Source organism: Sapajus apella, unplaced genomic scaffold, assembly GCF_009761245.1.
Source record: "Sapajus apella isolate SASKATOON/1434 unplaced genomic scaffold, GSC_monkey_1.0 scaffold52, whole genome shotgun sequence".
NCBI lineage: Eukaryota > Metazoa > Chordata > Mammalia > Primates > Cebidae > Sapajus > Sapajus apella.
This window is the reverse complement of record NW_022436992.1, coordinates 2,113,743-2,257,921: the sequence shown is the minus strand read 5'-3', so window position 1 is coordinate 2,257,921 and position 144,179 is coordinate 2,113,743. Positions and strand designations below refer to the sequence as shown.

The 144,179-nt window shown below is 36.7% G+C and overlaps 1 long non-coding RNA gene across 1 annotated transcript; it reads right to left on the bottom strand.

Annotated features, from left to right (window-relative positions):
* Positions 1-29,540: 29,540 nt before the first annotated feature.
* On the bottom strand, positions 29,541-133,282 carry LOC116526830. The gene is made up of 3 exons (XR_004258290.1): positions 127,484-133,282; positions 34,411-34,534; positions 29,541-31,958 (listed from the first exon to the last, which is right to left on the bottom strand). It is a non-coding gene; the product is annotated as an uncharacterized LOC116526830 (long non-coding RNA).
* Between the last annotated feature and the right edge of the window lie 10,897 nt (positions 133,283-144,179).

Genomic DNA, 144,179 nt, shown 5'->3' with positions numbered 1-144,179 from the left:
TATAATTTAAATAATTGCAGACTAACCTAAGTAGGGGAGAAGCAGAGTGATGTGAACGAAAAGCGGTGTATGCGTATGTGTATGTGTGTATACAAAAAGGAAGAATACCAACCTTTAAAAAGGACTTTAAGGGAAACCCTCTCCAAAAGACGATGCTTTACCAAGACCCGAAGTGTGAGAAGCTAGCCATGAGCAGCACTAAAGGACAAGCTCTCCAGATAGAGAAAACAGCATGCTCCAAAATCCTAAGACAGTAAAGAGCTGCATTGTTCAAGGATCAGAAAAAAAAGCTTGTGTGGAAAGAGCTTAGTGACAATGGGGAACAATCACAGCAGGCCAGATCACAAGGGCCTCGTCGGCTACAGCAGTGAATCTGGATTTTATCTTTTGTACCAAGGTAAGTTATCAAAGGTGTTTAAGCAGGATTGTGAGGTCATATAGTTAAGGTTATATAAGATCACTCTGGCAGTGTTATGCAGAAGGCATTACAGAGGGGCCACAGTGAATGCGGCAACACCAGTGTGAAGATATCAAAGAAGAAATAGGAAACAGGCTTGGATTAGGTGGGCACCAGACACAATGGAGAAGTTGGACCTATAATATATACTTTAGATATGGACAAGATTGCTGATTAATTGCATGTGAGGAATTAAGAACTGGGAAGAATCAAAGATAACTTTTAGGTTTCTGATTACGACCAACAGTAATGCCAATGATAAGGGCATGGTGAGGTTTTGGGGAAAGGGACATTAAGGCTTACTAAGCCTATAATGTAATGATTTGTAACTAGATATATTAATAGGATAGTTGTATATACACCTACATGTTATTGAGGTGAATTCAAGTGTAAAAATACAAAATAGTTGATCTTTAGCACACAAACAATTTTTAAAGTTATAGAAATGAATGTTGCTACTTTTTTTTAACAATTGTTAAAAAAAACCAATTTTAAACAGAAAACTAGTACAAGAAGACTCAGGAAACATACTGAGGAGGTGACACCAGAGAGGTGGGAGGAAAGTGACGTCGTGAAAACTAAAGTGAAAGTGGTTTAGTTCAGGTCCAGAGAGTCACTTGCTGCTTCATTTTTACTTGACCAACAATGTCCTTAGATAATACATTGTTCACACAGAGGAAAATGAAATTTTGTCTTTGCTCCTCTTCTAAATCTCATTCAATAGACTTTTCCATTGGCATTCTTCTTAACGCCATGCTATAGGACTTCTCTGCTAGTTTGAGTTAGCCTCACCATCCTCCTTTACGCTCCATAATGTTATTTCTACGGCTTTTTCTTTATCTCTTTTGGAGGCAAGGTACCCTTCTGTCACTTCTGTCACTCAGGGTGGAGTGCAGTGGTGCAATCATAGCTCACTGCAACCCCAAAGTCCTGTGCTCAAGTGATTCTCCTGCCTCACCCTCCTAAAAAAATGGACTACAGACATGCACCACCATGCATAGCTATTCTTTTATTTATTACTCTCCTTTTTTTTTTTTTTTTTTTTTTTTTTTTGGAGAGATGGAGTCTCACTGTGTTGCCCAGGCTGGCTTTTTCTTATTTTTGTTCTTCTACTTGAAATTTCACTTCTACAACTTTTTAAACTTGGTTACATCTCAATCACCCCTTAATAAATGCTCATTGACAAATTAGGATGCTTGGCTTTAAAAAAACTGCTCTGAAATTTTACTTTATTTTTAAACAGTAAATATTTCCATGGAGCTTGTATCTCTGGCCCTCTGACATTGTGTAATTCGGACATTGTTATTAAGGTACCAGCACTGCAGAGCTTCTGTGCTGGGAGAGCATACAGATCAGTATCAACGTCTCTGTATTTCTCTCAAATAGACCACGTCATCTTTCGTTAACTACCAATCTCACTACATTAGTAATCAACAGCCTAACCTTGAATACTCCTCTCAACGCTAAACCACACCTACATCCCTCTCTCTTACCCAGATCATTACTAGTCAGATTACAAGTCACTATACTATCACATACACTATCATTATCACAACCAGATCTTGTTCCAACCCACTCTCTAAGAGCATGTTCTTCTACTCTTGAAATTTGCCTCCTGTGCTCTGTTTCCCTGCCTATGAACAGGTGCATTCAGCTGGATGATTTCTAAGGTCGCTTCCAGCTCTGACATTTGTGTGTAATTAGATCACTGCACTGTGACCTGTCTATAAATACACCAGGAGTTCAGAGAGGGTTAGAGTAATTGAAGAAAGTTTCCTAGAGGAAAAGGGGAGATTGAATAGGGTCTTGAGTAATGGGACGAATTTAAACTGGCAAAAGGATTGACTCAAACCAGGAAGGGGGCAAGAAAAGATGTGTGCAGAGTGACTGATGAGAGATAAACTCAACTGGCATAGCATTGTGTGGATTGCTGGATGGTGAAAAATGAACCTGAATCAAAAGCAAATCATAATAAAATAGAAAATAAACAAGCACCTGAAGGTGACTGAAATGAAATCTGAGTTCAGTAGTGACAACAATATTCTGCCCTGTGCTTTTAAAAAGTGTTTGGAGGCTAAAGGAAAGTCCAGATTGGGGAATTTTAAATGAATTTGTAACTCTACTATAAACTCGTTTTGTGGCAGTGAAGAATCACTTTAGTGGATTTCAATATACCTAACTATGACGTATAGATAAAACAATTTATGTAAATTGTCTTGGGGGCTTGACCCATACCCAGGAGACGACCGTAGAACCTGGTGGTGTTATGCCAGCAAAAGTATAAAAGCGGTGCTGTCATTCAATAGTTGTCGTTCTTATGCTAAAGAGCCTGGAATCAAGGAGCCTTCCTTGCTTAGATCTTCCTTGCTTAAATCAGCTTAAATCTTTATCTAGACCTGTAAATAGGTAGGAAGGAAGAAGAGAGGGAAGGAAAGAAGGAAGGAGAGAGGGAAAGAGAGAGAGAAGACAGAAGGGAGGAAAGAAAAAGGAGGGAAAAGAAGGGACAGGAAAGAAATGGAGGGGGAAAGGAGGGGAGGAAAAGAAAAAGAGAAAAAATTTTTCTTAGCACGCCATACCCCTAAATCCTTTTATATCACGTTTATATCACAGAAATGTGACATGTTTCTCCATGCAAAACAGGCCTCAGGCACTATTCATATAACAATTTTCTCAAAATTTAAAATTTGTAACTAAGTATAGAAAAATAAGACACTTTTAACCTAGGTATCATCATCACATGAAATATCTGAATAAAATTTAAGAATGCGTATGTTTTCTTTAACTTGAAGGATGGCGATAAGTAATATCTAACGTGAACTATATGCATGGCACAGTTCTGGGTGTCTAACATCATACCTTTTGTACAACAAATCTCAGGAATAGGTATAGTACTCATAAATAAGAAAACTGATGTTCCAAGAGTTTAAGTGATTTCCCAACGTATCATCAATTGAAAATGGCCAATCTGGGATATTAATTTCATGAGTACAGCACTCTCTACCCTTTATGGCCATCAAACACACATGCACTCTCTACCCCATAACAGGCCAAGGTAACTTCTTTACAGCAAAGCTGGACTCTTAAAGTATGGTCAGAAAACTACCTACATCCAAATCACCTGGGAAGCTTCTTAAAAACTAAGATCCCAGACCCTTCCTCGGACATACATCATTGTAACATGTTGTCCAAATGATTCTGTGCACACTAAAAATTTGAAGCAATGCAAAAACCAACCTGCTTTCCATAATTCACATAATATAAATGCCACATGAACTTTTAAAACTAATTTTTCTAAACCACATTCTTGGTACTTGAGTCTCTATTTTCATCAAAACCTAATGTCTCAGAATTTAAACTGGAGCCATTTGACCACTATATTTGACTTTCCAAAATGAGATTTTAAAGGCAAGCCAAAATAATATCTGTGAACTGAAAGGCTGAAGAGTGGTCAATAACTGAAGCAGCAAATAAATCAAAATTTCAAAATTGGAAAAGTTTTTAATTGTACGGGAGACTATGATGACATGACAAAGTCAGAAACGGGTGACTGAAGACCAGGGCTGCTCAAGAAAGGACTTTGGGAACTCAAGCCATGAACATATTAATATTTTTAAAAATCAAATTGATTGAAGTATAATTTATATAGAAATAAAACAAATGCATATAAATATAGAATTTGATGACATTTGTCAATTGCATACAATCAGGCAATCCCAAATATAAACACTATATAGAATATTTCCACTACCCCAAAAGATTCTCTTAAGCCTCTCTGCAGGTAATACTCCTCACCCCTAGCTCCAAGCAACCACCAGTCTCTTTAATCATGCCATTTCTAAAATGTCATATGAATGAGATCAAACAGTATGTGAAATCTTTGAGTCCAGCTTTTTTCTTAATGCTTATTTTGAGACACATTCATGATGTTACATATTTCAGTAATTTGTTCTTTTTCGCTGATGAATGTTTTGGGGCTCTTTTAATGTGATAGTCGAGTGTCCACAAGACGGGCACAGGGAAAAAAAATCTTATACTCACAGGTCCTAGAGGGAGAGTCACTGCATCTCAAGTGGGGGCCACATGAGAGGGAACTGCAAAGGAGCAGGCTGAAATCAGCAGATGGAAAGCAGAGAAAGAATAAGGATGCACGGGCAAATGGCTCTATTGGAGGTCAAGGTGGCGAATACAAGCAAAATGTGCTTATTGACCATTCATAAATTTCTTTTTTAGAAGTAAATGTTCAAAATGTTCACCACTTAAAAATTTGTCTTCTAATTATTGAAAGAGTTTTTAAAATAAAAAATGTATATACTCTCCTTATCAAGTTTGTATCATAAATTGTTTCTAGTCAATCACCTATCTTTTCATTTTCTTAGTAGTTTCTTTCAAAGAGCTAAGGTTTTGATTTTCACAGCTTATTAATTTTTTATGGGTTTTTTTTTTGCATCCTATGTAGGTAATTTTTGATTATGTGAATTGGTAAAGATTTTCTCCTGCTTTTTTTCTAAAAAATTTTATTACTAGGGATTCTGCATTGGGATGGATCCTTTAACTGAGGAGATCAATAGAGACGGAGCTCTGAACCAGCAATCCTGGTTTTCGTAACAGTGAGCAAAGAATTGCAAACTAACACCAACAGCAAGCTTAAAGCCAAGTTTACTGAAGCACAGTAATCCACTCTCAGAAAGAGAGTGGGCTGATTTCACTTCATTTCCCTTCTGCTTTACAGAGCTCAGGGTGTGTTTATGGGGCTTGTGGGAGGAGTTGAGGCTTGGGCTGTTTGAGTAACAGGATGATGTCATTTGACTGGCAATTTATGGTTATGTAACTGAAGTTAAACTGTGCATGTTTTACCCATAATTTGTTAAGAAAAGCCCTCTGAGCTGGGGGGACAAAACCACATGTAAATTTTATAATGGTTTTATAAAGAGGATGGGGTTTTCCGGGATAATGGCCTAGATAGACTGGGCATGCGTCACGTTAGGGGATTTTTTAATCTGTGCTTCAGATTTTCTTTCTCCAGGATGTGCTAGTTACAAACTTTACCATAAACTCCATCTGTTAGGTGGAGTTAGGGCAGTGTTGGGCTGAACTTAGGTGGGTCAGGGTCTGTCTTAGTGACAGGCCTTCTGCTTTCTTCTCTCACCCTCTCCTTGCTGCTAATGTCTAACTACCTAACAGGCTTATTGCTTCTGTGTTTACATTAGGACTATGATCCATTTTAAGTGTAATGAATAGTATAAAGTAAGAGATACTTTTTCTCCCCACATATATAGCCAGTTATTCAGCTCAATTTTTTGAAATTCCCTATTGAGTTTAACACGTTTGTTAAATATATATATGTGTGTGTATATATATATATATATATAATCAAATTTATGAGTAGCACTAATTCTGAACATTATTCTCTTCCATTGACCTACATGTCTGTTCTATGATAAAATTTTTACCAACAAAACTGGTCTTTCAAAATATGAGATCTTTCCCTGTCAGTGCTCTATCAGTGTTGTGAAACCAATATGTGAAATGGAAAGAGAGTGTCAAGCAGCACAGGCTCTAATCAATGGCCATGGAACTGAGAAGCAAGAGTGTGACTCACAAGTCAACTTCTCAGCCTTGAGAGCCAGGAAGTTCACAGATACAGATCATCTTTCATGAAGAAGTTGGGCATTACAAGCAATGGGAGAAATATTCATGTATTTCCTGAGAATGGGTGGAGAACTTCTTGGAACCCGGAGTGCCACCTTCCTCTTTGCCTTTGTATGGTTTCTTCCAGTCACTGTCATGGTGACTGTCAACTGTCATGGTGCCGGTGAGAGTGTCATTTAGCATGGAAATTAGATAATAATGAAGTTAGAAGTTCTTCCACGGTTAAGTGAGCTGCCATCTTGGATCTCACCAGTTTCAGCCAATTTGGTCACGAAGAAGAATTTCTGACCACAGTCATCCTTCTTCTTAAAGATAGATAAGCAGGGTTAAGGTGGAGTATAAATTTGTCTAGATCACATAGTAATTACACTGGATAAAAAAAATTACATTGTCTTGCTTAGTATGGATTTATGGTACTTAACTGATCTTAAAATCAGTTGATGTAAAGCTGATTTTGTTCTTTTTCCTCAATTTTGTTTTGGTTATTCTAAATTTTTTCCATTTCAAAATATTTTAGAAAGATCTTGGCAATAAAATATTAGCTAGAATTTTAGATTAAATTGTATCATACATTCTTTTTCTATGTGTTAGGATTTTAATAATCACCTTTAATAATTTTATCTTAAATGTGCACACAAGACATGTGCTACAGTAGAGGCAAATTATCGTTATTTACTTTAAAGTAAGTAATAACTACACGGCTTCCCACATTCTAACTTGCTTCCAGTAAAAGGTGTCTAAGCACTGACAGTGAATTCCAATGGGTCTGCAGAAACCTAAATTCTTGCCTCCCCAGAAGAAAGAATTCAACTGATGGGCATAAGGCAGAAAAAGAGACAGAGGCAAGTTTCAGAGAAGGCATGGAAGATTATTTTAAAAAGCTTTAGAACAGGAAAGCAAATAAGGCATGCTTGGGAGAGACCCAAGCAGGAAACCTGTAAACAAATGTGGTGTTTAAACTTGATCCTAGACTTTATAGGCTGGCCTCTTTCCCATGATCCTTCTCTTAGTGTGGGCTGCCCGAATGCACAGTGCCCTCCTTACCCTTGGGAAGTGAGCATGGCAGTAATTTTGGGAAGTCGTAGGCATGCACATCTGAGACTTTGTTCCCTTCTCCAGTGGAGTGCCTCCAGAAGATCATACTCCACCATTTTGCCTTTTAATACGCATGCCAGGGCTCACCCGCTCAATACTCAAGATTTTATTGGAAGCCCCTTTTTGCTTCTCCCTGGCACCAGAATTCAATTAAAACTTCAATGCACAGGTGTGGACCATCATTAAATGGCCTCTGCCTGGTGCCAGCTGCCAATTTATCACTTTTAGAGAAGCAATGTAATATTTGATGAAACATCAGCTGACATTCCTAGTGGGTGGGGGAGAGCCCTCTCCTTTACCGCTGGTGCCTAACTACCAGCAACAAATTCTTATCTCAGAACCAACTGGTTGAAATCCAGGTAAAATCTCCTACGCACATTAAGTCTGTATCTTAAATGCAAAACAGAAGAAAATTGATTTTCTTTCTTTTTTTAAAATATACATATATCTTATGGAGAAAAAAACAGCTGCCTTTCTTTCCCTTATGAAAAAAGGGAGAACTTTTGCTTCCTGAAGATGCAATAGATCTTGGGTTCTCACTCTAACCTTTTGAAATGTAAATACATCTTTCCAAGGGCCAGAATAAGCCCTATCCCATCCCCAACTTGCTGTGTTTTTAGTTTCTATGACCTGGAAGGTGTTTCAAGGTCCTGAGTTTCATTTTTTTCTTAAAATATAATAACACATCTCCAGAATTAAATTAATCTTTCTATCTATACAATTGTCTCATTATATATCCAGTTGTAAATTAATTACATAAGGATTGCTTTTAGCCCAGGATCCCAATTTACAGAAAAATCTATTCATTAAGCCCTAACTCTATAGAAACACATACACACACACACACACACACACACACACACACACACACACACACACATACACAAGTTCTCTACAGTCCACAAGTTTTACAAATCTTAAAATCTTCATCTGGTTTTTATATAAAGGTAATGAATGCTAGCCTTATGAAATGTTTTTAGGACTATTGAATGCTAGGCCAGGCCTCGTGGCTCACACCTGTAATCCTAGCACTTTGGGAGGCTGAGGTGGGTAGACCGCTTGAGGTCAGGAGTTTGAGACCAGCCTGGCCAACATGGTGAAACCCCATCTCTACTAAAAATACAAAAATTAGCTGGCTGTGGTGGCACAGGCCTGCAACCCCAGCTATTCAGGAAACGGAGGCATGAGAATCATTTGGACTTAGGAGGGGAAGGTTGCAGTGAGCCAAGATCATGCCACTACATTTCAGCCTGTACAACAAAGTGAGACCCTGTCTCAAAACAAACAAACAGACAAAAACAAACAAACAAACAAAAAAAACTATTTAATCCTCTATTAACCAAAAGAGATTGTGAAAAATTGGTCTTATTCTTGAAATATTTGGTTGGATTTCTGAGTGAGAATATCTGGGCCTGGAGATATTGTTTTTGGAAAAGATTTTAACAATGATTTAATGTCATTAAAGGAAAATAGTGATCAAAACACTTGTTAAAAATGGAGTCAGACTTTATTAAGGGGGCCATGATGATAGGTATAGGGACCACTGCAATGCAGCCTCACTATAGGGGAGAGATATTGAAACCCACTTTGACTCCCAAGAGGGACAAGTGAGGATTTATAACCAGAGAGTAGAGAGGGGGCAGTAGATAGAAAATTACTAGGAGGAAACATCCAGCATAAGAGCTTCCTGGCTAGAACTTAATAGGATTATTGCTGAAGGCAAGCCAGGGTGATAAGATAAGGGTGGTCAAATGTCAAGCATGTGAGATCCTCTCTAAGCTGATTTAGCAGAATTCTTACTAAAATTGTATTCTCTAGAGGGAAGTTGAAGTTCACACACAGTTAAGCAGAGGACTCAGAGAAGGCTTACAAAAGTTCTAGTCAAAGGAGAGAGACTTTGTCAATATTTTCACAAGTTTTAGGACTCTTCAGGATATCTATTTCAACCTGTGTGAGTTTTGTTTGTGATTTTTGAGAAATTGATCCATTTTGAATAAATTTTCAATTGTATGTGTGAAGAGATTTTATAATATTCTCTTACCTTCTTAATGTCTGCTGAGTCATAGTATTATCTCCTATTTCAATTCTAATATTGATAATTTGTATCTTCTCTAGTTTTATTCATCACCTCAAAAAATAAGCTTTTAGTTTCAATGATTTTCTCAATGGTTTTCCTATTTTAATTTTGCTGAGCTCTGTGCTTATATTTATGATTTCCTCTCTTCTGCTTTCATTTGGTTTGTTGTTCTTTTTTATAGTTTCTTAAGTTGGAACTTTAAGTTATTGGTCTGATACCTTAATTGTCTTTTAATATTAGCGTTTAATGATATAAATCTTCCTCCAGCACTGTTTCAGCTGCATTCCACATATGACTGTTGTATTTTTATCCAGTTTAAAATATTTTCTAATTTCCCTTGAGACTATCTCTTTAATCCAAGTATTTTTCTAGAAGTGCGTTACTTGAAATCCAAGTGTTTGTGGATTTTCCTTTTATCTTTCTCTTATTGATTTCTACTTTAATTCCTTTAGGACCATGCACGAATTCAAATATTTAAATGAGTCTGTAATGTTACCCAGAATATGATCTAGCTTGGTGTCTTTTCCATGTACACTTGAAATGAATATGCATTCTTCTGTTGCTGAGTGGTGTACTCTGTAAATGCCAATTAGACCAAGTCGGTTAATGATCTAGCTAGCTTCTGATATATCCTTGCTGGTTTTATGCCTATCCATTGCTGAAATCAGTCTTGAATCTCTTATTATAATCATGGATCTATCTATTTCTCCTGTATATTCTCTGTTTTGCCTTCAAATATTTTGAGGCTGTCATATTACATACATACACTTTTAGTATTGTCAACTCCCCTTGATAAATTTACCCTTATTTATTATGTAATAGCCCTCTTTATTTTTAGAAGTTTTTAAGTCTTTTGATATTTTTTAATTTAACCATTCCAACTTTCATTTGATGTGTGTTTTCTCACTAGATCTGCTTTTTTTGGGGACAGGGTTTTGCTCTGTCACTCAGGCTGGAGTGCCGTGGTGTGATCATGGCTCACTACAAGCTTCACCTCCCAGGCTCAAGCGATCCTCCCACCTCAGCTTCCTGAGTAACTGGGACTACAGGTGCATGCCAACACATCTGGCTCATTTTCTGTAGAGCATAGGTCTCTCCATGTATGCCTTTTTGTTACTGAAACACCAGGGATTCAGTCTAGGTCTTGCTGCTCACCACAGGGAAAGCCAGTCATTGAGACAATGATTGTCAGAAAAGAAGCCTTTAGTCGAGGGCTGCAGCCAAGGAAACAAACAAACAAACAAAAAATCAGTCTCAAATCCATTTCCCTGGCTAACCAAATTAGGGGTTTATATAGCAGGGAAGAAATGTACCTATGTGCAGGAAAACAGGAGCTCAGGAGGGCTAAGAAGGCAATGAGGATGAATAAGGGACCTAACGTCTCATTGTCTGGATGTGGTGATCTGGTGTGTTTCAGTTCCTTGATACTTTTTGAGAGGGCTGGAGGTTCTTTTCTTAGGAAAAAAACTCAGATAAAACAAATATAAGTGTCAAAATTTAAGACCAGAAGGTAAATTTCTATGTTTATCCCCCAAAAAATTTGTCTATGAGACTACTGAGTCAGTTTCAGTGCCCCCTTTCTATATATCAACTCAATCATGGGGAATCTAGCTGTCAATCTTTTTGGCTGCTTCATGCTGTAGAGGGACATAGTGGGCAGCTCTATAACATGGGCGACTACGTGGCCATTCAGGAATCAAAGGTTAATTTAATACTATAGTTTTCTACTGAAACACAATCATTCTCTCTCCAGTCCCCGACTTCCACCAAAGACAAATCACAGCAGGACCAGTCTACCAGCAAAATAAGCTTCAGTCCTATATGCTTCGCCTGATTACCCACACAAAGTGCAGCAAAAATCATTGTCTACATAGGCTGTCCTAAATTGCCCTTACTGGAACCTCTCACAAGGATATTTCAATCAAAGCCCTGGGACAATAATCAGTTCCTCCAACTGTGTCCCATTATAAACGAAAACAGATTCTTATTGAACTTATGCAAACAAACACATTGCCATGAATTAACAATATTTATAAATAGTTTACAAATTCTGGAGAAAATAAGCAGAGAGAGAGAAATATGCCTCAAATTCTGTTTATGAAAGTATATGCTACTCATTATACTTAAAGTATACTTAAGAGCTATACAGGCCGGGTGCGGTGGCTTATGCCTGTAATCCCAACTCTTTGGGAGGCTGAGGCAGGTGGATCACGAGGTCAGGAGTTAGAAACCAGCCTGGCCAAGATGGTGAAACCCCATCCCTACTAAAAATACAAAAAAATTAGCCAGGCATGGTGGTACACACCTGTAGTCCCAGCAGCTCAGGGGGCTGAGGCAGAAAAATCACCTGAACCTAGGAGGTGGAGGTTGCAGTGAGCTGAGATCATGCCACTGCACTCCAGCTTGGGCAAGAGAGTTAAAAAAAAAAAAAAAAAAAAAAAAAAAAAAGATGTATACATAGCTCAATAGAAAAAAAAATCTCCAGACTAAAAAAAAGAATCATCAATATTTCAAACAAACAAACAAAAAAGCCATAAATATTGTTTCGGTCCTCTGTTCGTCAGTTCATGCAATCAACTATTGCTCTGCTTCATATAAGGTTAGCAATCTTTATGAACATATCAGCTTTTCAATTAGTGCCCTGGAAGTTTTATCTCTAATCCAGTTGCACAATCTCCAAAATTATCAGAAACCTGCATTCAAGAGTCATTTTTATGAAGTCCCTTAAAGAAACAATCCTGGGCTGTAGCTGACTATAAGTCACATTTTGAGATGAAAGAAAAACAATTGTGGATGACAAAATTCTTAACACAGTCATAGCTAAAAACACAGTTGACAGGAAATTTGGTTATTTCTGTGGCATATAACAAGCTAACATAATAATGATAATTATTAATGACAACATATATTAAGACATATCAGAATTTTAGGAATCTTATACAATCCTAGAACACATGTTAACAACACAACTATATAAATATAAACATAACTGAAAGGAAGCTGTATTGGTCCATTTTCATGCTGCTGATAAAGACATACCCGACACTGGGCAATTTACAAAAGAAGCAGTTTATTGGACTTACAGTTCCACATGGCTGGAGAGGCCTCACAATCATGGTGGTAGGTGACAGGCATGTCTCACTTGGCAGCAGAGAAAATAACAGAGCTTGTGCAAGGCAACTCCCAATTTAAAACCATCAGATCTTGTGAAACTCATTCACTACCATGAGAACTGCATAGGAAAGACCCGTCCCCATAATCCAATCATATCACACTGGGTTTCTCCCACAGCATGTGGGAACTGTGGGAGTTACAATTCAAGATGAGATATGGATGGGAAAACAGCCAAACCATACCATTCCTCCCCATCCCCTCTTAAATCTCAAGTCCTCACATTTCAAAACCGATCATGTCTTCCCAACAGTGCCCCAAAGTCTTAACTCATTTCAGCATTAACTCAAAAGTCCACAGTCCAATGTCTTATCTGACACAAGGCAAGTTCCTTCCACTTATGAATCTGTAAATCCAAAGCAAGTTAGTTACTTCCAAGCTACAATTAGGATACAGGAATTGGGAAAATACAGTAATTTCAAATGGTCAAAACCAAGGGGCTACATGCCCCCATCCAAGTGCCAAATCCAGTGGGGCAGTCAAATCTTAAAGCTTCAAAATGATCTCTTTAACTCCATGTCTTGCATCCAGGTCATGCTGATGCAAGAGGTGGGTTCCCATGATCTCAGGCAGCTCCGCCCCTGTGTTTCTGCAGGGTATAGTCTCCCTCCCAGATGCTTCCATGGGCTTTTGTTGAGGGTCTGTGGCTTTTCCAGGCGCACAGTGCAAGTTGTCAGTGGATCTACAATTCTGGGATCTGGAGGATGGTAGCCCTTTTCTCACAGTCCCACTAGGCAGTTCCACAGTAGGGACTCAAGTGTAGGGGCTCCAACCCTACATTTCCCTTCTTCAGTGGAGCAGAGATTCTCCATAAGAGCCCCACCCCTGCAGCAAACTCACTCCTGGACATCCAGGCATTTCCATACATTCTGTGAAAACTAGATAGAGGTTCCCAAACCTCCATTCTTGACTTCTGTGCACTTGCAGGTTCAATACCATGTGGAAGCTGCCAACTTTGGGGCTTGTACCCTCAGAAGCCATGGCCCAAGCTCTATGTTAGCTCCTTTCAGCCATGGCTGGAGAGGCTAAGACACAGAGCAGCAAGTCCCTAGGCTGCACACAGCACAGGGACTCTGGTCCTGGCCTACAAAACCCACTTTTTCCTCCTAGATCTACAGGCCTGTGATGGGAGGGGCTGCCATGAAGACCTCTGGCATGCCCTGGAGACATTTTCCCCATTGTCTTGGGGATTAACATTTGGCTTCTCATTATTTATGCAAATTTCTGCAGCTGGCTTGAATTTCACCTCAGAAAATGGGATTTTCTTTTCCACTACATCATCAGGATGCAAATTTTCCAAACTTTTATGTCGTTTCCTTTTTAAAACTGAATGTCTATAATGGCACTCGAATCACTTCTTGAATGCTTTACTACTTAGAAATTTCTTCTGCCAGATACCCTAAATTATCTCTCTCAAATTCAAAGTTCCACAAATTTCTAGGGCAGGGGTAAAATGCTGCCAGTCTCCTTGCTAAAACATAACAGAAGTCATCTTTGCTCCAGTTCCCAATAAGTTCTTCATCTCTGTCTGAAATCACCTCAGCCTGGACCTTATTGTTCATATTGCTATCAGCATTTTTCTGAAAGCCATTCAACAAGTCTCTAGGGAGTTCTGAACTTTTCCACATTTTCCTGTCTTCCTGTGAGCGCTCCAAACTGTTCCAACTTCTGCCTGTCACCTGCTTCCAAAGTTGGTTCCATATTTTCAGATATCTTTTCAGCAACACCTCACTGTACTGGTACCAATTTACTGTTTTAGTCTGCTTTTATGCTGCTAATAAAGACACATCTGAGACTGGGCAATTTACAAAAGAAAAAGGTTTATTGAACTTATGCTTCGATGTGGCTGGGGAGGCCTCACAGTCATGGTGGAAGGTAAAAGGCATGTCTGACATGGCAGCAGATAAGAGAAGAGAGCTTATGCAGGGAATCTCCCATATTAAAACCATCAGATTTTGTGAGACTCATTCACTATCATAAGAACAGCACAGGAAGGACCCACCCCCATAATTCAATCACCTCACTCTGAGTTCCTCTCACAGCACGTGGTAATTGTGGGATTTATGATTGAAGATGGGATTTGGATGGGGACAGAGCCAAACCATATCAGAAGCTAAACACCACCTCAGATTTGACAATACTTTCTGCATAATCATAACATAACAAACAAACCTAATAAGCCTAATATGTCTCTCTCAGACTTCAGGGACCCTAACATTCATAAAAGTTAGTTTGAGGTCAAAAAGACAGAATGTACAACTTGAAATTTTGCTTTCAGAAAGTCTGTCAAATATCAAAGATTTAAGACACTTGGTATCATAAAATAGGATCACAAGTTACTATATTCATTCATTTAGCCAAAATAAAAATACAAACATGTTTACCCTTTGATAGTGAGGAGACTCAGTTTCTCAAACAGTAAGTCCTCATAAAAACAGTATGAGGCCAACTAAATCTGTCTCTCCAACTTCCCCCCCCAAAATTTTTTCATCTGTAGTTTTAAACAAAAAAAAAATCTCTTAACTCTTCCATAAAAAATGTCTTCAAAACAGAAAATCAATATTACCTTTATAAGGTATAGTGTTAATGTTAAAGATATTTTTAACAAAACTTTATAAACTAATTTATCTAGTTGTAATCAATTTGATCATAAAATTTTCATAAACATTTTATAAGCTTTTATAATTTTCTCTTAAAGAAGAGATAACTCTGACACATGGGTCCAGATGCTAGCCTTGCATCAGTGTGCTTTTGACATTAATGTTTATAGAAAAACTCTGAACTAATCTTACACCTCAAAATTGGCTCTTACAATCTCATATACCCACCTCTTCTTCAATAGTACCTGTGTGACAAGATCCTTCCAGTGTTGCTTCATTTGCTGGAAACTTCTGTGGCCAGCAGCACCTCTACTTGTGTTTTTCTCATGCCCGCTGTGCTCATTTTGCCCACTCCGCCTGGCAGGCTGTGCTTGGCTTGTGCTCCTGGTCCAGGTCCCATAACTGCCAAAGGTAGGCCAGGTGTGGAGTGGTGAGGGGTGTATAGGCAAGCAAGTGTGGTATTCGGCCACTGTGCATAGACAGGCATGCTGGCTATGGCAGGGAAAGCAACTTGAGGTGCCTGTATGGCTCCATACAAGGCTGCAGCTGGACCAGGCATACTCCAAATGGCTTCCACTGAAGGTGCTGATGTCTTGAAGAGGGAAACGTGATGGCACCTAAAAATTTGGAGACACCAGTAACTGTAGAGCCCCAGCGCAGGGGGGGCATGCTACAGATCTCTCATTCCTACGACCTGCAGCAAGGTGAATGAGGAGGGTTTGTTTCATCTCTTTTAGTCCAACCACTTCCTTTCCTCCCATAGTTCCCAGGCTAGCCTAGCACTGAAGCTGCTTCCCATCATATGGGGCAGTTGCCCAATGCTGGCAGAGGGTGGGATGGCTATAATGTCACAGTTTTAGCTGGGGGAATCTCTAGGTCTGGGTCCCCAGAAGGTTGCTGCTCTTCACTCCCACAGTCTGGTGAATGGGAGCATGTCACAGCTTGGTGAGTTGGTCGGAAATGTATTACAGATCCTTTTGCTCCCTCTCATAGCTCAGCACTCAGCAAGCTGGCTGGGAATGTATTATAGCCCTTTTTATGCCTGCCTTTTTGCAGGTCCTAAGTTCTTGTCCAGTGTCCAGGAAGAATGAAGGTACATGGACAACTGGAGGTTGAGCAAGGTGGAAAATAGTTTCATTGAGTTTTAATCAGCTCTCAGTGGACAGGAGACCTGAAGTGGGTAGTTCCTACCTGTGAGCAGGTAGTCCTGATATGTGGCTGAGTCTGGGGTTTTTACGGACTCAGAACAGAGAAAGCGCATGCTAATTGGTCCGTGGGTAGACCTGGAAAAAGCACCATTTGATTAACTGAAAGGCATCAAGGAAGTTTGCACTCCAGGTAGTGGATTCTACCTGGAGTGGCAGCTTGGTTTTCAGGCTTCAAGCTGTCACTGGCTTGAAGGTCAGGTTTCCTCAGGGACCTGCCCCTATCTGCCTAGGAATTTGTCTACCTCCTGCCACTATCGCCTGGTCCTAGAGAAATTCTATAGTTTTAATTTCTGGCCCTGTGTCTCACAAAACAGTTTTTGATTATCACCATCTACAGAGTCTGAAGACGAGGCTTTGACTGGTGTCAATGCTCAAGATTTAGCAGGACTTCGTGCCTTCTGCAGAACCAGGAGTCAAAGCACTGTAACTTAACAGCACAAGGATTAGTTAATGAAATACTTATACTACATAAAGTTCTTTCATTCTCTCCAACATATCACAAATTAAAACACTGCATTTGGTGTTTAGGAGTTACTAACTGAAGCACTTCAAACCACTGTATTAAAGTAGTTAGGTAACTCATTACATATGTCTAATTACAGGCATTCTAGGGACAAAATGGTGACCAAAAGCACAAAAACTGTGACAGGTCCTATGCCAAACTTACCAAAACCAAAACAAAACAAAAGAAAACCACTAATGTTTATCTCTATTTTTTTTTTTTTTTTTTTTTTTTGAGACGGAGTTTCACTCATGTTACCCAGGCTGGAGTGCAATGGCGTGATCTCGGCTCACTGCAACCTCCGCCTCCTGGGTTCAGGCAATTCTCCTGCCTCAGCTTCCTGAGTAGCTGGGATTACAGGCACGCACCACCATGCCCAGCTAATTTTTTGTATTTTTAGTAGAGACGGGGTTTCACCATGCTGACCAGGATGGTCTCGATCTCTTGACCTCGTGATCCACCCGCCTCGGCCTCCCAAAGTGCTGGGATTACAGGCTTGAGCCACCGCGCCCGGCCTCATTTTTAAAAAATCCCAAATGCTGAAGCCTTGGACATCTCCTGAAGAAAGTCATAGGATCTCCACTCCACAGCCTGAAGTTCCAGGCAACAACCCTTCGTATCCCTGCAAGCCATTAGAAGATCTACATCTGCTTTTCCAACAAGATCCTCAGGGAAGTAACCACTCATAAGTGTAATTTATATCCTGCCATTAACAGGACTATAACCCTCAACTTTGATATCTCTCGAACTCCAAGTATCCTTTTCATAGTGGAAAGGGGATGTGTCTCTTTCTAGGAAAAATGCTGCTACTTTGTAAACCAGTTAAGTATTGTTCAGAACATAAAACTCAAGAATCAATCAAACACAGGGCTAAAAATCTTCCAGAAACAGTACTGTGAGGCTTGTTTAACAACTGACTGTCCTGGCTCTGTTCTCCTAGGCTCATTTATAACCATTCTATATTTGCTGGCCTCTGGGCCTGTCATCTTTAACCACATCGTCACATCGTTTCTTATAGAACCATAAGGTTACAAATAATCCTGCCACTGGAACCCTGGGTGTCCTTGGCTCGTGAGCTCTATCACAGACCTCTAGATCAACCTGCACTCCTGAAAGACTTTCCTCTGGAGGAAACATCAACTGCAGGGCCCCTTCTATACCCCATTTCAGCAGGAAGTAGTTAAAGAGCAGTCAACGCCTGTGTTCCAACGGAAGTTGGGCTTTCCTGTTCAGAAGGGGAAATGGGGAAATGTGTTCTCTTTCTGGGTCCACAAGGGGATCTAGTTTTAAGTGCAAGAACTTCCCAGCACCGTGCCCCCCTCCCATCTCTCTCCATCCAGGAGATTTAACGGTTTATGTTCAAATTTCACAGGTGTGGGAAGTATCAAAAGTCAATCACTCCAGCAGAATTTCTAAGGAACTCTTCATTGGCCTGTGGGGCTTAGAGAAGGAGGGCATTCCTCCTAGGTTAAAAGTCCTTGTCCCCACACCCAGCTGGATTTCCCCTCTGGAGTCCCCTTCCACACTCTTCATGGAAGTTTTCTCTCTTCTCCTTTTTCTCTTTCTCTATGTAAATAAAATCACTTTCTGTAAACTCTGTGGTCTGGTATTTTACTTTACAAGAGCACCTGCTATGGTTCCCTCTCATTCTTGAGAGAACAGGAGACCAGGAACCTTGGAGAAATGTCCTCTCAGAGGAACTGAGGGCTCCCCTGAACCCCAACACTACCTACCTATTTGCTTTATTTCTAATACCAAGTTTTGGTAACTATTCTTAACTTTGGAAGAAAGGTGTCTATGTTACTGGCTGGTTAAGAAACGTAAGAAATTCTGCATAATCACATACAAGAAAGTCCAGAGTCTACAAAATTTTGAGCACATAAAGTGTGAGTATTTTCTAGTTATGCTGAGCAGCCATGGTAAGGGTTTGACTACACATCAGCTGTACTCACAGAGACCTTAAGAGTCAGGGAAGATTGGATTCAACTTTTTACAACTATTTGAAATTCCAAGGCCTTTTATGAGATTTCTGAGAACTCTGAAAGAACTTGTATTATCATATCCTTCTCTGACTCTGAGCTCTTCCTTTTGCTGTATTTGTTCAATATAGGAGTTCTCTCATTTTCTTGCTATTATTGTCACCAGCAGAAAATATGTCCTTTTTTTAATTTGCACAACACAAAAATAAGATAAAACCTACTCACATAGACATTTATGTGGACTTCACTGGAAAGTTTGGGAAGATGGAAAAATTTACATTTCAAATGAAAACAACTTAGGCATTGGCAATTCCTGTTCCCAAAATGGTGCTTCTCCTTCTGTTCTCTTATCAGATTTTTCCTCCTCTATTATTTTTTAAATCTCTGATTGAACAACCTGTTTAATTACCTTTTTTTAAAAAAAATCATCAGATTACTAATAATGTAGATATTCACAGTTTTATCTTCACATTAAGTGGTTTATTAAAAAGTGGTCATCAATAAAATTTGATCCTCCCTCTCAGAAAACGTCTAGTGCTAGCCAATAAAGGAAAATTTCATAGATTTTTATAAGAAAGAATTAAATTGTTTCCCTTCTGTCACCCAAAACATTGTTCATTCTGTCCATGCTGTCATTTTCCAATGACTTAACCTGTTTCTCATAATGGCAGGAGCCTCTTGCTCTTTCCACATGTCCTCACTTAGGAGATGCTGTAGTCAGGGTCAGTATCAGGATAAGACAAAAGACGCACTTTTTCTGAGCTCTAAAACCTAAGAGATCACCAAGAAATTCGTCGATCAAAATAAACAAAATTTCAATGCATCATTTATTTGCAATATTTAATACACTACATTGATGCCAAAAAAGAAAAATTTATGAGGAATAAACCATTAAAATTTCAAATAAAGATAAGACAAATATTATGGATGATTATTGTTTTGCCTCAGTTTTTATTATTACTTCATAAAGCACTGTTACTGATTTTTACTTTTGTTTAATTGTTTTCTATTTTGTTTATCATCATCTTTTGCAATTAACTTTTATTTCAAAAATTGTTCTTATGAATAGTATTAATCACTGAACATTACAATATACTCCCAATTTCCATACCCCGGTCAAGCTCTCCACCCATTTCACCTCAGGCCTCTAATCAAGGTGAAAAATAAGGCTGGGGATCTCTCTGAGAAATAAATACACATGTCATAAAAAGAGCAAAATTCTGCAAAATATTTAAAGATGTTTAAATATTTTCAGAAGCCAAATATGGGTGACTAATGCTTTTGACACAGCCCCAGGAGGTCCTAAGAACATGTGCCCAAGACGGTTGGGTTACAGCTTGATTTTATACATTTTAAGAGGACAGAAGTTACAAGCAGCCATCAGTCAATACATATAAGGTATACATTGGTTCAGTCTGAAAAAGCAGGACAACTCAAAATGGGGTTTTTTCAGATCACAAGTTGATTCAAAGATTTTCTGACTGGCAATTGGTTGAAAGAGTTAAAGGATTATCGAAGAACCTGGACTCAATAGAAAGGAGTATCTGGGTTGAGATAAGGAGTTGTGGAGATCAAAGTTCTTATTATGCATCCCCACTGGCTTGCAGATGAAACCCCCAGGTAGTAGCCTCAGAAAGAACAGATGGTAAATGTCTCTAATCAGATCCAAAAAGTGCCAAACTCTTAATTAATCTCTCCTGGATCAAGGAAAAACTTGTAAAGGGAAAAGGATTCTCTATAGAATGTAAATTTTCCCCACAAGAGAAAGCTTTGCAGGGCGTTTCAAAATATGTCAGAGAAATACAGCTTGGGGTAAAATATATTTCTTTCAAGGCCTGCAATCTGTCATGTGATGCTATACTATAGTCAGGGTGGAACTTGATATCTTATTGTTGTTACAAAGAGTCTTAAGATACCTGTTTTAATCTTAATGCTGGTCACTTGTGCCTGAATTCCAAAGGGAAGAAGCTGTAATGAAACGTGTCTGGTTCCCCTTTCCCATCACAGACTGCACTTGTTTTTCAGGTTTACTTTGGAATGCTCTTGGCCAAAAGGGGAATCCATTCAGTCAGCTGGGGGTCTTAGAATTTTACTTTTGGTTTATGCACAAATATAAGAGAGGTTTCTAAGAAACAGAAGAAGATAGAAAGTTGGAGTGGGACACAGAAATTAAAATTGGGTTATCCCGCTGGTAAGTCCAGAAAACAACTGATAGTAAATACTACTCACAATCTAGATGGCAGAGAATGCTGATAGGGTAAAACTGTTGAGCTTCAGTCTTCTCTTCTGAAAACTAAGTGGGCCACACTTGATTAACTGTTCTTGCTCCTGGCTGGTGATGAGAAAGTGTTATGGAAGTGAACAGGGGTCCACTTACCTGGAGCAATAAGCAGCATGGATATCTGCATCCATGCTGACCTTTGCAGCAGGAAAAAGGAAAGTATTTATTTGCAGGGCACCAAGCAGGTGGAATCAGGTAATTTAAACTTATGTTCCAACCTTCCCAATGGCTTGCAGACAAGGAATAAATTAAAGTCATGGTAAATTTCAGGAAAGCAGAAGTTAGGGAAAAATTTAAAAATCAATACATGGAGGTTACACAGTGGTGCTGGTCTAAAAATGTGGGATGTCTTGAAGAGGGGACTTATAGGTCATAGGTAGATTAAAAGATTTTCTAATATGCAATAGGCTAAGGAAGAAAACTTTGTTTAAAAATTTGGGGTCTGCAGGCTGGGCACGGTGGCTCATGCCTATAATCCCAGCACTTTGGGAGGCCGAGGCGGGTAGATCACCAGGTCAAGAGATCAAGACCATCCTGCTCAACATAGTGAAACCCCGTCGCTACTGAAAATACAAAAATTAGCTGGGCATGGTGGCACGCACCTATAGTCCCAGCTACTTGGGAGGCTGAGGCAGGAGAATTGCTTGAATCCAGGAGGTGGAGGTTGCAGTGAGCCAAGATCGTGCCATTGCACTCCAACCTGGGTAACAAGAGTGAAACTCCATCTCAAAAAAAAAAAAAAAAATGGGGGTCTGCAAAGAAGAATATTAGCTCTGGCTTGTGGAGATATTTTCCAGGCCTGGTAGGAAGACATTTATAACAAGGAGTGGTGGTCAGAGGTCAGTCTGCAGTTCCTCCTTGTCTGAGGCCTATTTGTTGTGCTGGCAGATCCTCTTGGTGGGAATCCGGGTTTCTGAAAAACAACTCAGAAACATATGTTAAGATGTTATCTTTAGTTTCTACAGGAAAACCAAACATTCTGTAATTGTAGCTTCCGTGGCTATTATTTTAGGCTACTCTTACATTGTGGCTTTATAAGTTGCTTATTTAGTTATTAGAGATAGTTAGGTACCTAGAATTTCCCTTAACGGAACTCAAGATTTTCACTTATTTCCATGCTTGGCAGGGGACGGGTGGGCACTGGCCCGTAAGGGAGTATTTCTTCTATGTCTCAAATGGTCTGAGTAGATTCTTTTAAAACACTTCTTCCTCTAGCCCTACCCACAGATCATTACATTATAACCTCCAATCTTGCAGCCCAGACACCAGCATTGTCAACAGTGCACCCACCTCCTTGGAAACTGCCCATGTGATATCCACACAATTCAGTGTCAAGGACCCACAGCCACTTCTACAGCCTCAAGAAGCTGTATGTTGACTCTGAATTTAAAATACCTGATCTATGCCATGAGGTTTTGTTTTTGCTGTTACTTTATTTCTCAGTTCTAAAATTTATATTTGGATCTTCTTCACTTTGGTTCATATTCGACTTTGTTTCTATTATTTTCTATAATTCTATTTATTTAAATTATGTCTGTGATTGCTTGCTGAAGCATCTTATAATCGCTGATTTAAATTCTTTATCACAGAATTCCAACATCTATAACATCTTGGCTGTGTTGTCTGTTCAACGCCTTTTATCCTGCGTGTGGAGACATTTTCTTAATTCTTTATATCCTGAGTAATTTGGGCTTGTACCCTAGATATTTTGAATATTATGCTATGAAACGCTATGCCTTGTTTAAATGATACTTAATGTTGATATTTGTGTTTCAGCAGAGTATCAGCATAGTTGGGTGTACAAAATAAATTTCAATTGGTTTTATGTTTATTGTGGTGTTAACTCAGTTCTATTGCCACTGCCTTTACAATTCAGATCTGTCCCATGTGTACACGGGCGATCGGCCAGTCTGGGACCTAGGCAGTAGTCTTATCTCTTAGTTTAGTTTTCAAAAATATGGTATTTTATTTAGGTTAGGATCCATGTATGATCAGGTCAAGGGTAAGCCCATGAGTTCATACACAGTTTTAAAAAGTCACAGTTCTGAGTTCTTCCCTATCTGGAATTATCCCTACACTTTTCAGTTTTCTGGGCTTTCCTTTTTGGTCCTTTAACTAGAAAGCTGAAGGTTTATATATCCTGCTGTGCCACACACTTCCTGTGAGTGTGACCACCTCTGGGATTAAGCAGGATGATGACAAACAGGGACCAAAATAGTGGCATTTTATCCCACCTTCTTAGGACCACAGCTGCCTCAACTGGAGAGGAGAGCATGGCTCACTCTGAGGTTTAGGTGCCTGCAGGCTGCCTTGCTTCCACTGTAGCCTTCTCTCCCATCTCTGCAAGTGGATCTGCCTGGGAACTGGATGGCATGAGAGAGAACTTTAAGTACGAGGAAGAAAAGAAATAGAAGAAGGAAAAAAATTTTTTTAAATGGGAGTTTTCCTACCATCTCAGAATGTGAGGAAACCACATTTCCATTCCTCAAGTCAGAACTGGTGGGCCTCTCCTGGAGTGTTTTCTGTCTACAAAAATACACACATCCAGATTTTAGACAACCTCAAGGCCAGGGAGGTGAAAAGGGAGGAAAATGTATAATTACCACAGTGTGGTAGAACTTTAAATTCTGGCCTTTCCAAATCTGCCTACCACAAATTACTTTTCTGTGTCCTCATAGAGCTTTGCCATGCATTCAATTCAGGTTGTATAGCTGTACTGAGTAAGAAAGATAACATACAGTCTATCTTACCCAAAACCAGTATCTGTTCAGGAACTTGAAATGCTTTTGAATAGCAATTGCTTAAATGGTTCTGCTTAAATATTTTTCGAATGGTTATTTTTGTCAAAATAAGTTTTATTGAAATCTAATATCATTATTACTTTATCAGTACTATGCCTGATTTTCTCATCATGATGACTTTATATGTTTTATACCATATCTCCTGCCCTATATTTAATTATAAAAATATCTAAAATTGAATTGCATAGTGAATCTGTACACTGAGATAGGTACTTTTAAAGCACTTTACATGTATTAACTCATTAGTCTACAAAATAAGCTTTTGAAATAACTATTACTCTTGTTAAAAATTAACAGAGGCACAATAAAATTCTAAAGAGCTTATTTGAGCAAACAGCAATTCACAAATCAGGCATGTCCAAACCAGGTGTTGTTTTGAGTCTCTGCCTGAGGAACTGGAGGGCAAGGCTCTTACAGGATTAACACAGAATTATACTAAAAAAAAAATTTGATTGGTTACAGTTATACAATTGCCTTATTTGTCTATCCTGCTGTAAAGTGCTTAGTTACATAAATTGGTTGGTAGCTTCTGATAAATTAGCCTTAAGTCTGATTTTCTTTAATGTGTGTGTTTATAAGAAATAGCTCACGCTAAGTTTGCTTATGTTTGCAAACCAAAAAAAGTTTAAGGTCAGTTATGAGGCCTACCTGCCTTTGTCTGCTCGGAAATTCTCCAGGTCTGGTACCATTTTAATTTACTTTAACACCTGAAATTTGTAGATGTGGGCTCTGAAGCATAGAATGGTTAAAGATTAAAAAAAAAACAAAAAAAAACAAAAACAAAAAAAAAACTTGCTGAGAGTAACTCAGCTAGGAAGCAGGGTCAGATTGAGGATTCAGATATTGGCAGGTGGATTCACAGCCTTTTCTCAACCAATAAACTATGCCGCCTTTCATATATACAATAAGTAATAGGTGGTATGAGCTGAATTTTGTCTCCCTAAAATTTGTATGTTGAAGTCTTATCCCCCAGTACTTCAGAATGTAACTGCATTTGGAGATAGGGTCTTTATAGAGTTAAAGTTGCAATGAGGTCATTACGGTAAGTCCTGATCCAAAGTGAATGATGTCCTCATAAAAAGAATAAATTTGGACACAGACAAGGACAGTAGGAAGACGATGTGAAGACACGGGGAAAATGTGCAAAGGAAAAAACCTGGAACATATTCTTTCCTCACAGCCCTTGGAAGAAACCAACCCTGTTGGTATCTTAACCTCTAATATCTAACTTCCAGAAATGTGAGAAAATGAATTTCTGTTGTTAGAGCCAACCAGTCTATGGTACTTTACTGTGAAAGCTCTAGCAAACTAATACAGTGGTAGAAACTTCATTCTCAAAGCACCTAACTGTACCTTAAATGTTAAAAGTACTGAATAAATATGTGTTTATTCATGAAGATTTGACTCATTTAAAAAAGTTGAGATTGTCAAATAGTTAATTCAATTTGTAGCTCCGAAAAAGTATTTGCCAATGTAATTTTTGTATCTCTAGTTTAAGCTAGTTTTCTATCTTTTAGAAACTAAGATATCTAGATTTCAGTTTAGAGCTCATTTTTACAGAGAACTACGTAAGAGGAAAACATTTAAAGAGAACTGATCCTACCAGAATAAGAAAAGAGACACAAGCTAAAGAGATAAAGGAACTGCAAAGACAGATTCTCAACATTTAAATTTGGGATAGAGCCATCATTTTTTCTCTGGCATTTAAACCATTTGTGCTGAAAATCCAAGTGTATGTTACACTATATTGATTTTTTTTCCCACAATTTAAACACACTGACATTTCGTTAGCACTTTTTACATAGTTTTTGATCTACTGCATTTGTCACTTAAAATTTAACTGACTTCTATAAAACTAAATGCTTCTAGTAACACTTTGGTGTGGTTCATTGCTCCTAAAAGACATGGATAAGGGAAATGGGACATAAGATTGGGAATTTTAGAATAAATCTTTGAATTATTGACTTCTTTCAATGAGTAACTAAAGCTCAAGGAGAACATTGGCTATATGGGATAAAGATTAGATCTGGATCCTTGCTTCAACGTGATGAAGCCAACTTTGCAAGCTTTGTATCTTTTTTCTTTTATATTTCTGTGACAAGTAGCTATTATTCAAGGAGATAATAAATATAAAAAGACAAGGAAGCTTTGTAAAAGACAAAAACTTGAGCCTAACCATCCCCATCACTATCATAGATGCTGATTGAAATCAACAAAGGAACATAAAGAGGGAACATGCATAACAAACATAGAAACTAGGAAATGGTGCCATCAAATATGTCAGTCAAAGAATTGTTATTGGATATAGTATACATGAAGACATATTAGAAGAAAATTCTGATAATAAATCTCAAAAGAAGGAAATTTTGCTTTCCTGAAGGAAAAAAAAAAAGCAGTATGATGTTGTGATGTTGCAAGAAGTGATCCAAAATGCAGTCCAGAAAGACTTGAAAATCTGGAGGCTCAAGGTGTGTAAGAAAGATGGGAAGATCACAAAAGAAATGAATAGCACATAATGTTGAGCCACTTTGTCTGCTCAAGAATAAGAGAAAATGAATCCAGATGCTATAAAATGGCAATGGCAAGTGAGGTCCCGCCATTGGGACAGCAGGTGCACAAGTGCCTCTGAATACAGCTGAGTTCTTTTCAGATGTAATGTACAGGGTTACAAAAAGGAATAGGTCATGGTCACTAATACTAGGAATTTGAAGGCTATAAAAACAAAAATTGAATATGTGCATTCAATAGAAGAATAACATGAAAGAAAGAGAAGAAAATGTATCAAGAATGAATTCTTTTTTGCATACAGCTCAGGACTCGGGTTTCCTTCCTCCATCAATCCATCCCATTTTTTCCAAATAGATGGTCATATCAACAAACTGGTTATATAAAAGTCTACCTACACATCCTTCAGTTTAACTACAGAAGAAGAATTTCAAGAGCATCTTGGAAGAAAGATAGGGGCAAAATAAAAATCAGCTCACTCTATTTGAGAACATGCCAGTCACTAAAAGGATTTTCACTCAAAGAAGACATAACAGAAACAAAAGATACCAATGATGGGTCTGCTAAAACATTCTGAAAAAAAAAAAAAAATAGGGATATTATCACATAGGATGACAGTCTGAATAAGGTTTTTTTTTTTTTTTCTTTTTCTTGAGATGGAGTCTCCCTTATGTTGCCCAAGTTGGAGTGCAGTGGTGCTATCTTGGCTTGCTGCAACCTCTGCTTCCCAAATATAAGCAATCCTCCGCTTCAGCCTCCCAAGTAGCTGGGATTACAGGCACGTGCCACCACACCTGGCTAATTTTTTGCATTTTTAGTGGAGACAGGGTTTCACCATCTTGGCCAGGCTGGTCTTGAGCTCTTGACCTCGTGATCCCAACCGCCTCAGCCTCCCAAAGTGCTGGGATTACAGGTGTGAGCAACCATGCCGGCTGGTGGTACTTTCTTAAAACAAAAATATGTTCGAAGGAATAAAAGTAAAGTATATAGACTATCCACTTTGTTTGACTTCACAAAATAAGATTCAGATGAATAGATAAGACTACAAATACAATAGACAATTGTGTAAGACAGAAAATGTAATGCAATTAATAATGCATTGTTCAAAATTATTACAACAGAAGCAGCAAAATAACTGACAAAAATTTAATTAAACTATGATCAGAAACATTGTGAATATTAATCAGAAATCTAAAATATGAACAATGATTACTAAAGAAATTTCCAGAGAAATCAAAGAAATGACAAAAAAAAAATTATGACGCCAATAAACCTGAGCTGAAGAGTCGCCTAAAGATGAAGCTCCAGAGAATAACATAAACTAGAAAAAAAAGAAAGATAAAAGTCATTTAACTTTTCACCTAATTTTTTTAAAAAAATAAAAAAGAATAAAGAATTTACTATAAACCCCAAAATAAGAGGCTGAAGCATAACTCTAATTAGTTAAATTTGCCTATCAATAGACAATTAAGTGTCTTGTCTTTTAACAGTTATTTGGTGGTCCATTCAACACAGAGGATTATTTGCTGAAGAAGATAGATAGTACAGGCAAGAGAGCCAGGTACAGAAGGGAGCACCTAATTTTAGTGGCTACAACAAACAAAGAGAACAAAATAAACAAGAAGTCTCATCATGATCTAGCAATTAATTCCCCTGAACTTGTTACTATCATTAATTCCTTTGTGTTATTCACTGAGACTGTCGACTCTTGCATATAGGTAGCAGCAATCCAGCAGTGGCTGGAAAAGCCTGCTGGAGAACAGCTGATGGTAAGTAAATTAAATAACTTAGGGACTCACACCAGGACCCTTCAATTAGAGAAGTAGCTGCTGGATTCAGCCCAACTCTGAACATGGCAGAATTTTTGTAGTGGCAGGGCTAATCTTAGAAGCTGGCAGTCCTTCAGTTTCTTTGAAGAAATCCCTTCCTTGACATCTGCTCCTGGTCTTTGAACTCCAGAGATAAGTTTGCCTATTGACAAAACCAAAACTGTTTATTCTCATAGGAGTGTATTTTCTATGTGTCCCTATGTTAATTTGTAATGCTCAGAATAAGGGAGGGAAAGAAAGTTTCCATAAAAAATAAAATCTGGGTAACTGCTATGCAGTAAGCACATTAGCGATTTTTAAGAATTTTGACTGCTAAGGGTGTCTGGAGTTGAGTGAGTTGAATGGCAGTATTATCTGAAGAAGAAACATATATGCACTTTCACTACTAATGAAACTAGAGATACCCAAGATCCTGGAATATTATACCTTTGATTTCATGAGCTCAGCCAATGGCATTGCATAAATCCTTCCTTACATAAATTAGTCAGCATCAGTTTCTGTGGCTTCCAATCAAACCAATCTTGAATGTCCTAAATAAAAGACATTGGTAACAGGTGCATAAGTGCAGATGCTTGGGTTAGGTGCTAGTTAATTACATTATCAACTGTGTCCATTTGTGACTGGAGGGACAAAGAGGAAAGCTTCCCAGAAACGTTTAATTGCAGAACCATTAAAATATTTTTCTTTGATCTTTCATAGTATTGATTTGCAATTCTCTGCAAGTCCCTCTGAACAGGTAAAATTGGTTCTTTCCTACCCTGATTCTGCGTTTCAAATTCCAGATTATTTAAAATTTGAATCTTGGTGTTAGTGATTAAGGGACAATGTAAAATAGAAAATAAAATTGTTCATATTTTTTGCAGTAATGATAGATAAAATAAGATGTGATAAAGTCACATCTAAAAATTATCAGCTAAATATGAAGAAAAATCTGAGAACTTGCACGACACAGCTGATCAAATTCTCTAGGATTCTTATAGGAACATTAGGGTATTATAAGGAAAGATTTGAATCCTTCAAAATAAATAAAACTGCAATAACACAGATAAGCCAGAAAATTGCAAGAATCAAATCCCCTGATAGCAGTTTGAAAATATGACACCTAAATATTTTGACATTTCTTTTTTTCCTTTTTTCTTTCTTTTTTTTTTTTTTTTGAGATAGAGTTTTGCTCTTTTTGTCCAGGCTAGAGTGCAATGGTCCAATCTCAGCTCACTGCAACCTCTGCCTCCTGGATTCAAATGATTTTCCTGACTCAGTCTCCTGAGTATCTGGGATTACAGGCACTTGCCACCATGCCTGGCTAATTTTGTATTTTTTAGAGGCAGGGTTTCACCATGTTGGTCAGGCTGGTCTCGAACTCCTGATCTCAGGTGATCCACCCACCTTGGCTTTCCAAAGTGCTGGGGATTACAGGTGTGAGACATTGCACCTGGGCTTTTCTGATATTTCTACCACTGAGACACACAGGTTACCTATTCCCTTCCACCAATCAGGAGTTTGAATATGGCAGAAGTTACACTGTGTAAATTTCAAGGCTTCAGCCACAAGAAACTTGTAGCTTCTGTTTTCACCCTCCCCTACTCCCCTTGGGAGACTGATTCTGGAACTCAACTACCACACCACAAGGAAGCCCAAACTAGCCCAAGTAAGATATCACATAGAATGGCCTTGTGTAGGTGTTTTGGCCCTAAGCTATCAACTACCAGACAAGTAAGTGAAGATGAATCCATGTGATTCCAGTTCCAAAATGTTGAATCATTGCCAGCCTTCACTTTGCCCTGCTAAGACCTCAGAGACCATAAATCAGAGATGATGAGTCCTCACTATGACTTTTCCAATTTTCTAACCCACAGCATCTGTGAGTATAATCAAGTGTTTTTGTTTTTGTTTTTTTAATGTCACAAAAGTTTTGAGTGGTATGTTAATGAGCTAAAACCTTTTAGTGGTATGTTAACTGGCACATACCTACAAACATTTTTTATGTGGTATCCTCTTGCAATCTTACAGTGAACATTCTGGCCATAAGTAACAATCCACAAGAAAATCTATATATTTTTTCATAGGTTGTGAAAACTCTCAAGACAATCTGAAAGTGTTTAATCAATAATAGTAAATTAGAAATTTGGAGCAGACAGAATTTATTGCAATGAAATATTGTAATTTGTATGAAAGTTTACCAACCAGCTGCAAGTCTATGCTGAATTGGCTACACAAACCTGATCCAGTAGTGGCCAAGGCTAGCTTACAATTAAAGGTCTAACAAATCCCTTGTCATTATGCAGAGGAAGGGGTTTAGAAACACTAGGAGGCATGAATTTTATGAATTCTGTGCTATACATGTATTTTGACTATCTACTGCTTCATGCTTCATTCTTGTATGCTGTTAAAATCCACTAGACTTTTTTTTTGCCCTTGTCAAGGGAATATGTTAGAATCTTCCAAAAATGCTTTACTTTTTTTATTTCTTCATCAGCAAAATTTGAATTTTCTAATTTAGCCTGAAAGGAAGACTGAATGAGCTAAGAGAACAATTCATATTATCATAAATATAATTGGGGAGTGGCCTTAATTATAACTATTGTTCCAGGTAGGCTCCTTGGTACTTGATGTACAGTAATTGACCTAGCAAACACATTGTTCTCCCTTCTATTGAACAGGAAGACACCCAAAGCCAACCTCTCAGATCTGGTATGAGAACTCCATACCAATAAGGCTCTGATACTTTGAGCCACAATCTAAACTATAAAACAAGCTTGTCCAACCCACAGCCTGCAGGCTGCATGTAGCCCAGGATGGCTTTGAATGCAACCCAACACAAATTTGCAAAGTTTCTTAAAACATTATGAGGTACTTTGCAATTGTTTTTAGCTTATCAGCTATCATTAGTGTTACTGTATTTTATGTATGGTCCAAGACAATTCTTCTTCTTCTTCCATTGTGGCCCAGGGAAGCCAAAAGATTGGACACCCCTGCTTTAGAGTCTTTGATCTCTTGGAGCCTAAAAAGTCATCAGACTGGTTTATTACATGAATGATAAAATTCTGACAGGATCTGGTAGGCATAAGTAATAAGTTCCCTACAAACTTGCAAAAATATGTGGATGATGGTGTACATGAGACAAATTTCACAACAAATACAGAATACTACAACCTCAGTGAAGTTCTTGAGAATATATTGGTCTGGGCTGATCTGAGATTTGCACTTCAAATTGAAGACACAGCCTATAACTTATTTGACTAAAGATATTTAATATCTGCTGTTCAATTTTACAGATGACATATGCCATATTTAAACACCCTTCTTCCATTCATCAGATAGACAAAACTGTTTTATTCTTAAAGCAGAGGCCTTTCCTGATAGCTTCTAAGATGGCTCCCAATGATTTCCCACCTCCCTGTATTCAAGTCACTTTTAATTCCATTATATTGAGTATGAAGTGGACCTACTGGTATTTAGCAAATAGAATATGGTGAAATTAAAGATATTTCACTTCTATAATCAAGTTACAAAACAACACTCTGGCTTCCTTTATCCTTTCTCAACTGCTCACTCTGAAGAGGCCAATCATAATGCTGTGAACTGTGGCATGAAAATGTTTACATGTCAAAGGACTAAAGGAAGTCCCTGGCCAACAGTGAGAAAAAGAACTGAGACCCTCAGTCCAGTAGTCTTCAAGGAACTAAATGTTGCCAACAGCCACATGAATGAGCTTGGAAGAAGATTCCACCTATCCTCTCCATTGAAGCCTTCAAATAAGACATCAGCCTTGGCCAACACTTCAATTCAGGCTGGTGAAAAAAACTGAACCAGAGGACTCAATTAAGCTGTGCCCAGATTCCTCATCCACAAAAACTGTAAAATAATAAATATTTGTTTCAAATCACGAAGTTTTCAAGGTAATTTTTCTTTAACACAGAAATAGGTAACAAATACAGCACTTAAGATGCATTAAAGAGCTGTTGCTTCCACACCAAATTCCTTATTACCAAGTTAATGTTCAATATATCTGCAGCAAACTGAAGTGATATGTGGTATGTGATGCAACCATATGTAAGAGCAGTGAAACAGAGGACTCTTAGGTCAGGATCCATTTAGTGTGAAACCATTGTTTTTTTGAAGCTCCTGATTATAGCAAATCATATAACCACTGGACTTGAATGGAAGTGTGGACCAGAAGATTTCCAATATTTCTAGCTAAGCACATCCAACAGCATTTCATTGGAGACTAGTTGCAAACAGAACTTGAAATCATAAATAGTTACACACCTACAGCTATGGTGCATCTTCACTCATTATATAATGACTTTACAGTATAATGACTGTATGAAGTCAGTCATTATACTATATGACTTCACTCATTATATAATGACTTTACAGTATAATGACTGTATAATGACTGATGAAGATGGAAAATGAGCCTGATTTAAAGATGCCATCACACAACATAGTAGAACCAGCCAGATCCATTCTGGAGAAGTGTTAAAACTCTTCTAGGAGATTATCAGATAACAAAGAAAAGAAATCTTTCCATTGGCAGATCTTCAAAAAAGATACCTTGTTTTTCACTTTGCTTCAACGGGGTAGATGGCCTCAGGTCACAATATATACTAATTCTCAGACAGTGACCAATAGTCTGGTCATATATCTAATAAAGGAATATTAATATGAGAGAATTTTGTGGCAAGTTTAGGTGAAAGAGTATGTGGCTAAAGATCTAAGAATAGACTAAGAGCAGTTCTAGAAAATTGTTGGTTTGTGACAGATTAGATATTTAAACAAACAAAAAACCCCACAAATCTTCCACAACAGATGTCCTCAAAAGTGCTGGCTTACAGTCTGAAAATATGTGTATCCTATGTGAATATGCACCAGAAGACCACCATTGCAAAACAGCCTCTCATAATCAGAAGGACATGGTGAGCCTCTGTTGATGTCCATTAGCCTCCTTTCCCATCCAAGCCAAGGTTCATACAATGAGCTCAGGAAACAAAGTAGTTAAAGGGAAGACATGGGACAGATTCATGCATTTAACCTTATGAAAATTTCCCTTATCAGCTTTGGCTTGGCTATTCCTCTTGCTGAGGCCAACTCCAAATCCATTATGTGACACCATGCATTAGTGAACCAGCCAGCTCTCTGATAGTAGGTTGATTACATGTGACCCCTTCTATCATGAAGGGGGCAAAGATTTGTCTGCACCAAATAGACACTTAATCTAGATTTGAAGTTACTTTCCCTGCTGCTGTCAATATCATTCATCCATGAAATTACTCAATGCTTTATATTCTGCATCCAACCAAGAAACCAATTCAAAATAAAAGAAGTAAACAGGGGGCTGTTTGGGAAACTCACTGACCTTATTTTCTATCAATAAGCTGTAAGTGACTGTTTCCCTAAACCATAGCAAAGTCCACTGAAAGCTGGGGAACAATGCATCTCAATGGTAAGATGCTGTTTCTCCCATAATCTGTCACTATCCCATACAGATAAACCCAGTTCCATGAACAAAGGAGTAATGGTAGAGGAGTTAAACATATCTGTCAGGACTGTAGCTAATAGCCCACTCTGAAAATTTTAACTTCTCTGGTTTGTATCAGCCTAGAGGGCTTATTGCAAGGGAAGAGGCCTTTAATCATGGTTTCATTAAACTGTAAACTGTATTTAAAAGCATAACATGGCTTTATGAAAATCTTAATGTAAATGGGGAAATTATGGAAAAGGATTTTTGTTTTTTAGATTATTGGATCTGACCTTCCAGAGCAAATATGATGGGTATTTAGGAGTATCCAGGAAAGAGAAATGGTTCTTGTTGGCTGCCTTTTATTCCGCCATCAATATGGTCAGGCTTTTTTTTCTAAAGATTGAGAATTTTCTTTGCTTCTCCATGCGAGTAAAGGTGCAAAGTGAATTCATGTAGAATATAGAAGGGGTAGGGAAAGAAGTAATTTATAACTATATTTCAGTTGCAAATTCAAGGGCATTGGTCTCTATAATTTTACAGTTGCCATTATAAATGTATTATGTATTTTAATATACATGTTTCTTTCACTCCTCTATCATACATAGGAAGTTTTTATAAGGGGAATATAACTACTGTTTTTCTCTAATAAATATAGAAAACAGATATGATCAACACATATATAGAGGAAGAATAAGCATCACCAAGATATTTTGAGTTAGATGTTAGACAATAAATTAGAGTCCTTTGGGCTGCAAGTATAATCAAACTAAACTCAAGCTCTAAGTAACATACCTGAAAATTCAGAAGCAGAGCAGGCTTTGCTTCCCTTTCCTCAGATTTTTTTCTCATTTATTCTCTCTGCATTGGCGTGCTACTCGGGTAGAAGACAGTGTTCTGGGCAGAATGGACCATGAACCTGGGCACAAAACACCCACAAGTCAAACAGACTATTACTTGCTTCCTATTTCTCTTAAAAGACAGATTTTTTTTTGAAATCTTCAAAGCTGTTTTTCTCAAAACTCACTAGTCAGAATTAAGGTATAGGATTTATTCTAAACAATACCTGAACAAGGGAGATGTTACTGCACTTAAACATTTGAAGCCGTGATGGTCATTTGTGAAGTATAAATGTTTGTGAAGAAAGAGTGAAAATACATGAATGAAAATTGGGGTTATATTTAAAACGATGAAAGGGAGACAGATACTAAGTAGGCCATCAACAATGTACACTACGACAGAGACCATGTAACATAAAACTTGAATGCAGGAACTGGGAATAAAAATGTGTTTTCTAGGCCAGGCGCAGTGGCTTACGCCTGTAATCCCAACACTTTGGGAGGCCAAGGTGGGTGGATCACAAGGTCAAGACCATCCTGGCCAACATGGTGAAACATCTCTACTAAAAATACAAAAATTATCTGGGCTTGGTGGTGCACATCTGTAGTCCCAGCCACTCGGGAGGCTAAGGCAGAAGAATCACTTGAACCAGGGAGGTGGAGGTTGCAGTGAGCTGAGATCATGCCACTGCTCTCCAGCCTGGTGACAGAGTGAAACTCTGTTTCAAAAAAAAAAAAAAAAAAAATGTGTGTCTCCTATTGTACAGAATGTGAATGGCTTTAGGACAGTATTATGAAAATAAAAGGATCATACCAGAATTATATTAGCTCAGGCATCTTTGAGAGTAGGGAATTATTAATCGTTTTGTCTGCATTTTCACGGGGCTGGATCTCCAAAGGCTATATCTCTGCTACAAGATTCTGTACCCTTGGTCAACAGCTGTATCACATAATGATAGACTTTTGACCCACTAGAGCCTATGTAGATTCTTTCTCTAGAATTTTATGTCTGAATGGAGTAAACTAAAGACCAAAGATCCCTGAGGCTGTCATCCTCACTGCAGTAACAGGAAAAAAAAAAGATCTACAAACTGCAGCTACTAAGAATTTCCGAGCTTCCTTTATCCATGCCTCTCCTTCACTTTGGTTGTGTAGCTTCTATTAATGCTGTGATCAAATCAAATCACCAAGTAAAACCTATTTTTTGCTAAAGTTATCTGATTTCTGTTACTCACAGCTTGTATACTATTAAAAAACACAAGTATGCTGTCAAGTTGGAAAACACCGATATAGTTCAAACTTTTAAATTTAACAATGAAGAAAATGAATTCTAGAAAGTGTAAGTTGGTTTATACAAGGACATTCAGTTTCTTAGAAATTAAACTGTAATCAGAACCCACACCCCCTAATTCTACCCAGTGATTTTTATGGATAAATATAAAAATTATGACAACACAGCCACAGCTCTAGCTTAGGACATTTTTTAAAGAAAGTTTCTACCAGTGTTTTGTAGGCACCCTGGGAGATTGCTGACCTTACTGTAAGTGCTATGACCCACTTCTGACATTTTCGGGGATTTAGTAGCCTTCTCTTCTTCTACTAGACACATTTTATTTTGAGACCTCCACCCTTCTGCCATCAAAAGTTTTTCCCATTTTAACCTTAAGACATTTGAGCAATAAAGAAAAAAGTTACACATTGTAAACCACATGGGTAAACCTCCTTTATGGTATAGTCTTGTAATGTGTTATAACAATAACTATAGGTTTTTTTTCCAATATAGTGATGAAAGAAACCTGAAAATACCCTGAAAGGCACACATAACACAACAAAAAGAAGAAATAAGAGTATAGTTTGGGCATACATTTTTTACATTGTTTAGTAAAATAATCAGACTAATAGCTCAGTCTTGAATTATTAATAGTTTGGATTCTGATGGCATGCTGACCTTCAATCAATTTGTTTTATTTCCTTGAAATAACAGTATCTGATCTTTGTCAGGTCTCATTCTCTTCTGTTCACCTTGGCTGTGAATTATGTCAAACATTTAAGAAATGTAGTACAAATGCTGTTGTCTGTTGTTCTTTTAGATTAAAGAATCTGAAGAAAAGTTGATCCTCTTAATATATCATTCCATTTCTCAACAAGGACACACATTTAAACATATAAGTTAAACTGTCTCAAAAGTACCAATATGATGTATATTTCATAGGTCAATAATATATTTTGTAGGCCAATCGTATTTCTGTTATTTGAAAAATGGAAATAAAAGGGAAATACAATAAAATATACTAATAAAGCTGTAAGAATTGTGGAAAAAACAGTTGCTCTATAAAGCATTTTAAGGATTTCAAGTAGTATTTAACTTCATCTAATAGATATGAATGAGACAGAGGGATTGATGTTCATGTGATCAGCAATTGCCACCTAGATTACACAGAGTCTGTGTCACCTCCAGGCATAAGTTTTTAGCTGGTATTTCTCTTATGTTTGAAGCACTCACCTTTCACCTCTCTGTGCCCTAGAGGACACTTCTAAATACCTGACTATTCAGGGCTACTGTTCTACTGTATCCCAATTTTAAGCAATTTTCTTCATATACCTCTGATTATTGGTATTTCCTCTTGTCAATAGTAAGAGTTTGATTGCAACTAAGCTAGCAGAGAACTTCATGCCAATGTGTTAACTGGCAAAGGTAAATTTGTGCATCACCCAGGTCTTATAATGCCCATTTTAACAGGTAGTTCCTAGTATAGTGCTTCAAGTCAAATAGTGTTTGAGATTATGCAAAGTTTTGGCCCTCAGAAAGCTCAAAAGTGGGCCCACAGTTCTTGACTCCCCTCTGGTCATATGCTGTGGTTTTGAGAAGCTCTGTGTGATTTATGAGAATGAATGAGGGGTAGCCGAATCAAAGCATGATACATAGGGTGAAGACTATATTAAATGAAGGATCTACATGCTTTAGTTCAGTCCATGTGTATATCACATTATTAATATCCCTGTGTCTTCATTTCAGAAAAAATGGGCAACAGACTAATTGAGTCTTTGAGAAAGAACTAGCCCTTTCTTAGATTCTTAAATTGTGGCAGCAAAAAGGGCAAACATTTGTCTGCCTGCTATGATTCAGAGAATAATTGATTTGTGATCCTGAGCAATAAGCAGAGCACATTTCCTACAAGGATTTGGTAGGGGAAAAAAAGGTGTTTTATTAATGTGGTTGAACACTGATTAAGCTTGATCAGCAATACAGGACAATCTGCTTTCTAGGTAATGGTCAGAGAAAATGGCTGCAGGCTCTGTGCCTGTCTGACTTCTTAGTACATCCTCTGGAACAGATCATGTTCTCAGTCAAGGGAATTTAAAGTCATATTCAATAACTCTGACAACTCACAATAAATTTCTCTGATTTGTACCACTGCTCAGGCAATTAGGACCATGTGCATTTTTAACCAATCCCTGTTTTAAGTTCCAGTTATAATAACTGAATTCTTGTCCTATTTTCCCTGTTTCTGTCTTAATTCCCTGGATTTTCATTGCAGTAGATCTAGTAGCTACGGGAGATAAACCCTAATCCAAAGACAAAATCTAGATCATCACTTGCCTTTGTAAAGAAAATTTTATTAAACAGTCATGTCCATTTGTTTATGGATTGTCTGTGGCTACTATTATCTTACAATGGCAGAATTGAAAACTTACAGTGACTATGCGGCCTGCAAAGCTAAAAATACTTATTCACTGGCCCTTTACAGAAAACATTTCCCAATTCCTGACCAAAACCCCGTTTGAGTTTTTGCCAGTTCCCCTGGCATCAGTCTCAAAGTTTTTATCTTTATTCCATAACTTCATCTCTCTGATGTCTGCCTGAATATCTTTCCTAATTACTTTGCATTATTTCTTTAAATAATTATTAATAAACTTTTTATATTAGAATAATTTTAGATCTACAGAAAAGTTACCATAATAGTACAGAATTCTTATACCTGCACTTACTTTCTTGTCATACCTTTATTACAACTATTAAAGATATATTGATACACTAAGTAATGCTCATACTTTATTCCAGTTTTCTTAGTTTTTGCCTAACATCATTTTTCTGTTCTAGGATTTCATTAAGAATACTATGTTACATTTGGTCTTCATGTCTTTTTAGACTCCTTTAGACTATAATTGTTTCTAAGACTTTACGTGGTTTTAATAATTCTTACTTTGTGATGACTTTGAATATTTTAAGGAGTGCTGGTCATGTATGTTATAGAATATTTTTAAATTTAGTTGATGTTTTTCTCATAGTTAGACAAGGGTTAAGAGAAAGGCCACTACTCTGGTTTAAATGTGTCCCCTCCAAAATTTACATGTTAAAACTTAATGGATGATAGTATTAAAAGGTGAGGCCTTTAAGAGTCGATTAGGCCATGAGGGTTTCTCCCTTCATAAATGAAATTAAAGCCCTCATAAATGAAGCTTCTCGTAGGTTTAGCCCTTTTTCAACTCCTCTGTACCTTCTGTAATGTGAAGAAACAGTGTTCGTCCCCTTCAGGGGATCAGCAAAGTACCAATTTGGAAGCAAAGGCCCTCAGCAGACAAGTAAACCTGCCAATGCCTTGATCTTGGAAATCCCTGCCTCCGGAACTGTGAGAAAATTAATTTCTCTTTGTAAATTACTCAATCTATGATATTTTGCTATAGCAGCACAAAAGGATGAAGACAACCACAGAGGTAAGTGCCGTTCTCATCAGATCACATCAAGCGTATGTGCAATCAAGATGACTTATCCCTCTTGATGTTGACCTTCATTACTTGGATAAAGTAGTGTTTGCCAGATTTCTTCACTGTAAAATTATACTCCCCCTTTTCATGCTGTACTCTTTAGAAGGAAATAACGATGCACTATCCTTTGCATTTTTAGCAGTTTCTCTGTAGCCACATACTATTTTTATACTTTGTCACTCCTAAAACCCTAGCTGATTTTTTGCTAATGCCTGCATAGGTTTGTGTTTATTTTCTGTCACCCTACACTGGATACCATGCACTACCATCTCACAGTCCTCTGGCTCACACCTAAGTGCCCATATCCACATGATTGTCCCATTCTGCTGAACCTCTCCACTTACCATATGCTATTTTTCTCTGCTTTAAATTATGATCTTGCCAATCAAAGTTAATTGTAGACAAATAAATTGAGGTATGAAACTTGAAAGATATGAAAGAATATCTCTGAATTATTACCACTAGCACTTATGACATGAAAAATCTGACAGTGATCCCAAATATGTTGAGTTGGTGCAGAGAGAAGGACATTAAAATTATCCTATTTAGCAAGCACATGAAAGCATATGACCGAAAGCCATTGAGAAAACTAGGTTTTTACAATTCTTGAGAAAAGATAGGCTCTTGGGTAAGGTAATGGATATTAATACTGTATAATTACATACAAAATATAGCACAGGCATATATTTATCTAATTTCAGAAAAGGTAAAAATTTAACAAAGCTTACAGCACATTTGGACAAGAGATGCTGTAAGGATGCATAAAGCAGAGCATCAGGGAATATCTCACAAAAAACATGCATTTTACCCACTCAAAATTGTAAGTTGGTTGTCAAAAATAAAAAAGTGAAGATAAGTGAGAAATCTACGCAAATAAGAAAGCTACTTGCTTCTGGACATGTTAGAATATAAGGTAAGCTTCATGAAAATCACGTGGGAATCAAGTAACTGCTCTTAAAAAGTGGAGATTATAACAATGCAGAAAAGCATTTTAGCTGCTACAGAGCTGAAGTTTGGAAATAAAAATACAGTCTGACCTTGGATATATTCACAAAAATGGTAATGTTTATTAGTATGTGAGAGTCAGCCATTAGGTGTTACTATTTTAATCTGTATAAAAATGCGTAAGAAATAATTGAATTGGGTATTCATTTTTCAAGTTAAAAATTTTTCTTTTTCTAATTTGATCTTCAACCAATTTGAGATTCACCAACAATTTCTTTTTTGGTAGCTCAAGTCCATAAACTCAAACTTCTAACATACAAAGCATCTCAATTTTAGTGACTATATTTTTTTTCTCAAATGTGTTTGTTAGTTTTGTGAGAATTTCTATTTAGAAAAAACAACAAATTATGTTGATAAATACTGCAGTTAAGTGTGTTGAGGATTCCAGCTGTGTGTTTTCTCGTCTATGAAGAGGTTTGAGAGGGAAAGTTAACCTTGTTCTTTCTGTTGTTTGTAAGTGAAGCTCTCGCCTTTGGGATAAGTGATAATTAGAACAAAGAGTGAGTATTTAACCAAGCATTGACTACATAATTAGATAGCCTTAGTTTTGTTTAGATGCAGAAAGAATGTTTCAGTCTCCCTGAAAGCAGTGGGCAGACTCCTCCACCCTCCCTCGGAGAAGTTCTTTGGTAGGAGGCTTGCCTAAGAAAGGACTGCAGAGTGGGCTTCACTGACGCTGGTGGCATCGGGGTCATGCAATGCCTGTGAAGGAAGGATGTGGCTTCCCTTGCTGTCAGATTTTGTTTTCATCTTCTGGCTTTGTCTCTAAATACATCCAGATTTTTTTTTCTTCCATAAAACACAGTGTTTTCAACAAGAATTCAGAGTGAAAATCTAAGGCTATAATTTGCCTTAGTGAAATATACAAGATGAATGCCTAAAGTATTTCCTCAGAGGCAAGTCTGAATTCTTCTGCCTAAAATATTAGAAAGGATGGTTGGTAAACATTATTTACCCATCTGACTTAACTTTATTCAAAAAGGTACATTGATACACATATTTACATATTTTATATTGACAGAATATTTACAACCTATGCTTATAGTTTTATTAATATATTTTTCACTGGTCTTTTAATTCTTGACTTCTACTGCCTTTAACTTCTATATTATTGGCACATTTTATAGCTCTAGCCTTAGGGTCATGATGTTCTTATAATTATCTATGTCATCAACTCTTTATTGATTGAGAAATAAGAGTATTGAACCACTGGTCATCCTTGTAAACAGCATGTTTCTTGGATTAATTTCAACTGATTTTTCATCAGACTAAAAAAAGTATACTAGATTGAAATGAAGATAATTCTCAAGCAAAATCATTCATTTATCATCATCTGTTTAAGAATTTGAAATACAAAGCATGAGGATACAAAGACACATACTTCATCTTAGTCTAAAAACCTTAGCTATGTTTTCATTTGCATATGTTTTATTCCACCCACCTTTCCTCCCTCTACATCTCCTCCCACCCATAGATTAATGATGCCATAATATGTATGCCTATACTTAGAATAGTGGTGCTGTGATGGATGGACACAGATATGCTCTGCACAGATTCTGGCTTGAAAGAATTACTTGTTATCTCAACTACTGGAAGATTTGTCAGCCCCTTTTTAGGGATTGCCATAGCTGTGGAAAGTATGATAACCTTGCTCAAGGATGATTTACATCCAGTGTCTGATTGGGACCAGGTTATAAAGGCCTGGTCATTTTGGCCTAGTGTGGCATAACACTGTTGAATTAGTTTTGCACCAGCAGTGCCCAGCTGACTATGGAGAAAGCCGAGATGCACTGTGTCCTATATCACAGCTCTACTCCTCCTATTTAACCTTTCCTCTCCTTTTCCTCTCTCTTCCTACAACTAAACTCCATGTACTCCATGCTGGTGTCCAGCAAGGTAATAAATAGGCCTTTCCAAACAAGCAGTCCAGTGCTAGCTGTTATTTGTTATCAACATATATCTTATGCACCTTAAAGAATAGTGACAATTCTAACATTCCCTTAAGATTTGTAGCACTTTAAAGATGACAATGAAGACAAAAGGTGTGGCAATGTTGTGTAGTGGTAGAAGCAATAATTCATAATTCTTAACAAAAGAAGAAAGTCAAAACTAGAATTATTTTATTCCTTTGCTGTGATAAAAATCACTTTGCAAATATTATTGGCATAAAACAAAGGGTTCCTAAGTACTGCAGAACAGCGAGAAGGTAGATGTGGTCATTGAGGGCTTCTCTGTACAGATGATGATTTAAGGAGGTGAAATAAAAATGATGTAAGACTATCAAGCAGTAGGAAACAGCTGCTTATTTCATCACTATTGAAGAATCAGCACACCAAGATGATCTTGTAAAGACTGGGAAAAGGGTCTCTTGTTTATGTTAGAATCATCTGAGGTTTGAAACCAACACCTAAAGGACTTCTTGAATTAAACTAGGCCTCAGGTATTCCTTTAGAATTAAAACTGGAGCAAAAAATTTTCTAGATACAACTGTTTCAGATTTACTTCTAATGAGAAGACTAAAGTAAGATTCATTACCAAAGCTGGAGAATGAAGAGATGGGTGACAAGAAATAACCTGGCTACTGTAGATACATCCTTCTCTGGGGCTTGGTTGGCCCACAAGCACAGGGCAATGATTGCAAAATACAGAGAGAGCTAAAAAGTGACAGGAAGGAGGACAGAATTTCAAACTTTCATCAGGAAACAATTTTATTTAAAAAATGAAAATGGTATTTATGATTTGCTCAATGAATATTAATGAAGAACATGTGCAGGGTTTTAAATTATAGGGTTATACAATTATAACGATAATAAGCCATTTATTCTAAACCTGAGACTGACAATTTATGTTAAAGTACTTTATAAATTTAAAGAAGAACAAAATGTTACTTAGCACCAATACAATCAACAAATATATAATTGCATGGTGAGTGAAACTACTGGAAACATTATCACTTTTATTAGTGGCAGTATGAAAAGGTCTTTTTGTCTTTGGTATACACCAGTTTTACATGCAGTAATAAATATTATAATTAGGTATATATAAATACACATTTGTATGTGTATACATTGATTTCTGAATCAATATTTCATAGGTAATGTAGGTAAAATCATATTTCTGGTTAATCTCAAAAAAAAAGGAATGTTTTCAGATATTCATTATAAAAATCTAGTCAAGACCAATGGTTTATTATATTATCGAATATTGCATGGAAAGCTATCAATTTACCACCTGCTTTTATAGTTGCTAAAGCATGAGGGAACTTGGAGAACATTTTTAAATCCTCAAACTAAATCTACTTGGTCTAATTTTACCTATGGTTGGATTTTAAGGTTCTCTAACACAATCACTCTCCCAGAAGAAAGCCTCTCACCACTTCCAGCTTTAAACACAATTCTAAAAGTTAGCAGCATAGTGATACTTCAATAACAAAAACAAAACATATAAATTTGTAGAATACATTTTGGTAAGATAGAAATTAAAAAATTTTATTGTTGCTAAAAATATAATAGTGTCTCCAGAGAATAACCTAAAGAAGAATTTAAATAAAAAATTTTAGTTAAGTGACCAATTACAAATTACAAACTAAGTATACAAACCAGTGTGACATGGTTTGGCTGTGCCCCCATTCAAATCTCAACTTGAATTATATCTTCCAGAATTCCCACGTGTTGTAAGAGGGACCCAGGGCAACGTAATGGGATCATGGGAGCCAGTCTTCCCCTGCTATTCTCGTGATAGTAAGTCTCAAGAGACCTGATGGGTTTATCAGGGGTTTCTGCTTTGGGTTCATCCTCATTTTCTCTTGCTGCCAACATGTAAGAAATGTCTTTGACTACTGCCATTATTCTGAGACCTCTCCAGCCATGTGGAACTGTAAGTCCAATTAAAACTCTTTTTCTTCCCAGTCTCAGGTGTATCTTTATCAGCCGTGTGAAAACAGACTAATACACAGTGTTTCATACACGTTAAAAAAGATTACTTGACAGTATAATGAAGTAAAGTTTCTCTTCACAAAATAATTTCTATTATTTAATATTTATTTAATATTTATAAATAATATTAAATAAACAAGTATTTTAAAATTTCTATTATTTAATATTTATTTATTTAATATTATTTAATAAGAATTATACAAAAAAATTAATGGATGATATTTTAAAAGTTGCATAAATGAAAGGAACATATTTTTGTATGGTAGATTCCAAATTATTCTAAGATGACTTTAGTGACTGTAAAAAAGATTTGTTGAAACTTGATACAATAATTTTATCATAGTAATTTATGAAGGTAGTAATGTAATAGGATTTGTTTTATTAGACGCTAAAACGTTTCAGAAAATTAGAATGTAAGAAACATACAATTTTTATACAAACAGAATAGAAAGTCCATAAACAGATCCATATATATATAGATATATTTATTATTAAAATGAAAAGTTAATTCTTTGTCAAGCCTATAATAATTTAACAAATAATGTAAAAAATACAAATTTAGATTTTCATATCACATATTACCCAAAAATAAGTTCTATATGAATAAAGATGTAAATAAAATAACAAAAAAGCAAAACACTACAAAAAATAGTATTTGTGCTCTTTTTCTGGTTAAATAAGGTTTGGTGATAATAAATGTAAAGTTAGAAACAAACAAAAGTGTTACTGAATTTTACTACCTACAATTTTAAAACATTCATATATCAAAATTACTTAAAAACAAACTGGGAAAAATGACAGCATTTACTACAAACGCCTAATATAATTATGTAAAAACTTGTTTAAAAACAAGTTGAAGAACAAAATGAGTTTAATAAAACAAATAATCTAAGCATGTAAAAGGCAATTCACAAAGAAAACAGAAAGGACAATTAAAAATCAAATGTTTACTAAAAGGAGCAATCATAAAAACATATATATTAAAAATAAGATGATATTCTTATTTGCTATAATTAGCTAATAAAAAAATGGTGAAATCTAGCATCAGGGATAAAATGGATTAATATGCACTCTACACCGCTGCCAAGAGAATAATTTAAATATGTATCCAGTCATTTATTTAATCTAACCAAAATTACCTTTAATGAGCTAATATGCTAATGTTCAATTATTAGTATCTCAGCCATTTGTAACCAAGTTCAAAAGTTTGAGCTTCATTGTATTTTTAACATTTTTCTTCAAGAAATACTTTGGTAGTGTAACAGAAACAAAAATTAATATTAGCTTGGACAATGTGGTGAAACCCCATCTCTGCAAAAAATTCAAAAATTAGCCAGGCATGGTGGCAGGTGCCTGCAGTCCTAGCTAGGAGGTCAAGGCTGCAATGAGCTGTGTTCACACTATTGCACTCCAGCCTGGGTGATGGAGAAAACCCTGTCTCAAAAAAAAAAAAAAAAAAAAAGAAAAAAATAAAATTACAAGGTATCTACCACCTCCCATCAAAGTATCATATTAACGCTGAAGTTTAGCACTTTTTTTGCATTTGAATTAATAGATTGTACTCCAAGGTAATTAGCAGACTCCTCAAAATTTATTTCCAAGCTTTAAAATCACACCACTGTTAGCAAGCTTCCTTCATCTCACCAAGATGGCTGGTCAGGTTATTGCTGAGAACTGTACCATAATCCCCACTTAATAGAGGGAAATGAAATGATAAAGGACTTTGTTTGCAAAGGAAACACCTGAACCAAGAAAAAAAGTAGTCCTGCTTCTAAGAATCTAGAATTAAAATAAGCACACTGGTAAATAAAATATGCTTTAGTTCTTTTGGCAATGAGAAGCCAATGAACCACTGTCTGACAAAAGACATAAATAATGATAGTGATAGGAGGCAGACAAATTCTTAGGCAAACAGAGATGGGTCAACCCAGTGAAATTCAACCTTCAAGCCCAGGACAGTCTAAAACCTGAAAACCAAGTTTCAAATTCAGGATAAAATCCATGGACCAGATTGAGAACTTTCATTTCTGTTTGGTGCACTCTCTCCTGATTGGTCCTTATCCTTCACCTATTTTACATAAACCCAACCTCCCCTGACTGGTCTTTTACACTGTCATCCTGAAAGATGCTTACACTATCTATTTGAATGGTGCTTTTTCCAAGCCTACCCACAAACTAGTCGGCATGCACTTCCCCATGCCAAGCCCATAAAAACTCCTGGACTCAGCCTCATTTCTGCCAACCCACTTTCGGGTCCCCTCTTACTGCCAAGAGCTTTTCTGTCACTCAATAATTTCTACTCTGCCTTACCCACTCTCTGGTTTCTGCATATCTCATTCTTCTCAGTTGTGGGACAAGAACTCAGAACTCACAGAACTACAAGAGTAAAAGAGCTTAACACTCCTATTTGCCAGACTATGAGAGTGAAAAAAGCTGGTCATGTCCTAATGGTTTGTCCATCTATGAGAGGAGATACTATAGTTAATAAACCAGCAGAAAGATAATGCATATTTGTCGAGAATTTTCAAGAACAGATTGGGTCTCTTTTAGTTGGAACTGTTTATTCATAGATCCACTGGAAACAAGGAAATTGTACTTTCCCCATATAATAGACCATGGAAGGGTGTTGGTATTATTTTTATTCATGTATTGATATATTGCTTCATTTAATATGTATTGAGGATTATCCAAATACCTAAAATTTCACCAGCAACAATCAAAAATTTAAAATACATATATTAGAAATTACCTCTAGAGATTAAAAGCATTACTCAGTATTAATGTGTCAAATTTCATTCCTGATCATTGTATTAATGGTTCTCTTCTCTAAAAGATTCAATTAACACAGAGGATTCATTTTCTGTTTCTCTGATACAAGGCAGCACAAATGTATATGTAGATGAATCCATTAAATTCAACCTCAGGCAAGAAAGACATCTTTTGTTCAAACAGCCCTTCTGACTGCTGCCTTGTGCCTCCCACTGCCCTGGGATATGATATTTCTATAATTGTCTGGCTCCAGGTTATGGCTTTGCATCCTCCATCCTTGGTTCCTCACATAAACAAACACCATCCTCCTGAGCTATGTTCTTAACTAGTTCTGTTAAGTTCTATGCTGTTGAGTTCAATAAATGCCTCTCTACAAAGAAACTGCAGTTGGGAAACATAATAAATCTAGCTTTTTAAAAAAAAATCAAGATAACACATTCCAACAACTGAGTGGATCCAATCAATTATGTCACTTAGGCTGGCAAAAATCTCAGGATCAACTGATTCAGTGGCCCATATATTAACATCAGAATGAACTGTCCTTCCTTATTTATGACTTTTCTATTGACAAGCCACTTAATTGTTACGTATTACAGTCAAAAAATATATCACATTATTAAAAAAAGTATTTTTCTGAAGTGAAAGGAGAATAAAATTTGAAAAACCCACTTGTAAAAAATCTGACACAACCATACAAGTAATTATTCTTGTTACTTCTTGTTTTCATTAATTTGCCTTACACTTTTTTCTTCAACTTTTGGCAATTAAGATGTATTTTGATTTTAATAAGAAAGTAGATAGATGTGTATGTGTGTGTAGGTTTATGTGTGTGTGTGTGTGTGTGTGTGTGTATTTTAGCACCTGAGATTTTAATATAAATACAAGGTGTGTTTTCCAATAATGTTTTATTAATTGTTGGATTATAAAATATATGGAAAAGTTATTTATTATGAGTGACAACACTTTTTTTTTTTGAGATGGAGTCTCACTCTGTCGCCAGTCTGGAGTGCAGTGATGCAATCTTGGCTCACTGCAATCTCCGCCTCCCAGGTTCAAGATTCTTCTGCCTCAGCCTCCCGAGTAGCTGGGACTACAGGCATGTGCCATCATGCCCAGCTAATGTTTTGTTTTTTTAGTAGAGATGGGGTTTGGCCAGGATGGACTCAATCTCCTGACCTTGTGATCTGCCCGCCTCAGCCTCCCAAAGTGTTGGGATTACAGGCATGAGCCACCACACCCAGCCTAGGAAGGACAACACTTACTTTCTGTTTGCCATGTTTACAACTAGATTCTAAGATGATCTGTATCTCTTATATACTTCTTAAACCTCCTCACAGAAAATAAGTGAATAAGCAAACACTTAAAAGTCCACCTGTCTGCTTCTATTTCTCTGTCAATTGATTCCAAACTTGGGCAAACAAATAGACACAATATCTATCGATGTCTTATCACCTCAACAGTGTTAATAAACTATTTGTTGACTACTCATTCCCTGACTAACTGGAGCTAATGATTTCTAGTTTTATGTAGGGACAGCTCTGTGTAACTTCAGAACTGCAAAGATCCATCCAGACAGGACACAAACAGCATCTATAAATAGAATGTTACTTCACTACTTTTGGAACCCAGAAGAACTAATTTAGTTATGCAGGATTTTTTCCCAAGGTTTCTTTGCTCCACTTACTATTTTCAATTAGTGCCTTCTTTACACTATTAATTTTATTAATATTATTATGCAATTTTTTCTTTATTTTTCTTGATTTTTTCTGTTTTTGAGACAGGGTCTGACTCTGTTGCCCAGGCTGGAGTACTGTGGTGTGATCTCAGCTCACTGCAACCTCTGCCTCCCCAGGTTCAAGTAATTCTCTTGCCTCAGCCTTCCAAGTAGGTGGGATTACAGGCAATCACTACCACTCCCAGCTAATTTTTGTATTTTTAGTAGAGATGGGGTTTCACCACATTGGTCGGGCTGGTCTCAAACTCTTAACCTTGTGATCCACCCACCTTGGCCTCACAAAGTGCTGGGATTACAGGCATGAGTCACGGCACCCAGCCTTTTCTTTATTTTTCTGCAAAGGTATCCAGGAATAACAACATGAGTCTTAGCTTCAGATATCCATTTTGTTTGCATTTTAAAAATTTCAAAGGGATAATATTGTATAAATATAATATAATTCCTTATAAATATAATTCCTTAATAAACCCAAGTTTATTTTAGCCTATGATCCAGTTTTCTTCTTCAGTTACTTACCTGGTTTTGTCCATAATACAAATACAGCAAATAAAGCATATGGAAATGCTCAGCATTTTTATTTGACACCAATTTTACTGAGTGACCCTATATATGAGGTTGTTCAGCATGGAAAAATATAAAACATTTTGTAATGGCTAAGGTAAGTTTTTACTCTAAAATGATTGTTTTGCTATTTAGAGCACATCCTAAGACAAGTATTTTTCTAGGTCATTCTGTTTCTGTTTGCCACTCTTATTTTAAGTTAAAATCAAATCTTTTATCAATATGGAACTAGTTCAAGTGTAGGACAATTGAGCTCAAAAAGTTCTGTCAATTGCAGTCCTCAAACTTATTTACCTGACAAAAAGAAACCAATTTATATCTGAAAGAAATACCAATGTCCTCTCACAAAAAACTAGGCAAGGTTGACCCTGCTGAATAAAGACAGAAATTACCAGATGAAGTCAGCTATTTGGACTTAAAGAGTTATCAGCAGCAGTAGAGGAAGTTTAGCAAATAGGAGAGTAGTAAAAGTTTTTTGTTTTTTTTTTCCCAGGAGGGATGTAATAAAATAAATCATTAGTTTTGTAAAACTGCTTAGTTTGTGAAAATTCTAGGACAATTAATAAGCCACAGCTGGCTTAAAGGAATTAAATCAGGATAACAATTGTTAAAATTGGTGAACAATATTATCTGTTATTCTATTGATAGATAGCTGATACATGTGTCACAAATAAAAGGATAGATAGAAAGATACTCATAGACAGATAAGTAGGTAGAGATATTTTATTGGTATTTCTCTATACATATTGTTTTTAATAGAGTATTCAGTTGCATTTAACAGAAGAAAAACGCAGTGAATCTCAAGTACAATTGATTTACTAATTCATTTTTTCAAATGTCTTTTTCTCAAAACATAGTATTTCTTTGAAACTTGGGAAGACACTTTTGAAAACAGGAAAATGAGGTTACTTTTTGTGACAGTACATTAGACATTTACAAAGAAAATCACGTTTTCATAGATGCCTTCTGTAATACGCTAACATATCTCTTAACTTCCCGTATTTGTTACTATCTCACTATCCTGATTTAATTGCTTTAAGACATTTATCACTAAAAAGGATTATTTATTTATATCTTTATTGTGCTTTCTGTCTTTATTAACTAGAGTGTAATACTCCTGAAGACAGCAACTTTATAGCACCATTTTAAGATGTATTTGTTGACTACATACCATAAAGGATGAGGTCACCAGTGCTCACATACTTCCTCTCACTTCTCCTCCTCTCCTGCCAAAAATTATTATTACATTCCTATTTTTACATTGTCAAGATATAATACAACTATATTTTGTTTCATAATCTTAATTCCCACATGTACTTAGTCTTAATTCTGCGTGTAAATTAGTTAAGTACTCACCATCATCCTCCTTGCTGCCATTTTTAATTTTCAGGTCTTGGCATTCTGATTCAACACTGAATTAGCGGCAACTGGCCACTGGGAAGATTTTCCAAGATGAGTAACTGAATGTTACTTCCCTGAATTCTGATGTTTGAGGCTGTCTGTCCATTGCCCTCATACTTGAAACTCCTAATAGCTGGTATATTATTATTGCGTCAAATTTATTTTCTGCACAACTGTACATGCATCATTTTTTTCTCTTCGGAAATTTATCTCGCAGCAGAGAAGTTTCTATCAGTCAAAACCCTTCACCCTTACGGATTATGTGTCTTTGTACCCAAATACGTGAGTATTTCTCTTGGTGCTCTAGAAATTGAATAATTTGCCAGGTCATGTATTATTGTTGATCATTCCAGATTTTTTTTCAAGCACTCAGTGCTCTTTTCATCTTCAGATTATTATTATTATTATTATTATTGCTTTTTTCAAAAGAACTTTTCTTCATGACAACTTTGAATCCATTTTTTTTTTCTCTCCCATTAGTTGGCTTCTTCTCTACTTCAAGAAAACGCATGACAGTTGCATCTGCTTCATTGACCTCTCTTCACATTAAGTTCCTTTCACTTTGTTTCCAGCTACATGTCATCTATGATTTGTCAAGCCTTTCCCATACATTACATGGGAGATAGTCATTAAACAACACATGAATAAATATTATGAAATTACAACTTTTACTTATCAAATTGTAAATTTGGTAAGTGCTGCAAAGGAATAAATTCAGTCTTGATGGAATTACAGGGGTCCCCAATTTATATCAGGTAGTCAAGAAAGAGTTATCAGAAGTGACCTTTAAGCTGTGACATAAAGGCTAAGTCAGAGTTCATCAGATGAAAAATTAGGAGAGAATCATTTCATTCAGCAAGAATAGCATGTGCAAAGTCTCCCCCTGAGAAACTGAGAAATCGCATGATATGCTTGACGAACTAAAAGATATAACCAAGATAGCTGAAGTGCAGTGAATGCCAGGAATAAGTAAAATGATTTGAAATGATTTTTGAGAGATAGGGAACATCAGGTAGGATATGGCAAAGGGTTCTAATTTCAATCTATATCTGATTATAATCCAATCAAGTGTTTGTTTTAAAAGAGGGAGATGAGGAATGTGCAATAATAAAATATCACTTTGGCAATTGTATGGAATTTGAGGAGAAGGACAAAAAACTGAATAAATAGATTAATAGTGGTTATATTTTGACCAGGAGTGATGATGTTTGCATAATGGTGAGAGCAATGGACATTAAAAGGAATGGATAAATGTAAGATATCTTTTACAGTTAGTATTGACAAGATTTTCTAATGAGTTCAGTGTTGTGTATGTGGAAAAGAAAAAGAATGGCAAGAAAAAAGTCTTTATGTTTCTGACTTATATAAGGATAGGTAAAGGCATCATTTACCAAGTCAGGGAAATTTAATAATGTTGATTGTTTAGCACTGGAATTTGGAATTTTCCGTATATATGTTAAATTTGTAGTATTCATTGGACACCAAAGTAAAATGTGAAGTAGGCAGCTGTATATGTGGGTTTACTGCTTAGTAGAGTGAGCACAGCTGATAGACATAAGGCTAAATCTCATCTTAAGTGTATGACTTAAAATTGTATTTAATCACATAGTATGATCATATAATACTATCATGGTTTAATTACATCCTATCATTCAGGGAACATACAAAGAAGAGAGAAACATAGTGAAATATTTGCCAAATACTTATAAGCCAGGCATTTTTTAAAACACTTTACTGTGTTAACACAATTCTTCCAACAACCATGTGGAGTAGGCTACTCTTACCACTTCAGTTTTATTGATGAGCATTCTGAGACAAAGGGAAGTAATAACATGTTCAAGGCATAATTAATTACATTTCTGGAATAAAGAATATTAAAGGAAATAGAAGAGGAAAGGAGAGGTGAGAAGGTGTGAAAGAGCAGAAGATGAAGAGGAGAGGAGAGAAGAGGGGAAGAAGAGGAGAATAATACTTGAACCAGGGACACTCTCACTCTCAACATGTAAAGGTGATAAAGCAGCAGAAGAAACAGAAGAAAGAATGTTCAGAAAGTAAGAAGAAAATTAAGAGAATTTCCGAAAGAGGAAATTTAATAGAATTAACTCTCTCTCTCTGTCACACACACACACACACACACACACACACACACACACACACACACACAGACGATGTTCAACTCTGTTAAATGCTGAAAGTTCTTTAAAGAATATAAAATCAAAGAAATTTTCCTTGGTTTGGCAACATGAAAGTAATTGGAGACACTGATAAAAATAGGTGGAGTGTAGGCTGGGTATGGTGGCTCATTCCCGTAATCCCGGCACTTTAGAAGCCTGAAGTAGGATCACTTCAGCCCATGAATTTGTGATCAGCCTGGGCAACATAGGGATGTCATACCTAGCTAGCTAGCTAGATGGATAATAGAGAGCGAGATAGACAGATAGATAGATGGATAGTCATGGTGGCATGTGCCTGTGGTCCCAGCTACTTCAGAGGTGGCTGAGGTGGGTGGATCTGTTGAACCCAAGAGGTTGAGGCTGCAGTGAATCATAATTGTACCACTGCATGAGAGAGAGAGAGAGAGAGAGAATGAAAGGAAAGAAGGAAGGAAGGAAGGAAGGAAGGAAGGAAGGAAGGAAGGAAGGAAGGAAGGAAAAGAAAATGGTAACAAAAATGAAAAAAGATGAAAGCATAGTTGGACTAATTTTAAAAGTGAATGTGGCACTCCTATTTGTCATATGGAAGTCTGGATGTGTAGAGACTAACCTAAGTCAACATTTTATTCTATATATGATACAACAAATATATTTTAATCTCTTTAAGGTATGTAAGGATGCAAAGAAAGCTTTACTTCACCAAATGGACAGATCACATGAGAATGATGAGTGGCAAGCACACTTGAAATTTGAAGTTGTCCTTGGGAAAAATGTGGATACTAGGATGGAAACCAATGATTTAGTCATGTGATTGTTAAGTTAGAGAACCAAATCTGAGTGTCTCAGAAAACCTGGACCTTCAAAAGGAGTTCAAGTTGTCCCAGACCAATAGCATAGCTCTGGAGGAATAGATAGGTACACATCACTCCAGCACATATATATTTGCTGCATAAAAATTTAAAAGAAATCTAATCTAGACTCATCATCTGGAAACTACAGCAAACCAAAACAAAGAGAAAAATCTTAAAAATGTCAGAAAATTACAGCAGAGTTCCTTCAAAAAAACTGCAGTTAAATTGACCCATGACTTATTCAGAGCAATTAAGTCAGGGAAATAGAGAGCAGGGTGGCCAATGTGCTGAAAGGGAACTGTAAAACTCATATTTATATGAAGCAAATTATCCTTTAATAATGATAGGCAGTGAAGATGTTCAGAGAAACACTTGCATATGGATATTCTGTAGCTATATTAGTAGTACACATGAGAAACACTAAAGCAAAAAGTCTTTGTATAAATCACATGATAATGATAAAAGGATAAATTCATCAAGAAGAAGATATAGCAATCCTGAATCTGTGCATACCTAATTATGTGACTTCAAAATATACAGCTATAACTGACAGGCCTACAGAGGAACAGACAAATTCACAACCATAGTGAGACATGCAACTCACCTCTCTCATTAGTTGATAGAATATACAGACAAAAATAATCAGCAAGGAGATAAATCGTTTGAACATCTCTAGTGGAAAATTTAACTCAGAGACATATATAGAATCGTGCTTTAAATTTCTGTGCAATACACATTCTCTCTAAGTTTGTACTAAAATTTATTTTTAAAAAGTGACCATATCAACTGCATAGGAAACCATTAAGCAGAAATGCATTATTGTAATGAAGTATTTAGTTCAGCAAGCTGTTGAGAGTGTCTAGAAGAATTCAGATGACAGAAGATACCGTCATATAATTTTTTTTACAAAGTGTGATATCAAAAATAACCAGAGGAAGGTGGTAGATTTCCAAAAATAGTGAATTTTCAGTTTGCAGTCATGCAATTAAAACATAACTAGCTATGTGGTTTTCTCCAAACTCCAGCTTCTCTCCTGTAGGTTCAGAAAAGACAGATAGTTTGGGTAAACTAGATTGAGATTTGTCCAAGGAATAGGACAGAAGTATATAATACTAATTGCTTTAAATAATAATGGAATTGAAACTGATAAAGAGGAAAAGAGAGGATTGTAGGGAATGACGTATGATTAAGTTATACTGGTGTTTAACATACACACACATACACACATACACACACACACACACACACACACACACACACACACAGAGCTACACCTTGAAGAGGAGAGAAAGAAACAAATATTTTTGTCTAAGGATTCTTTCCATGTTTTATGATTTTCTGATTCATCCCACATCATCTCTTACTGTATTAGGGTTCTCTAGAGGGACAGAACTACTAGGATATATGTATACGTTATGGGAGTTTATTAAGGAGGATTGACTCACACTGTCACAAAATTAAGTCCCACAATAGGCCGTTTACAATTTGAAGAGCAAGGAAGCCAGTGGTGGATTAGTCCGAATCCCAAAACCTCAAAAGTAGGGAAGCCAACAGTGCAGCCTTCAGTGTGTGGCCAAAGGCCCGGGAGCCCCTGGCAAAGCATGATGTAACTCCAAGAGTCCAAAAGCTGAAGAACTTGGAACATGATGTTTGAGGGCAGGAAGTATTCAGCATGAGAGAAGGATGGAGGCTGGAAGTCTCAGCAAGTCTGCTTTTCCATATTCTCCTGCCTGCTTTATTCTAGCTGCATTTGGTAGCTGATTAAATGGTGCCCACCCAATTTTAGGGTGGGGTCTGCCTCTTCCAGTCCTCTGACTCAAATGTTAATCTCCTTTGGCAACACCCTCACAGACATACCCAGGAATAATATTTTGCATCCTTCAGTCCAATCAAGTTGACACTCAATATTAACAATCACACCTACATTCACCCACACATACCTATTATTCTCTGGGGAACACAAGGGAGGCTTGAAAAAAATACAAGTGGAACAATCTGGGTCATCTAAAACATGGAAAAAGATTTAATAAAAGAATTGGAGGAAAGGGGGAAAAAAACTTTTTTGTCCCTTTTATTTCAATCACTTTAAGCAGTTTCTGTTTATCCTGCTAGTTTTCACATCATTAAATTGAAATTTATCAAAATATAATTTCTTTATGGTATACACATTTAGCATCCAAAATAAAATGATGGAGAGAGGATATATTTTCATTTTTACTTGGTTGCTATTCAGAGTCAATGTAGTCAGAAACAGTTAAAGGATTTTGTATAATATTGAATTCAATAGAATACACACTTCAAATTAATGTGAATACAATAAATATTCTGTATACTGAATGCACATAATTTCCTTTTGACATTCCAATATAATCATTGATTTCAATAACCTAGATGCTTTCTACTTGGTACCTGTACCCAGATTTCCTATTTCCTTATTTTCTCTCCTTAGAGAATGTTCTTTCATGAAGCTATTCCATAGCACCAACTTTAAACCAGCTACTTCTAGATTTATTATTTTCTCTCAAGTCTCTCTTTTCTTTCATCAAATGGTTTTAATAAACATCAAAGAATGAACGACACACATGCCAGCCAAAAGACTTGTGTTCAGAGTCCATCAAAAACCAGCAAATGATTTAAGGAGACACTTCATAAAAGAATACATAAAAATGATCAACAAACACTTGAATAGATACTGAACATTAGTAATCATTAGGAAAATGCAAATTAAAACTGCATGATATACACCCATTGGAATGAAAAAGTTGACAGTCACACAGTAGGGTTGTAATCAGCACTTGCAGCCTGAATAGATAACGCTTATAATATTTGCTAGACATTTTGGTGGTTTTCTGATACGGTTTTAGGCTCTTGACTTTCCTATACCACTGAGATTGCTTTATAATTGAGGTGTTGGTTTCAACAATTTTCATAACTCATAAAATTTGCAATTCCCTGGAAACATTTGGAGGAAATAATATCAGGGAATTATTTCAATCAGCACCTTCAGTGTTTACATGATAGGTTTTATCTGCTGTGATGCCCTTCTTCCATAAAGATAATCATTTCTTCTTAAGTTTCCTTTTTGTTTGCAAAAATCATCTTACTTCCGTTGTCCCCAATTGCAGTTATTTCTGATTCTGCCATCTGAACTGCAGTATTTGCACACATAATCTCTATTCAAAATAATATAGCACGTTTTCCAAGCCATTATCTACCACTGGAGGTGTGTTTGTTATTGCTTTCTGTGCCTCTATTGTCTCCTCAACTAGGAATCTATAACACAAAATCCTGCAAAGCTTTTGTCAGAAATGTCATAAAGGAATGTGTTACTACAGAAGATGTGAAAATTCCATTTGGGCTTATTTACCAGCTGAGAGAGATATTCAACGTAGGGACAATATTATCAGCAAAGACTACATTGCAAATAGTAACAGGAATTTTTTGTTAGCTCTTTCTTCAAAAAGAGAGAAATCTAACAGAAAACATTTTTGCAATTACATCAAAATAACCAGTTTTGTGCTAGGTTTTCCACTGCTATTACAATATTGCCCATTAACTGTATTTATAAAGTACTCAGTGACAAAAAAAATTGTTTGACAGACATATCCCACAAAAGATTTTTTTCTGAGATTGTAGTTTTACTTCAAATAAAAGTCTGGGAATATCTAAAACAATATTTCTAGATGAAAGAAGCGAATCTAAGGGAATTAATGGAGATTCATTTAACCTTTAACATCCCAAGAAGTAACAGCATTTTGGAGGGGAAATAAAAGAGGAAAGTGAATCTGAAATTAATGACCATTATCATTTAGAAATACACACATATAGAATTTTGGAAAATAGAGCATCCCAGAAGTTATTATGCTACCTGGCTAAAACATTTAAAATTTCTTCATTTGTGGTAAATTTAAGTAAAGGCTTGAACATATCTATCTGTCTATCTATCTATCCATCCATCCATCCATCTCCTAAATCCTAAGTGAAATGGCTAAAAGATATATAAAATAAGAGGAAATCCGTATCACACATTCAGTCAACTCCAGTCTAATCTGCCTCTACATCTCAAATGAAATTGAGCCTATCAAGGTCACAAAGCACTTCCATGATTCCAGACTCAAGGTCTAGAATCTTTCTTTTCTAGTTCACCCATTCTGCAGTTTTAGACACAAATGCTCCTCCTCTTATTGCCTGCTTACTCATTATGTTCTTTTCAGACTTCTTTGCAGCTACTTCTCTTCTTTAAATCTTTATGTCAAAGTATCACTGAACTCAGTTCCTCCTTATTCACGTCTTCATGGGCACACACTTCTGATATGATTTTATCCAGTCCCTTGGCTTTACATAAAATCTATTTGCTGATGAATTCCAAATCCATGACTTTAAATCTGACACCTTCCTTAAGCATTCCCAACTCTTTCTCACCTCTGACATCTACAAGTGTTGATAATCTACTACTAAAGTCTGGACTACTCTTCTGCCATACAGTTCTCAAATAAAATCTCACCTCTTTAAGAGGCTTTCTCTGACCACCTTATCTCAATTAAAAAACCCAACCTCTTTACTGCAGTATCAATCTATCCTCTATAATAGCAATATTACTCATACAATTAGTCAATCTTTTTTATATCTTGTTAACCAGTTTATTGTTTGATTCCAATACCGTAGCATAAATTCCAGGAGGACAAAACCATATTTTGTTGTTGCTGCTGTTGATGTTCTCTCATACCAGCAATATAGTAAAAATATTAAATATTTATTAAATAAATGACATGATTTTTCTTTGCACAATTTCTGCAGGTAAAACCAAGGTTAAGGAAGAAGCCAAAGACTAAGGAAGGGAAAGGAAGAAATCAAAAAAATCTTTGTGGTGAAAAAAAGTATTTTATTAGGAAGTGGAGAATTCCAGCAGAAACCCAATAATACAATTGAGAGATGCTGATTGAAGGTAAGAGACAGACATAGAAGAAAACAGAAAAACTCTACAGAATTTATCTCTTCAACCTCTACATTATGAATATTCAGAAAGAAATATATCCTGTAATCTGGAGGATAAGTAAAGCCATTGAGAGTATTCTGTGCATTATAATTTTAATAACAAAAATACAATAAGGTATTAGTTAACATTTTAGGAGAACTCCTAAGCACTTAACTATATTAACTCAGTTCTAAAAATAACACTGCATTTTTCCTATTTTAGATTACAAATCAAAAGTTAAAACTAACACCAATTTTTAATCTAAAATGAGACAGAAATAGCTCAGTTGGTTAGAGCATGGTGCTAATGAAATAAACACAATGTTTTTAAGATCACATACATCTAGTAAGTAGTAGTACTAAAATTTGAGATGACATTTTCTGCCTCAGCATCTTAAATACTATTCTTTTCTCTATGATGTGTGTCCTTAAACATTGTCCTGACTTGGGTGTGATCTCAAGTGGATCTGTTTAGTAACTTGGAAGAACATACATGGAGTGAGGGTGCAAAGAGCTTTTCTTTCTGTACCACCAGTGTATCCCATCACCTCCTACCAGGTTCCTCCCTCAACAAGTAGGGATTATAATTCAAGGTGAAATTTGGGTAGGGACACAGAGCCAAACCATATCATTCTGCCTCTGGCCCCTCCCATGTCTCATGTCCTTTTCACATTTTAAAACCAATCATACTGTCCCAATAGTCTGCCAAAGTCTTAACTCATTCCAGCATTAACTCAAAAGTCCAAGTCTAATGTCTTATCTGAGAAAAGGCAAGTCCTTTCAACCTATGACGCTGTAAAATTAAATACAAGTTAGTTACCTCCAAGATACGATGGAGGTGCAGCATTGGGAGAAATTGGCCAAAACAAAGAGGCCGCAGACCTCATGTAAGTCAGAAAACTAGCAGGGTGCTTATTAAATCTTAAAGCTTCATAATACTCTCCTTTGACTCCATGTCTCACATCCAGGAAATACTGATGCAAGAGGTGAGCTCCCAAGGCCTTGGGCAGCTCTGCCTCTGTGGCTTACAGGGTTCAGCCCCTGTGGCTGCTTTTATGGGCTGGCATTGAGTGCCTGTGGCCTTTCCAGGCACATAGTGCAAGCTGTTGGTCTATCTACCATTCTGGGGTCTGGAGGAGGAAGGTTCTCTGCTCAAAGCTCCACCAAGCAGTGCCCCAGTGGGGACTTTGTGTGGGGCCTTTGATACTATATTTTTCCTTTGCACTGCCCTAGGAGAGGTTCTCCAAGAGGGCTCTGTCCCTATAGCAGACTTCTGCCTGGACATCCATGTGTTTCCATACATCCTCTGAAATCCAGGTGGAGGTTCTCTAACCTCAACTCTTGTCTTCTGCATAACCACAGGCCCAACACCATATGCAAGTCACCAAGATGTGGGGCTTACACCCTCTGAAGCAATGGCCTGAGATGTGCCCTGGACCCTTTTAGCCATAACTGGAGTTGGAGGAACTGAGATGCAGGGTGCAATGTCCCAGGGCTGCACAGAGCATCAGAGCCCTGCGCCTGGCCCATTTTTCCCTCCTAGGCCTCCAGGCCTGTGATGGGAGGGGTTTCTAGGAAGGTCTCTGACAGGTCTTGGAGATATTTTCCCCATTGTCTTGGCTATTAACATTCTTGTTACTTATGCAAATTTCTGCAACCAGCTTGATTTCCTCCCCAGAAAATGGGTTTCTCTTTTCCACCACACGGTTAGCCTATACTTATTCCACATTTTCTTCTTCATTTTTAAACATAAGTTCCAATTTCAAACCATCTCTTTTGTGAATGCATATAACTGAAGACCCTCAGAATCAGCCAGTTTATCTCTTGAATGCTTTTCTGCTTTAAAGTTTCTTCCCCAGATACCCTAAATCATCTCTCTCAAGTTCGAAGTTCCACAGATCTCAAAGGCCAAGGCAAAATACTGCCAGTCTTTTTGCTAAAGCATAGCATTAGTTACCTTTATTCCAGTTCCCAATAAGTCCCTCTTCTCCATCTGAAACCACCTCAGCCTGGACTTCCTTGCCCATATCAGTATCAGCATTTTGGTCAAAACCATTCAAAAGGTCTCTAGAAATTCTAAACTTTCTCTCATCTTCCTGTGTTCTGAGTTCTACAAGTTGTTCCAACCTCTCCTGGTTACCCAGTTCTAAAGTCATATCCACATTTTCAGGTTATCCTTAGAGCAGTATCCCACTACTAGAACCAATTTCCTGTATTAGTCCATTTTCATACTGCTATAAAGATACTACATGAGACTGGGTAATTTATAAACAAAAGAGGTTTAATTGACTCAGAGTTCCACATAGTTGGGGAGGCCACTGGAAACTCACAATCATGGCCAAAAGGGAAGCAAGTCACATCTTACACAGTGGCAGGAGAGAGAGAGAGATCACAGGGAAAACTGCCACTTTTAAACAATCAGAGCTTATGAGAACTCTCTCACTATCATAAGAACAGCATAGGGAAAACTGCCCATGATCCAATCACCTCCCACCAGGACCCTCCCTTGACGTGCAGGGATTACAACTTAAGATGAGATTTGGGTGAGGACACAGAGAAAAACCATATCAACCAGCAACCCTCTAAGTTGGCTTAGAAGGCTCATTAACATCCTAAAGCATTGAGATAGTGCTTGTCCACAAGACTCAGAAATATGTCAGTGCTGTGGACAGTCAGTAGGTAATACGGTGGCTGTTGTTGTTGGGATGTCTTTATCCAATGTCAGTGAGCAGAGGACTAACAGGGCTTTGTATCCTTAGTGATATAGGCTGCTCTTTTAAATAAAGACTAAAAAAAAAACACAGATGCAGGCTTAAGTACTTGATGCCGACTACCACCACTTATCTCACACACACAGACACACAGAAAGACAGGCAGACAAAGATGAGAAAGAAAGGAGAGAAAGAGACACACAGAGACAGAAAGACACAAAGACAACTTTTCCTTTACTTGCCAATCAATTTTTCATAAAGGATCATTATAGCTTTAAGATGTTGAACACATTTTCTCAAGAGAGGTATTTAGGAATTATCTGTTTTTTAAGTATTATTTTATTTCAATTTCTCTTTTACAATTAAAAACTTAAGATTCATTTGGAAAAACTTCATTTATTCCCTATGTTAAGATTGATATCTACTCTCACATGTTCATGCATTACTTTTCAGTTTGATATCAAGATTATGTTACTTTCATAACATAAATGGAAAAGCCTTGCATTGCTTTCAAAACTCTGTAGCCATATATAAAGGAAGGAAAGTTTGTGTTTCCTAAAAGCTTATGAAAAAAGAGACCCTAAGATCGTCTCAATCCAATTCTTTTTATTGAGTTAATAATTTTAAAATAATTTTCCCATTATAGTTTTTTATGCTTTTATATCCTTTGAAAACTGATATATTCCTAAAATGTCACACTTTACCTTTAGATTTTTATAAAGAATTGACATTACTTTTCTCTCATATTTAAAAATCTGATCTACAGTAATCCAACAAAGATATATTGAGGCCTATTATCTGCCGGGCTGATCTGAGGTCTGGATATATAATAGCAAATGAAATAAACAAAAATTCTCACAGTCATGGAGCACAAATTTCAATGTAACTTAAGTCTCATTGCTAATATTCATGATTTAGGTATTTTATTTTTAATTAGCTTCAATCAAGATTTGTCAGTGTTTATTGACATATTGATATGCTGAACCTTGTAAATAATTTATAGAGTCTTTCTATGTTTCTAATTCATCAAGGTGTAATTGTTATTGATAATAACACATTCATCTGTATATTTGAGCTTGTTCCATTGTTTATTGTTTTCTGAGCTGAAACAAAAGGCCAGTCCTTCCTTCCACCTTTCTCTTTTACTATTTTTCCTCTCTCTCTCTCTGGCTTCATTCCTTGCTTTCTTCTTGCTATATTTGTAGGTAAAAGCATACTATTATTATTATTTTCGTTTTACATTAAAAAAATTCTTATTTAAATAATAATTTGTTTCTTTTAAAAAAAGCCTTGTAGCAAAAATGACAAAGATGAACATCTATTAATTAATAATGACGGTAGAGATTTAGATTATTTAGATCTTTAAATAAGAAAGATTTTTTATTTAAAGATTTAAATAACAAAATTTGAAAGAAATATTATTTTTAAATAAGAAAGATTTAAAAAGAAAATAAGGAGGCCATTAGTATGCTTTTACATGCAAATATACCTCTACTACAAATATTTTAACCTGGAGTTGTACATATTAACTTGATATTTTAGAGTTTATAATTCACAATTTGTTTTCCCCCTTTCCCTCAAAATTTTGTTATGATTCATCTTGTTTTTGTGGGAGAAATATTTACAATTTTCTGAATAATTAGATTTTTAAATTGCTGTTTCTAGCAGGGTCATTCTTTTTATATTTTATTGGCATTTTTCTAAGAAGATGTAATCTGTACTATTTTGACTCTTAGAATGTACTAAAGATTTTCATTATGAATAAACCATAAACATATGAAAAGGCTTTTATAAATTAAGAGTTTTCTATTATTTTTAAAAACTAAATCTTTATTTTTTTCCCTTGGATATTTTTAACGCTGAGGGTTCGATGTAAAATTTGGGGATTTTCTCATATCTCTAATAACTTTTTTTCCATCTTATATGCATTTTGTTTTGCAAAAATAGCAAATATATATTATAGATTATATCTCAGTACTTCAATCTCTGCCATCATTATTAATTAATAGATGTTAATCTTTGTCATTTTTGCTAAAAGCTTTTTTTAAAGAAACAAAACACTTCAGTTAAGTGTTATTTTCCATAAGGTAAATCCCCTCTGGGCACCCACCTGCGCCTTCACCTTCTCTCCACTCTCACGGTCTCTTCTGCTGCTCTCTAGGTCAGTCAATCACTACTAACATGTTGGTTGGTATACTTGTGGTCCACCTTTTTGTGTGTGCCTTGCAGACATATTTATGTAAACTTGGATTAATATTTTAAATTGACATAAATGCTGTGGTATTCTATTATCATTCTGCACCTTGCTTTATTCACTTAATTTTATAATTTCTGAATTATACTAAAATTATATTCTAAATTTTCTTTATACACATACACACACACCTCATTATTTTAATTTTCTCTAATATTTTCCAACTTTTTTCACATTCCCACTCTTATACTCAATTATCACATACCACTTTTTTTCAAACACCCGATGCTTTTTCTCTTTTTACTTACTGAAAATTGGAATGAGAAAAGATTCCCCATAAGCTCTCACCACAGTCACCACACTATTAGCCCCTGAAGCTTCTTAAAACAAAAGCCTTAGCCAAATTAAATTTAACACAGTTTAATTCAGCAAAGGATTTGCAAATCAGGCACCCTCCAGAGCCAGATGAGGCTCAGAGAGACCAGTACAGTCATGTGGTAGAAGACTTATGGAGAGAAAACGGGAAGTGACTTACAGAAAATGGAAGTGAGGTACAGAAACAGCTGGATTCCTTACAGCTTTGGCATTTGCCTTAAGGGAACATGATCTGAACAGCTGACTCCCTTTGATTGGCCAAAACTTGGTGATTGGCACAAGAGTAGATTATATTTGCTTTACACTATCAGCTAGATTACAGTTCACTCTGTGCAGACAAACTCTTAGGCCCAACTTAAAATACATGAGGAGGGAGCTTTAGGTTAAACTTGAGTTTTAGCAAGCTCTACACTCAGATTTCCCCCACATAGAATGAATGAACTGCCCACAATCCTATCAAAGTCCAGAATCTCCACATATACACTAGATTGTATCCTTTTTTCCTTGTCAGAAACATTTTTTCCCACTATTTCCCTTTCTCTCTTGCATCACCTTTTTGATCCTTTATCAATGGATCGTCTGCATGAGTCTTCTTTTGATGCCATTTTACCTCCTGCTACCACTACATTGGTCTAATCCCCTTTCTGGTACAATTCTTAAAAATAGCGATGGACATTTTTGTATCCATTCACTGGCAAAGAGCCCTTTAGTTTATTCTTGCCTCTCTTGCAGTCTGTCTTGCACGTATTTTCCTTTCCTACAATTCTGGCACACCAGTGGCATACTTCTTTAGTTGCTTTCCAGGAAGAAAGCTTCTTGTTATTTCTATATTTATTTGGGTCACATTTCAATGCTGAATTTATTGTTAACATGAAGCTAAATAATATTTCGAAGAATGCAAGGTGTATAAATGAAACAAATAAGCTAATAACCTTGAAAAATTGAAATGGAAATGTGTTCTACTGTGTGATGTTAATGCTTAGAATTTAGTGGCAAAGTCAAAGTATCAGTAGCAATTAATATAATGTGTTAGATGAAAGAGATATTTGGTTAAAGGCTTGGTGACCACCCACTCGTCATAAGCCAGAGGGAAACAAATGTTCTATTCAGTTTTCTTTCATTCTCAGCTATTTGCTACAGTGTTCAAATATCTAGAGTAATTTGCCCAAGGCATAATTTTCATGAAGCACTGCTCTAGCTAGGAAGGCTACTGGTAGTATAGAAAAATTACTTATAAAGTTAAATTAGATTTGTAGAACTTTAAACACCATAAATTCTCTTTATTTTCTCCCTTTTCTGTCTGGCCACCTAGGAAACCTTTATCACAAGGGTCTTCTAACTTGGGACGATAGTTTTCCGAGGTCCCATAGTGCCCAAATTATAAGAAACTGTAGGCCAAAATAAAGAGAGATGAGAAAAGCCTACTAATGGGAAGAGCAACATGCTTTTGTGCATTCAAAAACAAGACTTTCACTTGGATCAGAGAATTGTTGCTATTTGGCAATCTACGAACAAAATCCTTTACCCTGCTTCTTCTAACACTATTCAGTTTACTTTTCTACTTTTACAAACATCACCATTTCTCCATTTCATTTTTTTGAAATATAATCTTTAAAAAATGTTTCACCAGAAACTATGAAGTAAAATGACTTTTCCAAGTATCCAACATGTTCTTAATTCTATTAATAGTCCGCTCTCTTTAAACTCACTGCAAACTGATTAATCCATAACCATTCAACTGGATGGCTGCACTGTAACAGGCACTGGGATCTGGATTACACATCAGCTTTTCCTCATGGAGTTTATGTTTCAGCATGAAAGAAATAATTTAAAATGTGACGAGGGTTATGAAAGGTCATATAATATGAAAGTGTATGGTAAGGAGGTCAAGGAATAATCTTGGGAAGCAAAATTTAAGCTGAGATTTGAAAAACATGTAAGAATTAGCCAAGCAGGGAGATTCAGGCATATTTGCCACAGAATCTGAAATGGAACTAATGAAAGCAGCATATCTGGCTAGAGTATAAAAATACAAGTAGGAGGCATTTTTTACAAATATAAAAAGGGAGGCAAGGGAATATTACAAATTCTATTTTCAACAATGTGTAAAGAGGTAAATAATATATTATCTGATATAGTCTGGCTCTGTTTCCTCACCCAAATTTCATGTTGAATTGTGATCTTGAGTGTTGGGACTTGTGGCAGGGGAATGGTGGGAGGTATGGGATCTTGGGGGTAGTTTCTAATGGTTTAGCACCATCCCCCCGTACTGTCTTATGAGTGTGTTCTTACGAGATCTGATTGTTTAAAGGTATGTGGCACTTCCCTTTAGCTCTTTCTCTCCTGGTACCATGTGAAGACATGTTTGTGTCCCCTTTGCCTTCCACCATGATTGTAAGTATACTGAGGCCTCCCAGCCATGCTTCCTGTACAACCTGCAGAACTGTGAGTCAATTAAACCCCCCTTCCTCATAAACTGCCCAGTCTCAGGTGTTCTTTAGAGCAGAGTGATAATGGACTAATACATTACCTCACTAGTACCAAAGTGCCTTCGGGAGAAAAAGAAAACACTATCTTTGTTCAAAGATGACCCTTGATTAGCCACTTGGTATAAAGATAGAATCACTGAAGGCAGAGGTGTTTGCAGTTCTGTTCCACCTGAGACAGGGAGAAAGTTGGGTAATTTTCTTTCTTTCTCTTTTCCATCTGGTCTCAAGGATAAGAGATTAGTAGGAAATGTGTAGAGAAATAATAAGGGACAAAGAGTGTCTTAATTTGCATTTCCCAAAGCATAGTTCTTTTTTCTTCTCTCCGCTTTTGACATGCTCTTAGACATAGGAGTTTATTTGGGAGGTGATCTCAGGAAGCAGAGTGGGGGAATCAGAAGGGAGAAACAGAAAAGAAAGAAAAGCCAATAAAGGGAGTGTTGCTGACCTGGTAGCTATGATGGGTAATTACGTTCCATGCTGCTGGGGACCTCTGAGAAACCTGGAATACTCTGCTTCACACCGTCATTTTAAAAGCTTCACTCAGCCAGCCTTTGCCTGCCTCTGCACACAGGCTTGGCAGTCTCCTAAGGTGCTGGAGACAGTCCTAAGGCAGAAGAGGTAACTGCATGAAATCAGGTGCTATGATGAAATGGGGCATAGAATACAAAGAATCAACCAAATGATAAAATGCTGGGTACTACAGGGGAATACAGTCATAAGAACCCTCAAGTGTAAAGTGGAGATACAACTTTTGATAATTCAGAAGCCTAATATACACCATCAGTTTGATTTGCTGCAATATAAACCTTGATCCACATCACACGTCTCAGATTTATCCATGAAAATCTTCATCTCGCTCTTACCCTCTCTTTCAAACACACATACATGTGTACATACATCTCACACTTCATGTCCTATAATGGAGAAATAGGATGCTTGGTAGAAATTAATAAAAGGCTTAATCTTTACATGTTGGTAATCTGAAGTGAAGAAGATGACAGCCCCTGCCAGAGCTAGAACCTAGAGTCCACTTGACTCTGACAACACACACACATCCTCCAAACTGGGACATTTTCAATAATCATAAAACGTTTGGATTCTCAGGGGGTAAAGAATTGTGATATGATCTCCAGATTCACTGGGACAGGAGACTTCAAGTGCTATCAATTTTTTTATGTTGAAAAGCTGAACTTGCATGTTCTTAATGGATTTTGAGGACAAACTCATAGGATCCAATTGGAATTTCTGGTTACAGGATAGAGATTCAATTAGAATGAGGTTAAAAGTAGGTATAGGGAGAAAAATTAGCAGGTATGTTGCCACAGTCTCACCAAGAGACAAAATCATTAAGGCCTGGCTATTGAAAGATAAGGGGACAAATGAGTGAAAATGGTAAGCATTTCAATTTGAAGAAATAGAAAATTAAGGTGCAATTTCTTAAAATTGGAAATACTGATGAATGAAACAGTTTTAGGGGCTAGGTATATTTAATTTGGAGCGTGTCTGAATACTTTGTGAAGGGAATGAATCTATACATATCGAGTGAGATTTACATATTTGAAATTCAAAAAAGACATGGGGTTAGAGATAATAATGTGGAATAATAATCACCTTCATAAACTATAACTAAAACTATTGGAGTGGATAAGATCTTCTAGGATTAGACTGAGCTATGGAGAGAGAAAGACAGAGAGAGAATTAGAGACAGAAAGTAAGAAGGAAAAATCCTAAAATTATAAATATATAAGGGCAGGGAGAGGAGGAGGAGACATTACAGAAGACTAAGAAGGCATATTCAGATATATAGAAAAACCAAGATAATAAGCTCACAAATTCAAAAGGAAAGGGTCTCTTTAGAAGGAGATACTGAGTGCTACAGAGTGTTCAAACACAATAAAGATTGAAATACGTCCACTTATTCTAACACCCTGAAGGGCAGTGCGACTCTGGTGAAGAGTGTTTTAGAAAGGTTAAATATAATAAAGACTTGAATATATCCACTGACTTTCAACCTGGAGAACAAGGGTGACCTTGGTGGGGAGAATTTCAGTGTAGTGATGGGTTGAGACATATTGGAGTGAGTGAGAAATGAAGAAATGTAGACATCAAGGGGCAGCAACTGGTTCAAGGTATTTGGTTGAAGGGGTTTAGTTTTCACAAAAAACAAAGGAAGTAGGTATTATTCCTATCATCTTAGGGATGGCCAAACTGAGTTTTATAGAGGTTACATTGTCAAAAGCCACATAGTAAACACCAGAGCAAAAATTCAAAGATATCCTGCTTCATTCAAAGATCCAAAATCTATGCTAAATTTACTTAAATCCTTACATCATATCATGGCGTCAGCTTAAAAATATATACTGAAAACAATGTACACTGAAGACGAAGCCATTTTATCATATATAAATGATTTCTCAATAAAAATTAAATTAACATTAAAATATACAGAAATAAACATGCAAAAATTTAGCCTCACTAGTATCAAAGAAAAGGTAATCAAAACATTGGGTGTTTTTTTTTTTACATATTACTTTGACACAGATGTAAAAAGATGTAAATTGTTTAGCCATTACGAAAAACCATATTGAGGTTTCCAAAGAAATTAAAAATAGTACTACCTTACGACACAGTAATTCCTTTCCAGGTCATATACCCAAAGGAAGTGAAATTACTATTTTATAAAAATATCTGCCCTCTCATGTTCTGATGTAGAAACAACCTAAGTGTCTGTTGATGGATCAATGAATAAAGAAACTGTGAAACAGATATTAGTGGATATGTATACATACATATATGTAAGAACGTATATAAATGTAGTTGAACATTGAACAACATGGATTTGAACTGTATGGGTGCACTTACACACAGGTATTTTTTTCAATAAAAGATACACTGAGTGTGCCTTCCTCTCTTGCCTCCCCTTCTTCCACCTCCTCCACCTCTTCAGCTCTGCCATCCCTCCCCTTCTCAGGATCAACTTGAACACAATGATAATGAAAACCTTGAAGATGATCCAATTCCATTTAATGGATAGTAAATATGTTTTCTCCTGCTTATGATTTTCTAATAACATTTCGTTTTCTCTAGCTTACTTTATTGTGAGAATACAGTATACAATATGTGTAACACAAAATATGTGTTATCAACAATTTTTTTCTTTGGTAAGGCTTCTGGTCAACAGTACTCTTTTATTAGTTCAGTTTTTAGGGAGTCAAAAGCTATAAGTGAATTTTTGACTGCAAGGGGAATCAGTGCTCCTAATCCCCCTTTGCTAAAGGGTCAAATATAAATACACACACACACACACACACACACACACACATTCAGGAATATCATTCAGCCTTTACAAAGAAGGAGATCCTGTGGCAACATTAATGAATCTGGAGGATAATATACTATGTGAAATAAGTCAGACACACAAGGAGAAATATTGCACAACCTCACTTATATGTGAAATATTAAAGAAAAATCAAAAAGTGAAATATACAGATGTAGAGAATAAATCAGTGGTCACCAGGGGTTGGGGGGAAGGGAGAAAATGGGGAGCCATAGATCAGTGTGCACAAAGCAGCAGGTATGAAAGATGAATAAGTCTAGAGATCTAATGTACAACATGAAGACTATAGGTCATAAAATTGTACTGTATTTGGGATTCCTGTGAAATGAGTAGATTTTAGCTGTTCGTGCCACAAAAACAAACAAAAATGAGTAACTATGTGAGATGATGGATATGCTAATTTGCTTCACTACAGTAACCATTTTATTGTCTCTATATATCCCATAACATCATATTGTATACCTTAAATATGCACAACAAGTGTTTTTAGAAATGAATGGGTTAGAAAGGATGTTGTGAAGGATGGAATTTCTAATGTGCTTCTGGGAAAGCATTTGATATTCTCTCATGAGACTAAGCTCCTTTAGGGCAGTTTTCATGTCTTAATCATCTTTGTTTTCTGCTTCCTTTTACAATTTCTGAAATAATATTCCCTTATGAAATATTTATTGTCTTTTATTTTATTGAGCTGCACGGAATCAAATAAATAAGAATGTGAGTTCTAGTTCCAACATATGAATAATTGTAAAGCTATTTAAGTATACCTTGAGTATCATTCTGATTATATGTGATTTACTTCTGAATTACTTCACTTCTGAGAAGCATATTTCTATGAATGAAAAGTTTATGTGTATCGTGTGTCTGTGAGTGAGGTTATGAGGGTGTATTGTATGTGTTTTTGATTGATAGATCCAATAAATTAAAAGCCAGTCAATTTTTCGTACTCCTCTGTAAATAGTGTTTGATTATTAATAGCTCTTCAAGGAAAATTTTACCTGTTATTTCCCCATTAAAATTGGCTGGTTATAAACTGAGAAGTCAAAAAGTACTCTAAAGCTTTAATTAGAATGCCTGCTAAGCTGCTACAACAGAGGAACACAAAATTCTGGTAGCTCAAGCAAAATAGAAATTTGCCTCTCACATAAGAGTAGGCAGACTATGGAGGAGGTGACTCTGCTTCATAAAGTCATCTAGAGTCATCATCCTACCTTGCTGCTCTGTTAATCCCTAAAGAAGTAATTCTCAAACTTTGTGTGCATCAGAATCTTCTGAAGAGCATGTCAAAACAGATTGCTGAATCTACCCCTGGAGTTTCTGACTCAGTTGGTCTGGAATGGGGCCTGAAAACTGGCATTCTTAACAAATTTTCATGTGTTAGTGGGAATCAGCTGATGCTACTGAGCTAGGGACTACATTTTATAAACCACTGTCCTAAAATGTTGGCTTGCTCTGCCTGGTTCAAGCTAATCACCAGCATGATCCTTCAAATTCAGTTTTTGAAAAGGGATAAAAAGAAAGGGAGATCTGCCCAGTTATTTTAGTAGAATGGCTTAGAAAAAATAAATATATTTTTTCTCATAGCTCTTATTTGAGAACTTAGTCACAAGGCAGGAAAAAAAAATAGCAATTGAACTTAATTGCCAAGAAAATGGTAAATGTAGTATCTCTAGCTGGGTATATATATGTCCAAATAAAACCCAAGAAGTCCTATTATCAAAAAAATATATATATCAATGCTAGGAGTACTTTAGCAGGCTTCGCTATAGATAAGCACGTATAGAACTGCTAAGACCAAAAAGAAAATTATCTATGTAAGGACATGGGAATAACAATAGCAGTAATAATAATAGCTAAGATTTCAGTATTCATTTTATTCAATCTCTGTGCCAAACACTGTACATATGATAAGTTCCTTAGTTTTCATGGATATTCTATGAGAAGATCATACAATGTCCTCCATCTCTCTAATTTTCAAGAAGAAATACTAATTTATTATTGTAACTTTATTAGTTATTTGATTTTGAGATTTGCCTAACAATGCTAAAATATACATAAAAATTACTCAACTCCTTAAGCACAATATTGGCTTGGGACAGTGTCTCACACCTGTAATCCCAGCACTTAATTAGCCGGGCATGATAGCATATGTCTGTGGTCCCAGCTACTCGTGTGGCTGAGGCGTGAGAATTACTTGAATCTTGGAGGCTGAGATTGCAGTGAGCAGAGATTTCGCCACTGCACACCAGCCTGGGTGACAGAGTGAGACTCTGTCTCAAAACAGAAAAAAGTGCAATATTTACAATTATTTCAGTTCTACTTTAAATCTTTTGCAGTCTAGTTTACCTTTTATTCCTTTGCCAATTTATTATGTATAGATACCTTCATTTAAAAAACTTACTGATAATAATAGCTAACAAATATCGACTATTTATTACATACCAGAACCTTTTCCAGTTTTTAAAAAATGTATTCACATCCATTATGGCAGACAGAAAGCTGGACTAGATTGCAGCTCTGAGTCAGACGGACAGAGTAGCATGTGGAGGCCCACATCATGAATTTAGCTCTGGAACAACTGCAGTAATAAATCAGGATACCCAAGATGACCCACAGACTCTGAAAGAAGCGGATTGCTCCAGCAGGACCCAAGAGACATCCCAAATACTCTGAGTGCCCAAGCTGCATACGTGGGAAAGACCTCCTCCCCCAATCTCCCCCCCACCCACCCCACACTGGGAAAACTGAAGGTCTAGTTTACAGGAGAAGATTTCGACCTTACCCAGAGCTGAATGAATTTAGGGAACCCAGCAAAATATAGGGGTAGAGGAAGCAGCAGGAAAGGACCTGTGAGCTTGCCAGGTCCCAAGCAGGCCATTCCTGTCTGGCATCACAGGGTTCCTTTGGAAGGGCAGCTAGCAATGTGAGGAAAATGCCACAGAAAGAAGGAAGTCTCCAGCTGAACTCTGTAACAATTTGAACTCGTTGAGAAGCCACCTGGCCAGAACTTGTGGGAGGGTGAGAATCTGACTTGCAGAGTCCACAGGCCAAGGAACTAAAGCCCTTTCTTATGTAGCTGGGATGCAAGGGTATCCTGGGGCAAGTTCTCAACCCTGCTTGCACTCTCCCGGAAACAGACTTGGTGCTGTCAGAAGGGAGGGACATGGTGGGAGTGAGAATGGCCCTTCAGATTGCCTGGGAGCTGAGTGAGGCCTGTGACTGCCTCACTGCCTGCTTTCCCCTACTTCCCTGACAACCTACATGACAGCACAGGCAGCCATAATCCTCCTAGGTACATAACTCCACTGACCTGGGAACCTCATCTCCATCCCCCACAGCAGCCACAGCAAGACCCAGCCAAAAAGAGTCTTAGTTCAGACACATCTATCCCTGCCCCCACCTGACAGTCCTTCCCTACCCACCCTGGTAACTGAACACAAAGGTTATGTACTCTTGGGAGCTCTAGGGCCCCACCCACCGCTGGTTACTCTCCAGACTACCACAGCTGATGTTCTCTGGAAAGTGCTGTTGCAGGAGCTGCCGCAGAAACGGATCTCTCGGACACCGAATATTGGAGGAAGGAGTTTCTTTGGCCGGGAGCCAGGTGGCATATTTGCCTAATAGCCAAGCTCACCTAACAAAGGAAGATTTCTTCTTTATATAGGTTTATACTTTAGATGTTACATGTAGAAGAATCTTAGGTTTATAGCTTAACATATGAAAAGGGTCTCTGTTTACAGTCTTAGGAATTACATATGAAAAGGATTTCAGTTTACAGTCTTAGGAATTACATATCAAAAGTGTTTCAGTTTAGAGTCTTAGGAATTAACATATGAAAAGGGCTTCAGTTTACAGTCTTAGGAAAAAGGGAAGTTGATCTGAGATGCCTGGGTCTCCTTCTTCAGTGCCACCCCCTGGCAGGAGGCCAACAAGCACAAAACTTGTGCAGTAAACCACCAATGCTAAGAACCCTCACAGAGTCCATTTCACCCCCCTGCCATTTCTACCAGCACTAGTGCTGGTATCCATACCTGGGAGATCCACAGATGGTTCACATCACAGAACTCTGTGCAGACAAACCCCAGTACCAGCCAGAGCCTGGTAGACTTGCTGTGTGGCTAGACCCTGAAGCGAGAGAGAACAATCACTACAGCTCAACTCTCGGGAATCCACATCCATAGGAAAATGGGGAGAGTACTACATCAAGGTAACACCTCATGAGACAAAAGAGTCTGAACAGCAGCCTTCAGCTCTGGACCTTCCCTCTGACAAAGTCTACCAAAATGAAAAGAAACCAGTAAACCAATTCTGATAATATGACAAAACAAGGCTCTAATATCAACCCTCTCCCTCCGACACAAACCCTACTAGCAGTAGATCCAAATCAAGAAGAAATTCCTGATTTACCTGAAAAAGAATTCAGGAGGTTAGCTAATCAGGGAGGTACCAGATAAAGGTGAAGCCCAATGCAAGGAAAACCAAAAAATGATAGAAGTAAAGGGAGAAAGATTCAATTAAGTAGATAGCATAAATAAAAAACAATCACAACTTCAGGAAACACTGGACACACTTATTGAAATGCAAAATTCTCAGAAAATCACAGTAATAGAATTAAACAAGAAGAAAGAAACCCAGAGCTTGAAGGCAAGTTCTCTGAATTAACCCAATCCAACAAAGACAAAGAAAAAGAATAAGAAAATATGAAAAAAAAATCTCTAAGAAATCTAGGATTATGTTAAACGATCAAACCTAAGAATAAGTCCTAGTTCTTGAGAAAGAAGAGAAATCTAAAAGTTTGAAAACATAATTGGGGGAATAACTGAGGAAAACTTTCCCATCCTTGCTACAGACCTAGACATCCAAATACAAGAAGCACACAGAACACCTGGGAAATTCATTGCAGAAAGATTATTGCCCAGGCACATTGTTATCAGGTTATCTAAAATTAAGACAAAGGAAGGAATGTTAAGAGCTGTGAGACAAAAGCACCAGATAACCTATAAAGCAAAACCTACTAAATTAACAGCAGATTTCTCAGCAGAAACCCTACAAGCTAGAAGAGTTTGGGGTCTTATCTTCAGCCTCCTCAAACAAAACAATGAGCAGCCAAGAAATTCTGTATCCAGTGAAACTAAGCATCTATATAAATGAAAGATACAGTCTTTTGCAGACAAACAAATGCTGAGAGAATTCACCACTACTAAGCTACCACTAAAAGAACTGCTAAAAGGAGCTCTAAGTCTTGAAACAAATCCTGGAAAAACATGAAAACAGAATGTCTTTAAACAACAAATCTCACAGGATCTATAAAACAAAAATACAATTTAAAAACAAATAAACCAAGGTACACAGGCAACAAATAGCATGATGATACCTCACATCTCAATAATAACATTGAATGTAAATGGCCTAAATGCTCCACTTAAAACATACAGAACCTCAAAATGGATGAGAATTTACCAACCAACTACATGCTGCCTTTGAGAGACTGCTTAACACTTAAGGACTCACAGAAACTTAAAGTAAAGGGGTGGAAAAAGGCATTTCATGCAAACAGACACCAAAAGCGAGCAGGAGTAGCTATTCTTCTATCAGACAAAACAAACTTTAAAGGAACAACAGTTAAAAAAGACAAAGCCTTGTTCAACAGGAAAATACCACAATCCTAAGCATATATGCACCTAACACTGGGGCTCCCAAATTAATAGAACATTTACTAGTACACCTAAGAAATGAGATAGGCAGTAAGACAACAATCGTAGGGGACTTCAGCACTCCACTGACAGAACTAGACAGATCATCAGAACAGAAAGTCAACAAAGAAACAATGGATTTAAACTACATCTTGGAAAAAGTGGACTTAACAGATACCTACAGAACATTCCATCCAACAATTGCAGAATACACATTCTATTCAACAGCGCATGGAACTTTCTCCAGGATAGACCATATGATAGGTCATAAAACAAGCCTCAATAAATTTAAGAAAACTGAAACTATTTCAAGCACTCTCTCAGGCCACAGTGTAATAAAACTGGAAATCAACTCCAAAAAGAAACATAAAAACCATGCAAATACATGGAAATTAAACAACCTGCTTCCGAATGATCATTGGGTCAAAAATGAAATGAAGATGGAAGTTAAACAATTCTTCGAACTGAATGACAATAATGACAAAATCTTTCAAAACCTCTGGGATATAGCAAAGGTATGCTAAGAGGAAAGTTCATAGCCCTAACTGCCTGCATTACAAAGACTGAAAGAGCAGAAACTGATAATTTAATGTCACACCTAAAGGAACTAGAGAAACAAGAAGAAACCAAACCCAAACCCAGCAGAGGAAAGGAAATAACCAAGATCAGAGTGGAACTAAATGAAATTAAAGCAAAAAAATACAAAAGATAAATGAAACAAAAAGCTGTTTCTTTGAAAACATTAATGAAATTGATAGACCATTAGGAAGATTAACCAAGAAAAAATGAGAGAAAATCCAAATAACCTTAATAAGAAATGAAATGGAAGATATTACAACTGACACCACTGAAATACAAATGATCATTCATAGTTACTATGAAGACCTTTACTCACATAAGCTAGAAAACCTAGAAGAGATGGAAAAATTCCTGGAAAAATACAACCCTCCTAGCTTAAATCAGGAATTAGATACCCTGAACAGACCAATAACAAGCAGTGAGATTAAAATGGCAATTAAAAAATTACCAACAAAAAAAGTCCAGGACCAGATTCACAACAGAATTCTACAAGACATTAAGAATTGGTACCAATACTTTTAACACTATCCCACAAGACAGAGAAAGGGAGAACCCTCCCTAATTCATTCTATGAAGCCAGCATTATCCTAATACGAAAACAAGGAAAGAACATAACCAAAAATGAAAACTACACATCAATATCCCTGATAAACCAGACGCAAAAATCCTCAGCAAAATACTACCTAACTGAATCCAAGCAAATATCAAAAAGATAATCCACCATGATCAAGTGGGTTTCATTCCAGGGATGCAGGGATGGTTTAACATATGCAAGTCAATAAATGTGATACACCACATAAACGGAATTAAAAACAAAACTCAAATGATCATCTCAATAGAGACAATTGCAAAATTGTGGAATCAACCCAAGTGCCCATTAATCAATGAGTGGATAAAGAAACTGTGATGTATATATACGATGGAATACTACCCAGTCATAAAAAAGAAAAACTAACAGCATTTGCAGTGGCCTCGATAAGGCTGGAGTCTATTATTCCAAGTGAAGTAACTCAGAAATGAAAAACCAAACATTGCACGTTCTCACTAATATGTGGGAGTTAAGCTATGAGGAGGCATAAGAAAGATACAATGGACTTTGGAGACTTGGGGGGAATGGTGGGAAGGGGACAAAGAATAAAAGACTACAAATATGGTGCTGTGTATACTACCTGATGATGGGTACACCAAAATCTCAGAAATCACCACTAAAGAACTTATTCATGTAACCAAATACCACCTTTACCGCAATAACCTATGGAAAAGTTTAACAAAAAGTATTAGCCTATTAATTTACGATACAATTGGGAAACCCCACTATCAGTAGGCACTCTAATTATCTTCATTTATTTAATGAGATAATTTGGGAACAAACTTACTCAAGATCCCAGAGCTCAAAGAAGCTGTTCTGTGCTCTTAACCACTATGAAATGAATCTATAACTTATTATTGTATTATAAAGAGTAGTAAAATAAATATTAAAGTGGTGTAACTAGATAGTGAAGAAATGTTGCATGATTTTTCCACCATATAAAATATATATAAAACATATTTTTCACTTTGGTAAAATTGTCATGAAATGTATATTTTGAGACACGTTACTAGGGAGTCATAATGGAGCTCAATGGAACTAAAATGGATTTCCAAATGAGTAGACAGCATCCATCTGGTCTGTTACCATTTCTAAAATGTCTGTGCTTTTGTTGCAAATTAGCATAAGCCCACTAAGATCATTTGCACTGTAGTCATTGAAGTTTTAATGAAAGAACACAAAGAACTCAAAAGCATTGTCTATATTCTCTGTGTCAGTTCCCTGCCTTTCATACTCTCAATGTCTCTCTTTGAGAGACAGTCATACGGACTGAAATGCAGTGTATCTTAGCTCACTAAAACCACAGCCTCCCAGGTTCATGCGAACCTTAGCAGCCTTCTGAGTAGCTGGGATTCACCACCACACCCGGGTAATTTTTGTATTTTTAGCATAGATGGGGTTTCATTACGCTGCCTAGGCTGGTCTCAAACTCCTAGCCTCAAGTGATCCTCCTGCCTCAGCCTCCCAAAGTGCTGGGATTACAGGTGTGAGCCACCATGCCTAGCCTCTCATTCTCTCTTTATCTCACTCATTCCAGTAAGGCTTTCATTTTGTTTTGTTTAACAAGGAATAACATTTAATAAAGAGACTGGACATACTAGGATTTGAGTTCATACTTAGTTATTCCAGAGCTATATGATTTTAACAGATTAACCTATTGAAATGTCAATTCCTTTATCTGAGAAATAGTAATAGCCAAAATATAAATAGCACCTGTTATGAAATATGCATTGTCCTCAGCAATTAACAGAAATTAATTCACTTAATTCTCACAACAAACATATGGAGTAGGTGTTATGAATACATAAGGGTTAAATAAACTGATAGAGGTCCTGTAGTAAGTAAAAAGCAGAGCATGGACTTGAATCCAGGTGTTCTGCCTCAAGGGTCTTTCAGCATTTTTTCTTTTTAAATTATCGATTAACAGAACATTGCAATATTTGTACAAAGAGGTCCATTCACCCAGCTTCCCCCATGGTCACAGCTTATGTAAGTATAATAAATACCAAAACCAGGAAACCGATCCTCATATTTACATGTTTAGATGTATATTTATATGTTTAAAATATGTATGTATATAATGCATATATGTCATTTTATTACACACATTTATGTTGTCATTTCTGCAATATAGATACATATTCCATCACAAAAATCATTTTTGTCACTCCTGTGTACTCAAACCACACCATCTCTTGCTCCTTCCATTCAGGCTTTTGCTTCACTGTGCTGAGACTGTTCTTCTCAGGTTTACTCATAAATCCATTACCTAAGTCCTTATGTTATTCAGGCAGCCATCAGCATCGGACATGGTGAATCACTCCTCTATTTTGAAGCCATTTTTTATCTTGTCTTCTACCTCACTATTCTCTTGATTCTCTGCGAACCTCATATGCTGCTCCTTCTCAGTGTCTTTTGCTGGTTCCTCTTCCTCTCTTCTGAATCCTGACACCTTTATATTAACTCAATTCTCAGACCTCTATTCTTTTCTTCCCCTATCTTCCTGCTTTACACTTAAGTACAATCTTAAATACAATACAATTCCAAATGTGTATCACTCGTTTGAGGTTCTTCCAAAGATGTTATTCATTTTCCCAATTGTTCACTAGACAATTCACTTGAATCTAACATTGCATTATATACTTAACATTTCCAGAAACAAATTCCTGATTTACCCTTCCCAACTCTATTTTTATGACATATTACTCATTTTAACTAATAAAAATTCTACTCTTCCAATGGTTTAACTCCAAAACATGTGCTTTTAATCATGTTCTACTGCAGTTATCATAGATTTCCTCCACAAAAACAAATAAGTACATAAGTAAATAAATAAACAAATAGTGAGAGAATTATATTTAAACTGGTACCTTGATCTCTTTCTACTCCAAAAACTGACAATAAAGAAAAATATATTTTGGTTGGGTGCTGTGGCTCATGCTGTAATCCCAGCACTTTGGAAGGCCAAGGCGAGTGTATTGCCTGTGGTCAGGAGTTAAAGACCAGCCTAGCCAACATGGTGAAACCCCATCTCTACTAAATATGCAAAAAGATTAGCATGGTGGTGGGTGCCTGTAATCCCAGCTACTCAGGAGGCTGAAACAGGAGAATAGCTTGAACTGGGAGGCAGAAGTTGCAGTGAGCCAACATAGCACCACTGCACTCCAGCCTGGGCGACAGAGAGAGACTTTGGCTCAAAAAAAAAAAAAAAAAAGATTAAATTAAATTAAAATATTCTATCTACCTAAACCATTTCAAAGTAAACTCAATGTGCCAGTTAAACTCATGATTCAAAAACAATACTTTTGTGTCAAAAGGCAAAGCTGAACATGTAACCAGTTGTCTCAGGTTGACATTTCGCATTTCAATCTATTTCCATAACAATGCAAGTTACTTAAAAGCAGAGACTGTTTCCTCATATACAGATTCCCAGCAGCTAGTAAAGTGCCTCACACATGACCGACACAAAATAAATGTTCATCAAATAAATAAAAAATAATTAGAACTAAAAGAAAATAGATTTGAGGGTAAGAAGCAGCAATGGTTAATGCCATATGTTACATAAATACATTAATAAATTTTATCTTATGGAATTGATATGCAGATATTTTTAATAATATAAGAGAAATCAGCTTGCAATTTCTTAATTTAAATATAATGCATTAATAAATTAAATGTATTAATTTCTGGTATCTATTATACCACTGCACAAATAATTGGATTATAATAGTGCTACCACAAAATCTAACAACTTTAATGGAATGTTTTAGTGATAATTCAGTTGTGAGCTATTAGTCATAACCAAGTACATGCCACAACTCAACATCCACACATCGGAATTGATACCTGTTAATATGCATACACAGCTGCTTTCTATGAGCTGACAGGAATTTGACTCTACCAAAAAAACAAACAAACAAACAAAAAAAACAAAAAAAAAATCAGGGGAATAATACTTTTAGTTTTTTTTGTTTTTTTGTCTTTTTTTTGTAGGTAAGAGTAAAGACTTAAGGACAGAGCACCAGTTGTTTTGTTATTTTTATACACCTTTTGCCTTTCTCTTCACTGTTAATGGCACACTTTGGCACAGTCAATGTCAGGCTTTAGAATATTCTGCGGACTTTCCCCACTGCCACATGAGGCATAAAGTGTCCAACTTATGTGAGAGTTTTTCCCACTCAGCATCATGTTGAGTGCTTTACAGATTCGCTGAGCTCAAAATGATTAAGGGTGCATGCAAGTGAGTTGCAGATAGGAGGAATAATGCGGGTTCCGCACAGTCATTGGCATTGGCATATGTTGAATACATAGGAGCATCTTCATTGAAAAAATGATGCTACTTGCTGAGTGTTTCGGTTGATTTACACAGACAGTACAATGTACTGTCTTTGATGTCCAGTAGCATGAAAACAATATATATAAGCCTGAGTATATCTAGCTGTCTGTTAACTTATATATAAAAAATTTTGGATTTTACTCAGGATCATCAAAAGGGAAATTCAAAGTACAATCACCTTGTTTTTTTTCTGTAGGTTGAAAGTACTACAAATTAAATGACTCTTCCAAGTTCCCAACAGGAGGAGAGAAAAATATCAGCTTTGCTGTTTGTTGTTAAATGCCAGCAAAAGTCACATTTTAAAAATGTTTAAAAAAAAATTTAGGCTCTAAGGTCAATGATCTCTTGTATTAATAAAGGATTTCATCCAGAGGAAAAGAGTAAAGATGAAATGTGCATGTGGATTCATAATCAACTTGAAACACCAAGGAGGCAACTCAATCCCAATTAAATAAAAAATGTTTGCTGAATGCTTTCTTGAAGTTTTCCCAAATCCTTCTTAGTACAAGTTGTTCCTATGATAAGTAATTCAAATTGGATTCTCAATAATAAACCATAGACTAATGAAGTAAACTGAATTTGAAACCAATTTAACTATTGTCTATTTTGTTTTGTTTTGCTGTTGTTTGGTTGGTTTTTTATTTATTATTATTATTATTTCATTAAAAAACATTCAGGTTCTAAACATTTTCACTTTGCTAGCTTTGAAAATTCTCTGAGTCTCATGGCATTTTCTTGATAATAAAAAAGATAGGCTGTAATATCAAAAATAAAAACCTAAACTGAATAGAGCTTATATCTATATATAAATTCTCAGAAAGGGGTGTGCTCCGCTGAATTCGCACTGATGCTTTTTTGGGTTCATGCTGCATTTTAAAAGTTTTCTTAGGCCGGGCGCGGTGGCTCACGCCTGTAATCCCAGTACTTTGGGAGGCCGAGGCGGGTGGATCACGAGGTCAAGAGATCGAGACCATCCTGGTAAACATGGCGAAACCCCGTCTCTACTAAAAATACAAAAAATCAGCTGGGCATGGTGGTGCATGCCTGTAATCCCAGCTACTCAGGAGGCTGAGGCAGGAGAATTGCCTGAACCCAGGAGGCGGAGGTTGCGGTGAGCCGAGATCGCGCCATTGCACTCCAGCCTGGGTAACAAGAGTGAAACTCTGTCTCAAAAAAAAAAAAAAAAAGTTTTCTTAAAGCCAAAAACCTTCCATAAAAGAGTACATCTAATATTTAAGGTGAAGTGTATGGAATTCTAGCTTGATCTTTTACCTCTTTCATGTGCCAATCCCCTTTGTCTGGCTTATCATAGTTAATTAAAAATTAGCTCCTTTTTCTGTGTCTCTTAAAATTGGTGGTGAAAGGCTAAAGAAGTTAGACCTCATTCATGTTTTTATTCTGTTTTATTCCACATGCACTTATCATCATTCCATATCTATGTGCAGCTGTATTACAGTGAGTTAATATCAGAACTCAAATTTACCTTACAACTAGTACCAAGACAACTGAGCATCTATATCCTTTGCCTTCCTGTATTGTGCAGATGACCTTAAATTGGATACACATCTCTCCCTTTTCAAGCACTTGGAGATTATAAACAAGGATAATATCAAGCAGGGCATCTTCTGTGAAAGGAGGAAAATCTAAGCATTCCTCTTGTAGCCTCTGCACCCTGCCTTGTCCCAGATACATGACCAGCTTGCTGAGGCTTACACTGGTACCAGTGTCCCAGTGGTCTCACATTCTGTCCCATACCTTCCAGGAAGTGTCCAATCTTGTCTCTAACTCTTCAAGAAACATTATTTTCCATTTGTCTTGTTTTCTCAGAGACAAATTTGTGAATCAATTTCTTGATTTCAAAGGAAATTTATCTTCACATGAATTTAGCAGCACCCATGCAAAGTGTAAGAACCAGTCTTTTGAAGATACTAAGACAAAACAAAATAAAAACAACAAAAAAGTACTCAACTATTGGCCACCTGTAGCACTAAAAGACATCAAGACAAAATTAAATGCTGTAGAATTTTGGGGATTTTTATTTCTGGATAATTTTTCTAAAATTCTAAAAAGAATGAAGAATAATGGAATAACTACCCATATTTTACCACCCAACATCAACAGGTTAGGTTTTTGACAAATTTGCTAAACCACATTTCTGCATACTGCTACATTTTAAAATAATATCTATATAATATATAAGTGTACTAGCCTTTCTAGTTAGCTAATTAGTTCAAAATGTGAACATAACGAGCAAAGCTAAAATTTTCCTGAAGACACTATAACAAATTTGTAACAACTCTTGTTTCTTATATGGATCAATCATAAATATTAGTCACAGTAATTAAAAACTAAAAATATGTCATTAGAATGAAGAAAATAAATATTAAATAAGTTAGACTATTTATGTATATGAGTTAATGTCTCCTTCTTATTAAGGATTTACTATGTGTCAGTTATTGTAGATACGTATGTTTGTGTATATGAGATACATATATATGTGTGTAATATATACATACACACACACACACACACACACACACACACACACACACACACACACATATATGTATCTCATTACCACATTCACCCTGGCTGAAGGCTATTTAGCACCTATTTTTCATTTGAGACAGCAGACCCATGTAAGGTTAAATGACTCCACAAAAGGTGTATCATGTGAAGGCGTGATTTCTTTAATTTGCCTGATGTTTAAACCTGCGTTGCTGACTAAGCCACAGTGTTTATTCTGTTACCACATGTAAGTCAAAATTTGACACTTTTCCTGTATTAGGCTTCTCTTACAGGGACAGAAATAATATGACATATCATTATTATATTAGGATTCTCTTAGAGGGACAGAACTAATAGGAGATTATATATATATATATATATATATATATATATGATCAACCTACACAATCACAAGGTCCACAATAGGCTTTCTGCAAGCTGAGGAGCAAGGAGGGCCAGTCCAAGTTTCAAAATTGAAGAACCTGGAGTCAGATATTCGAGTGCAGGAAGCATCCAGCATGGGAGAAAGATGTAGGCTGGGAGGCCAGGCCCATCTCTCACTTTTCACGTTTCTCTGCCTGATTTATATTCACTGGCAGCTGATTAGATTATGCCCACCAGATTAAAGGTGGGTCTGCCTTCCCCAGCTCACTGATTCAAATGTCAGTCTCTTTTGGCAACACCCTCACAGATACACCTAGAATCAATGCTTTGCATCCTTCAATCCAATCAAGTTGACACTCAGTATTAACCATCACACTTCCTACTATGTTACCATGCTGATATTTTCCACAAATACTATGCCAGGTAGCAATCATTATAAAAATAGCATTTTTTGTGGCACTATTTACTTTAAGAGAAAGTGTATATTTGACTCATTTTATTTAATAAGCTACAAATTAAATTTGAGATGGTGTATTTTAACATTTAGATTGTATTTTAAAATTTGACTGATACAAAAGCCGAGATGGAATTTGGCTGATCAGTGTGAAAAGGAAATTTTTTGTAAATCAAAATGATTGTTTCAGCCAGATTCATTTTCAAAAATATTCAAACCAATATTTACTGACCTAGGTTACTTCTCTCATATGGTGTATCTAAGTTAAGATATTAATTTTGGCGAGGGGTTAGTTCATAACGTGGCCTAATTGTTGTTTGGCATTTCAAAGAAAATTGAAATATTGAAGTGCATGTTTTTTGTTTTTTTCTAAAAGGCAATAAATGCCTTTAGCACCTGCATAGTAACTGTTGCTTAAAAAACATTGCAGGGTACTTTCACTCAGCTATGGCCCAAAGAAGCTTATGTTGCAATCATTCACTGGTGAAATTTCCCGTTGACTTAGATTTCCCAAACTAATCAGTCAGTATTATTTTTCCATGAAGGTGGTTTATATCTAACAGTTTATATGTATCCCATCAATTATACATATAAAACCATGTAAACAACTAGCTGCAGATAATTATTTCTCCTCTTTATTTGCCAAAATATTTATTGGCATAAATGATATTGTAAGGAGAATTTATAACCAACTTAATAGAAGCAACCTACCTCACATATTTTTGTGTATCCATTTACAGATAAACAACTACATAATTTAATAAAACTTATATATTCCTTAATAATTTGCCTTAAATGATATAACTGTCTTTGGTTAAAGCATGTAAAAAAATACACATTTGTAAAAACAATCCTTAACAATATTTCTCTAAGCTTCAGTGAAACAAAAAATGTAGGTTTTTAAATGTTATTACTTCATTTATATTATTGTTATTGTTGTTGTACAGTAAGTGACAAAAAAAAAAAAAAACTGTGTCTAAAAACCAGATTTCTAGCTCATCTTTATGTTTAAAATAAACCAAATAGCTCAAGATCACTCCACAATTGTTTGGAAAGTTTGACACATTTCTTCTGATATCTGAGGATGGCTTCCAGGGTATGTAATGTGAAGGCTTACATTCTCCTGCTCATTTGTGCCTTTAGCTTCAGTTAAGTCTTCTCAGGTTGATTCCACTTCACCTTTTGCAGAGGTACTGGCCCTCTCCCTTAATTTTTTAAGCAAACCATCAATCATGCAGTTGCAACATTTAGTGAACTTTTGCTTAGGTTTCAGGAATAAATTAAAGGCCTACTTTGCTGCTCAAAACAGAAAATAAACTTAAAATAAAATATTAGGCTCCCCGTTTTTTAAGTAATTTGGACAACTTTCCACCAAAAATTTACACTGCTCATTTTTCTCCTTTCAGTTGAATCTGAGCTATATTTTAGGGGTCTTTTTCTCAGAATCACACACCCAGCTTTCCTATTCTCTTCTGGTTAGGTCCCTCCACACTATCTCCCCTGCAGATTGCTATTGATTTCTTATATAAAACATAATATTGCTCTTACTTTAAACTTTCCTTATGTTTAGGTGAGTTTCTTAAATACTTTCATAATCAAAGGTTAATTCACAGGGTTTTCTAATTTTTTAAATCATCTAACTCAGTTATCTTAGCAAATACAAAAACAAAATATTTTAATTTTCCATTTGCCTGAGTTTAGTTATTTATTTTTTATTGAGTTCTACTTATAACTTTTTTTAATAATCCATTTGAAATCATTTTGGAAGAATGTTTTATATAAACTATACTATATAAATTATTGATATGTAGACAGACAGACACACACACATACAATATTTTACCTTCATTTATTTTCCTATTGGGTGATGCATCACGCATAAAAAATCTGCCAAAAATCTAGATCACATAGACCACATAAACAACTTGATTCAGGACAATAGTTTTTGTGTTTTTCTGGGATGTTAAAGATTTTTAAATTACCTTTTAAAGTCTTAGAAATGACAATCTGTTATTAAGCTATATAAATGCAATGCCCTTTTCCAAGTGAATTTTCCTTGGAAATAATAGCAAAATTTACTTGCAACCTCTTTTTTTTCAGTGTCAATGGTGCACCCAATGCTGAAGTTAGCACATGTAAAGCATAGTTCTTGCCCCAGAACTTTCACTGTATAAATGGCTAAAATAAAAATGCAATTATTCTGCATTGGTTTCTAATTGTTCTAATTATCTCACTTATCTAGAAATATTCATTCCTCAGCTTTGACTTTTCCTGCCTTAGAGAGCATTCTATTTATTTTTTTCCACCCTCACTATAAATGTATAATTCTTTGGGGAGGGAAGAGGGACGTTTTCACTACTGTATATTAAGCAATGCACTTCCCATAAAAATTACTTTTAAAGTCAACAAATATGTGACATTTATGGAATCAAAATATGAAGGAAGGATTGTGCAGGAGGGTAATGACAGTACTTGCTGCTTTCCATAAAGTACTTTCCATGAGGAATTGATTAAAAAGGCCAGGGGCAGAGTTAAACAGATTTCCATGGATCTCATCCAGATAATATTTTTACCAGCCTGTCTCAGGCAGTGCCAGTAAAACTGTAAATAAGTTACTGATCCTTCCTTAGAGCAGATACTCCCAGAAAGCTCACTGTTTTTTAGCTTATAAGGTAAAATATTTGTGTTTTATCACCAACATTATCATCAGCATCATCTAATGATCTCCTGCTAAATTCCAGATAAAGCTTGGTGCTGAATGTTTTACAAACATTATCTGGATTACTCACACCAATATTGACAGTCGAATAATAGTATCTTCATTTAACAGATGAGAACATGGAAATTCAGCATGTTGGCAACTCCTTAGTGTCATGTTTATTTGCATCTAAGACCAGTAGTAATTTTTCTTACTCTGAGTGCTTTCCACAGTATAACATCACTATCATAAACCATATGTAATAAATTCTGCAGTTTTAAAATTACTACACAACACGGAGATGATTAAATAGAACTGTTAGAAACTGCAACATGCCTATAACCACGTGCATCATATCATATAAAGTAATTAAGCATCATATTTTTCCAAATGATCACTATTTTTTAAATGTGTGGGGCCCATTTTGCTCTTCTATACATTCTCTTCTGTTTGACACCTTCTTCCACTAATAGTTTTATTCTTGAAAAGCACTGAAAAAATTCTGGATGTTTTTTCAAGATCACAGTCCTGGGCTGTGATCCTAGAGAAAAAAGAAACACACAAAGAGCCTCAAAATTGCTCTACCATTCTGCCTGGGGTGTTTTGCTACCACTGACCCAGCAAAGAGCCAGAGTGCCTCCCAGAGCTAAAGTGGTAGAGAAAGCAGTTCTTAGATGTGGAAGGTGCTGTAATTTGCCAGACGGGACACTGAAGAGAAGCTATGCAGAGTGGGAGTGGGAACAGAAGTATGCAGGGATAGTCACTACAGGTACTGCATGAGGCTTTGCAAAGATGCCTGCCAAGGAGCTGAGAGCTAGAAGGTGAGGATGAAGGTTGTATAGTTCTGGAGAATGTTGGAATTAAAAAAGACTAGTGAAACCATATGATCACTTCAACAAATTATAAAAGCTCTCAGCAAACTAAAAATAAACAAAAATTTTCTTAACATTATATATGCACAAATGAAAATCTTACTACCAGAAATATATTTTATAGTGACTGAACACTCTTCTACTAATATTTGAATGACATGAGTCATATTCACTCTCACCATTTCTGTTAAACATTTTACTAAAAGTCCTGGCCTGTACAATGAAATGATGACCAAAGAAAAAGTAAAAGGCATACAGTTTAAAAGAGAAGTAAAATCATTATTAAATGAAAATAATGTGTTTGTTTACATGGAAAGCCTTAAGGAATCTATAGAAAACTAATATGTGGATTTAGTAAGATCACAGGACACAAAATCAATGTATAAAATCAATTATGTTCCTATGGACTAGCAACAAACAATAGGAAATACATTTTAGAAGAAAAAACAAACCTCTTTATATCAAAAATGTCATGTTAGAAATTAATAAAATATGTCCTAAATATCTATATGGAAAACTAAAAAATATGGCTGAAAGAAATTAAAGAAGAATTAAAACTGTGTTGAAAGACTCAGTACTGCTAAGATGTTTATTCTCCTTAAATTTATATATAGATTCAATGCAACCACCCTCAAAACCCCAGGAGGCATTCTTAAAGAAAAGAAACACTAATTCTAAAATTTATGTAAAAATTCAAGAATATAGGATTGCCAAATAATCTTTAAAAAGAGAAACAAAGTTGGAGGACTCCCATTGTCTGAATTCAAGACATTGTAAAATGGTACAACCACATTGGAAAAATCTTTGGCAAGTTATTTTAAAGTTAACCATACATCTGTCCTCTGACTCAGCAATTCCAATCTTAGGTGTATATGCAAGAGATATGAAAACTTACATCTACAAGAAAGACATGTATAAGATTTATGGCACTCTTACTCATTATAGCCAAAACATTGGAAGCAGCCTAAATGAGTGTTAAGAGAGAATGGATAAACAAATTTGATTTATATTCAACAATAAACAAATAATAGACTATTGCCTTTGAGTGGTGGAGATTGACTAGACAGAGGATAGGAGGGAGCTTTTTGCAGTCATAAATATGTTCTGTATCTTGATTGGGATATTGGTTATATAGCTGCATGTATTTGTCAAAATCTACCATATTGTATACCTAACGTGTAGATTTCATTGTATATAAGTTTTACTGAAACATAAAATTTGTATGAGAAAACTACAGTTAGTTCTTAGCACTAAAGGAAGAAAGCTATTGACAATTAGAAAATATGACAGTAAAAAATGCTAATAAATGTATCTCCCCTGGGAAATCCAACATAGCCAAAGATAGCACTAGATATACTGGTGAGTGATACACTCTAAAGAAAGATAATACAATACAACTTCTTTTCTTATGGATGTCTCAGATTATTGAATCTGTTTATTTTATTGTTGCTCTAAAATGAAATGGACATTAAATTTTTAATCGTTTAATTAGTTCTAAACCTCCTAAAGCATAAATCTTGGCAACAAATACTCTACTTATCAAATATCTATCTGGAGGAACATTTATTCAATAAAATCGAAAGGCCATGAGGGCAGAGAGAATGAAGAATTTGAAAAGAAGTAAGAGTATGATCTTAATTATAATGATGAGATTAAACTACCATGTGGAATGTTTTTAATAAACATAACTCATCTGATTACCACTTCAATTAGCCAGAATTCCCTGCTTTCATATTTAGCATTTAGAATATTTAACAAAACAATTTACAATTGAAACAAAATAGTATTTCATATCCAGAAAGGTAGAAAGGGAGTAAATTGGTTTCTTTAGAGATAGCATAATGATACCCTCATTTGTAACCAAAACTCTCAAATAAGAATAAACATTAATTACTATTCAACAAACGGTTATTGAGGATCTGCCATATTCTGAGAATCGTGTAACGTCTGGAAATACCAAGCTGATACTAAGAAAGTCACAATCTAGGCCACAGCCCTGAATGGAGATGTTCATTATAAATAATATAAGTACTTTAATAAGTCTGTGTTTAAAGATTTATTAAATTGCTTTGATTTTTTTTTTAATTTAGGAAGGTTTTTAGAAAAACATTCAAAAGAAAGCAATTAAAAATGGCTAATAAATATTCATGCATATGGTTATATTCTAGTATCTACTGAGAAATTGAAACAGTATCCAAACATAGTGACTATTTAAATGAGTCTTGATACAGCTATATCATGGAATAATATATAACAAACAACACATAGGTTACAAACATTCCTGACTTGGACTTTGGGCAAGACTTTTTTTATCTTTTTCTACATCTCAGTTTTCCCATTGAAAAATAGCACAAAAAACCTTTCTCATATATATTTCAGGATCATTGGAATAATTAAAAACTACAGAGTAGGGAGGGGAGCACTACACACTGGGGTCTGTTGGGAGGAAATAGGGGAGGGACAGCAGGGTGTGGGGAGTTGGGGGTATGGCATGGGGAGAAATGTCAGATATAGGTGAGGGGGAGGAAGGCAGCAAATCACACTGCCACGTGTATACCTATGCAACAATCTTGCATGTTCTTAACATGTACCCCAAAACCTAAAATGCAAAAAAAAAAAAAACAAATAAAAACTACAGAGTAAACATAAGCACTTAAAAATTGAAATATTTAAAAAATTAAAACACACTATTTGAATAAAATGAGAAGTAAGTGAATGTCACTTCCTCTTTATCACAAATATCTACATTCCTAGACTTAACAATAAACCTATTACTTTTATGAGTAGGAAACTGGTAAAAACAATACAGGAAAAAGAGCCAATTCTAATCCTGTGAGTTTTCCCTATGCTGACTGAAGTTTCAAACTGAAGAGGTTTTCATAAGCAATTTCAGTTCACCACCATATAGATGCATAAAGTAGGGAGATATGTTATCCATTGCCCTCGTGTACACATAATGATTTTTACATCTTTCTCATGAGGACACTTCAGATTCCATTTTCATTATCACACCCTTCATAATTCTTGTCTGAGCTCATATTATGAAAAAAGTTAATATACAAGTCTATTTCAATCTTACTTTAGTTTATGGAAAAAAGCACCCAAAGAAGCATAAATGTATAGTATATAGTACTTGCATACTTCTCTCCCCACAACTCTGGTTACTTCTTAATAAAATGGCAGAAGTGGGATTTATTCAGTCTTCAGATAGCAGAAAAATGAAAAGAATATTCTTAGGTAGATGTGAGTTCTCCATTGCACTCAGAATGGCCATTTTATTAGACAAGTCTCTTCCCAACTCTTCTTTAAACCTTTGCTTATCACTGCTAGTATTGTGCCATGCTGCTACGTGGAACAGAGGTCTCCCTTTTCCAGATGATTATCAAATGCCTTAGACTGTTTTGTGCTGCTGTAACAGACTATCACAGACTGGTTAATTTAGAGCAAACAGAGCAAACAGAGTGTATTGGCTCACAGTTCAAGGTGCCACCATTTGGCAAGAGTCATTCTTATTGCATCATTACATGGCACAAGTCATCACATAGTGCAAGGGCAGAGAGCCAGAGAAAGTAAAAAGGGGGCAAACTACTTAATAAAGGTACCAATCCCAACTATGAATGAAGCCGTTATGGTCCAATCACCTTTTAAATGTCCCAGCTTTTAATATGGTTACAATGGTGATTACATTTCAACATGATTATGAAGGGGACAAACATTCAAATCATAGGAGATTACTTGTATTAGTCAATAAGTGAAATGTCTGTAAAGTAAAAAGATGTCCAGCAAAGTCTACTTAGTATTCCTTAAAATAATGTTATGTGATAATTAAATGTTATCATACCCAGTCAGTGAGTCTGGATTCATATTTCTAAGAAGAGTGTACTTTCCACCCCCACTTTAGATGAGGGTGACAGAGAAGTTTGTCTCCAATCAAGCTCTCCAAATTTGGCCAGGTTCACTGCTATTTTTGCTCTTTTATACACAGATGATTGATAGAAATGACGTCCAATGACCACTTTTGTCTTCCTTTCTGAGACTCTAAAAGATGGGATTTTACTATATTCTAATAGAAATATTATATAGTAGCAAGCAAATAGCAAATGAAGATTCTCACTGGATACAAAATTTAGACCACAGGCTATCTCTTCTTTTACCTCAATCTTTGTTGTGGCTCAATAAATTATTTTTTGGGAAAAGAATACTCTAAGCTTTGCTTTGTCAGTTAAACAAATCTGTACAACCCCCAACATAAAGCAAGCATTGAAACAGAGTAAATCAGAGAAAGTATCCTGGGCTTGTTACTAAAGGATTTTCTGCGTCTCCTAAGCCATTAGATTCACATGACCTACAGTTATGACAGCATGTTCTGTCACCCAAAAAGAAATTACAGATACTTCAGGCTCAGTGCTATAATCTAGAAGATTGAATGTGAATACTTTAAAAACTCTTCCACCTTCAATTAAATGGTAGTACCTACCTATGTTTTTCTGCAAAGGCCATGGTCTTTGAAATACTCAATTTCTTCCTCAGTCCACAAGTCCAATTAATCACCAGATTCTTTGGCTTTTTTATATGAACATATTTTAAATCCATCTACTCCTCAGGTGCCTCTGCCATTATCCTTGTTCAGGCTCTGATTATTACCCTGGCTGTTGAGATAAAGGATTCCTTGTCTAATCTCAACCTCCTCTAAACCACTGTCCAGACAATCACCAACGTAAGCTGTCAGCCAGAGACTTACCACACCACAGAAACACTAGAAACCTACCAGTGTCTACAGATTTCTCTCAGAACAAGGTCCTCCTGCCTCACCATGGTACAACAAAACCACCCATGAAGCACAGACAGAACTCTGGGATCACAGAGACTGCATTTTATTTTCAGTTTTGCTATTCAGTTGGGGAAGATACTTTCCTTTCTGAGGCCCAGGCAATCTCTGTCTCACAGGCTTGATATGAAGTTTTAGTTGAATACTGAATTTATGGTATTTTTTCACAGTAGCCAAATACAGAGTATACTTTCTAGAAATATTCATTATCACTTTTATTATTATTAATAATACATGGATAAAATAATTCATTTGCTATTGCTGTAATTGTTTACCTATTATTAATTTTTTCATTGCTTTCTTTGCCTATTTAAGGAATTGAATGCTATTTTTTCTTCCTAGCCTGCACCATCCATCCCTTATGGTCATAGCTCCATGTTTACTCCTTCTAGGCAGGTAAGGAGGCTAGAAAAAGAATTATCTGGCCAGTCTTGCTGGCATAGGTCTGTGACTTCAAAAAAATGTATGTGAAGGAAGCACCAAGAAACATGAAAGAGTGTCCCTGGTAGTGTTAAACTAAATTCCATGTGAGCCAGCAGAGGGGAGGCCAGAAGAAAAAGGGTTTGCAGGGATTATGGGGCAGCAAGAAGTTAACTCTGCTTTGTGTCTGCCTCCTGAAAAGCTGGCAACACCCAACACTTGATAAACCGTTGCCCACAGCATGGAGGGAGATAAATGTTTCTTGCACGTGGTCAATAGTTATTGACTGTAATATAACTGACATGAGTTATTTGCAGCTGGTGGTATTGAAAATAGTCATAGAACTGGACCCTGGCCCTGAGACAGTCAATTTCCTAGAGATTTGATATGGTTTGGCTGTGTCCCCACCCAAATCTTATCTTGAATTGTAGTTCCCATAATCCCCACATATCATGGGAGGGACCTGGAGAGAGGTAATTTAATCATGGGACAGCTACCCCCATGCTGCTGTCCTTGTGATAGTGAGTTCTTATGAGATCTGATGGTTTTATAAGGGGATTTTCCCCTTTTTGCTCAGTACTTCTCCTCCCTGCCAACATATGAAGAAGAACGTGTTTGCTTCCCCTTCTACCATGACTGTAAGTTTCCTGAAGTCTCCCCAGCCATATGGAACTGTGAGTCAATTAAACCTCTTTTCTTTATAAAGTAGCCAGTCTCAGACAGTCCTTTATAGCAGTTTGAGAATAGATTTATACAAGACCCTTATCCTTAATCCTTATTAATCATTTAATCAGATATTTCACTCTTAGTATCCATATCTTTCTCTGGAGCTCAATCTTCATAGATAATAAAACATTGAGGTAAAAACTGCCACCAGGGAACAGGTGTTCCCATATTCCTAAATCACACTTACTTGGGACAAGATGAGCTTCCAAAAAAAGATTGCTATTTTAATGACACTCATCACAGTCATGACTGGCTCAGGGCTTTAAAATCTCCTCCCTCAACTGCAGCAAATTTAGAAAGCCTGCATTTTTTAAAGCATTCTAAAAGATTCAACAGTTTTCTCCATGTAATCAGAGACACTAATTATCAAGCTTATTTCAGATAAAGTAGTAGTTAATGCCAATTTATCAAGACGGGAAATGAATCTGATTTTATTTCTATTGCAACTGCCCAAAGGCAGGTGGCTTAAGGCAAGTATATTTAGTTTAATGAGACTCTAGGGGATAAACAGTCTAAGTTTGAGCACCCTCATTATGCATCAGCAAATACAGTGACCTGCCTGCTGCAAGAATTCAATTTATATTTACATAATACATGGCTGTAGCTAGTCTACTGATAGAAGCATAAGATATGACACTCCCCCTTCCTCAGATGGAATTTGTGCATTCCTGCTCCGATACTTGTATCTTAAACTTATTTGGGAAGTAATTTCTTATGGTCTAAATGCTTTTATCTTTACCTCTTTTAAGCCTATTCCCAAATCTATTACTTTCTAATTTTCAGGTATAGTAAAGAGTGTAAAGCAACTTTTTGTACTTTATTCATTAACATGTTCTCACTGTAAAATTATCAAGGATTTACCATCATGCAGATTCATAATTGTTCAATTCAGAGCTCCCAGACTCCTAGGACAGATGTACACAAAGAAAACAATAACCCATAATTCTAGTGTCCAGAAGTAAACAATTGCAATATTTTAATGGGTTACTCATCTATAGCTCTTTGGACTTAAATCAGTAGACTGAGATTAATCAAGGAACAAAGATCAGAATTAATAAAGACATATGAAACACATTGTTGAGGTTGTGTCTAGAAGGAGAGCTGTGGCTAGGCATGGTGGCTCATGCCTGTAGTCCCAGCACTTTGGGATGCTGAGCTGGGCAGATCACTTGAGGTCAGGCAGTTCAAGATTAGCTTGGCCAACATGGTGAAACCCTGTCTCTACAAAAAAAAAAAAGAAAAAAAATGCACAATTTAGCCAGGAGTAGTGGTGCACACCTGCAGTCCCAGCTACTTGGGGGGCTGAGGCAGGAGAATTGCTCAAACCTTGGAGGTGGAGTGAAGTGAGCCAAGATTGGACTGCTGTACTCCAGCCTGGGTGACAGAGCCAGACTCCATCTCAAAATAATAATAATAATAATAAATAAAAGGAGAGATGTCATGACTAGTTTCTTAGAACTGAATTTGGGGCCAAAGTCCTGCATGCTTAGTACTTCCCTTTGACATACCTACCCTGATTTCTGACATACCACAATGGTATGTCAGAATACAGATAGGAACATACTGCACATCTTTTCTTCTGACTATAAATACTCCCAGTGTGACTTGCCCAACAGCCTGGCTGCAGCGGTAAAGACAGTGCAAAGGTGAGCCCCTGGCTGACCTGTGATGGGTGTGTGGTATGAACAAGAAACAAACCTTTTCTAATGTAGACTGTTAAAGCTGTTTATTACCACAGCATAACCTCATCTATCTTTACTGATATTAATAATGGGGTACAACTCAACCAAAGTTCTTACATTTGGGTGAGAGCTCAGGGATTGTAGTAAGAAAATTAATTGCATTACAGCTCAGAGATTTGCAGTAAGAAAACTAATACTGGAGGCTGAAAAGATGATTGACCAGGATACCGCAGGGATGAAACATTTGATAAACTGTCTCCTGTAGTTTCTTGGAAGGCAGTGCATGTTCCTGACAAACTGGTATCTTTAAAAGAAAAGGAGAGAAAATGTTGGTAGTTTGTGTGCTGGTTAGGGCAGGCTCTATTTGGAAAGGTAACATAACCAAAGGTAATTTCAGAAAACAGTTTATCGGTTTGTAAGAAGATAATTAATGACAACTTAGAGTTTACTAATTCAGAGATCTATGAAGTTCAAAGAGTCAAGTACTTCTCAACCCAAACTGACTGGGATAGGGGGAGGCTGAGAATGTTTTTGAATTCTTGATCCTATTAAAACTTAGGATCAAGTCAAGGTTGCAGCCACTACACCTTATTATTAACTCCTAATATATTAAGTTCACCCAATGTAACCGTCTAGCAAAGGATGTGACACCAGTAAATCTTTCGGATTTGACAAAGTGATTAAGAAAGGAGTGGCTAAGGGAGGCATACTGTCTGAAGGATAACAAACTCAATGTATCCACAATTAAGTCACAAAACAGATAATTGAGAGTGAGAATGCAAAGACACATGGCAAATTTAAAAGATGTGTGTCTGAAAAATACTGTAGATCTATCTGTGCAGTGTCTAGATCAAAAGGAACCAACCACCTTCAGACATGAGAAACAGACTATCCACTTTACTCAGAGATCCTAAACTTTGTGCTATATAGTGTGCAAGGACAGAACTTTTTAGTTCTGCCTTTTTGGGAGAAAACTGATACACAGCAGAGCAGAAACCCCAGATGATCTCACATGGATAAATAGTGATGCATGAAATCACCTCTGGTGATTTTAAAACCCCAAGGCCTGTGGTTGTTGTTGTTTTAAACCACAGAATAACTTGATTCATTCTAACTTAAACAGAAAGACACATAAATATTTCTTAAAGTTAAAATATAAAAGGTGTGCCTTTTACCGCATATGCATATTCTACTCCTTTTAAAATGAGCATATATTATTAATGTAATAAAATACAAACTTTTAAAATGATTGCTTTTATAACAGCCTTAAATATAAAATAACTTAGAATTAAAGATGGATATAAGACATTAATAGAAATAAATTATATAGTAAATAGTACTAGAATAATAGTGAACTATTTGAAAGCAAAAGAAAAAATGATAAAACCTTACCTCTTGCCTACATGAAATAAATCCTTAAGTTCTGACATCAACCCAAGTAACTTCACTGTTATTTCTGTAATTCACTGGAATTTTGGTAATGGTAGTGATAAAAGATAACATAGCTCTTGCAAGAAGCAGAGTATCGTTCTCAGTGCCTGACATCTATTAACTCGTTAATCCCAAGAACCCTATGTGGTAAGTCGTCACTATTACTATTCCTGTTTCATATGTAAGAAAACTGAAAAACCACAGAGGCTAAATAAATTACCCAAAATCACACAGTCAGAAAGTGAAAATGAAAACTGGCTCCAGGCTCCATAATCTTAACTACTATGATGTCTAAACTGCCATTCAAGATCATTTGAGTTAATGATTCATTAGGCTAATATTCACTTGAAAAAGTGTCTTGTTTCTAAAATTGTTTGAAAATTCTCTTTTGTAACATTTTGCTTTTATTTACTACTTTAATAAGGAAAATAGAAAAATGAATATGACGATAGTAATGGAAAGAAGCATATGAATGTAATACACTTGAGAAAAATATGGAAATCATTAGGTACCACAAATTGTTAAATCCAAATCCTCAACTGGAGGCAAATTGGACCGTTGAATTTAAGCCAACCATCTGCGTGTTCAACTATAAAGAAAAACAACAGAATGAAAGAACATCTTGAAAATGCAAGAAACATTTTATTGTTGGTTGGATTTCAAAAAAAGATGTTAAAACTTCTGGAAAGATGGCAGAGGACATATGAATTTACATTATTCCTTCCCTGAAACATGCAAAATTAACAAAAGGATTCAAAAGAAGGGAAGGATGAATAAAACTAAGGAATGGCTACAACATATATAAACTTGGAAGAATCTATGTAGAACTAAAATTCATTTGTATCTGGCAAAACCTCTGACTGAAGTGTCAGACCTCCTAGATTTCTATCTGATGGCCTGTTGTGGGGCAGACCCTCTCCTTATTGTAGCCCTTTATGTCCTTGATTACCAACTTCCCTTTCCCTCTCACACACAGATCTCTCTAGTTCTACCTGGTCTCCTACGTTCTACTGCCTGGTACAGGGATATCTGTTACTGTTTGAATACCATGCAACTCCAGCCACAGCTACCCCTAATGTATGTAGCTGCCCTTGTCCTGGGTTTTCCAGAACACACTCCATTCAATTCCTCCTTCATCTCTTCCAGGTATGGCTTGCTGCTCTGCTAGAAGAAATACTTGTTACAGTGCAGAGATGTCTCCAGAAACATCAGCTACCATCAGAGATAACATTCTCCGTTTTGTCTACTTGTCCATAATTGCACCCTGCAAACTACAGCTTGTGCATACAATGCAGAATCTTACTTCCCAGATGCCAATCTCCTTTCTTGGCAGGTGACTTAATAATAATAATAATAGCAATAGTGTTACTAGAGGTAATATTGACCCTGGACATCATTAATTAGGAAGAGATGCTTACCGGGCCCCAGATCCTCTATTGGTTAACAGGCCCATGTGCAGCCTATCAGTAAGAAATTACCCAAGTGTCTTTTACTTGTGTAACAGCCTCCTCAGATTCCAGAAATCATACAAACTCTTCCCTATTTCCAATATTTCCTACACAAGAATTGAGGCAGGGAGTAGGAAAGACTCTAGTTCTCAGCTATCTTATTTACTGGAAGATTTCACTGGGCTTTGTTGATTTTAATGCCAAATATACTTTCTTTATCTCTTTGTCTAGATGCAAATAAATAAAAAACTACGTATACTCTAACAATCATTCAAATGGTATCTACATTTCTCAGACATTAGTCTTCTATTTCTAATGTTTCTAAAATTTGTCACTTCTGTAAGAATAAATTGCTCTCTAAAGGCCAAATAATGCAGAAAAAGGAGTCCTCACAGCTGTTGGCCTTTCAACATTAAATTTGTTAAGTTTGGGTGTCAGAGGCTTTTGGATGTTTTTTTAAAATAACATTATTGAATTTAAAATGTTTCCTGAGTATATTCATGTTAAAGGAAGCAGGGGTGAAAAAAATGTCATATTTGCATATAATACAAAATATTTACATCATAATAGATGGATAATAGATGGATGTGAATAAATATTTAAATAATACCTGAGGTTTTCAGATCTCTTTGTTATTGGGAACCATGGTGAGGCTACAAAGACAGCTGCCACTTAGTTTTCCACTGTGGTCAAGTTATTCTTTTTCATTTTTTCCGAGCCCTGTGAAGTGTTTAACAAATTCTGATTTGTCAAGTTGAGGTAATCACATTAAGAAAATGGTATTAGAGTTTTCTCTTTGGATCCACAAATAGAAATGTGTACTGTACTATTTTCTCTTTACAAAGCCTTCATTTCTTCTAATGCAGCCAACAGATGTTATTCCTTCTCCCTATTTCTATTAATTAGCTACCATTTGGCATAGAGCTGTTAAAACACAAATACATCTAGAAAGCACTTCTATATGTCGGTCCTTAGTGAACATGCTGCCAAACATTCCTCTGGACACCTACCCCAGTGAATGGCTGGACACAAACAGGGGAATCAGGTTGTCAGTTCCTCATTTCTTCAGGTGTGGTTAGTGCTTATGCAGAAGGGGACTGGTGATTTCAGAGAGTTCAATGGCAAAATCTGTGTGGCAGCAAATAAATGATTGGTCCCAGTTGTGACATTTAGCCTTAAAATTATCTACTTCAATATACGTATTTAGTATATTAAAAATGCAGAAAATTAGTAAGATATATAATTTTTCTGTTTTGTACACAGAATAGCCATTAATATCTTTTGGAAACATTAGCGTAGACCTTGGTGTTTTTCAGTCTTTTTCAAATAATAATGTGTTGGGAGTCCTTTGAAATCCTCAGGAGGTAAGGCAGCATATAAATTGAAGTTGTTATTATCAAAGGCATTTTCATTTCAGACCAGTTTGTCAGGGACCATTGTTCTAATTTACATATGGCCAAAAGCCACAGATCTAGGCAGTGCTGTCTGTTGTTGCTCCCTCTGTGGTTAGTTTTACAGTGAGATTTCTATGGTTGGATTTATCACTGAAGTTGAAAGGCTAATGATAATGACTGAATGGGATAAGAGGAATTTCATCTGATGCATGGTAATGAGGGAATGTGTTCTCTTTCCAGGTCCATGATGGGGTGTAGTTTTAATGGCAAGAATTTCCCAGCTCCATGCCCCGCTCCCATCTCTCTCCATCCGGGAGATTGAAACGTTTATGTTTGAATTTCGTGGAGAAACTAAAAGTCAATCACCCCAGGGGAAGTTTAAAAGAACTCCTTTCATTGGCCAGAGGAACTTGAGAAGGTGGGAATTTCTCCCAGGATAAATTCCCCTGCTCTTTCACCCACGCAGGATTTCCAGCTCTCTGGAATCCCCTCCCACATGGTGGGAGCTCCCTTTCCCCTCCAGGATTTCCCTTCTGGAATCATCTTCCACATTCTCCGTGGAAGTCTTTCTCTTCTCTTTTCCTTCTCTTTTCTCTACTTAAATAAAATCACCTTTCTGCAACACTTCTTGGGTCCAATATTTATTTTTACAAGCATACAGCACACCTGCAGTGGTCCCATCGCTTATTCTTTAAGATATTGGAGGCCAAGAACCCACAGCATTCTCTCAGGAGAGCTGTGCCTTACCAGCACCCAAGAAAAAACCTGGTTACAGTAATAAAAATGAGTTACTATCTTATCTAATACTTTGTTAGAAATAAGCAACTTACATGTAAAAAAATTACTTTAAAAGAAGCAGAGAGAAAAAGAAAGAATACAGATTTAGTGTGGGTTCCAGATATTTCACTCTTCAAAGGATTATGATTTGTGTATTTGACTTTATTAAAAAATAAAATGTCAAAATATCGAAGTTTATTATAAATTCTACCATTTTATTGAAGCCATACTAACCGTTCTGTTCAAAAATTGCAAAAATTAATTTCAATTTTTCTAAAGAGATCATCTTACTAATTTATTAAGGAAACTGGTATGACCCTGACAGGTTTTTAAACTTTTAAAATATTTTTAGAGGAAGTAAAAGTAAGATTAATAAATAAAACTTAACATTTGTATTTTTAACCACCCTTTGGAGTTCTTTGAACCCCTTCATTCCAAAAATATTTGCATGCAGTAAATATTCATAGGAAGCCTCTCTTCTGGGTAGACTTCTCGCCTTATGAGTGGTACATAAATTACCCCAGAAGAAATTGAAATAGGATGTGGAAATATAAAACAGATGCCTACCCAATCAAAACAGTTGTGAAAAGACAGAATGACTATAGACCCACAGGATACATCTGTAACCAAATCTACTGAGAAGTGGCAATCAGAATGTAGCCTGGTAAATTGAGACGCATTGCAAACACCTTTGGTCTTCTTTTGCTATCTTATGCTTTTTATATTTTGGGTTTTTTGTTTTTTCTCTTCTCTGTTTTTATTTTTCATTATTATTTATTTATTAAATTTTCATGTACTGAATGCGTCCACACACAAACAAAGCAGAATAATGACAGATATACAACAATTTATCCTATTATGGTCTACACCTAATTTTTAAATATGAAAAATTTTGTAACTATGCAACAATCCTGTAGGATGTAGGATGTGCACATGTACCCCAGAGACCAAAGTACAATAGAAAAAAATTTTTTCGAAGACTTACTTTTTCCACGTATAATTATTAAATAGTAAAAGAAGTAATTAAGAGAACAGAAAATGTAGGTAGGTCGGAAATTTGAGTCTGTGTATAAATCTGGAGGACAGTACACTAAGTGAAATAAGCAAATTACAGAAGAATAAATACTGCATTTTTCCACTTACATGAGGTAAATAAAACAGTTAAATTCACAGAAACAGAAAGTAGAATGGTGGTTGCCAGGGGTGAGAGGGGAGAGAAAAATGGAGAATTTCTGTTCAACAGATAGAAAGTTTTAGTTATTAATGATGAATAAATTCCAGAAATCTTCCATAAAACATTGTGCCTAGAGTTAATAATGCTGTATTGTACACTGAAAAAGTTGTTAAGGGGGTTCAGATTTCATGTTAAATGTTTTTACCACAATAAAAATAGAGAAGAAACTTTGATGTGCATACATAAAGGAAGAATGTTAGAAAACGCATAAATGAAGGTAAAACAGAATCTCTTTTATTTCTTATTCTTAATATTTCTAATGGTTAACAGTTTGTTCAAAATATTAATAGCAACAGTGTTTCAGTGATTATAATTCATGGATAATGAATGACAGCAATGTTAGAAGCAATAGAAGAGAGGAATTGGGGATACTCTGTTATAAGGTAACTTTACTTCCTATGAAGTAGTGTGATATTATTTGAAAGTGGACTTAGATTAGTTGTAAATGTATAGTCCAAAGTCTAGGACAATTACTAAAAAGTTACAAAAGTTTAGTTGATATGCTAAGACAGAAGAGTAAAAGGAATCATATAAAATGTTCAATGGAAGCCAGAGAAGGAAGCAAAGAGTGTAAGACAAAATAAAAAACAAAGAACAAGGCCAAAAAGCAGAAATGAGTTGCAAATATATATAGCATGAGTCCAGTGTATCCAAAAGATCACAGAGAGACTATTTGAGAGGCAGCCATACAGCAGAAAAATTCACCATTCTGTACAGTGCCCTCCCACTCAACTCTTTATGAGTATCTGGAATTCACCAGAGCAGCTTCCCCACATTACATTTTGTTGAATTACAGCCCTAAGTGTCACAGACAGCTACTCGGTGCAGGAGGTAGAGGTAGCTCTGGAAACCATGTGATCAATCACCTCGCCTGCCTTGACCCATGCTCACGGTGAGAAGATATGTTCTACTTCAATTTTTTTAATTTAAAAATTAATAATAAGTTCTTCATCTTATTAAAAAGTCAATTTTCAGTTTTTCTCATTTCTTCATAAATGTGTTGCTTGCATTTGAACAATGTGATATAAACCTAAATAAAGCTCCTGCATCGCATTGCTTGCTATGTCTTTCAAGTGTCTTCTAATCTATAAGCTTTCCCTCTCTTTTGTTTCCCAGCAATTTATTTGCTGAGAAAACCAGGTTCATATGTTCTTATCAAGATTTTCATATGCTGGATTTTGTTGTTCACATCTTCATGTTATTTTGAAAAATATTCCTCTGTGATATGGTTTGGCTCTGTGTCCCCACTCAAATCTCACCTTGAATTGTAATAATACCCATGTGTCGAGAGAGAGACCAGGTGGAGATAATTGTATCATGGAGGCAGTTTCCTCCATGCTATTCATGCTATTTGTGATAATGAGTTCTCATCAGATTTGATGGTTTTATAAGGGGCTTCCCCCTTCAATCAGCTCTCATTCTTCTCCTTCCTGTTGCCATGTGAAGAAGAAGGTGTTTGCTTCCCCTTCCACCATGATTGTAAATTTTCTGAGGCCTCCCAGCCTGGTGGAGCTGTGAGTCAATTAAAGCTCTTTTCTTTATAAATTACCCAGTCTTAGGTATTTCTTCGCAGCAGTGTGAGAACAAACTAATACAGTCTGTCTCCCTTATTTTGTATAAACTGGTAGTTAGATCTAAAAGCAGGATCAGATTAAGGTTCCATTTTTTTGGCAAGACCCCTTTATAGATTTCTGTCAGAAGTATGTTTTATCTACCTTTTTTGTCCCCCTTTTTTAAGTTGGGCACTGAGGTTTCTTTGCTCATTTACCATACTTTGGATTTATGCTGTTCTTTACCCTAAAACATAGACTTCTTTCCTGGTCTTACAGCATCTACCCAAAGCCAAAAGTTCCTGTTCCCAAATATACCACCTCTCATTCACTGTTCAGGACAGATGATGACTTTACATTATGACTCAAATTTGATACATTCAGAAGCCGAGAGCTATGTGTCTTCTAATATTAATATCCTGGAGTCCTAGAGTCCCAGAAATCCTGTGACATTTTGAACAGCCCTTGAGTAAGAATGATATCAAAATGTGAGTTAATTTGGGTTTTTCTCTAATATCACCTTTATAGATGCATCAGACATTGTGGGGGTGAGGCAGTGGTTATTAAGAAAATTAAATGGGCCTGTAACCAAACAACCAGACCAGTTTAATCTCAACTCTTCTAATTTCTGTCTGTGTGACCTTGCACAGGTCACTTAACTTTCCTGAGCCCTATTTACCTAGTCTGTAAAATGGTAGTAGCATTATATTCTCAGAATTGTTTAGTTGTTTTAGTTGATTAAAGCATAAAGAACACTTAAAACTGTTGAGTAAAATATAAGTTTATTAGTATCCCTAAAGGACATATCATATACCAATAGTAGGTTAGCATAAATGAGATCCAGCCCACAAGAGGTGTGAGAGAGGAAAAGGATTATAGACATTCTTTATTATGTACCAAACACTTCACGTAAAGGAAGACAAATACTATTTCATACAATGTGTATATTTGGTGGTTTCACTAACTCCTTAACTAAAATCAGATTCAGCTATTACTGAACTCTTGTACAGAATAATTCAATATGCTTTTTCTCTTTTAAGGCTCAGAAAAATTCTATAAGGTTATTATTATCTCATTATGAAGAAAATGCAGAGACAATATGAAACTTGCGTGATGTTAGTTTTAGTTCTGTCTTAGAAAAGACCGTGTTGATTATTGAGATTCTTTTGTCATAACTACAAGAGGAAAAGTTAGTGGTAGGCCAAGATTATAGAAATAGCAATGAAAATTGTTGTCTTTATTGGAAAGGAAAAAAAAAAAAACGTTTGAATAACCTGGTCTTCAAAAATCACCGATTATTATATGCTGGAAAAAGAAATAATCAGATTTGACAGAGGTGATGAGGTGACATGGGAACAGTACTAGGTACTTGACTACTCCATAGGCAAGGTTAATAGAAAAGTAATTGCTAAATGTAAGTACTCTGGTTAGTTGTCTACATGCAATTTAAATCAACAAACAGTTTTAAATTTCTATGAACTCCACTAATGCTCATCCATCTCACTTATTTGGCACTTAGCTTGTGCTGCATTGCATTATGAATAAACTACAAATGTTCATCTTTCATCTCTAAAGCACATGAGGCCCTCCAACGAGTCAGCCTCTTTTCTGCCCAGAGGACTTACTCCTCCAGAAAGACTTGGCTTGAATCTGCTCCTTCCCTAAAGACACTGCCTCTCAGAAACCCCAACATGATCGACCAACAATGTTCCTGAATCCACACAGTCTTCCTCTGGCCCATCAAGATTCACCTTCTCTATGCAGCAAAAGAAGGAGAAGGTGAGTTACCTTAGCGAGGAAGCTAAGTATCAGATGCAGTTTAGTCTTCAAGATTATAATAAATAAAAGAAACCCTGGGACTCTTATCAGGGTTCCTAATAAGGACCCTAAGATGCAAGTGGGTGCTGCTTCTGCTACTTCATGATGAGTAGACATTGAACATTTTTTTTTAGAGCTGTGTCTCTCTCTTGATCTATTCTCCTCTCTCTGGTAAGCACAATGTTCTCTCCTGTCAAGCTTCCTGATCAGTGAGGGCTGAGCTCTAAAGAAAACAACACAGTCCTATGAGATCCATCTATCTCTGGAAGTGCCACCACTGCTACCCTACAGATTTTTACCATCGCTTCTTAGAATGAAGCCCTCTGTAAAGTATGTCACTTTACAGAGTAAAGTAAAGTATGTCATAATAGTCTTTTGGTGATCCAGGACAAGAAGGAAGCCACCCTGAACCAATCCTGACAAAAACAAACCTGTCCTGTGTATGTACCCTGCATGGGGTGAAAATGGTCTGGCCTTGCTAGAATAACCTGTTTGTTCCGATCAGGTTTATTAGTCTCCAGAGCCCTTGAGCCCGAAGAAATGATTGGAAATTAAATAATGTTCTAGTAATCCACAAGACAGTGAACACAAAGTATACTGTGATGTTCTCAAGAGGCTGCCATGAGGCAATGGTTAGTAATATTCACAAAAACAAAGGGACAGATAAACACACATCTCTAGAAATAAATCAGGGTAAAGCATTTAAAAATGTATAAGTCATGGCTTAAAAGTGGTAGTACTAAGTAATCTAGTAAACTTAGTAGTTGAGTCAACTTAGCTGTTTTAATAAGGCTGTAGAAGTAAATTAAGAGCTAAAATGTCATAGAAAGGTATATGAGTAAGAAGCAATATGGATAATTTTTTTTTTAATTAGAATACACTCCTGTTTAAGGTTGGGCTTTTGATGCTGATATGGAGATGAGCGCATAGGAAGATCATGAAGGGGTGATCTTGGGATCAATAATCATGGAAGAGAAAGAAAAAAAAACAAGATTTCACAGAGAAAGATGTAGAGCTCTAATGCAGTCACCATGAAAGCCCCAGATGACCCTACAGGGTGTTCTGAAGCAGGGACAACATCCCCGATTTATTGGTTGTTGTGGAGACGGCACTGGACCTTCACTCCTTTTCCACACTGATGGGGCAATGGACATACTCACTCTAGGGAGAGGGCATATCTGTGGGTGAAGCAGCTCTTTTCAGCCAAGGCCAAGAGAGCTAAGAGCTGAGCACTGCTGCTGACCGTACTCCCAGCAGCTGCAGGAGTCAGTCCCTTCCACCTGAAGGGTGATCAGGGCGACCTGTCACAGCATCCACCAAAATTTACCATTTCAGAGCTAATTTTTAAAAAATACATAAAATTCTCAAAATTCACTTAATAAAACATGGAAAGCCTATTGTACCCCTGTTAAGCATTTTAATAATAAACTGACAAACTCTACCCCAAACCTTGCAATGAACTGAGATTTTAGTGGTGAGTTCTGTTGAGACGGCAAAAAATCAACAATAAAATTATAAACCAATCTCATTTATGAATACAGTTGCCAAAATGTAAATAAAACATGGGCAAACAACCCAGCCCTGTGCTATAATGACATCATGCCCAAATATGGTTTATTTAAGATATAGGGTATAACACAAGAGGATGTATGATTATCTTGATAGATGACCCTAAAAGAGCATTTAATTTGCGTGTGTGTGTGTGTGTGTGTGTGTGTGTGTGTGTGTGTGTGTGTGAAAGAGAGGGAGAGAGAGAGAGAGAGAGAGAGAGAGAGAGAGAGAGAGAGACACCAAATTCTCATTTAAAAAAAAATGTTTAGTAAGCTGTGATCCAAAGGGCATTTTTTAAAACATGCTAAGGCTTATTAATCTCAAGAGAGTAGTTGGCATCATACTTTTAAAATGTGAGCTGCTTTAGGATATTCCTAATTAAGAAAAAAAAGAAAGATAGATGCCCATTTTCTCTGGAGTTAGTCAACAGTGTTTCCTAAGTGCCAGCTAATGCAAATAGCTTTTATCAGCTGGCTTCCAACTCAGGCTTCCAGACCAATTCTTAATCTGGCACAATCAAGAGAAAATAGAGTTCTAATAACATTCAAACTAATATTCTTGCTCTGAACTTAGTTCTGTTGCCCAGTATTTTGCCTTTATTTCATTGCTTTTATCTGTATTTCTTGCCTGTACTTTTACCTGTTTTCTGTTTTCTAGAGTTTGTTTTTTTCTAGAACAGTTTAGTTCCAAAGATATTTGGCCCATCCCTTGTGAAGGTAGTTGTTCAGATGTCAGGGACTTCCAGGTGGCAGGAGCTACTTTACTTAGCCTGGTTAGTGTTGTTGTATAATTGAAAATGAAATCAATTAGAAGGTTCATGCTAGGAAAACCAAAGACTTATCTGGCTTCTTCACTGCATTATTCCCAGTGCCTAATAAAGACACAAACAGAAGACATCTCATAAATATTTGTTGAATGCATAATAGTCAAATCTCAATTTTAAATCAGTATGTGGTCATGTTTAAAGTAATGCTAATATGAATGCTGTCGAGTGTAGACATACTAAGCAAAACGATAAAGAGAGAGCAAGAAGAATTGCTGTTGGCAGTGCTATCAAAGGGCTCAGTGAACTCGTGAGCTCTGATATCATTAGGCTTTGGGTAAGAACAAAGGTACCTGGAGGACACTGGTGGTAACGAAGACAGAACAAATGGGACAAAGAAACTTGTTATATGGGCAATGAAAATATGTGTTGGCATTTGGTATTTTTTAAAAAAACTTCTTTTTCCACTGATAACTCCACAAAATTTTTGAAAAGCTCTTGTTTTTCAAGAGTCTTGGATTTAGGTCCTAGCATATCATTAAAAATTGATATTATTCAAGTTACTATGCCCTCTTCCTACTTGAGATGTTTCTCATTTTTAAAATCAGGGTGCCATCCTCAATGTGACTAGGATTTCTGTAAGATTTGGCATTTACTTATTCTATAACACTGTAAGTAGTAGAGACTTTATTTTTAATAACAAAGGCAATGCTCCTCAGGCACAAGAAATACCCTGGGATTTCTATCCTGGTTAATGGAACATCAAAATATATGGGGTAATTCTGGCCACTATCGATGAGACATATGCTGGCTCAATCTGGCCCATGGTGTCATCTGCCAGGCAGAGCAGTCATTGAAGATCTCTGCTGGGCAAATAATGCTTGGAAACAGCTGACCTTGATTTGAAAGTGGCATGAATATGTCCAGAATGTAGAGTCAGGTGACATTCAAGGCACTTAAGTGTTTATTTGTATTGACCAGATTAAATAGAATCCAGGGCCCTCTTGGAGAAAAAGACACAAATCTTGAACACTGTTGGAGTTTGTTATAAAGGATGGGGACAAGAAGGTGTGATAAAGGCCAGAGCACAAAAAGGAAAAATAGCATCTTTCAGATAATTTGTAATCAAAGTGAAAAGGCCAGAATAAAAAAAAAAAAAATACTTAGAGAGTAAGACCAAAGATCGTAGGAGCCTGGCGCTTCTGAATAAGGTTTGTTGTGATATTGGGAATACATTCCTACAGATGGTATATTTGTCCTTAAGGAGAAGGAAAGTTCTAAATTCTGAAAGTATAGCAGTCCAAGTTATCTGGTCCTGAGGCCTCTCCCATACTGCCCATTAAATAAAGATATAAGGAAGGAAATTTTCTTTATAGTTTGGTAAATAACTGTTTGGGTATCAAAGCCATGGTGTCCACACACCATGCCACTGGTTACACGGGAATTGTCCAAAGAAGCTTGCCAAAATTACAGATTTCTGGGTTGCTAGTACCAGAAATACTAATTCAGTAGGAACAGAGGCACAAAAGTCTATAGTATAAAACAAAGAAACAAAAACAAATAAACATCTGTGGTGATTAAATGCTGAGCGGTACAAAGACCACATTTTGTGAAACAGTGCTCAGATACCCTGACATTCACTGTGTGGTTCCTGGACCAGCAGCACCACATTGAGGGGTTATTAAGAGGGAAAAATCTCAAGCCCCATCCCAGAACAGCTGAGTCAGAATCTAGGTTTAACAGAATCCCTGATGAGACATATACAAATTCAAGTTCCAGACTCATTCTAAAATTTCAGACGTTGTGCTTAATTTCAGGAAGCAAGAACTCTGAGGTGAATGGTGTAGCTACAATGTGCCCCCTTATCAACTAGTACCAAACCAAACCTTTAGTAATAGTAGCAAAAGTCTCCAGCAACTAGCATGCGTAACTTATGCAGAGAGGATGGTAGAACTGATTGATGCACATACTTAAGAAGATTTTGGAGATTCTAAACAAATAACTTGGGGATAAGGGCCTCTGCTGGGAACAGGACTCTATCTTCCAAAAGATGGAAGCTTAGAATGGTTAGATGCAGGCTTAAATAGTAGTACACTTTTGTATTCACAGGCTGTTAAAGGACAGAACATTTACATTATGATATATAAAGATTAAAGTGGCATTAGAAATTTAGAGGTTCCTGTATGTGATGACTTTTCTCTTTCTGTTCCTTAAATTTGAAAATGAATACATGATATGAAAGCTTTCTTTAAACTAAAAAGAAAAAAAATCAGTATTTTTTTCCCTAAATACTAAGGATGATTGTCCTCTGTATGCCTGACTTCAGTTGAAAAAATCTGGCATGTTCACTGATGTGGGCCCTTATTACCATCAAATCATGACCAGCTGTCCTCCATTTACTTATTTAAACACTGTCTCTTGTTTGTGGCTGCTAAGGTTATTTACAGAGTCTGTCATTTTCTGTGACTTTTCATTATCTGCCTAATTCTTTTTTTTACAAAAAATAAAAAAGTGCTGCCAGAAATTGAGTCATGCCAGATGCATCCATCTATCCCTCCTGTTTCTGAGTAGCCAAGACTCTGGGCTACATTTCATCCATCTATCTATCCATCTATCCATCCATCTATCCATCCATCCATTCATCCATCCATCTAAGCTTCCTCTTTTCTGTTATTTTTCTTTGCCTATTTTCCCTTTCCATCTGTCTATGTCAGTTCATTTAAATGCCTCTTTTCTCTTCCTCTATATTGACTTTTTAATGTGTCATTTATGTATTTTAGCAAGACAGACAAATCAATTCAATTGGAATCAATTAAATGTTATTATCTTCTGTGCAAAGTGACAAAAATAGCACCTGGTAAATATAGGCATTTTATAAATGTTGGGCAGTCACCAAATTTTTTTGATAGGTGATTACATGAGTTGCATGTTGCTATGAAAAGTGTAGTATATAAACTATAATGCAGAGTTTTTGTTCATAATGGAGTTGGGGAGAATGACAAAGAAACTGCCTAAGCTGAGAACGGGTAAGTGGTTTGAAGGAATGCAAACTGTGGCTTGTTCACCAAGGTGATTCCCTTTGCATGTTTGGCCCTAAATGGGCCTGTTATGGCACAATATACTTTTTCAGACAAGAACAAGTTCACTTGTCATTTGTCTCCAGAACCAACAACATAATTTGCTGGGCTCCATGACAGTTGATAACATAAAATTCTTTTAAAAATTATTAAGAATACCCAGATGGTGACAGCAGAGTGGGATCCTCCTGAGTGTGGGCACCAGTCACACACCCATTAAGCCACGGCAATCATGGTACCTTCAGTCAAATGTTCTTTTCAGATTGTCTGGCTCTGCTGCTGGTTTGGAAACAAAACTTTTAGCAAATACATATTCCATTTTCTTTTTGTTAATACAGAACCATCCATTAGAGTGCATCCCATTATTTACCTATAGCAGAAAAAAGGTAATACATGAAAAGGGAAATAGTAAACTAGCAGAACTTAAGTATTATGAAAGAATGACCCTGACCACTAAATAATATTAATTGAAAAAAAATTTATAATTATTTGTAATCTAGGTCCACTCACAGCTGGTACAGGCATATATCAAAAACTACAGCATCTTTTTCCTCTCTCCTACAACTCCTGGAATTCAGAGACTAACAGGATGCCTTTCCTGGCTGAAAAAATGGGAACAATGAGCAATTAATACTGACTGAAATATGCAGTAGCTCCTTGGCATAATTTGAAAGCCAGTCCTTTAACTTTCACTACATGGCTACAAAGAATCCTCTGATAATTCTCATTCACATATACTTTCATAACACCCAGCACTCTGACCCTGTTCACAGAGTATCATGATTGTTTACCTATCTGTCTCCATCACTAGACTCTAAGACCTTCATAGATGGCCTGCTGTCTGTTTTTTTATATGGCATGAGAATTTAAGATGGTTTTTACTTGTATAAAATGATGGGAAAAAATAATAAAGAGAATATTTGATGACATACGAAAATTATGTAAAATTCAAATTTCAGAGTTGGAACACTGCCACACCCATTCCTTTATAAAACCAAAGCTCATTTACTATTCTAAAAATTTCTAGGATTTTTAAGAATAAAGAGTTCACTCTTTGGAACAATGAAGCCTGGATGACAACACATCTGTTTACAGTATAGTATAATTAATATTGTAAGCTCACTCGTGAGACCTATTGCTCAGAAAAGATTATTTTTTTCCGATATGTTAGCACTCATTGACAATGCACCTTGTCACCCAAGAGGATTGATGAAGATGTACAAGGAGATTAATGTTGTTTTCATGTTTGCTAACAAAATATTCATTCTACAGTCCACAGATCAGAGTTATTTTTACTTTCAAATCTTATTATTTAAGAAATATATTTTATACAGCTACACCTGCCATAGTGATTCTTCTTATGGATATGGGCAAAGTAAATTAGAAGCCCTTTGGAAAAGATTTACCATTCTAGAGGCCATTAAGGACATTCACGATTCTTGAGAGGAGGTCAAAATATCAACACTGATAGGAGTCTGAAAATAGTTGATTTCAAATCTCATGTATGACTTTGAGGGTTTCAGTACTTCAGTGTAGAAAGTAACTGCTGGTGTGCCAGAAATAGCAAGCAAACTAAAATTAGAAGTAGAACCTGAAAATGTGACTGAATGACTGTGATCTCATCATCAGTATTGAATGGATGAGGCAAAGAAAGTGGTTTATTGAGATGGAATCTATTCTTGGTAAAGATACTATAAACATTGTTGAAATGATAACAGGATTTCGAATATACATAAACTTAGCTGATAAAGCAGTGGCAGGGTTTGAGAGAACAGATTCCAATTTTGAAAAAAGTTTCATTGAGGGTAATTTCCTCAATGAAATACTTAAACAGTATTGCATGCTACAGAGAAATCTGTTGTGAAAGGAGGAGTCAGTGAAAAAAGCTTCATTTTTTTCTCATGTTAAGAAATTGCCACAGCCACTGCAACCTTTAACCTTCAGGAACTAACACTCTGATCAGTTAGCAGCCATCGACATTGAGGCAAGAGAGAAAGGTTGTGAGAAAAAAGATTATGACCCACTGAAGGCCCAGATGATCACTGGTATTTTTCAGCAATAAAACATTTTAAATTTAAGTATGTATGTTGTTTTCTTAGACATAATGTTATTGCACACTTAATAGACTATGATATAGTGTAGGCAAAACTTTTACATGCACTGAGAAACCAAAAAAATTGTGACTCATTTTATTCTTATATTCTCTTTATTGTGATAATCACTGCGTTGTGGTGGTCAGGAGCTGAATCCATGATCTCTCCAAAGTATGTCTGTATACATATTCTGTGACCATTTTGGCACAGCAGAGTTTAGTACTTGGGACAGAGACCATATAGATCATGGAGCCTAAAATATTTGCCATCTGGATCTTTATAGAAAAGTTTGCTAACCCCTGCTTCAGGTTGATGCCTGTGTATTTTCCATTAATGTATTGCCTGTGCCTAGCACAATGATCTGCCTTATAGTATATGTTCCCTATATTGAAAACAGCAGGAATAAAGAGGGAAAAATAGAAGGGAGGAGAGTCGGCTCCTTTTACATGACATTCTTCTGGGGGCCCCTCCATCTCCCTGGGCTCTCTCCTGAATGAGCTCTAGTCTAGTTCATCTATATAGCTTTTAAATTATGATTTGCCTGTGTGGGTAACACACAACAGTACATCTTGTATTCTAGATTATATTATATGTAATTCTGATAATGAAGGAGGTCTTAGTGCTGAGATGTTGATGGTCATGTCATATTGTTGACTAAGATCCCTAAGGAAGTCTAATATTGGCTGCTGATATCCAAGTCAGCAGTAATTGTAATTGCATAGAAATTATCATTAGAAATTGTATAGAAAAAGAATAGTTATAGCAATTTGCTCCTTATTCACCTACATTAATTCCTATTACTTTTTGAATCTCACGTGTCTGTGGAATTTTCACATTTAGGGAAAATAATTCCAATAGACTACAACTGCCAGATAGATAGATAGACAGATAGATAGATAGGTAGATAGATAGATAGATAGATAGATGTCTTCACGGTCCTGCAGAAAATAAACAATTTGTTCAATAGTGTCCATTGCAACCACAAACTTTACCAAATTGCCTGTGATAAAAAGAATTGACTTTTTAAAAGATCAGTTTTTAATTGTTTATTTTAATGGTCCCAATCTCTCCAAAACATATGCAAAAGTAAATTTTTTAATGTTCTAAACTAGGTGGTTTTATTACATTAATTTAATCAGGCCTATTGACCTACAAGATAGTGTGTTTTTTCATTCCTCAGATTAAAAAATTATCATAAAATTTCCTATCATGCTTCTTAACGTAAAAATAGGTAGTGGTATATAATAATAAAATGCATTTAAAGCCTTAGAGAAATATTGTACATTTTATAATTGTATTTTTTTAATGTAGAGGATGTATTATCTGAGTACCCTGTCTCAGTTAGGGCTCTTAAAGGCAAACAGAAGAAATGAAACACTCCCATTGACATTAAACAGAAATGGCAATGGAGAGACTGGAGAACCACGCACAGAACATAAGGAGAGACCAAAAGAAGTGAAGCACTGACGAGGACACTGCTCCTGTGTCATCTTCTCTAAACATCTGTGTCCCTTCAAAATCCACATGTTGCAATTCTAACCTTCATACCTCAGAATTTTACCTTTTTTGGAAATAGGGTTGTTGCAGATGTAATAAGCTAAAATTAGGCCATAATGGAGTAGGGTGGACCAATCATCTAGTATGACTGATGTCCTTCTAAATGGCAAAATGTAGACTCGGGGACACACACAGGGAAAATATCATGTGAAGATGAAGGCAGAAATTGGGACAATCTTCCTATGAGCAGAAGATGCCAAAGATTACCAGCAAACCACCAGAAGCTTGGGAGAGGCACAGAACAGATTCTTCTCCAAACAGCGTTCAGAAGGAACCAATCCCGGCTGACACTTTGCTCGCAGGCTTCTGGCCTCCGAGACAATAAATTTCCTTTGCTTAAGATACCCATTGTGTTGTACTTCACTTCTGCAGCCCCAGGAAACTCGTGCTATTGCTGACTTTACCCTGCCACATTACCAGTAGTCACGGTTCCAGTGTCTTTGCTTATCTCTTGAAATTCAAAGTCCCAGGGAGAATCATTCAATTCAGCAAGCCTAGTCAAACAAGCAAGCCAGTTGTGGGGAGTTGGAGAAGGCATATTTTACTTCTTTCAACTCCTGGAAATGAAAGCAAGGCTCTATCTCCTTCCGAGAGGGATCGCTGGTGACTCCACAAACAGGAAGGTGCTGGGGTGCTACGTTGCCAAAATGTAACTAATACTGGCTGTGGTGTGGGTTAGCATCATAGAATCTCCAAGTTGGCTGAGACATCTACTGCATTCTGTAGTGGTTTGGAATTATTTTTGCTACCAATGACTTCTTTCTCATGTTAATCCCAGGCTAGGCACAGTAGCTCACACCTTTAATTCCCACACTTTGGAAGGCCAAGGCAGGAGGACCACTGGAGCCCAGGAGTTTGAGACCAACCTGATTAACAGAGTGAGACCCCATGTCTACAAAAACTTAATAAAAACTCACTAGGTATTTTGGTGTGCACCTGTAGTCCCAGTTACTCAGAAGGCTGTGATAGGAGGATCACTTGAGCCCAAAAGGTCAAGGCTGCAGTAAGCTATGATCATGCCACGGCACTCCAACTTGGATAACAGAATGAGACCTTGCCTCAAAAAAAAAAAAAAAAAAAATCCAGCGCTTTGGGAGGCTAGGGCAAAGGATCACTTAAGGTCAGAGTTTGAGACTAGTCTGGCAACACAGTGAGAGACAACTCTGCCTCTACAAATAATAATAATAAAAACATTGTTAGAGCTTTTGTATGTGAGTGATTTGCTCTTTGGTATACAACATAAACACTGTACAAATAACTTACAAATATTTCTATAAATAAATTTGTATTTATTAACCAGAGTTGAATAAATATACACTGAGAGAAGATTTTACCTATCTGGGTAAGACGTATTTTATTGCATCAGGAGACCATGTTTATTTGATATATTGCATGGCCGACCCCTTGTAATAACTTGCAGTAACCTCAGGTCTCCCTTGCCTATCCCCAGGGTTCTATAATCCACAGGCTTGGAGCTGTTGTTTTCTCATGAAACTGATGTATTGGAAAAGATCACTTCTATGAGAGTATAAACATGAAATGCCTTTTTTTTTTTCCTCCAGTCCTTACTTTCACTCATGTTTTGTTGAATCATTCTTTTCCATCATTTAACAACTTGGGAAAACCCTATAATTTCTTAGGCTTTTTCAGTTACAACAAGTTCAGTTTAATTTCCAACTTCAATCACAAATTAATTTAAATCTCATCTTTTCCCCTTCCCCCAGCAAAATTGTAGAGCCTAGCTCTAAGAAGCCATTTCCCGCTACTCTGCAAGGGCTAGCCTTCCTGGTGCTTTGACAATAGGGAAGAGGAAGAGGAAACAGGACAAATGTTTTCATTTGTAGCTGGCCTGTCTCCAATGGCTTTCCCTGTGTCTAGGCAGCACTGACTAAGACAGCATTTGTCTCACTCAGTCTCACTCATTTGACTGAGACAAATGAGTCTCACTTGAGTCTCACTCAAGTGCTGTCTCACTCATAGTGTGTGTGTGTGTGTGTGTGTGTGTGTCTTTTAGAGTCCTCGTGGGAGCTTCTTGCTTCACAGTTCCTTGCCTGGGACACTCTGTTGCAGTCTAACCTCTTCTCCTCCTCTGAGATTCTACCACTGATGAGCTCTTCATTGCCCCTGCTGCAGAATTTCCTTGACTAGATGACAGCCCCCATGAATGAAGTTCAGTAAGGCTGTTCAATTCTAGTTAAGTGTTATTAGCATTAGGATCCTCGCATACCAAGTGGTGTAGTACATATCTCCACTCAGGCATCTCTTGACAATTCTCTTGCTCAAGACAAGTCAGGAAGTTTGCTGTTTAACCATGCCCAGGAACTATACCTTAACAGAAGTTTGGGCTTAACAGGGATGTACATTGGTCAAAGCACACTGAAGTGTACAATTAACATCTTCATATTTCACTATGTGTAAGTTACACACCAATTTAAAAGAAAGAATGCCTAAGAGTGAAAAATGAATGGCTGGGCGCAGTAGCTCATGCCTATAATCCCAGCACTTTGGGAGGCCGAGATGGATGGATCATCTGAGATCCGGAGTTTGAGACCATCCTGACCAACATGGAGAAACCCTGTCTCTACGAAAAATACAAAAAATTAGCCGGGTGGTGCATGCCTGTAATGTCAGCTATTCAGGAGTCTGAGGGAGAAGAATTGCTTGAACCCAGGAGACAGAGGTTGCAGTGAGCTGAGATTGTGCCACTGCACTCCAGCTGGTCAAAAGAGTGAAACTCCGTGTCAAAAAAAAGAAAGAAAGAAAGAAAAATGAATAATTAAGAATTCTAGGGATTAAAAATAAATGCCTATTATTTTTCTTTTCTGCAAAGCACCTTCAGTTTCTTTGACTTAAGTTCATGGAGCCTTGTCTTTCTTGGCTTAGCTTTTGATGAAAGTACTCTTCACTCCTGGAAGACAGGAGAGAAATCTCACTGTACCATGAACACTGGATTCCCTATAAATCCAAGAATCAAATTGCTGTGACTCTTTCTTTCTCTTTTGACTTACCTCTCCTGAATATTGACTGGGAAAGGTTCAGAAGGTTTGGTGTGGTAACTGGTGTTGTACGGGCCAGATCTGTTACCTCTCCCTAAGCTCTTAGGGAAGTATCTGGCCCAGGTATCTTCAAAGGTGGCTTGATTAAAGTCTCCTGAATTTAACTGGGTCTTAGTGATGAATTGCCTGGTAACTTGCATCATCAACAACCTCTTACAAATAAATAAATAAGACACATATAAAGATGTATATAAAAAGGAAATTTTTAGGGAAAACCATGCCATGGGTATCAGAAAACTTATAGCCCAGCTCTGAATATGCCAGTCATTTATTTTGTAAATAGCTATTGAGCATTTACCATGTGCCAGGATCTTGCTATGCACCAAGGATCTAATGAAGGGCAATTAAGATCAACATACAAAGTTTTACAGATGGAGAAATATACAACTGTGAATGCATACAAAGTAGTTCATAGAAACACAGAGAAGAGATGCTGAACAAAGATCTGGAATGATTAGTGAAGAATTTCTGGAAAAAATACTTTTAAGCAAAGGCCCATTTTTCGTAGAGTTGGCCAAAACGAAAAGGACACATGTTATCCTCGGAGGGAGAATAGAGTGACGCTGTATTTACTTCTTTAGGCTACCACAATAAATTGCCACAAACTGAGTAACTTAAAACAAGATAAATTGATTCTGTCACATTTATGAATAAATCAGACATTTATGTCTGAAATCAAGGTGTTGACAAAGTTGGTTCCTTCTGAAGGCTCTGATGAGAATCTGTCTCATCCTTTTCTCCTAGCTTCTGGTAGTTACTGACAAACCTTGGCATTTCCTTGCATGTAGATGCATCCAATCTCTGCATCCATAATCACCCCATGTCCCGGCATCAGTCATTGGATTTAGGGCCCAACCTAATCCAGGATGGTCTTACTCCAACTTCACTAATTACATATGTGAAGACTAGATTTCCAAACAAGGTCATATTCTGAGGTTCCAGGTGGGCATAAATATTTGGAGGACACTATTCAACCTACTATAGTCACTAAATGTCTGTGTGATATTTAGCAATGTATTGCCACGTTGCTTTCTTACTAAAATCTCTTACCTCTACAATTCAGCTTTTTATATTTTATTGTAATTAATGAATTCAGAGTCCACTACCCTCATAAGCACTTTAGTTCCTTAAAAGAGAGAGTTGAGACAACCTCAGCATCTACCCCAGAACCTAGACATCCAACAAATGTCCCTTGAAAACTAATAATTTTTTGAGACCTAAGTTTCTCATTCATAATTATGTAGTGGTCTTGCTACTTAAAATATGATCTTTCTTTCTTTATCCAGGGGCTGTAAGTCAGAGTGTGTCTTAGTCTGGAATATAGCAATATATACAGAAAAAGTACGAGAGAAGGTGGTTTTAAAATGTGGTTGTGGGCTGTGTTCCTTCTACTACAACTCATTACCACTGTTATGTTTATGATAACAGTGATATGACAATGACTGGGCTACTGAGAAGGGATAATGATAGTTTATAGACATTGTAGACACATATTTTGCTTTCCAGCACACTTGTGAAAAATCTCTTGAAAGGCTAATTTTAGATATGTAGTAACATTTTGTTTGCAAACCTTGGTATCAGGTTTCTATTAAACCAGAAAGTTCTTCATTACTTTCATGCTAGAAATATGAAAAATTAAGTAAAGGCATGTAAAAACAGAAAATTATAAAGTATATCTATTGGCTTCCAATAACATGGTTTTCTATGTAACTTCGTCATTTTTAATGTCGTTTAACATATATCTCTTTGACCCTCACAAATGTCTCATATCAAAGAGAATGTTATTTGAGGTCCAGTTTCCTAAAAGCAGAGCCTAAGATGGGAATTTTGTGCAGGTGACTTACTGAGGTAAGGCTCTGAGGAGAAATACAGAGCAGGTGAAGGAATCAAGGCATCCTAAGGGAAGAAGCCAAATGAAGATGTAGTTTTGGCTGAAGTTTCTTTCCTTCAGCCTAATCCCACAAGGAGTTCTAGAGTGTGAATAGCATCAGAGTTGTTCCACATTTAGACAAAGGGGCCAGGCTTTTGTTGCCTCTGCATTAGTCAGTTATTGGCTGTGTGTCCGTCACTGGGAGCCACAGATGTAACCTTTCAGGCTTTTTGGATGAGGTGGCTCCTGTCTGCCAGGATGTTATCTGGAGAAAGGAGGGTTGTGGACAATTAGCACCCAACCCCTACAGGTGGCAGGGGCAGAGCCAGGTGAAAGGTATCTGGAGACGGTGGCAATAGCATCTATGCCAGCGAGTGTCACAAATAATTACATTTTACAAAAGTAACAAGTAAGGCTTAAAGAGGTTAAGTCATTTTCCAAGGCTACTCAGCCAATGAATGGCAGAATTAGAAAGTAAATTCAGGTCTTGCTTCATAGACTATGTTCTGCCTGCAGCCTCTGGAGAAGCTCCCTTCTGATCAATGTTTCACAACCACTTCTTTGATAAATTCTCTGCTGCTGTGGATGACCCTCTGGGCAAAAATAGGAGTGCTCATTCTGGAAATTACTAAATGGTATTTTCTTCCTTGGAGCAAATTATGATAGTGATGGTTGCAGATTCCACATGTGTAGATGAACCAAATTATGTTTTTATCAACAATATCTTACGGTCTCTAATTTTTCTTATACAAAAATCTTACTTTTCTCATTTTTCTTTCAATGAAAGATCTTGTTCACACTATCACCTAAAGACTGTGAAAAGTTAAAAAGCTGACTTCAAATGAGCTCAAGGGCAAGCATTAAAATATTTTACAAGCTATTACTAAGAATAATCAGAAAATTACATTTTTACCAAATCACCACAAGCACAGTGCATTCTATCCTCATATTCCTTATCTCAGGAAGTGGAAAACATATTTGAATATCTGGCACTTTTATTAGAGCACCCAGCAATAATATTGAGCCATGAGACATCATTAAACCAAATCTAAATAGAGCAAGCCTGAGAAAAAGCATTATTTCTTAAAAACACCATAAAAAACCCATTTCATGCAATATTCTCATCCAGAGTAGCATGCAGGCTCATTCTGGTACTTTAGAAATGAAGCACTTGCTCTGATCATCTCATTCGGGAACTTGAGTAAATCATCCTGCCTCAGAGATGTTGCTAAAATACCGGAAAGAAAATTAACTTTCAAACATACTTATTCTAATCCTATATGGTACCTGCTTTGGATTAAATTAGATTAAGGATTTTATTTCCTCGATCAATTTTGTGAATTATATTCCATTCTTGAAGATAACTAAGTGCATGTGTGTTATAAAGTCATCTCAGGGTCTTGCACAGCACGCATTATTTTAGTTGTAGCTATACTCACTTCTTCATTAGGTTATAAATATTCAAGATATCATAGTCCTAACATTAAATTTTCCATCATCTGACAAAATGCATATTTAAAGATGATTTATCACAGTATTTGTTTGTATACAGTCCTTTTCCCACCGCCAAATTACAAAAGTGATAGAAAAATTCTGGTGTATGTGACCTGGCTAAAAGTCTCTGGTACTAGTGTCCCCTATATATTTCATCAGGACATTGGATAAAATGCGAAAAAGTTGCTATCTTAAAGTAATGTAAAAGTAATCTAATTAAAATGACACATAAACTGTGTTTAAGAGGGAAGATGTGATTTAACTAAACAAATTTATGCAGAAAATTTACACTTAAAAATCTACTCAAGATATAAGCAATTTTGACTTAATTTGGTACCTTAAAAGTGAACTGCTTAAAAAGAACAATTTAATTTTGTGCTAAAGAGATAACATGCCAATAAAGTAAGAAATTACACATATATGTGTATTTTAAATGAATATTGATGTCTATAGTTAAAAGAAAAGTGCCAATAAAATCTGGAGACAGTTAATTTTTGTCTGCAAGAGAATGGGATTGTAGTAATCCTTACCTATACAGACTTGGTTAATTAATGTTTGCAGAGTTCTTTGAGTTCTTGCATAACCTCCATAGCTGGATGAAACAGACTCTTAACAAGCCACTTGGAAAAACTGTCATTAAAAACTCGGTCTTCAACCACTAAGAAGAAAATGATACATTAGTGTATGTTACCATCAGAGGAGACTTTTGACCTACTACTCCCAAAGGAAAAAGAAATGAAATAAAAGAAATATTTATTTCAGGACCGTCTCATGCCCTCCTAGAGCCCAAGTCGCTACCCTAGCCGTTTAGTTTTTGATCCATTCCAGTGAGGTATTGAATTGAGAGAGGTGCTATATGATTAATATTATCTGTTACTGTCAGCTGGTTAATATTCATATGCAGTCTTTTCCCATACGTGTCTGAGTTTAATAAAAGGGCTATTTGGGATGCATATAAAACACTCTTCAATATTCCTTTATTGGAAAAGATACTGATCTCTAATGTTATTATTTTCACAAAATAGATAGTTTTGCCTTATTATCACTACCTGATTATTATGATTCTTGGATAAGATGGTTACTGATGTTATGACAGGTTACATAGATGGAGGATTTGCTGATCTTTGGCTGTCAGCTATATGACACAAGGATATTTCCCAAGCCCAAGTCTCTTATGCCATGTCATTATACTAACTTCAACTGTTTTTCTAAACCAGATTCTTTCTATATGGAGAAAATATTTTGATAAAGAGAGCATGTAGTGTGTAAGATTTAATAACAAGCAACTGCCTAGGAGCAGAGCCTTTTCTGACTACGTTTCAGATCTAGCCAAAATCACCAATTACTGGACTCTCTGGGGACCAGACCTTACAATGAGTTTTCTGATCTCATGAGGATTTAGATAAGCTCTGGGTAAGTTCTGTTCTGTGACATGAGCATGAAGTTGCTTAGCAGTAAAAATCTTTTTCCTCTCAAAGACCTCCATCAACATTTTCCCAGAATTTATGAGGATGCAACAGGAGGAGGATGCTGGGAGTCTCCGTGTGACAGTAGTTTTTGCCAATCTTACATTAGGTTCAAGATGCTAAGGGCATTTTCAACCCTTTCTGAATCCTTTTCTAAGTTCAAGGATGGAAGAAAACCTGCAAGTGGTTCTGCTCTTTCCTTCCCCCATGGATGTGGACAAAACCAGCCAGATAGGGCTTAGGAGAGGTAAGAGTTCTTCAGAGAACCTAGAGGTGTTTGTTAGACACATCTCCATAATGGGGATGTAGCATCTAAGGCGAGGAAACAATATAAGATCTTTAGGGGCCAATTTATGCACCAAATGTTCAAGTCGAGGCAATGTGGTTGTTAAAACCATATTCTCTGAAGTGGGCCTGCCTAGGTTTATGTCCCAACTCTGTCCTTTCTGCTAACTAATCTGAAAATCTGCTCGCCATTTATGATAAGGAATGATTTTGCAGAAGGTATCTAATAGGATATTGTGATGAGCAAACAGGAGAGCAGTTAACAATCCCGGAAGAGGGGCTGACACATTTAGAACCACAATAAGTCTTAGCAAGTATGCAAATAAAAAAGTATTGTTATTCCCATTTTATAGTTGAAAAAAATGGGGCTCAGAAAGTTTAAAAATTCTGATAACCAAGAACACACAAGTAGCTAATAAATGGAAGAGTTGAGATTGAGTCTGGGAATGGCCCCTTGCAGAGCTTTTTCCCCCATTGACTCAGCTCCATGTCATGCTAATATTGTCAGTAGATTTCATTACCCATTACAGGGTAGAATCCAAGGGGATCCAGAAATGTCATAGTGCCCAGAAAGCCACAATTAAAGGTTCATGTTCTCAAAAAAAGAATTGTATTTCCCCCTCAGTCCTTTTCTACAAAGCAATTTTTCCTGGAAGGATTATCACAATTAAGGGAAAGATGAGGGACTTGGTATCAGGCTGAGCAGGTGCCACCTGCTGGGGACCGGGCTAGGAACTTTATATGTACCACTCATCTACCTCGCACAATGACATTCAGTGTTGGTGTTATTATCCTCATTTTACAGATGAGGAAATGGAAGCACAGACAGATAAAGCATCTGTCTCAAGGTTAAGAGCTATTAATTGATGAAGCTGAAGCTCTCCCACAGCCAGTCCTGTCTGTTTTCCACTCTAAGCTTGCTTTCTGGCAGTACACTACTTAAATGTACCAATTTCTTAATGGACCTTAGATCAAATTGCTTTATCAACCATCTGGCAGTTACAATTTTAGCCAGACCTTGGGCTGCAGGCACCTTAATAGGGGACAGGCACAATGGGACTGTGGAAATGCAGAGAAGCAGATGAGGAGCTTGAGAAACAGGAAGCCACCAGCTCTTATCCTTACTCAGCAGGCAATCAGAATACCAAAGGCCACTTCTTATACTGGATACTGAAGTGGATTTAGAGTAACAAGCAGTTAAAAATGGATTTTGCCATTAATGCATTTCTGATTAATGCCTTTCACTCTGTTCAGAAGTAAAGCAAGTTCATTTTCTTTTCAGAAGACCCATACCTTGGAGATTCTATAAATATTGCTCTTAATTTAACTCCTGTGAAGGAATGGCAACATCCCTTTGAGTAAAATTACTACCGTTTAGAGGCACTATCTCTCCCTGGTTGCTGCTGCTTCCCTGAGCACTCATTAGCCTTCCCGTGGATAGGAAATAGTTTTGTACAAGGCCCCGAAATGCTAAACGTCCTTAGGTTGAAGGGCATTTGTTCCCCAAGCCCGTCTGACTCAGCAGTGATATATGTGCAGAGGAAATCTTTCTTTGCCTGTCTTAGCTTTGCTCTTGTTCCTCTTTCAATTGAAGGAATGTGATTTTTCTTTTTCTACTTAAGTTCTATTCAGAAAGCAAAGGAATTGCATAATTGTTTGGTTGTCCCTTGCATGCTTTTGCAGCATATTTCACAAGAAATCTCATTACTAAAATAAGAATATTATTCCTAATTTATTAAAATAGATGTGGGCCAGTCAAAAGCCATGGTGGGGGACGGTGAAATAAAAACTGCATCTTACAGCAAAAAGGTCCACATTACTGAGCTACAGTAAATAACATTTTGTCAATTGAATGATGACCAGAGCGATAAATCCTGGACAGTCTTGAAAGTGTTTCTTATCACTCTTGGTTTGAAAGGCTTTCCTGCTGTTTCAGAGTTTTTTCTGTTTGCCTTGAACTATTAAAGGAAATATCTAACAATGTTGGGTGCAGATGCCAGATCCTTCCACTGAGGCCTCCCCAGTGGAGGCCTGATGGGCCGTGTCACAGAAGCTGTCAGGTTGAGAAATGTCACTACCACATAGCAAAGGTGCCTGGTACTGTGCAACTTCTTTTCCCCGGCCTTTGCAAAAGGAGGAGAAATCAAGAACTGTAGCAACATCACACCATACACACGGTATGACTCCGAAGGATCCAACTAAACGCGGGCTCAAAAAGCCTCTGGCCTTCTTTGCAGATCTTGTACCCAAATAATTAAATCCGTCATCAATCTCCATCTGTTTGGGCTCTCACCTAAAAGTTACAGTTGAATAATGATCAATGCCAATCCCTCAATGACTCTGTGTCACAATATGACAAAATAATTTTGATTACAAAGACTTTGATTTTCCACAGAGAGGGGAAAAAAGCAATCAAAAAAATCCTAACAGCTATGACTGTGGAATCCAGGAACAATCATTTCTAGACAGAGATGTAGTTTCTCCCTCAAGATACCACTGGAAGATTTAAAACAAAATAAAATCAAACAAACAAAGTACCTCCACAACATAAGAGAAAGCTCACTGTTCACAAGCTGTGTGAATGGGAGTAAATTCTCCAACTTTGCAGCGCCCTGGTTTTTTTATTGTGAAGTGGGTATCAGAATATATCTATACCATAGAACAGTTAAGAGAATGAAATTGGTACTCAGAGCAGTACCTGGAATATACCTAATATTTATTTGTTACCTGTTTCTATTAATTTTTCATGTAAAGGGATGTCAGTTTTCAACTACAGACAAACACATGAATAGCAGGCCAAGAGTTCATATTCATACCTAACTCTCCAAGTCCCTCACCAACACTGTTGTATGAATCCAAGCCTGATTTTCCCCACCTCTAATAAGACTGGCCACACAATTTTCTATACACAGGGATGTGATACAAATGACCTCGTTGACTATTGGCACAAGGCTCTGATGCTCCCTGGAGTGACCGACGTGAAAATGAGTTTGCTAGATTAAAAACCCAACGTGACGTATATGCTGACTACAGCTCTTCCTGAAAATATTAAAGTTGGAGCATGAGGGAATATCATTTTCAATATCATATTTTCATTGAGCTGTGTGGGTTCGTGGATTTAAAAAAAAAAAAAAAAAGTAAAAAGCCTGACCATAACAGGTCAGATTTGTGTGTGTGTGTGTGTTACTTGCTATTTTTGTTCCTTAAAAGTTTCTATTTCTGAGGATTTTTCTGTGCTTCAGGCAAAATTAATGTTAGCTTAGCCCCCATGTTTCATTGCCTATCAAGGGATCAACTGAATGGCTTAGTGCCTCCAGCACAATGAAAATAATAATAATAATATGAGTTTTCTGGGGATCTACTGTAGCCAAATAAGGCCATACGTCAGAGGGCCCTATTTGAAACTAAGTTAACCAGCTAAAGAATAGTGCTAGCAGGAAAGAAATTGACAAAGGATACAGGTAGGGAAGGTCTGTGCCTGAATGGTCAGGGAGCAGAAGGTCAACATGTCAGGTCAGGCAGAGAAAAGAAATGTTCACCCTCAAGATACTCTTCTTTGTGCTAAATCACACCGCTGAAGATGGAATGAAAGGTGAGCCAGGGGAAGCAATTCCAGCTGCAGATACTTGTCAACAGTACTGGTACTAAGGGCCAAAGGGATTTAATATTAATTCAGAAAAGATTCACTCCAGACAGTCATTGTGTTTGCAGTTCTAAAGCCAAATGTTATTGGAATTTCATAGCAAGTATTTTGATAAATTCCAAAATACCCTCAGAATACCTGGCAAATTGCTCTCTTCTAGTTTAAGTCTAGGTAATACTAAGTTACAGATTATTATTATTATTATTATTTTGGCTTAAACAACATAAATGTATTTTCAACAGTTCTGAAGTCTAAGATCAAGGTGTCAGAAGGGTTCGTTTCTTCCGAGGCCTCTCTCTTTGACTTGCAGACTTTTTTTTTCTTTAATTTTTTTATTGTGTCTTAGGTTTTGGGGTACATGTGAAGAACATGCAAGATTGTTGCATAGGTACACACATGGCAGTGTGATTTGCTGCCTTCCTCCCCATCACCTGTATCTGGCATTTCGCCCCATGCTATCTCTCCCCAACTCCCCACCCACCACTGTCCCTCCACTATTTCCCCCCGACAGACCCCAGTATGTGATGCTCCCCTCCCTGTGTCCATGTGTTCTCATTGTTCAACACCCGCCTATGAGTGAGAACATGCAGTGTTTGATTTTCTGTTCTTGTGTCAGTTTGCTGAGAATGACGGCTTCCAGGTTCATTTCAGATTATTAAAATACATACACCTGTTATTTATATGTTAGTCATATAGCATTACCAAGTGCCACGCCCTTCATCTTTCATAATTATGACTCTTGTTGCATGAGACTTAAGGAACAATGTTTAACCTTATATACATACTTAGGTTATGGAAGTACAAATAACAATCTGATGCTACTAAAGCTAAGGGCTTTGCAGCCAAATACTGCAATAAATGCAATTTGATGAAGGAATTATTACATAGACTTGTCCTTTCTTTCCCCCTCATTTTCATTTAATGAGAAGTGCCTTAACCTGGACACGTAATGGCAACTGTGTTTGTGCAGTGGGATGGGGAAAGCTGATTGGGCAAGACCAGGCCTGGAGAAAATTGTGATACTCATTGATTGTATTTATCTTTGCTGTCCTTTGTCTCCTTGTTCTCTAGAGCTCTTTGCTTGCCATTTCACTACTATACAATGCCCTTGTCCTCACACCAATTTCCCCTTATCAAAACTTATGCTCAAAAAATAATCTGATACTCATCATATTAGAAATGAGTAAAAGAAAAAAAAAAAAACTCCACCAATGAGTCATTCTGTGAGGAATCAACATTTTGAAAGACATCAAAGCTTTAATATAAAGAGGAAAGGTCTAAGGTAAGAATAAATTTTATGAAATTTATTATTTCAGCAGCCAATGCCTTCAATGTGTTCAAATTCATTCTATATGTTAATGGAAACAGAATAACATGGAGCTTGCCCTGGCAGTATTTACAACCTAACAATAGACATGAACACAAGCACATCACCACACTGAGGTGTGAAAAATGTTACAAGAAAAGCATAGAGACATGCAGAAGAGTCAGTAACTCACTCTCCCCAGAGAAGTTGGAGACTGTCAGATTGTCGGTCTTAAAGGAAATATAGGTACTTTGCCAAGAGAAGGAAGATAAATGTTTATCCTGCTGAGGAAAGAGAATGTGAAAAGTGATTATGGAATGAAAAATGCCATGCTGGAGACCTGGCCAGAAGAATTCCGCAAGACCTGATAATCACACATTGTAGGTGACTTTGTATGAGACCAGGCCTGTGAATGTGAGTATCTCTTGCAGGCAAGCAATTATATATTTTAAAGAAACCACTGTGGACCCCTTGTTCATCATCAGTTTACAGAAGTACTGCCCCAGTAAGAATAGTTGAGCATGTTTTTATGATATTCAAGGACAAGTATCAACTGCATTCCTGGTTGGCAGATTCTAGCATCTCACAAAACTTACTCTGAAGTGCCAGGGAGACTTGAAAAGAAGCATACAGATGTAAAAATTAAACAAGCAGTAGGCAAATGCCCATGGCAGAAATAGAAGCCTGCCCTCCCAGTTTGACATATTCTAGATGCTATCTGCCATTAACTTTGTCTCATTTGTTTCCCAGTATTTATTACTTGGGTTCCACTAATTTTAGTTTTTTTCCCCAAACATTGTGTTTTCACCTTGATACTCCTAGAATTCTCCATTCAGAATTTAAGTGTTGAGAACTTTGATAAAAGTTTTAATCACCAACCCATTTTGTTGGCAACTGGGGGAATGAGAGGTATCCATGCTATGAGAAGATGTATTTTACTCTGAATTTGGTAAAAAATCAGTTTCAGAGATCAGAGTTCTAGTTATTATCCTGGTTCCTCTGACTCCTCCTCTTCTTCCTCATATTCTTCTTTTCCTTATTCTAATCTGGTGTTCAATTTAGCCTGGGCTTCTTTAGAAAGAGACAAACTTATCTTAGAAAAACAAATGCACTGCTCACTTTCTTAGTATAGTTTCATGTTTGCTTTTCAGGTTACCTGGTGTGGACATTTCTGAAAGCTACGAATTTGCAGTTGCAAAATGGATACTACATGTACTGTGCCCTGCACTACTTCTATGTGGCCAGTACCACTCATAACTCTCTGATCAGTTTAGTTACCATCCTAGGCATGGGCTACAACATGTTTGTGCTCTAGGGCTGCTGTTGCTGCCAGACAGGATGTTGCCTGCCCCACCACTCTTACAGGGACAAATTAAAAGCAAATGTGCAAACTCAGGAAAGGATTAGGTGTAAATGCAAAGAATTAAGAGAGTTCCAGTAGAGTGGCATCTATTTTTAAGACACTCAAAATGTGGGTGATGAAGAGAATCCAAGAAGAATCAAGGACTTAAGCGCTGGGGAGAATAGGAGGTGGTAAAACATGGGTATATAGCAGTGTGGTCCAGCAGCACTGAGATCATAATTTAGAGCAAAGACCATGAATTTTTATAGATCCAGGTCAGGATGTGAAAATTGAGAAGGCTGCCAAAGCTATCTCTTTTTTAAAAGTGAAAGATCATAGATATTAGGGATATTTTTAAGAGTTTGAATTGAATTGATGGAGCAGATAATCTAAGACTAAGAAGAAAAGAGGTGAATTCTGAAATTTACTGACAATTGGGAAGAGTAAACTGGTCAATGATCCCCAAATATCAAAACACCAATGAATAAGAAATAATTGAACATGTTATCCAGTCAGGGAGTAGGGCACTTGCATCTAACATATCAAAGACAAAATATGCTGGATATGGTCATGAAAGAATGTGGTTTTGGTGGTTTAAATAGAGACAAAGACAAACTCTTTGATGTAGACAAGGTCAAGAAACACATGTGTAATCAAGTAGCCATTAAAGTCACCAAAATAATGTTAGACCTTGCTTGGTGAGCAAGAAAAGAGCCAGAGAGCAAAGAGAGAGAAAATAAGAGGGTAATTTGCAGTTTGAGAATTTAGAAGAAAATGTAAAGTTTATTCTAAAATGCTTCTCTTTTACTCTGTAGAAAATGAATTATATTTTAATAAATAAAGTGCATCATCTTCCCATGATACACCAAGCAGGATCTCTTTATGGTGTCAAATATCACGGCAAGTTCAGGAGCTCATTCTGCAAATTCTTAAAGGGAGTTATTGGAAAGGGGAGAGTATGAAGTAGATTTAAAGGAGCTAAATGTTGTTTTGAAGTCACCCCATTCCTTTTACTAAAGTTGAGAGTCATGTAGCTATACTCTTTATTAATCCAATAGTTTAGTGTTGTCATTGGCTCCAAGGTATAAAGCTTATCCCTGCTTGGAATCCTCCCATCCATTCTTTTCAAACATAATCAAGATGGCTTAGTAATTAGAAGAAATCACCTAGTTTTTAGAATTCAATTTGATTTCCAGTATTTTACAAAACCTAATTCTCAACAAACTCTATTAGTATTCAGAAAACAAATTATTTTTTTGTTTTTTTCTTTTTTTTTTTCTCAGCATATATTTTATTTCCTCAAAGTGAAATGAATGGCAATTGGGCTAAAAAATTAATTTAAAAGCATATATTTGTTTCTTACTGTGAAGGATACACAAAAGCTAGAGACATAACCACTGCGATCCCAATATTGGTAGCCAGAGAGGCTGTCATTGTTTACATATCTAGTTGAAAAGAAAGCAGATGAATGAAATTAGATTTCAGGCACTGTGCTAAGTCTGAACTGTAAGATACTTGAGATGGTTAGCCTTTCCCATAAAATGAAGACATAAAACACTGTTCTTTGCAGAAATTTTTTTCATTCTCATTCATAGGAAGGTGGCAAGAGAATCAATGTGACATTTGGGAATGCGGTGGCATTTGGGCCAGAGAGCAGTTGTACATCAGGATGACCACTTGAGAAATTTGGCATTCATATGTTAGCATCTGCCTTGGAAGCCCAGCAAAGTGCCAGATGTTGTTTGTGAAAAAATCATTATTACATGCCTAGCATTTGTTTCCCACACTATACAACTGAACCTCATGAACATTCACTGGCATAAGAACAGTGCCCACCATTAAGAAATATGTGAGATGAAAGAAGGATCGCCAGAAAATTATTGTATTATTGTAATTTAAAACTGTTTTTTGAATAATTCCTTCTTCTTTAATATGCCATTATAGACTCAAAGGTTTCATTAAAGCAGTATTTTATTTATTTAATTAATAAGATGTCTTACGAGACAGCAGTTAGGTACAATTACGAAGATTTACTCTAATAATAATACTTAATATCTACATACCATTTTGAATTTCACAGCCATTGTGCATTTATTAATTTATTTCATCTAACAAGGATTCCTGTGCATGTGAGACATGCAGTGATGTTGACTCATAGGATCAAGAGAGCTCATAGAGATCGGGAGAGGTCATAAGGGATAACAGAGGAGACAAGGCCATTCTCCCAGCCACCTAAACAAATTCATGCCCTGCCAATAATACAACAGTTGTATGTGAACCCAGTTCATCTTCACCCTAACTTCAAAAGTTACAAAGTTACCTAATGTGTAATGCCAAACTTTGAGACAAGATTTTCTTTTTCATTTACTATTGTAACCAAATGAAATGACAAATAGTTCCAAGTAAAAAGAGAAATACAAACCCAGCAAACCACATATACATCATAAAATATGGTGAAAGCATGCAATACTGGCTCAGAAAAGTTCTTTCTGGCTCCTTTGTGCATTTGGCATCCCACATACTCTATCACAAAAATAATTATTTTGGAAACTCTCAGAGCCTGTGGTCAGTGCTTGCTCCTATGGAGAACCCTGGCATCACCCTGCAAGTTAGCCAATGCACATTATGGAAAGCTCCAACTGAGTGCTCAGTAGTGAGTTCAGTTTTAAAAGAAATATAGTATAAATCTAAAATATGGCCTTAAGAGCTCATAGATTAGTTGTGGAAAGAAGATTAACCCTGATGGAAAGGGGAAATATTAAAATAATACTTGATGAGAAGACCCAGGAACACTCAAATCCTATCCTCAGGTTGAAAGTACTCATTACCATGGAAAAAACTATTCTAAAATTTAGTGGAGGAAAACAACACCATTTTATAATTCTCACACATTTTGTTAGGAAGTTAGATAGGGCACTGGATGGATGGTTTGCTTATGCTCCGTAATGTGAGGAGCCTTGGCACAGAATGCTGGAGATGACTTAAATTTCTGGGGACTGGAATGATCTAAAGGTTTCTTCCTTCATGTCTGTGAATTATCTAGTTGGGGTGAATCAAATGTTGGGATCGCCTGGGCTCAACAGTTGATCAGGTATATATATACATCCATGCTTATACAATTGTGCTGAGCAGACCATCACTGCGTTTACACACAAATGCCTATTCCAGCTTATTCTTAGATAAGGCAACACCCAAATCATGTTAGCAAAAAGGAAGGTAATTTTTCAGGTTTTTTTTTTCCAATAAAGAGGGGGAAACACATTGGAAACTGTAGAAAAGATTGAAGAAAACTGTATCACTAAAAGTTTGGTCCAGAGAACAGAAATAACTCTAGGAAAGGATTTAGTACAGAGGATCTGGAGTCTTTCACAACCTTTCTGAGGGATGGGGGAAGAGATATCAGGGAGGCCATTGCTGGCTTTCAGAAAATCAAAAACATAGGAATCTTAAGGATGCCACCATCAATGATTTCAGCTCCCTATAGCACAAAATTAGGTGATTCACAAAAGGATTTCTTTTGAAAATATCAAACAAAACCTCAGGTTTGCCATCTGCCATTATATAAGAATAATGACTTCTCTTTTTTACCAAGTATCAAAGAGTACCCTTCGTTGGCAGAATTTAATATGAAATCTACTCATGATAGATTCTAGAAAATGCAGTTTCCAAGCTTTTCCCCCAAATATAGAGACGACTATGGAATGGGATGCAGATAATGTTGAGTCGGTGACAATCAAGCAAAGTACAATTGTATATCTCATTTACTCTAAGGAAACATCAAGGGTAAGACATACGGATTTGCAATACATCAGGTGCATAAAAAAATGGCCAATGGTATATGCAAGATGCTCTCCAATTTTAGAGATATCAAAATGTGAAGAACATACTTATGGCAAAATTGATAAAATGTAGTACATTTAGAAATGTGTGCTGATAGACAGTGTTGATTGTTTAATCAAGCCCTCTTTCATCCCTGCCAATGGAGACCCTGGTTTTATTTAGGTGTTAATGTTTGAAGCCTCAGAGTTGAAACAGAATTTGTCTAAATCATCCTTGCTGAATCCATTTGTTATTGCCAGTGATTAATCTGGGGGTGTGCATTTGTTCTGTTCTTTTATGTGATGGTCAGTCAGGTGAGGCCAAGGAGACATGGGAGAGGCATAAGAAAGCAAAGTTTATTATACTCATAGGTCTTAGGGGTTGCCACATGACACTGGGGCCACATGGGAAGAGCCAGGTTTTGGTCAGGTGGCAGAAGACAGGAGCTAGGAAAGAACTTAGGCCAAGGTCTAGCATGCACAGCTAGCATGCAAAGAGATCACATGATGGGAGAGGAAGCAAGAGAGAGGGGAGGCAGGTGCTGTGCCCTTTATAGAGCAAAATAACCATGTAGGATTAGCTAGTTTGAATAATTTCTGTGGGCTACAAGCTAGAAAAGTGGTCTAGTTACCTGAAACCTAGCCAGGGGATGATTAAAGCAGAATATTGTCTCTTGGGTGTAATTCTGAGGCATAGGCATCCAATAGAGGAGGTGTGACTCTGGATTTGTTAGTCTGCATATCAAAGGCATGTTCTCAACTAAGCATCTCTCAGAATCCTCTAGTTACAGGACTGGAGGGTCTTCAGCCAGAAAGGCTTTTAAGATTTAAAAATTTTAAAACATTCACACACACATACACCCGTACACACACACACACACACACGCACACTCTCTCTCTCTCTCTCTCTCTCTCTCTCTCTCTCTCTCTCTCTCTCTCTCCAGCATTTAACTTGGTTGCCAACCAAAAAATAAACAAAATGGTAAGGAACAGCAGGATGAGGAAGTCCCTTTGCTCACACTCCTTTTACCTTGCTTGGAGTGCTGTACTCTGAGAGTTGGATGCTTGGGGCAATGGTGATCATCTTATACTCTGGAGGGGAGACAGCCTCCACATGCCGAAGATGGAAAAACAAAGGGACTATGAGAATCTGAGTTCAGATGGCACTGTTGAGCTGGTATATCAATCCTCTAATGTTTTCTCTTTATATTTAATTATGTCAGATGAATTCATCCTTATTTTTACTTAAGTATTCTGTTATTTATAGCTGCACTTATCCAAACTGAAACATACAAATGTCGACAGATTTCTGTGATAATAGCAAGTAATTTTTGGTTGGATTCAAAGATTGAGAAGCTGTATACACAGAGGAAAGCAACATTCTCTGACTTTAGAAAGCTTAGTACCACTATTTTGTGTCATGGCTATTTTATATCCTATTCCCATCAATATATTTAGCAATAACCACTTGAATATGAGAAATCCAAGATCCAGGTTACAATGTCTGCAAAATTTTAGGTAGATGCATCCTATCCTGCACTTCAATGTTATTGAAACTACAAAGAAAAAGGAAAAGAAAAACTTATTTTCTTTATTGTCCAGCCTATGTGGTACAAAATGTGAATGCCCTGGTATGATGAACTGAATGTTTATGTTACCCCCAAATTTATGTTGAAATCCTAATGTCTAATGTGATAATATTAAGAAATGGGGCCTTTGAGAGGTAATTAGGTCATGAGCTTGAGCCCCCACAAATTTAATTAGTGCCCTAATTATTAAGGCATTCAAGAGAACTCTCTTGTCCTCTTTCCATTATGTCAGAATACAAAAGAAGATGGCAGTCTGTAACCTACAGGCGGGTCCTCACCAGAACCTACCATGCTAGCACCCTGATCTCAGGCTTGCAGCTTATAGACCTCTTGGAAATATATTTCTGTTGTTCATAAACCACCCAGTCCATGATATCTTGTTATAGCAGCCTGAATGAACTAAAACACCCTGGGTTTTTATTTTGCCATTCCAGTCATCCATGTGAAGGCAGAGTTCTCAGATTTTGGCCTTTCCCCATCTTGAATCTAAATTCCTGCAAAAGGGCCACTCTTTGGTTGGGCATCCTCTGTTAACAGTCTGACTGGGAGGGGAAAGAACATCAGTGACAAATGACCGAAAATGGAGAGGGAAGGGTGAGCAGCAACTGATAAGATCTACCATTAAGGGAGCTCTTGGAGTTTGGCCAAAGATCACCTGGTAAGGGAACACTGTGGTTGGTCACCACAAGTAATGAGAAGAAGCAAACATAAGCATGACTCTCTTATGCTGTGCAATTCTATAACAAGTGTTTTAGTCCATTTCTGTGTTACTATAAAAGGATACCGGAGGCTGGGTAATTTATAAAGAAAGTTACAGAGCCTATACAAGAAGAATAGTGCCAGCATCTGCTTCTTTGGTGAGGTCATCAGCCTGCTTCCACTCATGGTGGGAGGTGAAAGGGAGCCAGCATGCACAGAGATCACGTGGTGGAAGAGGAAGCAAGAGAGAGAGGAGGGAGGTGCTGTGTCTTTTATAACAAGCAGGGCTCATGGGAACTCAGGTGAGAACTCGCTCACCTCCTTCAAGAGTAGGCATTAATCTATTCAGGAGGGATTTGCCCCCATGATCCAAACAACTCCCACAAAGCCCTACCTTCATCCTTGGCGAACAAATTTCAAATGATATTTGGAAGGGACAAATATGCAAACTATAGCAGCAACATACATTCTGTGGCATCACAGGTACCAATACAAGAAAAATGAGGAAAATAAGAGTGCTACCTGGAACACCCAGGACAAAAGTAGAAGACTGTGCTCTCCTCTCTAGCAGCATTTGGAATCTTGAACACATCTACTTGGAGCATGAATATTTCAATTATGGTAATATTGTATGATTTAGGATAGCTTGATGTTCTCTGACAAATTGCCCCTCTGCCCTCTGGCAGACATTATATTTCTTCAGCTTAAATCTTTATTCTCAGATTTAAATTCACTAGACAGCAAGTACTTTATACAAGTATAAAACCATGCATATAGCTATATAACTTGTTTTCACAAATTAAAGTCTCTGGACCTCAGCTCTTGATTCAGTAGGTGAGGATGAGTTGAGGTGCAGAAATACAGCTGAATCTAATGCATATGGTCCAGGGACTACAGTGTAAGAAACATGGTTTTATATTCTTTAGTGTGAATGCAAGCACCAAGGGTAAGTCTGCTTAAGAAAGTCCCCCTAAGTTATGTAGTTCTATAGAGAGAAATAGAAGGGAGGGAGTGGGGTAAGAAGGGGGAAATAGCATAAAAAGCGGTTGAGTTGCCAGGTATAGTTCATATGGCTAAATCCCAAACACAGATTTTCCAAAGTGAGTCAGGAAGGGTAGGATATTACATCTAGAGAAATTTTCTATTGTAATTAGATTTGATCACTGGGAGGTAAATGAAGATCTGCCTTTATTCAGTATTTGATATCCTCGGTTACCTCTGCTATTAATTAAGAGAGGGACAGAAGCTCCACGATAGCCCTTTGTCCTATGCCCAGCCCCAAGGAATGCTTTCAAGTAAACTGAAGGGAAAAAAAAAAAAAAAAACTCAAAGAGGAGATGGAGACCAGCTGGGATTTATTTCGGTGTGTCAGCTTGACACAAACATGGGTGAAGGCCAGATATGGATTGGTGACTCATCCACATTTAGATGCAGTCTGTGTAAAATGTTTTCATTTCCGCATCATGGAAGCAAATCTGAAAGCTTTCACTCAAACAGTGGAATTTAATTTCTTGCAACGAAAAATGACCTACCGCCTAAACCAGCTTTTAAAAGTCTCTCTTTGACTTCTGCTTAGTTTCCAAATCTTATTTAATTAAATTTTGTCTAATTTCAACATAGAAACAACCAAAATCATAATTTTTGCCTCAAGGTAATCCTCTGCTTCTGCATGCATTGTTTTAAATAAGTATGAATTAAAGTTTGGCTAATCATTAGTACCACATAATCCTTTCAAAACAGATTTTAGATACTACATATTCTTTTGAAAGGCACTGAAATTACAGCCAAAGTGCCTGCATTATGGAGGTCAAAAGAGATCAGGAGAATCTGTTAGCCTGTGTCTGTGTCCATTTACTCCTTGAATATTCATTTTGAAGAGGATTATTTCCATTTTTTTTTGCAAGCTTTCAGAAAAAGCAAGAATTCTAATATCCGTAATTTATCCCCTGCCTTCAGACTTTTTTGTACAAAATGGTCTTTTAATGCTCATGATAAAACCAATAAAAAAAATTATCCCTGACTGCCGTTGTAATGTGGACATTCCTGTGCATCTTACTATACATACCAAAGGAGGTCATCATAACACACAGACGTGAAGATCCAGGGATTCTTGATCACTGTCATAGCATCTGGATGACAAGAGATGTGAATTTTGGTGGAAGAGAGCTCAAAATTATTTATTGAGCAATTACGATGTGCCAGGCTTGAGATATATCTGTGAGACCAAATCTACCCCATGACTTCTAATAATTCATATTCCTTTTTAATCCCCAGCTTTCCCATTAAGAAAAATGGAGAGAATTTAACTGGATCTCATATACAGGGTACCTTAGCTCTATAATTCAGTAGTCTCTTAAATAGCTTGCAATCCTTGTGAACTGATAGCAAGGGCATGTTAGTGGGTACGTGGCAATAAGAGCATTTAACAAGGGAAGGACTTCAAAGGGTCTTCAGCACTTTTATCATGCTCTATAATTACGGATGATTATCTTTTTAATCCAGTTAATTAAAAAGGAAACCCAGTCAGTTCTAGTGACAAATGTTGTTTTATTTCCTTGCATTGTTTTGTCAGGAATAAATGAAAACATTACTGTCATTTAAAAAAAAAATGTTTCCCTGGAGGACAGAGAAGAAATTCTTTTGCAGGTAAGAACAGGATCCCTAATGTCCCAAAACTAGGTAGTGCTGAGGAATAGTTGCTGGGAAAATAAAGTCCTGTTTTATTTATTATTTATTTATTTAGAGGCAGGCTCTGACTATCACTCAGGCTGGAGTGCAGTGGTGCAATGATAGCTCACTGCAGCTTCAATCTCCTCAAACCTCCCTTCTACCTCAGCCTCTTGAGTAGCTACGATTACAGCCCACCCTGCCTGGCTAATTTAATTTTTTCTTTGTTTCTTTTTTTGTAGCGAGAAAATCTCACTATATTTCCTAGGCTGGTTTAGAACTCCTGGAATCTAGTGATCCTCCTGCCTTGGTCTGCCAAAGTGCTGGGATTATGGGCATGAGCCACCATGTCTGGGCCAAAAATATCATTTTAATCTTTTGAGATCATCAATGTGCTGAAATCTTAAGCTTATATTATCAATCAACAATATGATTATAGCTTTCCAAATTTAAAAAAATAATCAAGACGGGCTTTAAGACTTTGATGGCAATTTTAAAAGGAAAGGACAGAATCGTATACTGTTTTTACCAATCTTCAATGTTAAGGGAAAGAATATTCTCAGAGATATCATTAAGTATAGAAAATTTTTATCTTATACTAAATTATGTTTTAATTATTTTCAAAGTTGCTTCTAGTTTCTTTAAATATAAACAAGCTATAATTGATGAATTATATAATACAATTGATATAGACTGATAGATAAAATAGAAATTTAGGTAAAACCCTGGAAAGAAATATTTATTTATAAAAGTGAAAATGAAAAATACACCTTTGGATTTCTGGCCATATTATACAACCAAAAACATTTTCTAAATAGTCATTATATTTTCCCTCACGTTTAAAGAAAGTTTGTTTCTAGAATTAGTATAAATTAAACTAAAGTTTTTTTAAAAATTGAGGAAACAAAATGTACATAAAATTGCTCTCTGGAGAAATCTGATCTATGAAGTGTTAGGAAACAGTTGTTCCTATTTCCCTCAATTCTCCAAAACTACTTGTTCCTGTTTCTTCCTACCTTGTCTGATTACTTTGCCTCGTTCTTTATAACACAAATAAAAATCACAGATGGGAGCTCCTTTAAATTCCCTCCATCACATCTACGAAACTGTATCCACTGTCTACTCCATCTCTTCTTGTGCACAAGAAGTTTCTCTCCTCACACCAAAGGCCAGTGGTCTCTATCACCCTCTCAGGGACCTCACTCAAGATGAGGTCCTTGAGTGAGGACCTTCTGTCTCCTGCCACCAACTCTTTAATCCTTCCAATTAGATATCAAATATCCCCTCTATCTCTCATGTTAAAAAATGCTTTCCCTGAATCCTATAATCATCTCCAGCTAACTTTTAATATTGTGACTCTATTCTAGCGTGAATCAGACCTCAAGGAATATATGTGTAATATGATTTGGTGCTTCCCACCCAAATCTCATCTTGAATTGCAGTTCCCATAATCCCATGTGTTGTGGGAGGTAACAGGTAGAGATAATTGAATCATGGGGGTGGTGTCTCAATTCGGTTCTCATGATAGTGAGTAAGTTCTCATGATATCTGATGGTTTTATAAGGGGCTTCCCTCTTTGCTTAGCTCTCATTCTTCTCCTTCCTGCTGCCATGTGAAGAAGGATATGTTTTCTTCCCCTTCTGCCATGATCATAAGTTTTCTGAGGCCACCCCAGCCCTGCAGAACTGTGAGTCAATTAAACCTCTTTCCTTTATAAATTATCCAGTCTTGAGTATTTCTTCATAACAGCATGAGAACGGATACACCATGTATACTTGTCTCTACTTCCTACCAATCATATTCACCTACTTTGAACTTGCTAAGCCTGTTTTATTATGAAAATCAGTAACTTTCACACTATTAAAGAATGGGCCCTTGATAGTCTCCATCTTGTCAACTCAGTTGACCACGGGTTTCTTTAAAAATTTGTTCTTTTTCAACCAGTCATTACACGCTCTCCTGATTTCCTCTTATCACTGGCAATGCCTATCTCAGGACTCCTTGCTCAGGCCTAGGCTGTTCTCATGCTGTACTTCTTCTACACTCTCTCATATTTCAGCTCATTTGTCTGACTCACCAAAAGCCACTTATGCACCTCATTTCTGATGGTTAACCTTTACAATTACAAACACTTCCTATCTTAATGTCTCCACTCAGATGTCTCTAAAGCTTCTCAAACTAATTATGTTCAAAACTAAACCCTCTTAAAATTTGTCTCCCACATTAGTGTTTTCTACATTAGAAGCCAATGCCATTATCTGTCTCCTCATATCAGAACCACACGGAGGGACTCTTGATATGCCCCAATCATCTCCCAAATCAGTCATCTATCACCAAGTGAAAATGCTGATTCTATCTACCTCCAACATATATCTAAAATCGTTCAGCTTTTCTTCCTCGCTATTCCCACCACCTGAGTACAAGCCATCATACTTTCTTTCTGGTGTGTCAGCTCAGCCCCTACTAATTAGTCCTGTCTCCTCTCCATCCAGTGTATTCTCACAGCTGTCACTTTCATGTTTTAAAATGTATCACTACAAAATCCTTCCGCTTAAAGTGTACATCAGAGCAATTCTTTTGTTCGTGAAAGGCTAAAATCTTTAGCAGTCATAGACTCCATGTAATCTGGTCCCTGCTCAGCTCTCCTCATTCCATTAACTGCAGCCAGGTTGAGCCTCCTTTAGTCCCTTCTTGCCACGACCTCGTATGCAGTATTCCCTCTGCCTGGAATCCATCCCTCACCAGTTCACCTCTATCCATCTTTCAGGCTGCCTCAGCTAAAGAGTCACTCCCTCATGGGAGCCTTCCTTGATCTTCCTCCACAAGTCTGGATCCCATTTATGTGCTTTGAGAATATCTCATACTTATCACTCTCTTACTCCAGCAACAGCATATTGTCAGAAACATAATAGGCACTCTAAATATATTTTTTAAATAAAGAAAATTGATAGAAGAAAAATTTTCAAAAATGATTTTCTAAAAGGCCAACATTTAAAGGACATAAAAATTGAATAAGAAAGTCTTGGGCTCCTAGTTGAGATTTTATCAATGCTTAATCCACAGGTTAGTTCCACACTTGGTGCCCTCCATGTACAATTCCATAAAATTTGTCACTGACTGAAGGTAGAACATCCCAGAAGCAATGTGGCTAAGTTAGTTCAATTGTTGTTTACATGATATAAATAGTTTGACCGTGAAACATTTTTGGAGTAATGCTAGCAGCCTACAAAGGATTGGCCCATGAGAGTCAAAGCTTGAAATCTGGCACTGCTTGTGATTTTTACCCCTGAGGTTAATAAAGTCTATGAAACCTCCTGTACCGCTTGTAGAATGTATTTGGAAAAGGAACACTGATTATATCACATATTGTTTTCTTCCTGAGAGCCTGAGTATGTATTTGTGTGTTGGGGAGATGAATGTTGACCTCTTATTTTAGTAATATTTGTGCAGTTCTTGAATAAGTCATTTGTCTATGAGCCTTATAAACGTAGTATTTATGATAATTTTGTCTTTATGATACCTACTAGAATACAAAAACTCAAATTATTTACCCATTTCTAGGACATGTGCATTCAGCCTGTGTTTTGATATTGATCTTACTCCTGGTTTTATCTTTTTTCCTACTAATATTTTCATTTGGCTCACTTAACTTGCTTATCATAAACTTACTAATTATTATCCATATGCTTACTATATGTATTGTATATGTCCTTTTTACATTCACAATCCAAAATTATTTTTAAAATATAAGTATGACTGATGAGACTGTGAAAGATCAAGAATGTAGATTTTATATGTTGAAGATAATCCAGTAATAAAATAAAGTAAAATTAAAGTCTCAAGGGCAACAGAATGAAATAATCACTAAGATTTATCTTAGTAGAGTCACAAGAAAATAAAGAGGTAATATAAGAGATGAAAAACACTAACGATTTTTACATTTTTAAATGTAAACAAAATAAGCAAAGGGTCTTTCACCTCTCAAATTGGCAGTGGTGTTTTAAAATTCTAAGGCCCAATACTTAATAGGCAAAGAAACAGACAGTCTCATATGCTGGTCCCAAGAAAGTGAGGTAACATAGAAATGGCATGGAACAATTTCTAAAGCAAATCAATAACCTTAAAAAAATCTCACACTATTTACCTGGAAATTTTCTTTCTGAGAATTTATTCTGAAGTAATATGCATGAAGGTTTACAAAGATTTAGTTTTAAGAATAGTCATTAAATAATTGTTTATGATATTAAAAAATATACAAACATCCTAGCTATCTAAGGAATTAACAAGACATCATATCTAAATACTATGGAATATTAATTAACCATTAAAATTATTACAATAACATATTAGTGCCAAAGAATGAAAATAATTATATGCTAAGTGAAAATCATGTTACAAATTAATAGATGCTAGCCCCTTTATGTTAAACATATTACTAAATATACATTTCAGATACATATATATATGTGCGTGTGTGTATATATATATATATATGTGTGTGTGTGTATATATATATGTATGTGTGTGTATATATATATGTATGTGTGTGTATATATATATATATATATATATATATATATATATGTTTGTGTATGTATTTGTCACTGACTGAAGGTAGAACATCCCAGAAACAATGTGGCTAAGTTAGTTTAATTGTTGCTTACATGATATAAATAGTTTGACCATGAAACAATTTTAGAGCAATCCTAGCAGCCTAGAAAGATATACAGATGTGTATCAAAATTATCTCTGGATTGTGGTATAAGATTTTATTTTTTACTTTCTGTATCAATACTAAAGATAAACATTTTTAAGCAGCTGAAGAAGCTATAAAATAAGATTCCTGAAATTGATTATGTTCAAGGATAACTTATCCCACAGCCATTTCATTGAACTCCTAGACTCTATTTTTAGGCATTGGAGACACAGTTCTCTTCTCAGGAACCTATATTCTAAGGTAAATCCATTACATGTAACATCTCATACACTACACATTCTTTTCAATAATAAATTTTCTCTTAACCAAAATCAACCTCAGCTAAATTAGTAACAAATTGAAATGTTTTGGGGTGCAAGGTGGGACCACACAGGTGAGAGCAGTAGAGCTGTCTGAGTAGCAACTAGAGCCAGCCTAGCTAGCCTCTCCTACTGCCTCGGTGAAGATGTGTCCCACCTTGGGGGCACCATGTCCTGGCCTCTGAGCTCCACTAGGCCAGTCCTGAGTGGAAGTCAGGGTATTCCATCTGCAGCCTGGGGTATACCTCCCATCCCCAGGCTGAACACAATTTTTCTGACTTTTATTTCCCCAGTTGGGTCTTCCCATTAATTGTTTAAAAAACTAGAACTAGATCAGGGAGAGATTGGGTCTAAATCTCAGGAACCCCTGCCCACCTCCCTCACCTGTGGATATGTTGCTGCCCCCGAATGAGCTTGGACAGATCCAGCTATCGATAGAGCTGTCATTTGCATCCAAAAGGTGTGGCCTGAGGCAGGGGCATCCTCATGCCAAGGAGCTGGGGGCTTCATTGAGAGCCACCCTCATTATGGTTCAGCACAATCCTCCTGCCTTTCAGTGCTTCCCTGCACCCCACTCCACCCTGCTCAACATATTTACAAATTTTCTATGTGGCAAGGATCTTTCCCTGTGGTACTTGCCAAGCCACCTGAGACTATCTATTTCACGAAAAGACGGCCACACACCACACTCTGCTTTATGCCTCCTTGAAAGTGGAGAAACATGAGCTTCTGAAATGCTGTGCTATGGGCCTGTATCAGTCAGACCCCAGTTAAGAGACAAAAGCCACTTAGTTATTTAACAAAGAGAGTTTAATAGGATTCAGTTTCTATCACTAGGGAAAAATTTCTCTTCCTAGGCAGAATAACAGGAAGAAATGGGAATTATTAAAATGTGGAGCCTTGAAGGTGAGGTCCTGTGGATTTGGGCTTCTGATCTCTCAAAAATAAGGGTTCCTTGGTAGATGATGCTGTCTCTGAAGTAGACAAAATGAGGCTGGTTCTGTAAACCGATGGAGAAACTGCAAAGTGGAATCAACTGCTATTATAGAAATGAGCTGCTGCTGCTGCAGAGGTAAAGCATTGCTAAGAGATACTCTAAGAGACAAGAATCAGATAGGAGAGCACAAGTCCTTCTTTGGGCTTTGAAGTCTCCCTTCAGTGCCTTTTATTGGCAGAGCCTAGAAGACAACAGGTAGAAAAGCTGCAATATAGTTGGAACATCATAAAGAAGAGTATAAAAGACTGGGTTGTGAGCAGAGAGGAAATATCTCAATAAGTGGAACAGAGTCTGAGCAGCCCTTGGTTTCTCCTGGACTTCTTATCTGCAGAGATTACTAGCAGGATATACCTGGAGAGGCTAAAACCAAGAGCTCAATAAAGCTTTGAGCTCATGGTCATTGCTCTGTGGCTTCATAACTCCTGTGAGGCTGTGAATCTTACTTGATTCCAAGCTGTCTTCCAGAATTATATACCCTCTTCTCTAGAAAAAAGCTGGGAAAATGCTTAAATTTTCAAAGCTCTTGCTGGATAGCTACATCTAGAAATGAACCAATGAGACTACCAAATTCCTGTGATCCAGTCCTATCTCAAGCACCAATGAAGGATTTGATAAGCATGTGATGAGTCATAATTACTTGACCCAACATTAATCTGGAATGCAATGACATCAGGAATGTGACTCTATCAGTGCACCCATTGCAAAGTTGCCTCTATTGCCAACCCTGTGAGTATTCCTTCTTAATCTTTGAGGGATATTTT